Raw genomic sequence first — 126,588 nt, forward strand, 5'->3', positions numbered from 1 at the left:
GAGTTTATGAGAAGCATTTTGTTTTATTTTTTTCTTTTTATTTTATTTTTAATTTAATTTTTTATTAGTTTTATTTTGGTGTTTGGTAGTACTATGTATTTAGTCATTCTGCAGTCAGCTCCATCAATGAACCATGTGGGCTTAAATGTAAGTAAATACTATAATTAAAGGGAAATCGGAGGGTGGCGGAAATGCTCAGAGGGATAAAAGGAAATGAACTAAAAAATTGTGCCACGCCTCTTCCGCGTAAAGCTTAATAATAATTTGGCGTTAAATCATTTATATCTATTTAATAAAAGTTTTACATGTCTCACTTGTGGATCGTTGGTACACCTGCAGTTGGGCCTCAGAATGAAATGTAGCTGTGATAAGAGCAGAGAATGACCAAATATCTCCCTAATGTTTCCCTAAGTTACCCTTAAGAGACAATACTGGCTATAATGTCAATATTAATAACAGATTCGTAAAAAGTTTTTAAAATAAATTTATTGGAAAACGGTAATTTTTGGATGCTGTCATTATTACATTTGTGTAATCAGCCGGTAAGAAGGAATAAGGTGTGTCCGGGCCAAGGCGTAGTGGAGGTGCGCTAGCTTAGTTGAGGGCGGCATAGTGGGGACGGTGAAAGTGCAGTGCTCTGGGGCAGTGCGCTCGCAATAGTCCGACACAACCTCCCTCCGGGTCACAGCCGCATAGTCCGTCCCAGTGTGTTCTCCACTTCGCGACATCAACGTTCCTTCAGTTTGGTTTTTGTTTTTTCTTCCAATTAAAAAAAAGTTTCACCCATCATGAACAGGTAACATTTGTAACTTACTTGAGGAGATATTTATTTTAGAGTTATCACAATGAAATCATATTCTTTTCGATTTGAGATTCATAAATAAACATTGCACTAAATCAACAAAAACAAAATTTTCGCCTTGTTTTACTTTCCTAGCATTGCGTTTGTAACACGTGTTATCATTCATTTTCACCGGAAATAGATTTTCTGGAATTCGCGGCCCACGGAAATAGCCCTTTGAAGCCCCCATCCCAAGGAAATAGTTAAAGAATAATTATTAGTGAATGTATCCGGTAAGAACTATTTACAAGACTTTCTGTTCCTCCAATTATCATAGTAAAAATTGCAATTTGGCGAACATTTAGCTACCACGGAATTTTATCAACTTATTTGTTTTGGGTTCATGAATGTTCGAGATTGTCCTCTGTATTACTCTGAATTGGGTTCATAAATGAAAGTCAACCTCTCATACCCAAGAATTCTTCTTAATCAAATTGTTCTTAAAAAAAATGTAGACCTGCAGAGTGGAAGGTGCATATAAAAAAAAAGGTTAAAGCCGTTTTTTAAAAATCGTCAAAAAAAAAATAGAAAATCCGGAATGACCGGAAGTAATTCTAGTCAAGAGATTATAGGTTTCGGTCAGGTCGCAAAAAAGGTGCCAAAACTAAATTCTAAATTTGTGCCATCTTTTTGAATTTTTCCTTTTTAAATCTAACAAACGCAATACTTCTTTCCTTAACAGAAAAAGAGGAAGTAAAGAAAAACGGAAACCAGCTCATCCATCCACCTCTTGTCATCTGATTTCGTCGGACTAACTCTTAACCGCCAGCTTTACTAAATTTCTTTAATAGTTTTTTGGGTTTCCTAACATTCTCAAAAATGATTCACCAATTCCTTTTGTAAAATAAATGCCGATCATTCTTGTTTGAGCCAAAGTCGCCGAACTAGAAAGTTCCACTTTGCTAATAACTAATATTAACTTTTAATTCAAATAGTTTTTTATGAAAAACTATTGAATGCAAGTGGGAGTGGTGAGTTTAGGATTCCCTCTGCAGTACATCACCTATTCTATCTTACCCAATATTCGCCACTTTAAAAATTGATAGCCCTATGGTAGCCGAGCGGTTATAGACGAGGCCTGCAAAGCTATGAAGTGCTATGGTTCTGGGTTCAATTCCCCTGGTCTAGGCCTGGATTTTATTTAATGGTTAATAAGAGAAACTTATTGCTCGCAAAGTATGCTCGCTAGTCGCCTCCGTTCATGAAATAGATGAACGTAGGTAGATGAACGTAAAGCCCGCTTAGAAAAATAGTCACTAGTTTAATTTAGAAAATTGCCAACTTGAAGATAATCAGTCGTCCTGAAGAACTTCTTTTCTGAATGGGTTGACTTTTTAGCATTATTATCCTAGAAACGCCAAGTTTAAAGAAATGATCATTTCGAAAAGGTCGTGGAGAGTTCCTAGTTCTCATTTGGTTTTAATTTTTGGGTGTTTGGCTTGAATAGTTTTCTTTGTTAATGGAAACTGTCCAAAACTCCATTTGAAACATTTCGTCGTCGTATTTAAGTAGGTTCATTAGCAGCTGTGCGAATCTAGGGATTAGTGAGTGAAAGTGGCGATAGAGTGGACACCGGCGCTTCACTCAGATTATCCTTTTCCCCTCATTTCCGCCAAATAAATCTGAAGGAAGAAGCCCTGAGGCAGTTGCCGGACGTTCATATCCTTTCTTAATTTGGAAAAGAAAAAATGCCAGCAAAGGGAGTTATTTAGGTTAGATTAGTGAGCGAAAGGAAAGAGGGTGAGGCTTGAGGAGCAGATTCTCGAAGGTATTTCGGATATGTTGAACTCGACCGATGAAATGTCTGTTTGGATATTTTGAATGGAAATGCCTAAAACTGCTAAGATGCCACTCCACGGCCTACGAGTTACATAATGGCCGCATTCTCATCTTAGACCTGTTCACACCGAGCGTCTCCTATTGCAAACTGTCCAACTCTAGTTCCACTCAGAAAAAACTGGTAATACTCCAATCGCCACTATCTCTAAGCCTTTTCCTCGGTAAATGCAACAATCACGACATTTTCTTATGGAATTTTTGTTTGAACCTACAGATAATTTGATTCTCCCTCTATATGAGTAACCAATTTAGCTCTAAAGAAGCAAAGAGCTCAATAGAGTTCATTAGTGCAAAGATTAGGTCCTGATAATCCATTTAGGGTACACGATAACAGTAAGGATTAGTCTGATAAAATAGTGCAAACCTGAAATGCCATTTAAATTAGACGATTTAAGTTTGATTCTCCAATTATTTTCATTTAAGTCACAGACAAAATGTTTTTCGACAGTCATTGTGAGTTAAAGAAGTGTTAAACAATTACAGTGTTATATTCAGTTGGGTGGCGTGATTATTTTCTCTGTGGAGGGTGTGAATTTTCAAATTTTTCGAACTTCCTCCAATAGTGTCATGGCGCTTAAAGTATACTGCATTAGTAATTCTAATTTTAATATAATATATGAAACTAATTTACTCTTTATCAAAACTCAGGTTGGTCAACCTGTCCACAGTTTTTATAATTAGAAAATCAATTCTTTTTCTTTCTGTTTCGCCTAAGTTTCATGAATTTTATCCAAATCATATATATATACTATATATAATTTTTTTAGGTATTTGAACATTGTAGAACTTTCAGTTTTCATACTATTTATTTCACTGCGGTAATATCACGGCAAGTTTTGGATTGAGTTACCCTCTGTGATGGTGCATCACAGTTAGTTAAGACCTAATGAAGAATCTCCGACATGTCGGATAGTACCCTGTGGGGGGGGGGGGAGCCGTCTCGAATGTTCTGCCGACACTAGCAAATTCGCCAGTAGTATTCGGCATGTTTACCATATTATTCTTACATTTATCTGAATAAATAATAAATATAACTTGACTATATATATATTTCGTGCGCACTATAGTTCTTTAAAAAGCCAAGATGAGAAAATTGAAATGAAAAGTCTATTTTAAACCATAGAAAAATAAAAAACAGGGAGCAAAATTATTAGGCATGTCGAGCCGGAAGTGCCTCTTCCCCCCCCATTAAGTCATAAGTAATAAATATTCCATTTTCATATAGAAGACACCACGGGTATTAATTAATCTATCATAGATGGAATGGTCCTCAGAGAGACGCGCTGGGAATTTTTGCTCTCTATTCCCATGTTTAGTGCTCTCTGCAGAAGATAGCCTCCTAATATAGAGCTAACAAATTACAAATGTGTTATATAAGTCTCTTGTTTAGGGTAAACTGGTTTTCCATGTCGAAGCATTGATTCCCAGCAACCTGTTGCACTACGTGTCAATAGAGCCACCTTTTAATCGAGACCAGCTACCAGTACGTGGTTGGCCTTGAAGAATAAAGAAACAATATTAGGCTAATAAATTCCTTAGAGGGTATCATTCAGGTTATACTCCAGAACGAGGTCAGCTTGCGGTTTGATGTGCACTTCAGACCAGCTTCGGCATTTAGTCTGCATACCGGGTGGTACATTCACAATGAATGTGGGTACATTCATTTTCTACAATGCTTCTCCTTTAGTTTGACATTTTTTAAGGAACAATCATCTTCCTACACACTTTTCAAAAACACACACACACGGAATCAAATTTTACTAGAATTTGTGACTTGCATTGGTCCATGCTTGGGGGGGGGGAGTAAAATGTGCTAATTAGAATTAATTTATCCGCACACAAAAATTAATTATTGAACGAAATCAACAATATGGGAACATGCGGGTGCAAATAGGGCTCGCCGAGCAAGCGTTCTGGTTGAGCGAGCAGCAACAACACTAAGCCCAAGATACAGATGGTCAGTGCAACTCTTGGACACTAGAAAGCGCCCCTCCACCAATTACAACTGCACAACTCAGGCAACAGATGATTCCCTTAATAAAACTGAGACTAGTTTAATTATTATTGTCTGAATGTCCATGTACCACTTTATATACTTATAAAGGCACCGGCAACTCTTGTGCAGATGCAAATACATACATACCACCTTTCTCTGTCGAATTTTACATATCAGGTTAAGGTCAATCAAAAATTAAACGAAATTAAAGCAAACTTTTGAGATCGCTAAGTGAGGATTAAAATACTTATTTTTCAAAGGGGGAGTACGCTGAATATCAATGAAAGGGCGAGTTTGGTTCATTACTTCTTCAAGATCTAAACTAGACTAAACGTTCGAGTCTGTTCTTGATGTCTAATTCAGTTCCACAATCTCTTCCTGCACCAGCTGCAGTTTTCGCGCCCTCGTAGCAGGCACGATTACCGCATCACTGAACGGTTTCGCACTTTCATCATTATCAGAGATTCATTAATCGTTTATATGGAGAATTCCACTTCACGTACCTTTCCATCTCACACTGCACTTGCTGACTTAACATAACCACGTTGCCTCCAATTCTGCTTTTTACTAAAAGTTTTTGGTCATTTCTAATTCTTAAAACTAATGTCTGATTGAGAAAGCAAGTTCTATTCCCCACATTTTGTACTTTAGCCTTCAATTGTTGAAATCACTTTCGATTAGATTAGATTCCTGTTACAGTTTATAACCTAATCGAAGTTCCTACTTGTAGTTTTGTTGCAGTTAAATTTTTTATATGATTTCTCTTACTTTAAAGACAAGAATGAGTTACGATCAGGCAGATTTTCGAATTTGAATCTCACCGGAAATATCCGCTTAGAAGCGTTTTTCTTACTCCGGAAAGTGACTAATTGTAATTGAGTGCGTGTTCATGATTAAGATTAAGATTGTAATAGGGCGGCCCTTAAGGCCTTCGCCACTGCGAACCCTTTGGATCTATTGTGGCTCCCCTAACTCTAGAGCTCACCCTCCAGACTCGTCCGTTAAACAGACTCTTAATTCTAGAGAGCGGCTCCTGGATAAAGCTCACAGGCCTTGGTTTTTGCTCCCCGAGCAGTAACATCCTTAGCCAGACCAGCCCCTTACACTGACACAACACGTACAGTGCCGTTTCCTCCTCCTCTTCCTGACAGAACCTACAAAGGCTATCATCTGCCAGGCCCATGCGATGCATGTGTTTTCTTAGCCTGCAGTGGTCGGTTAATAGGCCTACAATTATCCTTATAGCCCCACGTCCTTGACGGCTTGATCATGACGTAGTCAGCCCAACTCTAGAAAAAAAAATTACGCAATAAGTGGAAATTTGATATTTCGCTTTGAAGACAAAGCTTTGGCTAAAATCGGCCAACGGGATTGCTTCTTTATTGATTTTTTTAAAATACTTTTTTCAAGGAATTTTGTTAGGAATCCTTCTGACCACACTGTGGGGGGGTCTCATTTCCAGATTTCATTATATGTACTGTACTTCATTACCTCTATAACTGGAATTAAATGTAGAAAATGTAAATGTACATGCGGCCCAGTTTAGAAAACCAAAAATTTCAATTATAAATTCAGAAGGTTGAGTTGAGGGCCACCAAATTGGAGTGGCTGAAAACCTACAGGATGTGAGAGAGATAGAATGAGAAGCACGCACATACAAACGGAAAGAATCGAAAATAAGGAAGGGTCAAATGTGGTCCACATTGTGACGGGGTCCCCACCAGCCTGTAAAGTTCCAAAGAATATAAAAATTACAAAATACAAAAGCCCTCTTGTCTAAAATGGAATTATTGAATAATAAGTGAAATAAACTCTGGTTTTAAAATTTTCTCATAAATGTTTTTCCCTTTGTTTGTACTTGTCTACAAACATGTTCTATATGACAATTATCATTGACTATTACCAGTGAATACTCGTTCCACGGTTTCGATGACCTTTTTAGTAAGCACATACAGCTTCCCAATCTACCTTAGAAGATGTCTTGGCAGTACTTTACTCCTAAGGGATTAGCGATTCCACCATCTCCCTTCAGAATCTGCAGGTGCTATCAAGTACATTCTAGACCAAGCTTTTACTGTTGACGTTTGCGTGGGCAAAGGGCCAGAGTGAATATCTGGTGACAGAGTTATCCCCACCACAATTATAATTGTCGAAATAGGCTTTTCAGCCTATCTTGATGACGTAAATAATCAATTTAAAGAAAACAAAAATATACATAAAATAAATTTTATATTTGTCAGCAGCCCAAAGAAACGATGAGCGCAGCTGCCAGTCTAGCAGTTAATAGAAGAATATTATAAACTAATGTTGAGTGTATGTATGAAGGGGGGGATTGTTACAAAATGTGTTCTCATTCAGAGTTATTTCCTTTATAGGCGAACCAGCATCCAGGGCCTACCATTTTGATTGAATAAGGCAATCTTATTAAGAAATTATTCAATGCAACCTCGAGTAAACAGATCAAATTCAACTTTCTCACACCACTGTTTGAAAATCTACGGGTTTACTTTTATGGTGTATTTTTACAACTGAACTACCAAATACATTCAATTTAATTGTTATAGGTAGTATTAGGTGAAACAGGTCACAAGAAACGATTCTATTTATTGTAACCAAACATTGGGTCTCCGGGATGCAACAAATTCGATGAAAGCAGTTTTCCAAGTTCCAGAGTTGTGAAGGCTGTATATGAAACATATACAGGGATTTTCTTCGCCCTAATTGCTTAACTCCTGGAGGATAATTTACAACTCTTCTCTCAAGCTGCACTTGCTCAAGCCCTTCTGGGTACCTCCTCCTAATGAAATTTATTTTAGACTTTTGATCTTCATTAAAATAGATGTAGACTTTTCATTAGAGGTTTTTTATCCTCTATAGCTCTCACTAAACGTATTCCCCGATTCTGATCATGTTTCAAAAATTGCTCCCCCACTCGTAAGTTCCCAACTCTAACCATCCAGTAGGTACTCTTACGTGTAGGTGCTAGGATAGGTGCTTCAAAGCAGTGTAAGATGCCGATAATGTGAATGCTACAGTGATTGACGATGGTAAGAATAGTTGCGCTTAAAACAGCAGAAGGTAAGCATAAATATCGATTCCACAGCGCGTTTTGAAATCAAAGGCACGAAGCAGCGAGAGATATTTATCTTTTCATTATCTCTTGATAATGAAAAGCGCTGCATTTATTTATCCATTGTCTGAGTTATTTTTATTCATAGGTCCCATCTTAAAAATAAATAGCCATTTATTTTGGAAATCGCAATAACTGCACTCTGTACTAATTACCTAGCTAACAGTTGAAAATTATTGCCCTAAAATATATTTTCTTCAATAAAATTTAATTAATTTAAAAAAGATCTTATTTTTATAGAAAAAAAATAAAATAAGAAATAAGAAAAAGGAATAGCCTTTCACAGAGTAACGACAAAAAATAAATATACCAGTACATATAAAATCCATATTCGAATCTACATTCTTGTTTTACTTTCCAAACACTTGAACAAATAAAACATAAAATCCATAACATGGAAGCCTAAATGTCGAATTTCTTAATTCATATAGACAGTTTTGATAAGTTTTCTTGCAAGGTTGCTTGCGTTCCAGATTGGTGCGCGGCGCATGGCTCATCGCCTGCTTGCTGCACTCTCTGCCGGCTATCCAGTACACTAATTTCGACCCCACGTTCGACCCATCGCAGTGTGCCTTGGTCTTGAACGAACATTCCGAAGACAATCTTCTAACTGGAGTTTTGTAAGTATTTAGTTACTGGTAATAAAAGCTGACAGGAACTCTTCTTAAAATACGAGTCTATCTGGAGAGGAGAACTAAGCCATCGGTGTCTTAACCAACGTATCTGGAATTTAGAAGGAGGCAAGATTTTGTGTCAGAGGATTTGAACAGAAAAGAAGAGAGTATAATTTTCTGTATTTAGTTTGTGCTACTTCAGTTAAAAATGGAAATTTGAGCTCTTTATAAAGAGTAGAATTCGAAACATAACATGGAGCGACTGTAATTTAACGAAACATTTCTGATAGATACTGGACTTTCTTTTTAAGGGTTTGGTTAACCCCACAGTTCAAGGCCGTAAGTCCACAACATTGTGAGTTCCATATTGTACATTACTCGTTTTGGTTCCGGTGGTAGTTTTCGTCGACTGCTTATCAACTCGCAGAAGTAATTTGATGCGACTGTTCAATTCAAGTCGATCAAGTCTGGTACGTGAGTTCCTTGTGAGTAGTTTGTCGATGTACACCACAAATAGTAAAACAAGTCAGCCGAAGGAACAGAAATTGAACATAGTCCTGGGTTCTGTTAAGTTTGTGTACCTCTGAATGAGAGAAGGCTTTAGAAGAGACAGAGTTGCTTAAAGAATGGCACTGAGTTTGAGTCAGTGGTAAGTCAGATTTGAACCAAAGTTATCCTAATGCTTCCTTAAGGAGGTACTTCTGCCTGTGCTAGTGAGTGGCTGATCCACAATTGACGTGAAAGAAGCGGATAGTAAAGAAAGATTTCATAATTTGGTAATAAGTAGAGGGGGAGGTTTTTCTTTTCAACTTCCACAATAATCCAAAGTGTATGCCTTAATCAAAGGCCTGAGCTAGGTCTAGAAAGGCTCTACAGCAATACTGTTTCCAGAGAAGAGCCTTTTGGCGTCCGCTATTCTGTCATCTTAGTATCTTGTGCGTAAATGTTGACGAAATCTTAACGGATGCGATGGTATGACAATAGATGGAAGGAAACAGATAGAGGAATGTCTAGGACATTTATGCACCACAACTTTCTCCATAATTGAGAGGAATATGAACATTAGAGATGCAATACTAAAGGAGATATTGGAAGATAAGTTCTATGAATTTTAGCACAATTTTACACTACAACCTTCTTCAAGTTAAAAAAAAAAAGAAGACTGAGCAGCAGAGACATGTCCTCTTTGCGGTCAGTATGAAGAGACTGATTGACAGACATATCCTCATTGCGGTGCGGTCAGGATGAAGAGACTGAGCAGCAGAGACATGTCCTCATTATACCAATTAGTTTAAGGGGAATTGTGAACAGTTTAAATTGTAGTTGTAATTATTTTTTTCTCTCAATAGTTGGTTGCAGATCTTTGGATCTTAACATTTTACTTCTTGAATATCTTTATTAATTGCTGCAATAAAATGCATTATTAGATCTTGAATAATGCTCTCTTTTTTACTGTTTACAGCCCTTATGCAGCGCCTCAAACTTGCATCACCTATGACGCTGTCAATCAAGCCTATTTAGATGCAAGAAAACGGATCCGTAAGTAGTAAAAACGTTCTGAAATTAAACTTAGATCTCCAACATGACTTACATGAGCTATTAGTAAGCCCCAGTAGTAGTGAGAGAAATCAGATGAGAAGAATTGGGAACTATACTAAACTGGTTACGCTTGCTTTTTTGATGTTTGTGTCTAGCAGAAATCACAAAACGTCAAGAAAATTTAAATGAAATTAAATTAGCTAGAGTTTAGAGTTGATTGAAAATGGCGGCTCTCTATGATCTGCGTCCATCGAGAGTTTAAAAGGATCTTGAAAGAGAGCGAAATTACAGAGGTCTGAAGTAGTTCGGATATTGGAAAAAAGGCGAGATATGCCGGAGCCCTGCTGAATATTTCCTGCATAAGATATTTTTTATTCCATAGAAACGGGTTTACTAAATTCAAACGACTTCTTGAAACGAAACAAGGATTATTTTTAACAAGGGTCACTAAGAAAACGTAAGAATTAAAATTAAAAAAAGTAACTTCACTTCTTGTATCAAACAACAAAATTAGTGGTCGTGTCAAAAATATTGAAGATGCAGTGTGGGTTAAGGAAACGACGATCATATAGTAACTACTAATTATAATAAGACAATTGGTCAGAAAAAGAAGACAGTTAAATTTAAGACGCACATAGTGTAAAAACATAGTGGTGTAAACGCGAAATACTTCATTAAAATCTATTTATTGTGAATAGAAATGAGTGGCAACATAATCTGATGAATGTGAGGAGAAATGGATGTTTAGAAGATCGTGCTAATAGGCGTACCGCTGTTCCTTATTCTGAGTGTCAATAACTTGTTTAATAACATTGTTGCAACATTTTGTTGCACAACTGGAAGCCACTCCTTCTTCTGCAACTCGACCATACGATCAGATTTTAGTGACCTTCTTGTCACTAGACCACTGGCCGACTAGAAGCTACCTAATTTAGCACACACATTATAACTATATTGACATTCTCTTAAGGGAAAGGGCGTCAACAGACATGATAATCTTCCTGTAATTTGAAAAGTTGTGAATGTTAAAATCCCAATACAGAAACCAGATAAAGATTTCTCACAAGATTTGTTCTGTCACTTAACTAAGTTACAGTAATGGAAAACATGAAATAGTTGTATAAATATAGTTTAAGAATTTATATAATAATTGCAAAGTGATGCCACCCAACTATCCTGATATTTGATTCGATCATAGATATTTAAGAACGACTGTATTTCGATTTTCCAGAAGTGAAAGTGCCGGAAGGGGACCGTTGGAAGATGGATGAGATCGCGACAGTCGGCGAACTACTACTCGACATATCATCGCAACTTGCCAAAACGTGAGTATTTCAAATGTTAGCGATTAATGCAAGTTGAACGGAAATGGTTTTTGAATAAAGATCAGCCGAGGCGCTCCCCTCCTCCAACTGTAAACCGCTGTGATTTGCACAAAATATGTTTTAGTGAGACTAAATATTGTGAAATTTGATGTTTGTAACTTCCTTTGGGACGGACTTGCTCAAATTTCAAGATGTTTTGCTACCGTTAGATATCGCTATGCAAACACATACGTTTTTGTTTCAGTTATGGAATGGGCGAGGAGGACATTGAAAAGGGTCTGCCATTGATTGATACTTCAAAAACGCTTATTAGAGAAGTATGCCCGCCATACCTATCCGGTGTCACTTGTCATGCAGGCAAATACAGGCGTCATGACGGACTTTGTAACAATTTGGAGAATCCCAGTTGGGGCGCAGCTAATACTCCATTTTCAAGGTTAGTTATTTGTAAACTTATAATTATATTGAGCAATCGCTAGAGTTAGTAAATTGTGTGCACCTTCAATTATTACACTTGAATTGCATCGGCTTTTTGTTCTTCTTCCAGATTCAAGGGAGTTCTAGCAACCGAATCCTTGCTAATTTATTTATCTCTATCATTCAATTTCGTTAACTAAATGAGGCCGACAATGACAATTGAAATTTACACCGGCAATTATTTGTCATGAGTATATACAAAATCAGTTATAATCCTTATTATAAAAATAAAAAATTGAGTCGAGAAATTACCCTGTGTACCAAAAGCGTTTGAGCCGTAAGGGGAGCGGGTTGCAGGAAGAGTACGGAATGAGAGGTTGGGATGCAAAACCAGTTTTGAGAATTGGTTTCGAGTTAATTCAATTCTGAGAGGAAAGGGACATTCAGACAATCGAATAGGTGCGGTTGGATACATAAATGGAGCGTTGACGATTTTTGGGATGATGTAATGTTAAGATGCGATGGAGGCGTTTCGAGGAACCCCACAAAACAGAGCAAACATTGGACAGAGTTGTGTACATATTCCTTGAAATGTCGATAAAAGTCACCAGCATTGTAGTTCCAAAAAAATAAATGTTGCTCCGTTGGCACCTATTTCAAAAATCAAAAAGTTAATATGCGCAATAAATATTAGGATTAACAATTAATAGGATTAAGAATTTTTTATTAGATAATTCAGAAATAATGGGAGATTTTTCAGTCCAAATATAAACACAGCCTTAATATTTCCAGTTTAAAAAAAAAGAAAGTACAACAGTTTACAAAAGCGAAACATGCACCGCTTTTAAACCAACTCTTACAACAGAAGAATTTTTGACTAGTTTTTGAAGAAAATATCTCTCAGCATTTTCAAAGACGTAGCACTTAGTTATTGCTCATTTCCAGCTGGATAGTATTAATGCTAGTTACTTAGTATTAAAATTGTCCGGTAGGACAGTTGTATAAGGGTTGACCATCAAAAACTGCACGAAAAAGCGTAACGTTGAAAAACACCCAACTTTGACAATTTTTTTCTCTTTTTCTATAAAAGATAAAATTCCCAAATTTTCTTTAAATCTCTTTAACAAAAACTTACAGTTTAAAATGTTAAGTATAAGGGTTGATTAAACGCCAAAAGGTACACAAATCAGCTAGTACCCAACATTTCATTAATACTTCATTGATATTATTTTAAGTAATTTTACTACATTAATTTTCATTAATATTTTTTTGAATTTATTAGATGTTTCACAGACCCTTATCTGGCCATTTTAATCTACAAAATATTTGTTCAAGTAGAACACCATTTAACTTAGATTGACTGTAATAAGATAAATAAGATATGCATATTTTTATGACAGCTAACATAATTATTCCAGTATTTTACTATAAGTAAAATTAGAGGGACTAAATTAAATTACAATTGAGAAATGAATAATTATTGCTGAATAATTTACTTGATATTACCTACGCGTTATTTGTGACGAATTCTAGACTGAAATATTGTTTTAAATCCGTGATTCAAATTTAAATAGTAGCCGACTCTGCCTTTGTCTTTTTTTACTTTAACGTGCATGTACATACATACGATATATGTGACTATTCAGAATAAAGAGCATAATAAAGATAAATCAGAAGAATAATTTGGAATAAAGCTAAAATAAAGTACCTATTTAATTACGAAAATATAATATACAATTTATCATAATTATAACAAAAAAATAAAATATTATGAATGAACAAAGGGAAGGGATTAGTTATGCGGTTAGCATATTGGATTCCCACGTGGTGGTTCCGGGTTCGAATCCAGCTGCTGACCCTTAGATTTTCTCTTTCTAAGAGCTTCTTACAGCTCACTGTCCGGGTGATGGACAGAGTTGTCTGTAACGAGAGAACACTGTCCGGAGGCCGGCAGTGCACTGAAAAAAGCTGCGAGCGCCAATAACCGCAGATTGTTGAAGTTGTTGAAGCGACTTAAATCATAAAAAAAAAGAAAAAGAAAATGAATGAACTGGCCAGCATAAGGGTCTGTGAAACATCTAATAAATTCAAAAAAATATTAATGAAAATTAATGTAGTAAAATTACTTAAAATAATATCAATGAAGTATTAATGAAATGTTGGGTACTAGCTGATTTGTGTACCTTTTGGCGTTTAATCAACCCTTATACTTAACATTTTAAACTGTAAGTTTTTGTTAAAGAGATTTTTGTACCTTTTGGACAGATTTTCTTTTTTGTATGTTTTGCAAAGTTACATATCTGCTTTACAGATTTTATTAAAATTGGGAATAATAAATTTAATTTTATCATTATAACCTGAAAAGGTGTTAAGTCGGAGTTACTACCACTGGACAGATCTTTTTAAAGAATGATTATAGTTGCGGTCCCCAAGCCATCCTCAATAACAATTTTTTTGAGAAAGCGTTTTGAATAAAATAGGAAGGTAATTTGTACGTAAATAGCAAAATTAAACTGCGATTTCAGTACTTCCCTTTAAGAGGAGTAAGAAAAAAAAACTGCGATTACAGTACTTCTCCCTAAAAGGCAAAGAGGCAAAGATTTTGAATCGAACTACAATTCATTGATGAAAATCGGTTCACTCATTGAAAATTTAAACGATTGCAATACTTCCTCTTAGTAGGTGTAAGAGCATGATGGCACTTCACAGCCACGTAGAGGAGCTTTAACCACTTCTTCTTACTAAATTTTATCAAAATCGGACTAACCGTTATAGAAATATTGGTAATAATAGTTTTAGAAAGGGCCTTACTTGGGTGGGGCAAACTCCCCTCCTTATGAGGCACAGCGTCGAGACTTTTAAAGTGCAAATCTGTACAAAATTTCGATTCGAATGACACTTTATTCATGAAAATCGGTTCACGTTTCGATAATTTGAAACGATTGCTATACTTCCCCTTAACAAGTGTAAGAGCAGATCGTCGCTTTAATGTTACGTAGGGGAGCCCTAACCCTGTCATCCTACCAAATTTTATCAAAATCGGGCTAAGATTTACAGAGTAATTAATGATAATAATTTTGGAGGGGGCCTTACATAAAGGGGGCTAACTCCTCTCCCATTCGATGTGCAGCATCGAGACCCCCAAAAGGCACATCTACATAACATTCCGACTCGAATGACACCTCATTCATGAAAATCGGTTCACGCGTTTAGGCGCTACGTTGTTTACAAAAAAGGTAACAACAACAAGAAGAAGAAGAAGAAGAAGAACAAGAACAAGAACAATTTTTGAAAATGCCGTTTTTGCTCATTTTCAGCATCTTTTTTCTCAATATCTATCAAATCTAGGCTGTTGCAAAAAAATTACAGTTATAAAGGAGGGTTTGGAGTAAGATTTAAAGAAAATTTGGGAATTTTATCTTTTATAGAAAAAGAGAAAAAAATTGTCAAAGTTGGGTGTTTTTCAACGTTACGCTTTTTCGTGCAGTTTTTGATGATCAACCCTTATACAACTGTCCTACCGGACAGTTTTAATCTTACTCCAAACACTCCTTTATAACTGTAATTTTTTTGCAACCACCCAGATCTAATAGGTTTCGAGAAAAAAGTTGCCGAAAATGAGCAAAAACGGCTTTTTCAAAAAATGTTCTTGTTGTTGTTGTTGTTGTTGTTGTTGTTGTTGTTGTTGTTGTTGTTGTTCTTGTTGTTACCTTTTTTGTAAACAACGTACCGCCTAAACGCGTGAACCGATTTTCATGAATGAGGTGTCATTCGATTCAGTATTTTATGTAGATGTGCCTTTTGGGGGTCTCGACGCTGTAAATCGAACGGGAGAGGAGTTAGCCCCCTTTATGTAAGGCCCCCTCCAAAATTATTATTACTAATTACTCTGTAAATCTTGGCCCGATTTTGATAAAATTTGGTAGGATGATAGAGTAAGGGCTCCCCTACGTAACATTAATGCGGCGATCAGCTCTTACACTTGTTAAGGGGAAGTATAGCAATCGTTCCAAATTATCGACACGTGAACCGATTTTTATGAATGAAGTATCATTCGAATCGAAATTTTATACAGATTTGCACTTTAAAAGTCTCGGCACCGTGCCTCATAAGGAGGGGAGTTTGCCCCACCCAAATAAGGCCCTTTCTAAAACTATTATTACCAATATTTCTATAACGCTTAGTCCGATTTTGATAAAATTCAGCTCGAATAAGTGGTTATAGCTCCTCTACGTTGCTGATTCTCTTGCTCCTACTAAGAGGAAGTACTGCAATCGTTTAAATTATCAATGAGTGAACCGATTTAAATCAATGAATTGTTCGATTAAAAAATCTTTGCCTCTTTGCCTTTTAGGGAGAAGTACTGCAATCCTAGTTTATTTTTCTTACTCCTCTTAAAAGGAAGTACTGAAATCGCAGTTTAATTTTGCTATTTACGTACAAATACCTTCCTATGTTATTCAAAACGCTTTCTCAAAAAAATTGTTATTGAGGATGGTTTGGGGACCGCAACTATAATCATTCTTTAAAAAGATCTCTCCAGTGGTAGTTAACACCTTATCAGGTTATAATGATAGAATTGCTTATTCCAAATTTTAAAAAAATATGTAAAGCAGATATGTAACTTTGTAAAACAGACAAAAAGGAAAATCTATCCAAAAGGTACAAAAATCTTCTTAACAAAAACTTACAGTTTAAAATGTTAAGTATAAGGGTTGATTAAACGCCAAAAGGTACACAAATCAGCGAGTACCCAACATTTCATTAATATTTAAGTAATTTTACTGCATTAATTTTCATTAATAAGTTATTTTTTAGAATTTATTAGATATCACAGACCCTTATGCTGGCCACTTCATTTATATTATTTTTTTGTTATAATGATGATAAATCACATATACGTACATGCATGATAAAGTAAAGATAAAGTTAGAGTAGGCTACTGTCTTGAATTCGTCTTACCGAAATATTCGTGAGCACAATTAACACACAGTTAATAACAAGTAGATTATTAAACAATAATTATTCATTTCTCTATTGTAATTTAATTTAGTCCCCCTAATTTTACTTATAGTAAAATACTGGAATAATTAGCTGTCCTAAATATAAATATATAAATATATGCATATCTTATTTACTTTATATTACATACATATATACAACATTGTGGGAAGAACACCTAGATGGAGAATGTAATTGAAGAAAACTATATTATTTGCGATAAAGCCAGATTAATTATTACCTATTATTATAAACGTTTGACTACTACATAAAATAACAATTACTTTAATCGAAGAATGAACTTAAACCGACGATTTTTATTTAAAAATAAAAATAAATAAATAAAATAAACAAAATCATTGATGTAAGTTAGTGTAAGCATTTTTTTAAACAAGGTTTTGAATTTTTTAGCCTCATATTTTTATTTTATTTTTTATAACGTTTTTCTTTTTAACCTGTAATTAATAGTTTGATTATTATAAATAACTAGATATTACAGTCAATCTACAGTGCTACTTGAACATATATTTTGTAGACGAAAATGGCCAGCATAAGGGTCTGTGATATCTAATAAATTCTAAAAAATAACTTATTAATGAAAATTAATGCAGTAAAATTACTTAAATATTAATAAAGTATTAATGAAATGTTGGGTACTCGCTGATTTGTGTACCTTTTGGCGTTTAATCAACCCTTATACTTAACATTTTAAACTGTAAGTTTTTGTTAAGGAGATTATAGTAGGTATAATACAATGACTCGGATAATGGTAGACAATTCATTTGCTTTATTGTTTTACTTTGTTTATTATTATTTTTATTTCTTTTTATGTTTTCATTGGTTTTCTACGTTCTGGCAGCTAACATATATAAAAAGAGAGGAAAGAGGGAGAAAAAAGAAAATGAATACTTCTGCATTGAGTATTAGGATTCATTTCATCCGAATTCATTAATGCCATAAAGTAGTAAAGGAAAATGGGCAGTGTAGACACTATTTTTAAGGAGCCAATTAGATTACAGAATTTTTCCTAAATACTTCGCTGACCACGCCCAACGTCCACTAAGGAATTTGAAAAGATATTAAGCCACGCCTCTTTAACCCCACCAACCATGGACATTACACATATCTCAACATTCAATTACTCCTATTAAGCCACTCCGAAGCCTTACCCCACCACCACAAAGCTCCATCTGCTGTTGATTAGGTCATTCACCTCTCACGTTTCACACACAGTAAAGGCGGATTCAAAATATTGGGTACGATTGAATAGAGGATTGAGAGTGGGGAGATGATACCCTTTACTAGCTAAATTTCCGTAGTTTTCTCTAATCACTTTTACCAATTCCATTAATTATTAGTACTATATTTTACAGGCTGATGACGCCACATTTTGCTGATGGGATGTCCCATCCAAGAGAATCTATAGTGGGTAATTCGTTGCCACTCCCTCGAATCGTTTCCAGAACAATACACCCTGACGAAGGTTTCCACGACCACGCAGGCACAGTGATGGTGGTGGCGTGGGGTCAGTTCATGGATCACGACTTTACCCTTACTGCCACTCCTCTTGGTCAGTTTCGCACTTTTATTCCCTAATTATAATATTCCTTTTGACAGTAACAATATTTTTCTTTTGTTTTCTACTCTTCCAGATCGTTTTACTAAAAACGAGCCAGAGGAATGTTGTAATCGGCCGCCACATTTGAAAAATCCTTACTGCATGGATATAGTTATACCTGATGATGACTACTTCTACAAGAAATTCAATATTAAATGTCAGGATTTCGTTAGGTCATTTCCAGCGCCTCGCCCTGGTTGCAGGCTTGGTAAGTGCTCATCTATTGAAGCCGTTATCACATCTATATACATATAGAAACCTTTTGATTATAAAACGGTTTCTGTAAACTTTTTTTTTATTCTAGTCATTGTAACAAATTTATTCATTGATATTTCTTTTTAAGGTAGAAACAAACATACTGTAGTAAATTCATCTTTGATACCTACACACACAAATTTGTTTATACATCCGAGAATATAGCCATTTCGTGACTAACTTGTATTGAAGAGACCTCAACACTTGTATATTCTCCGTTTTGAAAATTGGACTCTTCCTCAATTCTTGGTATGACGGGGGACTCTAAACTAAGACCTATAATAAAACAAATCTGGGTAGATAAACTTAATGCATGCAATAAATACATTAAATATAATGAGAAAGTAATGGTAACTGATGAGTAGTGGGCCAGCCCAGCTCTTCACTACTGTCTTCAAGAGATTTGTATTACAATTAAGTGCGGAGATCTGTTGCTGGAGCTGTAAAAGGTGATCAAAAATTATTTTTGCTCCATTTGCAATGCAGATTTATTCATTTTCTGCAGTTACTTTCAGGATTCCGTAAATAATATTTGGAACAATCTAGATTGACTGAGCCAGAATATATTAAAATTTATAAACGAAAAAAATGGTCCGATTTACAATTTTAATGGATTAATTACTATTATTATTTTGGTCAAATATCTTTACATGCATTCGCTTGTATAAAATAGTTGTTTGCAATAGTAATAATTTGTTTCAATAGGAGCGCCAATGGGAGTTGTAGTAGGCCATCGCCGAAATGTTTTAATAAAATTCTGTACAATTTTTTCTAGCTCTGCCAGCCCCTAGTGTTAGAGTCGTGCTTTCAATCCCCGACAAGTATTAAATACTTGTATATCCTTTAAACTTCTTGAATCACTTTTTCTTTGGAATGCCAGAAAACACTTTCTCCTAGTCCCTCTAACCATATTTATTTTCTCTTTCTGCCAAAAACACTTTTGCTTTCCATTTAAGAAATTCTTTGTTTTATTCCAAACAAAAAGATATCTGAAAGCAATGAAGAATTCCTGAATTAAAGATATACCTGGGGCAAGATATCTATTTTTATCTTGGGTTTACCTGTTCTAACACTTATCCCTATCCGGTTGCGGGCGTCCTTCCATCCAAAGAGGTCATCCGAAACCAATGACAGGGATACAATAAACATGCCTGCTATCACGTATAAAATCAATATTGAACCACAGGGCTACAAATACAACATATTAATACGTTTTATTAAAAGTATAAGAAATGATATAAATTGCAATAATTAGAACTTACCTGGTTATGCAGGTTGGTTGAGTTACAGAAAACTAAGAGCCAAAAATGGAGAACTTAGGTTGGGAATTTAGGTAATCATTATAAAGTGATGAGACAAATACAATAAATAATTGCAATGTTTAGTTCAACGAAAGAGTAAACTAGATATTGGAAAATTCTTTTAATACTTCGATGACAAAATAAGAAAAACATAAAAACACTTATTTACTAAATAAAGAATACACATAAAGCAAATGATCAACATATAAAAAGTAAATTGAAAGAACACAGCAATAATTGAAAAGCTATTGTTTACGAAAATATATTACCAATAAATGGAATATCTATGTTTATTTCTTAATAATAAAATTGTAGCATGTGGCTGGCTAGATTAGATGTGTCTGTGGTGAAGTTATCTGTGTTGTTTTGTTTAACTATGTGGCACATTTATAGGAAACTTCGTTTGTGATATATCTGTTCTCCATTTTTGGCTCTTATTTTTCCTGCATAGCCACATAAGTTCTAATGGTTATAACATTTCTTATAGTTTTAATAAGACGTACTAAGACGTATGTTGTATTTTTAGTCCTATAATTCAATGTTCTAAATTGATTGTATTATTTTATTTGTAATATCCAGGCCCTGAAAAAGACAATAAATTTTTCGAATCGTCGGCAAAAGAGGGAGTGGTTTTGTTTTTCGTTCTGGACTGATTCCTCGCTAATTGAATCCTTAATATAAAAATTATTGCCTAGAGTTGGGGAATCTTGACGATCTACGGTATTTTGAAAGATTTGGATGAAGAAGTAGTTACATGGCGCCTGCAGCTATTTCCTTCCCTGTAAGCTCTACTATCAAATGGTACTTTCTAAGCTTCCCTACAGCAGGTAACAGACTACCCTTGCCAGGCTGAGTTTCTATCCCAAATTGGCCTTGTGTCCTCTTTACCGGGCACGATATGTCAAGAACAAATCTTCTCAGGACGAGATTAATCAACACAGGGCCGCTGAATGATTGTTGCAGGGGAAAGGAACAACACAATTTGATTCACTGTAATCGCTACTTTGTGACATTAGGACTTTTGGCATATTGAAGCCAGAGAAAATATTATCGCAAGAACTAAAATGAGAGGGGAAAAGATTATAGTTAGTACTAACTAACTGTTACTTGACTTTTAGGAATTGCAACACAGGCGTAGTTTGGTTGCCGTCTCTGGGGAACAGGGCCTGAATCCAACATAAATTTCCTTTTGTTGTCAATCCATTTTATGCATATTTAGAAATTCTGACTCATCAATAGGCCTTGAAAAAACGAAAAATGTAGCAGCCCAGGGTTTTAAATTGTCACAGTCCGGCGCTGCTTTTATAACTTTAAGAAAAAAACATTATTTTTTTTAATAATTTGTTAAAACAAGTTTTTAGCCCGTATGATCGCTTTAGACTTTGTGCTGTCATTTAAATTGTTCTTGTTGTTAATGATTGATTGCAGGCTCGAGAACTCCATTCAATTTGCTAACTGGCGTTATAGATGGTAACACAGTTTACGGAATCAATGAAGAATTCTCCAGACACCTTCGCAGTGGATACGGAGGCTTGCTCAGAATGAATCCGTTGTTCTCTGATTTCGGACTGAAAGATTTGTTGCCATTAAAAGTAGTGGATCCTGACGAAGGATGTACTAGAGCCAACAGTTCTGAATTTTGTTTTGAAGCAGGTATAAAATTGGTGAAGTCATTTTCTTATTTATTAAGAATGTTAATTGTCATTTTTTTAAACATGATAAAAAATATTTCAGGTGAAATCCGTGTGAACGAACAACTCGTGTTGGCTTGCATGCATACGCTCATGGCAAGAGAACACAATCGACTGGCCAGGGAATTGTCTAAAATCAACCCACATTGGGACGATGAGACTCTTTATCAGGTAAACGTTGTAATCATCTCGCAGCTATATTTTTATCATACAATCTCATTGAATCGATTGTCACATTTAGGAAGCGAGGCGGATTATAATTGCACAAATCCAGCATATTACTTTCAATGAATTTCTACCAATTATTCTTGGCAAGGAAGTAATGGAAAAATTCGGACTTATTCTAGAGAAACAGGTACTTTCGCAATTTAACTTAGTCAGCTTTTAACACATTTATACCATAGCATTTTTTATAAAAGTGTAAAATGTGCATACATAATTGGAAACGATATTGTAGTTTAGGAAAAAATAGCTGCAAAATTTTTGTGTTTTAGAACGCCATAAATTTAACTCTCGATACCTTTTGAAGTAAGAACGAAAAATTAAAAATAGTACAATACATATGTGTATGATGATTAAGAATATTAAAATAAACATCGCTTTCTTACTTTTTCTTTGTTCGCCAAATGCAACCAAATACAATAATTATTGTTTTTGTTTCAATATAGTTTACAACCTAAAAAATAAATAAAAATGTTGGGCTTGAATATTTTTCACTTAATTTGCTTTTCAAAAAGCAACATATTGAAAGTTATGATGAGGCTTATAAAATTTGGTTTTAGGGTTACTGGGACGGATACGATCCCTCAATTAATCCAAATATTATAGATGCCTTCAGTGCTGCCGCTTTTAGATTTGGACATTCCCTGTTGCCCACTGCCGTTGAAAGGTGGAGTAAAGCGCATAAATTTATTGGTAATATTTTACAAATATTTATTACTTATTTGAAACACTTTCTAGAATATTGAATAGTATTCTTTTAAAACAAATTTTTCAGCTTCCAAAAGATTATCCGATTTAATTAGAAGGCCGTACGATCTATATCGCGCTGGAGTGATGGACGAATACCTAATGGGCTTGATGAACCAGGTGGCACAAGCCATGGATGACTCCATCACTCAAGAGGTAAATATATATTATATTTCAATAAGTCTACTAATTTTTAATTTTAGGAGTCAATTTTTGAAGAATTTCTGAGTTAGTGCCCCTTTCTGAGTTAAAACTCCTTTCTGCAATCCCTATTCTTTCTGATAACTTTTTTCTTTTTTTTTTACGTTGAAAATTGCCTCACCAATAATACTAGCTCCTTGTTTGGAACACCAAGTTGTACTTCACGTCCCACTGGGGCTGAGGCTATCGGTCATTTTATTGAACAGTAAAACCAGGGAATGGTAAAACCATTGTTCGGAATGGTGAGGGAATTTTCTTGTTGAAGAGAGCAACACTGTTTAGAGGGGAGATTATTGCGCGGTAGAGAGTAAGAATAAGGAGTGAATTATTTTATACATAAGAATATGAGTGAATTATTGAAGTATTTTTGTACGTTTGATTTAGTGAAAAATATAAAGAAACGTATTTGTGCATTTTCCATATAGTTCCACCTACATTTTCTATTTCTAACATAAATATTATAAGAATTCTTTTAACTATTTTAAGGTAACGAATCATCTGTTGAAGAAACCTGGCCATGGATTCGGTTTAGATTTAGTTGCTTTCAACATGCAACGAGGTAGAGAATTTGGTGTTCCAGGATATATGAAATTTAGGTGAGCGAATCAAATTAATTGTTTTATTAAAATAATAATAATAAAGAAACAGTCATTTTTCTAATTTTTTATCAATTAATTTTTTTTTCCAATTTTCTGATTGGATTTAGGGAATTTTGTGGACTACCTGCCACTGAAGATTTCCTCGACTTGTTCGGAACCATGCCTAATACAACTGTCTACAGATACATGAGTATATTCCAGTAAGAATACTCTCTTGTATATTAGTTAGTAACTCGGGTTGGTTTTATTACTTCATCTAAAAGTGTGTACAACGCCTTAGAATATTCCTGTAGATTGTAAAAAGGGAATGACAAGAGAGCTAATTGAGGATCAGTCTGAGATGGTAATAATTTGAACTGATGCAGGCATACAATGGATGTGGACTTGTGGTCGGGCGGAGTCTCCGAAAAGCCACTGCCAGGAAGTATGATAGGACCTACTTTTGCTTGTATCATTGCCACCCAGATGAGCTACATAAGGCGTGGGGACAGATTTTGGTACGAATTACCAAATCAACCATCTTCTTTCACTCCAGGTTAGTACTTGCAGCTTAACTGAAGGTTACGCACAATAAAATAAATCCAAGGAGTGGAGCTGTGGAGTTTGAAACAATTCAACATTTTTATAACTTTTATGATCACTCTCTTATTGTACAGAACAATTGCAAGAAGTGCGCAAGACTAAATTATCAAGAATAGTTTGCGACAATACAGATCTGATTGACACAATTCAAGTATATCCAATGGTGTTGCCAGACTATGAAATGTAAGTATTTATTATTGGATTAAAAAGAGTATCCACTCTTTTATATATTTTTACACATTTTTACTAATAGTTCCACTTTTTTCTCCCATAATTAACAAATGTATCGATTGGCGATATCCAAAATTTACCAACAATAAAACGCTCATACTTCGTTTTTATTTCAATAAGTCCAAACAGCCAAAGATTTTGAGTAAAATCAAGTAATATGTAGTATATTTTAACCCGTCCAAGATGATTTCTATTAATGAAAATGGAGAAAAATAACATTTTTTAAAAATTATTGTATGTAATAATGATAGATGCAAATTTTGAATTAAATTTAGTATACTCGTATGTAAGAGGCTTGTGTGATGGGAACTGGAAGCTGAGCAACAGCTGCCAGTGGCTGTAATAGAGACAATAATCAAAGTTTCAATGCCATAAACGTAATTATACTTTCAACTTTTGCTGAATACAAGAGGTTTACGTTTGGCCGAAATTTTGTTTTATTGTTTATAGAGCCATTCAGGCTTGGATTATTGTGATTTGATAATCTAGCTGCTAGTGCAATGAAATGATCTCAAGCATGTGCATTTCACACTAGATTGTAAGTACTGGGCCACTTGTTAGCGTGGGACCAAATTCAGTTTGATAATAATAAATTGAGGCTATTCGATATTTAATTGCAAATCATGATAATTGCAAACAACTTATTCCTTATTTGCAGAAACCCTCGAGTAGCCTGCAGGAGCGGCATTCTGCCCAGCATGGACCTGACTAAATGGGCTGAGTTTCCAAATCCAGACGTAAGTCACGGTGCTTTCCTACTTGGCAAGAAAAAGTAGCTCACCCGTAGTTCATGAGAAAATTTCTTTTAGAAATGTTGATTTCCTTAAAATCTCCCTGCATCCGAAGTTGGCTCAGCAGGAATTGTAAATAACATCTTATAGATTCTTATAATTTTATTTTTCACTTAATGCCGTATTTATGATTATCATCATCGTCTTGACTGCTGCCAACAACCATTCTGTGAACAATAACAATAATGACGAATGATAAACTTTGTACATTAATGTGTGCCTATTGAAAGTTGAGTATTTTTTTTTGTAAATATTGTATTATTTTGTAATATGATTGTTACTAATATTTGGTTTAATGCAATATTAAATTATTAATTTTACTCTAAATTAGTAGATAACATTTGAAGTGTGTGAATTCGGATGGGAGTTTGCCTGAGAGTGAAATGAATTCTTTCCAATGTCAAGGCTAAATAAAATCTACACGTAACCCGGGGACCGAGAATAAAGTCACAAGAAAAGATCGCGATAAAATTTCCAATTCATTAAGGTAGCCGGTAAAAAAAATTCATAGGAAAAATAAAACTAAATTTTAGGAATTTATTTACAATTTTAAGCAAGCAAAATAATAAAATGTAAATACTGAAGTCTCTCACACTTTGTATAAGTATCGTAAACAATTAAGTCATTGAAACAGAAAATATTTTTAGTAATTAACTGGCGATAATAGCTGATACTTACGTTACTACTAAGTACGTGATGGCATTAAATGCAAATGCTACAGATTTCAGCTTATTAATATCCAAATGAAACGCCTAATATAATAAAAATCGAGGAGAAAGAAAAACACGACGAGCTTTCTTAGTTTGGAAAATAATATATAAGTACAATAATGGTGGTTACATTCAAGTAAAATAGGTAATCAAGAAATTAAGACAATCTTTTACATTTTCTTTAGTTTCCAAACTTAACAATGGCCTTGTAAAGTTCTAACATTTCTCTCTTTCATGAAATAGAAAGATCATGCCATAAAGCTAAATATGAGATACATTAATTATGAAGTGTATTGATATGAAGCAAGAAAAAGAAATATAAGAGAAGTAACGGAGCTTAAAGAAACTCGCAGACTTATTGCTATGACTGTGCAGTACTTTTTTCTTCCTACATTCATGCAGGTGACTCTAGGCTATCGTACATTTTTACCGTGACTTCCTGCAATCTTTTTCGGCAAAATGCCTACTTACTTCTCTTTTTTTAGATTTCATCATGTCATTTCCGATATGAATGATTCTCCAAAAGTACTTCTTCTCGTACTAGTCATTCCTGTAAAAGTTTTATTGATTTCCATTGAAAAAATGTAAGCTGGTAAACAATTTCTTGTGGGCTCTCTCTCAATGGCACCACAACCCAATTAATTGGGTCCTGGCCTCCACGATCTTATTCCGTCAGTCATCCCTCTACCTCTTGCAGCCTCCAGTTTCTAGTACGCAATAGCTGCCTAGCATCCTGCGTCACACTGTCAAACCATCTCAGCTTGGGTCTCCCGACTCTCCTTTTGCGGTCAGGTACTTTCTGTTGAAGCTTATACGGTATCTCTTCCTGGACCATTCTCGCGACATGTCCGGCCCATCTAAGCCTGATTAGTTTAATCAACCTATAATATTCGGCTCTTTCATCGAGCATACGGCTCCCTGTTTGTTTTGCGTCTCCAATCGTGTTCTCTCGTATTGGGCCGAAGATCTTATGCAGTATTTTTTTTTTCGAATATTAAAAGGCGGCGTTCGTCTGTTCTCGTGGTTGTCCAGGTTTCGGAATCATATACCAGGACCGGGCAAATAAAGAGTTTTATAAATTCTTAGTTTGGTTGCCCTGTCCTGCAACTCATGTGCCTATAAAGGCCGAAGTAGCACTTATTCACGGATATGATCCTCCTGCTGATCTCAATCGAGACGTCACTTCTAGTAGTTATTAGGGATCCCAGGTAGGCAAAGCTGTGGACTTTCTCAAATGAGTAGTCGCCGACTCTAAGAGGGCCTTCAAACCTTTGATCAATTGTTAAAAATTTGGTTTTACTTTCGTTTACACCAAGGCTCATTCTTCTGCCAGCCTTTTCTATCTCCTCAAAAGCAGTTCATACAGCATCGGTAGATCTTTCTATTATGTCGACATCGTCGCCAGGAGTTCTACACTCATGAAAAATAGTTCCGGTAGTTTGTATTCCGGATTTTCTAATAACCCAGACCAAAGCTAAGTTGAACAATAAGCACGCTAAAGCATCAACCTACTTCAAACCATTAGAGGCTTGGAAGTTTTGGGACATATCCGACTGAACCCACACAGCACAGTTGACAGAAGACATAGTCATAGCAACATGGCGCACTAACTTTAGCTGGAATGCTGAGGTCTACCAATTTCATGTTGGCTACCTTCTTATAATCCATTTTCACGCTCTTTGACTGTTCAGTACCGGTTACCAAAATCTCTGGTGAGGTTTAATCCTATTTATGTATTTATAAACGTTAATAGACATCATTTATTTGTACATTATTTAATTTTATTTTCATTATAAATTTTATACATAGTAATTTAATAAATAATTGGAAGCATTACAATGTTTTTGATGTTAATATTTGATACAGGTTAACAAACAAACCTTTTGTAAATTATTTTATCACTCTATATATTTACCATGATAATTTATTTTCATTTGACACATTTCTGTCCTTTATCACATTAAAAAAAGGTCTATATTTTGAACAGTTTTTGATCTGCCGGCAAACAAATTCTGTTCCCAAAATAAATCTCTAATGTATACCAGATATCACGCACTCAGAACAAAGGAAATGCTTCAGAACACATAGGTACGCCCTATTTGTAACATAGGGTTACATAACAACATATACTGCCCTACATTTAGTAAATATATAACCAATTGTAACTTTTTGACGTGAATACGTCTTTAAATTTGAATCATATGGTAGCAATCCAAAAAACCTAATGATAACAAAATCGGGGGATACAATTTGGCATTATAGTTTCGAATCTATCGTCTACATCCAAAATTAAATTAGACCACTGGATAGCCAAAGGATCAAAGAATTCATTACGATATGTGAGGACTGTGAAGCATCGCGCGCGGTGGAGGAGGAAGCGCCGCCATTTTGAGATCATTTTGCTGCGTATCGAGATTTGCAATGAGTATAACTTTTGACTCGGAGAAGCTACGATGTTCGTCTAAGTTTTAAGCTGTCGTCACAATCTATCGATTGCGTATAAAACATTAGTGTAAAATAGTGACAGTGAATATAATAAGGTGTTAGAATAAAAAATATTATCACACATATATAATGTCGGCCTATACGCGTCGAAAAGCCAAAACGGTTGGAAAGGGCTTCTCAAGAACAATCGAATGGTAATAATAAAACACCATATGACCGAGTCAAACTGTTCCGGGAACGTAAAACAATGAATGCGGCCGAGCGGATCAACGACGGTGTCAGTACATCTGCAGCTGGGGCGGTTGAAATTATGGAAGTGGATGATGAAATCGCTTCTACATGGACAACGGACTGTATAGGCATAGATTGTGTTCGATCATCGATTTGTTTCCTTGATTTCATCCTAAATACATAAATAAAAATATTTTATATAAAAAATATAACCCGTTACATAAACGTATTCACGTACAACACACGGCCGTGTCCATGACACAGCCACACGTTAATTTTTTCCACACATATTATGTACATACCATGAAAAGTTTTTTCGACAATATCAAGCGAACGAAATCGAAAGTAGCTGTCTCGAGCTTTTAGTCTTTCTCTGGAAGTTGTAGAAAGTAGCTTTCTAGATCTATTTAGAGTTTCCCTGGATGTTGCCGGAAAGAGCAATACAGATCTTTAAAATATAATCCCCACGTTTTTTTCCGATAAAAGGAACTTCTCTGAAACTATTTTAAGTTGGCAAGGATTGATTTGATTTACTCACCCTTAAAGCTATTAAATCGACTAGCTAATGATCGGCTTTATGTTTCCCTGTACTTACAAGGAAAAGGAGGCCAAATCCTTCACTTAATTATTTTAACAATGTCAGTCTACTTAAGTTTTCTCAGCTTTGATCATTGGTTACGGAGACTTCGTTGCAAATAAATTTTTGCCAATTCAGCGAAGCTTGGTTACTACTTCAATAATTTAAGTAAACCTCTCAAAAAAAATAGTAATGTAAGCACAGAATCAAGTAAATTTAGAATTTCAAAACAAGCATGCCAACAGTTAAGTAAACAGTTTGATAGTAGTTTCTAATATAACAATTAAAAACTCTTCTAATTAAATACCTCTTGCTAGACGTATGCCAATTCGCCAGTCTCTTCTTTGCCTTGAATGCCATCACCAAAGTCAGACAAATTCCGCCAAGAATTATAGTTACGAATTTTTCTGTGCCGAACCCGCCCACTATTTAATGAACGTAGTATTAAATTTCCCCTTTTGTGCCACATAAGAAGTGGTGCACTCATAGATTCGAGAAAATTTGGAAAAAAGGAAAGAGTTGAGAACTTGCCAGGAGTGATGCTGATGCGAGCACCGGTTACCTTGTGAAAATGCCACCTCTAATGACTGTAGAGATCCCGAAGGATATGTATGTGCCTCATTCACATGCTCACTTATTAATGATATTGAGGTGCGGTAATTATACTCACCTTCGCTTTGAAATGAGTTTGTCCTCAACATGAGATTTTAAGTTAAGTAATCCAAAAGTGATCATAGTTAAACTCGAAAAGTCTAATTTCATTAAATCTGATTCCACGCTCTACTTAAGCAGCCTATAGAATTCCCGCCGTTTATATTTCAACTTGCAAATGCTGAGCACCCTACAGGCTGCTTCGAACTAGAGTTTTTTCAATGTTTGTTTTTTCTTTTTTTTAAATTTTAAACAAGTGAGACTCCTGGGCTAAAAACAAAATTATTAAAGCTTTTATATCTTTTATTTATGGCCATCGAAAAATTGACTAATTTGCAACTACAAACTGTGACTACATAAAACTGTTAAATGCTTAGTTTGTACAAATTCACTATCTAATAAATAAATTTTACTATAGCAAAATAACTTCTCTTTTATTAATATCACTCTTAAGTAATATTTGAAGTTAAATAAAAAAATAATATTCGAAATATAAAACCGACTTATCCAACATTATTTACAGTTGCTGTGTTTTACCAATTAATTTTTCTCCCCTGCGCAACTATTTGGATATTGATATTCGAGGTGGTCGGTGAGTTGGTTCTTATCTTAGAACGTATTACTGGTATACACTCGATATTGAAAATTGCGAGTCAAGACTTTAAGGAGGGGGGTCAAATAAATTCAAAAAATAATTTTAGAAAATAAATTCCTTTGTAATTTTATAATGCTCTCTTGAAGGATATAACCGATGCCTCACCATTCCGGCACTATAATGGAGAAGTTGTAACTATCTAAGGTGGCTCATTGTGGCTTCAAGACTTGTGGGCCACTAGGTACACTGTACTTGGCTTTTACTTATTAACTTATAAAATTATTTCACTTTGTACTGATAGACACATTAGAGATAGTGTCTGGAGGTTCTAGTTGGATCTGTCTACTTTTAGAATTGCTTTACGCGGGGTATGCTGCCAGTTGTCAATGTACTTTCTCGCAGATTATTTTAATGCTTCATGTAACATATAACATATGTGGTAAGTATTTATGTATATGTACATAAATGTAATTTACAATTTATGAGTTTTTGAAAACAAAATATATTTAATATTGGCACTTGGGTGCTGGTCCTTGCTTTGGGATGATAGTATTGTGTAGCAGAAGCAGAAGATCATAATCTATTCGATTGCACATGGTTCTATTCGATCTGCTTTGCTACTTAGTTCGATTTCCAAGAACTGCTATCTTACCTTTTATTCACTATCGTATACGATTCTGCACATAAAATATATTTCTACATTTGGTGTAGTTCTTGAATCTTGTTTATATTTAAGCCTAATACATTTACTTGAAATGTTTCTATGAACTTTCCACAATTTATAAGTCTGCTGCAGGTAAAAATACATATAATCTAAACTAAGCATATTTCACATATTTCAATAGAGAAAGGAATTAAGTTTGTTGAGAAATCTACCAAAAAAATTTGATTTGAAAAATGAAGCTGATTTATATAACACATAAACTGAACTGGTGTTATATTTTGCTCTAAATCTTACTTTGTGCCCACTAGAACTACGTTGGACCGCTAATTCATCTGCAATCCCAGATGATGAAATCACTGGTTGACTAGAAAAGTTCTAGGGAAAGCCTAGAAGGGAGCAGGCAGTAAGGACAGTTGCCTCCTACCATCACACCCTCCCAACAAATCCCTTTCTAGTTATTCTGAATAAAATTATCCCAAAATAAATGAAGAGGATTCAATATTAGGGTACATTCATTCCCATGAATACCAGAAGGAAAATCCGGTATAAGGGATAACCCATCCTGTGTTAATTAATAACACTACGATGTTTTGAAGATGGCTCTTTAAAATAATAAAACCATGGAAGCATATAACTATGCTGTAAAGCTTTACACTCTACATCCCGCTACTCCTTTTGAAAGAGATTTCAAAAAAAGTAATTCCTCAAATCAAGAAGTTGGTAGGTGTTAGGGAAGCCACGTTCCTGATTAATTTAGTAGTTTTGACGTTATGTGCCGCCTGAAAAAAATATGTGAAAATATTCTTTAAAACCATTTAACTATGACGGAAACACCTAAGTTTTCTAGGAAAATCTGAGGACGAGTAGAATTGGGAAGAGCCTTTTGCCAGGCACCTTTCCGTCTGTGCTTCCATGAAATAAATTGCCTATTTCAATTCTACACTGGCTGTTTAGGAAAGATAGGAGGTAGTTCCATGTGGAATAGGCTAGAAAAGAACTTAGGAGGCTCCGTTTTGGTCACAATCACTCCCGAGCCCTCCATCCATTGATGACTTGAATTGGGTTGAGCTTAATTTTGACTTGAGGGTTCACTATTCCCTAATATTTGCATATATCAATTCAAGACCTGCATGATTGAGTGAGCACTGGTATAAACATGTTTGATAGTGGGTGTACGGTACAGCGGGTATCCTGCTAAATCGCCAAGATACTAGATAATCAATTTTATTTACGGAACTAATCAGCTGATCAATATTAATTAAGGAGACAATGATGGTGTAATGCTCTTAAACGGAATAAAGTATCAAATCTAAAGTGCCATTAATTGATTACAGTTTTCAAGGTAATACAAATTTTTTGATAATAAATGTTGAAAGCAGAAATCAGAACAACAAATTCTTGTATTAATTTCTGATATTATTTTATTTTTGTTCTGTTAGGGGTCAAGCAGAGGAGAAAAGTCTAAAAAAAATTATACACTCGTTAATTTTCAAAACAAGGAGCATCAAGCAGTTTTTAATGTAAAAAGTGTAAAATTTATTAACAATACGAAGAATATTTCGTCGGAAACCATAAATAATGACAATTTGAGGATCAATATTTCCAATGAAAAATCTTTTAAATTTAAACCTCTTAATAAAAGTCATTTGCATGCAGAAAAATTCAAAAATAAATTAAACGAAATTGGAAAATCGTCGGTAAAACGTGAAAGGAGAAGAATAAATACGGGCTCTTCTTATGACTATGGATACAGTGATGAGATTGCAGCTGGGGGCGCGTCAAGTTCTGAAGAAGTGAGTCCAAGAGACACTTACGACATTCACGGCTATAGGCAGGATACTACAGGTTGGCAGGGAGGTGCGACTCAGCCAGCCTACTCCATACACGATCAAAGTAACAGATATGCATCGAATGGTTTTAATTCGGGAAAGCCTGTATCATTTAGAGGAGAAAACAAACAGCTTTCGGAAGAAGAGTGGCGATCAAGAGAGCAGCCGCAAGGGAGTCTTGTGCATGGTGGTCCGGCTATTTCTACCAACAACTTCAACATGCAGCACGACCAGGATGAAGAGCACCATCATCACCACTATTATGACACCCTGAGACACTCGCACCGCAATCTGCCCTCTCCGGCCAAACACAAACATTTCCATCACATCGCAAGACCTACCGCTACCAGACCTCCACTAGTACCCTACAAATTCTCCACTTCTCCCCATAGTTCAAAGTTGAGCTCGAAAACAAAGCGACCGTCCTTCTCCAGTACTGAAGATGAAGAACAATACTTTGATCCTACCAAAATGACCACAAAAGATCTTGAAGACATTTATAAAACTTACGATGATGAAATAACTACAGATTTTTTTGAGAGCGATGAATTCTCGCCACGAGAAAGTCCAAATCCAAACAGCGACAAAGATGAAACCAAACAACATGTCGAGAATATTTTCAAAACTGTTTCTAAAAGTATGAAAACTGATGGTCCTTTATCTAGGGAATCATTTTCTGATATAATGCCAAGAAATTTTAAACAATTTTGGGAATCTAACTTTAAGTTAAAGTGATAATATCAAGGAAAATAAATTATTCTTCTCATTTAATTTTATTGATCAAAAGTTAACTAAGTTTCCTTTGAGAGCGAACAATCTAAAGTTTTTAATTTTGCTGTAAAGGATGTAATGTTATTCTTAGTTTACTCAATTTTATATTTCCGTCCCTTTGCTAAAAGCTAGAAGCTGCTGCTAGCGGGAGAGGGCCCTCTGAATATCCCTTCTTTTTTCATAAAATGGACAAATACAAACAAAATAAATTAGAATTTATTGGGATATTGGGATTTTATTTGTATATCGGGAAGAAAAAAAAAGGATTTAGTGATTTTAGCCAGCAGACGAGGTACAATATTTAGGAGATAACCAGGTTAGCTGCTTTAATAATAATAATATAATAATAAAAATAATAATAATATAATAATCTGAGAGTTGTCTCGCAAATAAACTTCTTTAATATGCATTGTATTACTGAGAAAAAAATAAAAATAAATAAATAAAATTGGATAGAATACTTGACTACAGTTTTCAAATAATAAATAATTAAATAAAAACTAATAGAAACAAATAAATACCTAAATAAATAAGAAAAACAGAGGAATGAAAAAACAAAATGAGAAGAGAAGATAAAAGAAGAAAAAAAATTAATCGTAGACATCAAACAGAAGTAATTAAAGTTAAAGTAAAAAGAACATTTAAAGAAAGAACAGACAAACGTAATATTTTTGAGATTTAAACAGAACTAATAGTTGAATTCACTCAGAAACATGTATCTATATGCCCAGGCCCGTTTACAATATTTAACCAAATTCATCCAATAATTCCCATTTAAAATTGTTATAAATTCGTCATAAGTAAACAGTTTTATTAAAGTACTGAATTCTAAATTCTCGTAGGAATGGGCCAATGGCTATGAAATGAAAAACATCCTCAATTATTACTTCTAGATTACACAATGAGCATAATTTAACTCTGTCTCCAAAAGAGTACTTATTTAAATACAATATTCCCCCCTACATTTAATGATCCAGCTTATAACGTCTTGTATAAAAGATTACATAGTTAGCTGCTTTGATGAAGGCACTTCTCGCGACATACATTTTTTCTTTTAATTAACTTAATATAATTTCATTTCTTAATAAAATTATTATTTTTACACTTTTTCCAATTTGTTAAGCGAAATTTTAAACCACGGTCTCCATTCACAGATAAACATTTTAGAATATGGCACGTTTATGAGCAAGAGACAAGCAACAAGATCAACAAGCCGTATACATGGCTATTATATACCTGGTATTTCCTAGTGCAATAATTCAGACCTGTGCGACATGATGATTGGCTTTTATGTTGACCAATTGCCTTTGGAAAAATGTGCACCGCCGTCTTAGACCTTGGCAACGATTAGACCGATCCATGATAGCAATTACTTGCATTTCTTGACTTTTAACTTACATTTTACAACCAAGTCATAGAACATACGGGTGTATAAGCAAATATTACTTTCTAGGTCTTATCAAGCAATGTTTGGTTGTGTTGCAATACGTCCAACTGATCCGTTGACACCGTAAATCCATGAGAACTTGAACATTACAAGTAAAGACTTTTGACTTGAATTTTTCTATTTAGTTGTCAACTACACTCTGACCACATTGCACAGGAAAATACTAGATAAAAAACATAACCATATTTTGAATGCTAATCATGAACTATCACGCAGTTTCCATAATTACAAGCTACTTGAATACAGATGTCATTATTTTAACGTGGACGAAGATTTATTTCTGATCTTATGAATGTAAAGACAATAAAATTTGCTGAAGCCACACGATGGAGAAAAAAGTCGAGGTTAAGTGGCCAAAAGCTAAACGTGATGTACAACCTCTCTTTCTGGTGCCATCAGTAATGTCCTAACAGCAGTTACTGCTCTCATCAATTGCTTAATTTCTACGCTAATTATTTCTGAGCTTACTATTTATATTTGTACGTAGTTTTGAGTATGCAATCATCTAGAAATTACATAACCTAAGCATAAAATAAATATCTTTAATTATTAAATGCAGTATTTTTTTAACCTCCCTTGATTTTTTGTCTTTCATTTTTCTTGTCACTTTAATTTTCTACTAAGCATTATGGGGATAAACTATAAATAGTTTAAACCATAAAAATAAACGATAAAATAGTAATTTGTTATATAATAGTGCCAATTGATGGAAGAATGTAGACCCAGACTTAGCATTAACTTATAATTTTCAATAGTAATACACAAGTGATGATCATTTTCCCGCAATTTTCGAATATTATGTGGACAAAACAGAGCACGAATTATCAAATTCAATTATTCAATAAGCAAAGTCAGTTATCGAAGTAACGAAGAAAAGTTATCACACGAAAGATATAATTGGATAATCTTCAAAATATTGGAGTAAGATAATTACTTACTGTATCGAATATAAGATTTTTTTGTATAATATAATTATAACAACAATTCTGGTGATATTAGGAATTTGTATTGCAATAGACTGTATTAAACCGGTTGAAAGGAAATTAGAAATGAACAGAAATCTTGAACAAATTTTACAAAAAATATAATTTGAATAAATTTAATTAAAGAATTACAATCAAATTTCTCTGCTGCTAATCAGCCTACATACAACACGGACTTTGAAATTCAACCAAAACTAGCAGCCAGCGCTCCAAGCGGACACTAAATCGATAAATCACTGGCTCTAGTCCACCCACCCAAATTTGCTTCAAATATGCATCAAATAGTGAAAAAGAGCTGATCGCAATTGGCCACTGTCAGCTTGTACTCTCCCTTCGCGTTTTTATCGGAAACCACCTGGATGATTCTGTCCTGTCTGTGATCAACTTCTGCTAAACTTTCACTAAGGCAATTGGCCAATAAGAAGATCGAACTTTTTTTTTTGTCTTACAGCAGTGATAGGGTTCCAAGACTGACTTTTTATTGGTGCTTTTTCCACATAGTTCCCTGCTATTGTCCATTAAGGTAGTCCAGACCCCTTGGCTTTGCCGTAGCTTTTCTAAGTTACAAAAGTAACAAGAAATATCAAAAAATTAGGTCTCGTTAGTCCCAAAAAAAGGACACTACAAACCTTTTACTCTGGTACCTATGATTCCAGTAAATGAATCCAGCAAACTATCACAGTGTAAGCAACCAACGAAAACAATCAACAGCTCTGGAGATAATAAAGAGAGGGAATCCTAATTTTCTTAATTTGGTGAGCTCTGATAAATATTCAGCGGATTCATCAGAGATACTGAGGTATTCAGATTATTTAGGTTGATCCGATTTCAATGCCTACAGCTTCTCATATAACTTAGCAATAATTGATAAACTCCTCGATTTGTAGCAATCTGCTCCGCGGTGATCTTATCCTTATATCGGTTATTGTTAGATTATAACCGATATATGTACATATGTACGTAGGTTATAACAATTTCTAAAACAGTTTTTCTTCAAAAAGAATTTCAGCAATATCTACTAACAGTTTTTTTTACCGTCAACGTTCACATAGCTGTTTAGTATTTTTGCTTTAGAAATTAATTTCAAAAAGCTTTCAAACGTTGAATCAAGACTTAAAATTCTGGCTCTAAAAAGTCTTACTTTTCTAGTATCTACATTGAAAGATAAGCAAATTTCATTCAATTAAACTATTTTTATAGACAATCATTAATTTCCTCCCTAATTTCATGAAGACTTTCTTCATTTAAATTCGAAATAAGATTTCAGAAATCTTAAATCAGATAAAGTTCAATTTAAATTTATAACAAATAATTCCATTCAGAAAACTTCCTTCGCATAGCTCGAATCGTTCTTAATTCAATAAATTCAAAGTGCCTTCTATAGATTTGATTAAATTTATGGTTTATTGTCAACATAAAGTAAATTATTTGATAAAAAAAATTGTAGAACTTAATTTCGCTTTAAATTTTGTCAAACTCAAAAAAATGAATATGTTTTGACAACTATGTATGTTTTACAGCCCTGAAGATGATCTAGTTCCTAAGACGAAAGTTTGAAACAAAAAGTTGAATGAGCAAACATTTTTAAAATTTGCTTAAAGGAGAAAGGAGGGGATATAGTTTAGTAATTAGCGCAAGGAGTAAATCGGGTGAATTGAAGATTAAATGTTGGTTTCATAGTCCATCCATCTTAAGTTGGAATTGAAGTTTAGTCCAAGATGGACTGGATTGTAAAGAGTGGGGATCCGCCTTTCAGCGCAGGTACATAATGCGAGGTGCTCCTCACCTGAAGTTGTCACTTATCAGTCTTCAGATCCACTCACCGACGATATGGTAAGTTTACCACCTTCTTTCGGATCATAAATAATGTTTTCAGGAATAAATTGATTTTTACAAAAAAATTAACCAAATTCTCACACTATCATTCCAATAATATTTTCAAATTTATAAAGTTTGCTAAACCGTAATTACAATGAAGTGATACCTCCCTTCCTCCCTCCCTAGAACGGCCTAAAAACTATCCTCAAGGAAAGTTATGGATCTTCGGTGGTTAAACGAACTACCAGGTTTGATGAAATCTAGAGATAGTGGCAATCCAGTTTGGAATGTATACCATGTTCTTGAGAGAAACTCGGCTTTTAATCCTAAATAATTATATGCAAGAGTTAGGGGGTTGCATTGCAGTAGCAATAGCACTTTAAAGGAACGCCAATCCTTCACTCAGAAGGGCCTTTCATCTAATTTTCCAGGGACGCTGTTTCATGTAAAAGTTATGAAACTGGATGTATTTAATCAATAATCTAATTTGCAGAAAATCGACAAGCAGTTTCCAAGAAAATCTCACAACAAAACAAAATGAAGCGAGAAATCCATTAGGTTCTTCGGATTGAGGTTTGCTAAATTACAGTTGCTCTCTTAAAGGGATCAATTCTGATATTTCAGATATTTATTGTGAACTCACAGTGAAACAGACATAAGCAAACATTTAGGCCTTTTTTAGCGGGAATTTCCGGTCCAAAGTCCATTTCTAAAATTTGGCGATTGCAGTTCTTTCTATACTTGGTGAGGCTGATAATGCTATTTCTATATTTTTTAATCTCCGCAAACTTGGTACAATTTTTTTTATTTTCCACATTAGTAACGATACAAATTTCAACGATTTTCTGTTTTTCAGTGAATAGTTCTTAAAAAGAAAAATTGTCAACCATTTAACGGGGGCATCAAATCGGATGGAAAACTGAAAAAATGTGCTTTCTAGAGAGCACTAAGTTCTGGTTGCCACACTTGGAGACCAAAAAGCAGATCTTTGGGTTGATACTCTAAAGATAAAGCACAATTAAATGATCTACATTTAACTATTGTTTGGGCTTCAAAGCTTGTTACCCCCGGAAATATTTATTTGTTGTTTTGCTGTGCGTAATTTGTGCTCTCATATTCTGGTCCAAGAAGAATTCCGGATTGAAATTTCGTTTCAAGTACGTTAAAGATTACAATAGTATACGAGTAAACTAACTCTTTCTTTTTTTCTATATTGATGTGAAATGTGAGTGATGGCTGTTAAATTAAGTGGTTCAATTGATGAATATTAAAAATTTCGATTTGCTATAAAATGAAATTTCTGTTTTTTATTACTTATGAGCTGAACAAAGTATATTTTATTTCTACTTCAACTAAAATATACACAATGATGGTCAATATTAAAGTCCGTGACATCTTCTACATTCTACGTAAATAACGCTAATGAAAATTTAATGCAGTAAAATTACTTAAATGATATTGTTTTTAAAAATTTCTGAAATTACGAGGATTTTTTTATTTGTTTTAATAGAATTCGTAGTTGTAAGAACAGTCGTCATTTCAGATGGATGGCGCAAATTTACAGAAAACACAAACTTTTTTCGAAAGAATGAATCAAATTTAATGAAAATGCGAGCTAAAATATGAATGAATTGTTGGGTATTAGCTTATTTCTGTACTTTTGGTATTTTAATCAACCCTTATACTTAAAACTTTTTAAACTGTAAGTTTTTGTTAAGGAACTTTCTGTATCTTTTAGATAGATTTTTTTGTAATATTAATACAACACTTCCGATAAAAACCTAACGCAGTTTTTTTTTTTTTTTTTAAGAAACTTCTATTAATACTCAATTAAAAAACTGATTATCGAAATACATGAAATAAAATTATATTTTAAACCAAAACATTCCTGGAATTGAGTATTTTTTTTTTTTTATGAAACCTAGTATGCTCAGGTAATTATTTACCTTCAGGCAGGTAACGTACGAGAAGTAGAAACATCTAGAGCAAACTGATAAGTCGCTACAACAAACAAGCGAGCTATAATGGATCAAATCACAGTAATTATTTCCATTCAGATTTTAGTACCTTCCTGTTTCTGATAAAGTATCATTTTCTAAAAAGAGTGATATACATATGCTGAGCCTCTAAAAGCTTTATATGACAGAAACACACTGGTTCCTCATTATCTGGCTGCAGGAAGTAGATTTCGTCAGACGGCCTCTCAATCTTAAGAGCGAGTTTACTTGAATGCCGGAAAGAGCATCACTTTGCCTCAGGGGCACCTATCTAAAGCTAATGCCTCGTCTTTTCCGGTTATAATATTGAGCTTGCTTAGCTGTTGCTTTGTCTAGTTTAGTCTTAGCGAGTGTTCTAAGCTACCTAAGCTTCGCAATAAGTTCTGTCGACAGAAGTGTATCTGCTGAACTGCATCTTCATCTAACTGGGAATTCCTACTTACCCACAATGTTAGAATTAAAAGAAACAGGCCGACATTAAGAGGAACAATTGGAAAAATCGCAATTTGTGGGAGAAGGGGTGAGCTCCTGACTCAGAGTGTCCTGTGCAGATCGGTTCTTGTTGGACGATGGAGATACTGCTAACTGAAAAAACTGTCAGCCAATGATCTGTGTTTCAGAAGTGGATGATGCTGGGGCTGATGGCGTTGCTACTGTGCCACGTGTCGTCGGGGCATCTGGCTGCCTGCATACTGTAAGTATCCCCTAAGTGTTCTTCCTTTTCAATTAGACAGCTACTTGAAAACAATCTGATGCGTTTCACTTCCGTGTTCTATATCACAAAAAAAAAAAAATTCTCTAATTGGATAATGGTTAGCTATGGAACATCTGACTGCTATAACATGGAATAAGGTCATTGTAAAACTGACAAATCTGTTAACAATTCATGTTAGATAACACATTACGTAATAATTGTAGACTGCAGGAGAATGAGGAGCCTGCGAGTGAATCGCAAGCGCCGACACAATGCCACCCTTATTATCGCTACTCAATTCTCTAGTCTATTCACATGAATTCCTTCAACTTTCAGTTTAACCGAGCTTCAAATTAATTACCACCAATAGGATTTATTCAAAATACCAGCATTAGTAGTGAGACAGAGGAGTTTTCTCCAGATGACTAGTATAACATAGTGTTCTTAACAGGCGCACCAATCTCATACTAAGATTATAAATGTGCCTCCGGTACTGAAAACAAAGACCTAGTGCTAACGATCTCCCATCTCGTGGTAATACCAAAAACCAAAAACTCTATAAGGACACGAAGAAATCATTCTCCTTTCTTACTGCCCGGCACTGTGGATGGCCTGAAGAAAAGTCAGAAGTGACTTTAATAGAGTAGACTTCTTACTTCATATGTTTCAGCACCTTCTCCGTAACTAGAAAGACCAGGTTTTGTACGAAACGTAACACCAAATTTAACATACTTTCCCCATAGCATGCAATAAACTAAGTTCTCTTCACTCCCACTTCCCTATACACATGTTAACACTCACGTAAAGTACTTAAACTTTCTTTTCCCAACATTTCAGCCAGAAAACTCAAGTATTTTTCTTAACATCTGATTTTTGACCAGTAGGACAGGGGGGAGGTGCTACTCACATAAACTGTTACCCAGTTTATTAGTGTGACAAATTATTTTGAAAACATCTTGCTGTGACGATTTGTTTCCAAGATTGTTGATTAGTAGGTAAGCAAGGTGAGATAACTAACTGTACATTGCAATCACTCACCATTTAGTTGCAGATAAAACAACTTTATTTTATAGGGACGAAGAGTTATGAACAATTTCCAGCAGAACGTTCGAGCTGGAAACTGATAAGTAAGTTCCAAGTTAATGAAGTCAGCACACTAAACAAGAAGAGATTTTGAAACTTTAATATGAAGTTTAAATTTATGGTCGAACATAATACTTATAGTAAAATTGTTATGACAAATATTTTACTTTTGATTTAATATTGTTTAGGTAAATCGTATTTTGATGAAAATAACAGTATTCTAGTAAAAAAATTCTATACTGAGCTTTCCATACTCTTGGTTCTAAAAGTCTTGTCTAATCATGTGAAATATTTTTCGAGTAAATTCCCCCCCCCCCAAAACGGATATCCCCAGCTATCTTAAATTATTAAAATTACCATTCGTTTACGCTCCTGGCCACTTTCACATTTGTAGTTTTTTCAAATTTATTTATAACTTTTTTAATTATTTATTTTGCTACTGCAATCAAGTGTACGATAAGCAAAAGAGATGAAAGATAGAGGCTTAGTGCAAATACACGAATATATCAAATTTATATTTAAAATCAATAATTTACAATAACGATCTAATGTGTTTGTATCAGACTTGGGCAAAAATTTAATCAATTAAAAACAATTGAATTAAACCGAAATTTAATTTTAATCATGATTAAAATTAAAAAATTTAATCGGCCAAAATTAGTTGATTAAAATTAAATTCATTTTTAATTTAATCGGAATTTAATCAATTAAAATTTTTAATCATAACTAAAAATTAAGATTAAAATTCAAATTAAATAATCATAATTTTAATTGATTGAATTAAATTCCAAATTTAGTTTAAATCACTTTGGACGATTAAATTTTTTAATTTAATCAAAATATGAGAGATTAAATTTTTAAAACCAAACATTGCCAACGGTTAAACCAGAATCGGACCAATGCATCTTTATTCCGACTAGCTGCTGCCACTTGTCTATCAATATTATCACTTTTCCCAAACTTGGCACCTTCATTCTACCAGTCTGGTGACTCATCTATACCATGTTAGTGACTCTCAAGACTTATATAGGACCACCTTACACTCACATTTAACCATGTTTACCACTCACTAGACTTGGATAGGACCACCTTACACTCACATTTAACTATCATAACCACTCTCAAGACTTAGATAGGACCACCTTACACTCACATTTCACCATGTTTACCACTCACTAGACTTTATATCTTCTAAAATTATAGATCTGTGCACAAAATAACTGTAGTTTGTAATTGAGAAAAACAAAGTGTATAAGAGAAAAAAATTCCATATCAATACGTGGTTCACAGTGGGAGATATAGAACGGCCATAATTTTACAGAATTTCATGACCCAAAAAATTTTCAACCCTTTATATCTTCTACATTTATAGATCTGTGCACAAAATAACTATAGTTTTTAATTGAGAAAAACAAAGTATACAAGAGAACAAAATTCCATATCAATTCGTGGTTCACAGTGGGAGATATAGAACGGCCATAATTTTACAGAATTTCATGACCCAAAAAATTTTCAACCATTTATATCTTCTACATTTATAGATCTGTGCACAAAATAACTATAGTTTTTAATTAAGAAAAACAAAGTATACGAGAGAACAAAATTCCATACCAATTCGTGGTTCACAGTGGGAGATATAGAACGGCCATAATTTTACAGAATTTCATGACACAAAAAATTTTCAACCCTTTATATCTTCTACATTTATAGACCTGTGCACAAAATAACTATAGTTTTTAATTGAGAAAAACAAAGTGTACAAGAGAAAAAAATTCCATACCAATTCGTGGTTCACAGTGGGAGATATAGAACGGCCATAATTTTACAGAATTTCATAACCCAAAAAATTTTCAACCCTTTATATCTTCTACATTTATTGATCTGTGCACAAAATAACTGTAGTTTGTAATTGAGAAAAACAAAGTGTAAAAGAGAAAAAAATTCCATACCAATACGTGGTTCACAGTGGGAGATATAAAACGGCCATAATTTTACAGAATTTCATGACCCAAAAAATGTTCAACCCTTTATATCTTCTACATTTATAGATCTGTGCACAAAATAACTATAGTTTTTATTTGAGAAAAACAAAGTTTACAAGAGAACAAAATTCCATACAAATACGTGGTTCACAATGGGAGAAAAAGAACAGCCATAATTTTACAGAATTTCATGACCCAAAAAATTTTCAACCCTTTATATCTTCTACATTTATAGATCTGTGCACAAAATAACTATAGTTTTTAATTGAGAAAAACAAAGTGTACAAGAGAACAAAATTCCATACCAATACGTGGTTCACAGTGGAAGATATAGAACGGCCATAATTTTACAGAATTTCATGACCCAAAAATTTTCAACCCTTTATATCTTCTACATTTATAGATCTGTGCAAAAAATAACTATAGTTTTTAATTTAAAAAAACAAAGTGTATAAGAGATAAAAATTCCATTCCAATACGTAGTTCACAGAGGGAGATATAGAACGGCCATAATTTTACAGAATTTAATGACCCAAAAAATTGTCAACCCTTTATATCTTCTACATTTATAGATCTGTGCACAAAATAACTATAGTTTTTAATTGAGAAAAACAAAGTGTACAAGAGAAAAAAATTCCATACCAATTCGTGGTTTACAGTGGGAAATATAGAACAGGCATAACTTTACAGAATTTCATGACCCAAAAAATTTTCAACCCTTTATATCCTCTACATTTATAGATCTGCGCACAAAAAAACTATAGTTTTTATTTGAGAAAAACAAAGTTTACAAGAGAACAAAATTCCATACCAATACGTGGTTCACAGTGAGAGCGAAAGAACAGCCATAATTTTACAGAATTTCATGACCCAAAAAATTTTCAACCCTTTATATCTTTTACATTTATTGATCTGTGCACAAAATAACTATAGTTTTTAATTGAGAAAAACCAAGTGTACGAGAGAACAAAATTCCATACCAATTCGTGGTTCACAGTAGAAGATATAGAACGGCCATAATTTTACAGAATTTCATGACCCAAAAAATTTTCAACCCTTTATATCTTCTACATTTTTAGATCTGTGCACAAAATAACTATAGTTTTTAATTGAGAAAAACAAAGTGTACAAGAGAACAAAATTCCATACCAAATCGTGATTCACAGTAGAAGATATAGAACGGCCATAATTTTACAGAATTTCATGACCCAAAAAATTTTCAACCCTTTATATCATCTACATTTATAGATCTGTGCACAAAATAACTATAGTTTTTAATTAAGAAAAACAAAGTATACGAGAGAACAAAATTCCATACCAATTCGTGGTTCACAGTGGGAGATATAGAACGGCCATAATTTTACAGAATTTCATGACCCAAAAAATTTTCAACCCTTTATATCTTTTACATTTATTGATCTGTGCACAAAATAACTATAGTTTTTAATTGAGAAAAACAAAATGTATAAGAGAACAAAATTCCATACCAATACGTGGTTCACAGTATGAAATATAGAACGGCCATAATTTTACAGAATTTCATGACCCAGAAAATTTTCAACCCTTTATATCTTCTACATTTATAGATCTGTGTACAAAATAACTATAGTTTTTAATTGAGAAAAACAAAGTGTACGAGAGAACAAAATTCCATACCAATTCGTGGTTCACAGTAGAAGATATAGAACGGCCATAATTTTACAGAATTTCATGACCCAAAAAATTTTCAACCTTTTATATCTTCTACATTTATAGATCTGTGCACAAAATAACTATAGTTTTTAATTAAGAAAAACAAAGTATACGAGAGAACAAAATTCCATACCAATTCGTGGTTCACAGTGGGAGATATAGAACGGCTATAATTTTAGAGAATTTCATGACCAAAAAAATTTTCAACCCTTTATATCTTTTACATTTATTGATCTGTGCACAAAATAACTGTAGTTTTTTTTGAGAAAAACAAAGTTTACAAGAGAACAAAATTCCATACCAATTCGTGGTTCACAGTGGGAGATATAGAACGGCCATAATTTTACAGAATTTCATAACCCAAAAAATTTTCAACCCTTTATATCTTCTACATTTATAGATCTGTGCAAAAAATAACTATAGTTTTTAATTGAGAAAAACAAAGCGTATAAAAGATAAAAATTCCATACCAATACGTGGTTCACAGTGGGAGATATGGAACGGCCAAAATTTTACAGAATTTCATGACCCACAAAATTTTCAACCCTTTATATCTTTTACATTTATTGATCTGTGCACAAAATAACTATAGTTTTTAATTGAGAAAAACAAAGTGTACAAGAGAACAAAATTCCATACCAATACGTGATTCACAGTGGAAGATATAGAACGGCCATAATTTTACAGAATTTCATGACCCAGAAAATTTTCAACCCTTTATATCTTCTACATTTATAGATCTGTGTACAAAATAACTATAGTTTTTAATTGAGAAAAACCAAGTGTACGAGAGAACAAAATTCCATACCAATTCGTGGTTCACAGTAGAAGATATAGAACGGCCATAATTTTACAGAATTTCATGACCCAAAAAATTTTCAACCCTTTATATCTTCTACATTTTTAGATCTGTGCACAAAATAACTATAGTTTTTAATTGAGAAAAACAAAGTGTACAAGAGAACAAAATTCCATACCAAATCGTGATTCACAGTAGAAGATATAGAACGGCCATAATTTTACAGAATTTCATGACCCAAAAAATTTTCAACCCTTTATATCATCTACATTTATAGATCTGTGCACAAAATAACTATAGTTTTTAATTAAGAAAAACAAAGTATACGAGAGAACAAAATTCCATACCAATTCGTGGTTCACAGTGGGAGATATAGAACGGCCATAATTTTACAGAATTTCATAACCCAAAAAATTTTCAACCCTTTATATCTTCTACATTTATAGATCTGTGCACAAAATGACTATAGATTATAATTGAGCAAAACAAAATGTACAAGAGAAAAAAATTTCTACTAATACGTGGTTCACAGTAGGAGATATAGAACGGCCATAATTTTACAGAATTTCATGACCCACAAAATTTTCAACCCTTTATATCTTCTACATTTATAGATCTGTGCACAAAATAACTATAGTTTTTAATTGAGAAAAATTAAAGTGTATAAGAGATAAAAATTCCATACCAATACGTGGTTCTCAGTGGGAGAAATAGAACGGCCATAATTTTACAGAATTTCATGACCAAAAAAATTTTCAACCCTTTATATCTTCTACATTTATAAATCTGTGCTCAAAATAACTATAGTTTTTATTTGAGAAAAACAAAGTGTATAAGAGAACAAAATTCCATACCAATTCGTGGTTCACACTGAGAGATATAGAACGGCCATAATTTTACAGAATTTCATGACCCAAAAAAATTTTCAACCCTTTATATCTTCTACATTTATAGATCTGTGCACAAAATAACTATAGTTTTTAATTGAGTAAAACAAAGTGTACAAGAGAACAAAATTCTATACCAATTCGTGGTTCACGGTGAGAGATATAGAACGGCCATAATTTTACAGAATTTGATGACCCAAAAAATTTTCAACCATTTATATCTTCTACATTTATTGATCTGTGCACAAAATAACTATAGTTTTTAATTGAGAAAAACAAAGTGTACGAGAGAACCAAATTCCATACCAATTCGTGGTTCACAGTAGAAGATATAGAACGGCCATAATTTTACAGAATTTCATGACCCAAAAAATTTTCAACCTTTTATATCTTCTACATTTATAGATCTGTGCACAAAATAACTATAGTTTTTAATTAAGAAAAACAAAGTATACGAGAGAACAAAATTCCATACCAATTCGTGGTTCACAGTGGGAGATATAGAACGGCCATAATTTTACAGAATTTCATGACCAAAAAAATTTTCAACCCTTTATATCTTTTACATTTATTGATCTGTGCACAAAATAACTGTAGTTTTTATTTGAGAAAAACAAAGTTTACAAGAGAACAAAATTCCATACCAATTCGTGGTTCACAGTGGGAGATATAGAACGGCCATTATTTTACAGAATTTCATAACCCAAAAAATTTTCAACCCTTTATATCTGCTACATTTATAGATCTGTGCACAAAATAACTATAGTTTTTAATTGAGAAAAACAAAGCGTATAAAAGATAAAAATTCCATACCAATACGTGGTTCACAGTCGGAGATATAGAACGGCCATAATTTTACAGAATTTCATGACCCAAAATATTTTCAACCCTTTATATTTTTTACATTTATAGATCTGTGCACAAAATAACTGTAGTTTTTAATTGAGAAAAACAAACTGTACAAGAGAACCAAATTCCATACCAATTCGTGGTTCACAGTGGGAGAGAAAGAACAGCTATAATTTGCAGCATTTCATGACCCGAAAAATTTTCAACCTTTTATATCTTCTACATTTATAGATCTGTGCACAAAATAACTATAGTTTTTAATTAAGAAAAACAAAGTATACGAGAGAACAAAATTCCATACCAATTCGTGGTTCACAGTGGGAGATATAGAACGGCCATAATTTTACAGAATTTCATGACCCAAAAAATTTTCAACGCTTTATATCTTTTACATTTATTGTTCTGTGCACAAAATATCTATAGTTTTTAATAGAGAAAAACAAAGTGTATAAGAGAACAAAATTCCATACCAATACGTGGTTCACAGTATGAAATATAGAACGGCCATAATTTTACAGAATTTCATGACCCAGAAAATTTTCAACCCTTTATATCTTCTACATTTATAGATCTGTGCACAAAATAACTATAGTTTTTAATTGAGAATAACAAAGTGTACAAGAGAACAAAATTCCATACCAATTCGTGGTTCACAGTGGGAGATATAGAACGGCCATAATTTTACAGAATTTCATGACCCAAAAAATTTTCAACCCTTTATATCTTCTACATTTATAGATATGTGCACAAAATAACTATAGTTTTTATTTGAGAAAAACAAAGTTTACAAGAGAACAAAATTCCATACCAATACGTGGTTCACAGTAGGTGAGACAGAACAGCCATAATTTTACAGAATTTCATGACCCACAAAATATTCAACTCTTTATATCTTCTACATTTTTAGATCTGCGCACAAAATAACTATTGTTTTTAATTGAGAAAAACAAAGTGTACAAGAGAACAAAATTCCATACCAATTCGTAGTTCACAGTGGGAGATATAGAACGGCCATAATTTTACAGAATTTCATGACCCAAAAAATTTTCAACCCTTTATATCTTCTACATTTATAGATCTGTGTACAAAATAACTATAGTTTTTAATTGAGAAAAACAAAGTGTATAAGAGAACATAATTCCATACCAATACGTGGTCCACAGTATGAAATATAGAACGGCCATAATTTTACAGAATTTCATGACCCAAAAAATTTTCAACACCTTATATCTTCTACATTTATAGATCTGTGCACAAAATAACTATAGTTTTTAATTGAGATAAACATAGTGTATAAGAGAACAATATTCCATACCAATACGTGGTTCACAGTGGGAGATTTAGAACGGCCATAATTTTACCGAATTTCATGACCCAAAAAATTTTCAACCCTTTATATCTTCTACATTTATAGATCTGTGCACAAAATAACTATAGTTTTTAATTGAGAAAAACAAAGTGTATAAGAGAACAAAATTCCATACCAATACGTGGTTCACAGTGGGAGAGAAAGAACAGTCATAATTTTACAGAATTTCATGACCCACAAAATTTTCAACCCTTTATATCTTCTACATTTATAGATCTGTGCACAAAATAACTATAGTTTTTAATTGAGAAAAACAAAGTGTACAAGAGAACAAAATTCCATACCAATTCGTGGTTCACAGTGGGAGATATAGAACGGCAATAATTTTACAGAATTTCATGACCCAAAAATTTTTCAACCCTTTATATCTTCTACATTTATAGATCTGTGCACAAAATAACTATAGTTTTTAATTGAGAAAAACAAAGTGTACAAGAGAACAAAATTCCATACCAATTCGTGGTTCACAGTGGGAGATATTGAACGGCCATAATTTTACAGAATTTCATGACCCAAAAAATTTTCAACCTTTTATATCTTCTACATTTATAGATCTGTGCACAAAATAACTATAGTTTTTAATAGAGAAAAACAAAGTGTACAAGAGAACAAAATTCCATACCAATTCGTGGTTCACAGTGGGAGATATAGAACGGACATAATTTTACAGAATTTCATGACCCAAAAAATTTTCAACCCTTTATATCTTCTACATTTATAGATCTGTGCGCAATATAACTATAGTTTTTAATTGAGAATAACAAAGTGTACAAGAGAACAAAATTCCATACCAATTCGTGGTTCACAGTGGGAGATATAGAACGGACATAATTTTACTGAATTTCATGACCCAAAAAATTTTCAACCCTTTATATCTTCTACATTTATAGATCTGTGTACAAAATAACTATAGTTTTTAATTTAGAAAAACAAAGAGTATAAGAGAACAAAATTCCATACCAATACGTGGTTCACAGTATGAAATATAGAACGGCCATATATTTACAGAATTTCATGACCCAAAAAATTTTCAACCACTTATATCTTCTACATTTATAGATCTGTGCACAAAATAACTACAGTTTTTAATTGAGAAAAAGAAAGTGTACAAGAGAACAAAATTCCATACCAATTCGTGGTTCACAGAGGGAGATATTGAACGGCCATAATTTTACAGAATTTCATGACCCAAAATGTTTTCAACCTTTTATATCTTCTACATTTATAGATCTGTGCACAAAATAACTATAGTTTTTAATTGAGAAAAACAAAGTGTACAAGAGAACAAAATTCCATACCAATTCGTAGTTCACAGTGGGAGATTTAGAACGGCCATAATTTTACCGAATTTCATGACCCAAAAAATTTTCAACCCTTTATATTTTCTACATTTATAGATCTGTGCACAAAATAACTATAGTTTTTATTTGAGAAAAACAATGTGTACAAGAGAACAAAATTTCATACGAATACGTGGTTCACAGTGGGAGAGAAAGAACAGCCATAATTTTACAGAATTTTATGACCCACAAAATTTTCAACCCTTTATATCTTCTACATTTATAGATCTGGGCACAAAATAACTATAGTTTTTAATTGAGAAAAACAAAGTGTACAAGAGAACAAAATTCCATACCAATTCGTGGTTCACAGTGGGAGATATTGAACGGCCATAATTTTACAGAATTTCATGACCCGAAAAATTTTCAACCTTTTATATCTTCTACATTTATAGATCTGTGCACAAAATAACTATAGTTTTTAATTGAGAAAAACAAAGTGTACAAGAGAACAAAATTCCATACCAATTCGTGGTTCACAGTGGGAGATATAGAGCGGACATAATTTTACAGAATTTCATGACCCAAAAAATTTTCAACCCTTTATATCTTCTACATTTATAGATCTGTGCGCAATATAACTATAGTTTTTAACTGAGAATAACAACGTGTACAAGAGAACAAAATTCCATACCAATTCTTGGTTCACAGTGGGAGATATAGGAAGGCCATAATTTTACAGAATTTCATGACCCAAAAAATTTTCAACCCTTTATATCTTCTACATTTATAGATCTGTGCACAAAATAACTTTAGTTTTTAATTGAGAAAAACAAAGTGTATAAGAGAACAAAATTCCATACCAATACGTGGTTCACAGTGGGAGATATAGAACGGCCATAATTTTACAGAATTTCATGACCCAATAAATTTTCAACCTTTTATATCTTCTACATTTATAGATCTGTGCACAAAATAGCTATAGTTTTTAATTGAGAAAAACAAAGTGTACAAGAGAACAAAATTCCATACCAATTCGTGGTTCACAGTGGGAGATATAGAACGGCCATGATTTTACAGAATTTCATGTCCCAAAAAATTTTCAACCCTTTATATCTTCTACATTTATAGATCTGTGCACAAAATAGCTATAGTTTTTAGTTGAGAAAAACAAAGTGTATTAGAGAAAAAAATTTCATACCAATACGTGGTTCACAGTGGGAGATATAGAACGGCCATAATTTTACAGAATTTCATGACCCAAAAAATTTTCAACCCTTTATATCTTCTACATTTATAGATCTGTGCACAAAATAACTATAGTTTTTAATTGAGAAAATCAAAGTGTACAAGAGAACAAAATTCCATACCAATTCGTGGTTTACAGTGGGAGATATAGAACGGCCATAATTTTACAGAATTTCATGACCCAAAAATTTTTCAACCTTTTATATCTTCTACATTTATAGATCTGTGCACAAAATAACTATAGTTTTTGATTGAGAAAATCAAAGTGTACAAGAGAACAAAATTCCATACCAATTCGTGGTTCACAGTGGGAGATATAGAACGGACATAATTTTACAGAATTTCATGACCCAAAAAATTTTCAACCTTTTATATCTTCTACATTTATAGATCTGTGCACAAAATAACTATAGTTTTTAATTGAGAAAAACAAAGTGTACAAGAGAACAAAATTCCATACCAATTCGTGGTTCACAGTGGGAGATATAGAACGGACATAATTTTACAGAATTTCATGACCCAAAAAATTTTCAACCCTTTATATTTTCTACATTTATAGATCTGTGCGCAATATAACTATAGTTTTTAATTGAGAATAACAACGTGTACAAGAGAACAAAATTCCATACCAATTCTTGGTTCACAGTGGGAGATATAGGAAGGCCATAATTTTACAGAATTTCATGACCCAAAAAATTTTCAACCCTTTATATCTTCTACATTTATAGATCTGTGCACAAAATAACTTTAGTTTTTAATTGAGAAAAACAAAGTGTATAAGAGAACAAAATTCTATACCAATACGTGGTTCACAGTGGGAGATATAGAACGGCCATAATTTTACAGAATTTCATGACCCAATAAATTTTCAACCCTTTATATCTTCTACATTTATAGATCTGTGCACAAAATAGCTATAATTTTTAATTGAGAAAAACAAAGTGTACAAGAGAACAAAATTCCATACCAATTCGTGGTTCACAGTGGGAAATATAGAACGGCAATGATTTTACAGAATTTCATGACCCAAAAAATTTTCAACCCTTTATATCTTCTACTTTTATAGATCTGTGCACAAAATAGCTATAGTTTTTAGTTGAGAAAAACAAAGTGTATTAGAGAAAAAATTTTCATACCAATACGTGGTTCACAGTGGGAGATATAGAACGGCCATAATTTTACAGAATTTCATGACCCAAAAAATTTTCAACCCTTTATATCTTCTACATTTATAGATCTGTGCACAAAATAACTATAGTTTTTAATTGAGAAAAACAAAGTGTACAAGAGAACAAAATTCCATACCAATTCGTGGTTCACAGTAAGAGATATAGAACGGACATAATTTTACAGAATTTCATGACTTAAAAAATTTTCAACCCTTTATATCTTCTACATTTATAGATCTGTGCGCAATATAACTATAGTTTTTAATTGAGAATAACAACGTGTACAAGAGAACAAAATTCCATACCAATTCTTGGTTCACAGTGGGAGATATAGGAAGGCCATAATTTTACAGAATTTCATGACCCAAAAAATTTTCAACCCTTTATATCTTCTACATTTATAGATCTGTGCACAAAATAACTATAGTTTTTAATTGAGAAAAACAAAGTGTACAAGAGAACAAAATTCCATACCAATTCGTGGTTTACAGTTGGAGATATAGAACGGCCATAATTTTACAGAATTTCATGACCCAAACATTTTTCAACCTTTTATATCTTCTACATTTATAGATCTGTGCACAAAATAACTATAGTTTTTGATTGAGAAAAACAAAGTGTACAAGAGAACAAAATTCCATACCAATTCGTGGTTCACAGTGGGAGATATAGAACGGACATAATTTTACAGAATTTCATGACCCAAAAAATTTTCAACCCTTTATATCTTCTACATTTATAGATCTTTGCGCAAAATAACTATAGTTTTTAATTGAGAATAACAAAGTGTACAAGAGAACAAAATTCCATACCAATTCGTGGTTTACAGTGGGAGATATAGAACGGCCATAATTTTACAGAATTTCATGACCCAAAAATTTTTCAACCTTTTATATCTTCTACATTTATAGATCTGTGCACAAAATAACTATAGTTTTTGATTGAGAAAAACAAAGTGTACAAGAGAACAAAATTCCATACTAATTCGTGGTTCACAGTGGGAGATATAGAACGGACATAATTTTACAGAATTTCATGACCCAAAAAATTTTCAACCTTTTATATCTTCTACATTTATAGATCTGTGCACAAAATAACTATAGTTTTTAATTGAGAAAAACAAAGTGTACAAGAGAACAAAATTCCATACCAATTCGTGGTTCACAGTGGGAGATATAGAACGGACATAATTTTACAGAATTTCATGACCCAAAAAATTTTCAACCCTTTATATCTTCTACATTTATAGATCTGTGCGCAATATAACTATAGTTTTTAATTGAGAATAACAACGTGTACAAGAGAACAAAATTCCATACCAATTCTTGGTTCACAGTGGGAGATATAGGAAGGCCATAATTTTACAGAATTTCCTGACCCAAAAAATTTTCAACCCTTTATATCTTCTACATTTATAGATCTGTGCACAAAATAACTTTAGTTTTTAATTGAGAAAAACAAAGTGTATAAGAGAACAAAATTCCATACCAATACGTGGTTCACAGTGGGAGATATAGAACGGCCATAATTTTACAGAATTTCATGACCCAATAAATTTTCAACCCTTTATATCTTCTACATTTATAGATCTGTGCATAAAATAGCTATAGTTTTTAATTGAGAAAAACAAAGTGTACAAGAGAACAAAATTCCATACCAATTCGTGGTTCACAGTGGGAGATATAGAACGGACATAATTTTACAGAATTTCATGACCCACAAAATTTTCAACCCTTTATATCTTCTACATTTATAGATCTTTGCGCAAAATAACTATAGTTTTTAATTGAGAATAACAAAGTGTACAAGAGAACAAAATTCCATACCAATTTGTGGTTTACAGTGGGAGATATAGAACGGCCATAATTTTACAGAATTTCATGACCCAAAAATTTTTCAACCTTTTATATCTTCTACATTTATAGATCTGTGCACAAAATAACTATAGTTTTTGATTGAGAAAAACAAAGTGTACAAGAGAACAAAATTCCATACCAATTCGTGGTTCACAGTGGGAGATATAGAACGGACATAATTTTACAGAATTTCATGACCCAAAAAATTTTCAACCTTTTATATCTTCTACATTTATAGATCTGTGCACAAAATAACTATAGTTTTTAATTGAGAAAAACAAAGTGTACAAGAGAACAAAATTCCATACCAATTCGTGGTTCACAGTGGGAGATATAGAACGGACATAATTTTACAGAATTTCATGACCCAAAAAATTTTCAACCCTTTATATCTTCTACATTTATAGATCTGTGCGCAATATAACTATAGTTTTTAATTGAGAATAACAACGTGTACAAGAGAACAAAATTCCATACCAATTCTTGGTTCACAGTGGGAGATATAGGAAGGCCATAATTTTACAGAATTTCATGACCCAAAAAATTTTCAACCCTTTATATCTTCTACATTTATAGATCTGTGCACAAAATAACTTTAGTTTTTAATTGAGAAAAACAAAGTGTATAAGAGAACAAAATTCCATACCAATACGTGGTTCACAGTGGGAGATATAGAACGGCCATAATTTTACAGAATTTCATGACCCAATAAATTTTCAACCCTTTATATCTTCTACATTTATAGATCTGTGCACAAAATAGCTATAGTTTTTAATTGAGTAAAACAAAGTGTACAAGAGAACAAAATTCCATACCAATTCGTGGTTCACAGTGGGAGATATAGAACGGCCATGATTTTACAGAATTTCATGACCCAAAAAATTTTCAACCCTTTATATCCTCTACATTTATAGATCTGCGCACAAAAAAACTATAGTTTTTATTTGAGAAAAACAAAGTTTACAAGAGAACAAAATTCCATACCAATACGTGGTTCACAGTGAGAGCGAAAGAACAGCCATAATTTTACAGAATTTCATGACCCAAAAAATTTTCAACCCTTTATATTTTCTACATTTATAGATCTGTGCACAAAATAGCTATAGTTTTTAGTTGAGAAAAACAAAGTGTATTAGAGAAAAAATTTTCATACCAATACGTGGTTCACAGTGGGAGATATAGAACGGCCATAATTTTACAGAATTTCATGACCCAAAAAATTTTCAACCCTTTATATCTTCTACATTTATAGATCTGTGCACAAAATAACTATAGTTTTTAATTGAGAAAAACAAAGTGTACAAGAGAACAAAATTCCATACCAATTCGTGGTTCACAGTAAGAGATATAGAACGGACATAATTTTACAGAATTTCATGACTTAAAAAATTTTCAACCCTTTATATCTTCTACATTTATAGATCTGTGCGCAATATAACTATAGTTTTTAATTGAGAATAACAACGTGTACAAGAGAACAAAATTCCATACCAATTCTTGGTTCACAGTGGGAGATATAGGAAGGCCATAATTTTACAGAATTTCATGACCCAAAAAATTTTCAACCCTTTATATCTTCTACATTTATAGATCTGTGCACAAAATAACTATAGTTTTTAATTGAGAAAAACAAAGTGTACAAGAGAACAAAATTCCATACCAATTCGTGGTTTACAGTTGGAGATATAGAACGGCCATAATTTTACAGAATTTCATGACCCAAACATTTTTCAACCTTTTATATCTTCTACATTTATAGATCTGTGCACAAAATAACTATAGTTTTTGATTGAGAAAAACAAAGTGTACAAGAGAACAAAATTCCATACCAATTCGTGGTTCACAGTGGGAGATATAGAACGGACATAATTTTACAGAATTTCATGACCCAAAAAATTTTCAACCCTTTATATCTTCTACATTTATAGATCTTTGCGCAAAATAACTATAGTTTTTAATTGAGAATAACAAAGTGTACAAGAGAACAAAATTCCATACCAATTCGTGGTTTACAGTGGGAGATATAGAACGGCCATAATTTTACAGAATTTCATGACCCAAAAATTTTTCAACCTTTTATATCTTCTACATTTATAGATCTGTGCACAAAATAACTATAGTTTTTGATTGAGAAAAACAAAGTGTACAAGAGAACAAAATTCCATACTAATTCGTGGTTCACAGTGGGAGATATAGAACGGACATAATTTTACAGAATTTCATGACCCAAAAAATTTTCAACCTTTTATATCTTCTACATTTATAGATCTGTGCACAAAATAACTATAGTTTTTAATTGAGAAAAACAAAGTGTACAAGAGAACAAAATTCCATACCAATTCGTGGTTCACAGTGGGAGATATAGAACGGACATAATTTTACAGAATTTCATGACCCAAAAAATTTTCAACCCTTTATATCTTCTACATTTATAGATCTGTGCGCAATATAACTATAGTTTTTAATTGAGAATAACAACGTGTACAAGAGAACAAAATTCCATACCAATTCTTGGTTCACAGTGGGAGATATAGGAAGGCCATAATTTTACAGAATTTCCTGACCCAAAAAATTTTCAACCCTTTATATCTTCTACATTTATAGATCTGTGCACAAAATAACTTTAGTTTTTAATTGAGAAAAACAAAGTGTATAAGAGAACAAAATTCCATACCAATACGTGGTTCACAGTGGGAGATATAGAACGGCCATAATTTTACAGAATTTCATGACCCAATAAATTTTCAACCCTTTATATCTTCTACATTTATAGATCTGTGCATAAAATAGCTATAGTTTTTAATTGAGAAAAACAAAGTGTACAAGAGAACAAAATTCCATACCAATTCGTGGTTCACAGTGGGAGATATAGAACGGACATAATTTTACAGAATTTCATGACCCACAAAATTTTCAACCCTTTATATCTTCTACATTTATAGATCTTTGCGCAAAATAACTATAGTTTTTAATTGAGAATAACAAAGTGTACAAGAGAACAAAATTCCATACCAATTTGTGGTTTACAGTGGGAGATATAGAACGGCCATAATTTTACAGAATTTCATGACCCAAAAATTTTTCAACCTTTTATATCTTCTACATTTATAGATCTGTGCACAAAATAACTATAGTTTTTGATTGAGAAAAACAAAGTGTACAAGAGAACAAAATTCCATACCAATTCGTGGTTCACAGTGGGAGATATAGAACGGACATAATTTTACAGAATTTCATGACCCAAAAAATTTTCAACCTTTTATATCTTCTACATTTATAGATCTGTGCACAAAATAACTATAGTTTTTAATTGAGAAAAACAAAGTGTACAAGAGAACAAAATTCCATACCAATTCGTGGTTCACAGTGGGAGATATAGAACGGACATAATTTTACAGAATTTCATGACCCAAAAAATTTTCAACCCTTTATATCTTCTACATTTATAGATCTGTGCGCAATATAACTATAGTTTTTAATTGAGAATAACAACGTGTACAAGAGAACAAAATTCCATACCAATTCTTGGTTCACAGTGGGAGATATAGGAAGGCCATAATTTTACAGAATTTCATGACCCAAAAAATTTTCAACCCTTTATATCTTCTACATTTATAGATCTGTGCACAAAATAACTTTAGTTTTTAATTGAGAAAAACAAAGTGTATAAGAGAACAAAATTCCATACCAATACGTGGTTCACAGTGGGAGATATAGAACGGCCATGATTTTACAGAATTTCATGACCCAAAAAATTTTCAACCCTTTATATCTTCTACATTTATAGATCTGTGCACAAAATAGCTATAGTTTTTAGTTGAGAAAAACAAAGTGTATTAGAGAAAAAAATTTCATACCAATACGTGGTTCACAGTGGGAGATATAGAACGGCCATAATTTTACAGAATTTCATGACCCAAAAAATTTTCAACCCTTTATATCTTCTACATTTATAGATCTGTGCACAAAATAACTATAGTTTTTAATTGAGAAAAACAAATTGTACAAGAGAACAAAATTCCATACCAATTCGTGGTTTACAGTGGGAGATATAGAACGGCCATAATTTTACAGAATTTCATGACCCAAAAATTTTTCAACCTTTTATATCTTCTACATTTATAGATCTGTGCACAAAATAACTATAGTTTTTGATTGAGAAAAACAAAGTGTACAAGAGAACAAAATTCCATACCAATTCGTGGTTCACAGTGGGAGATATAGAACGGACATAATTTTACAGAATTTCATGACCCAAAAAATTTTCAACCCTTTATATCTTCTACATTTATAGATCTTTGCGCAAAATAACTATAGTTTTTAATTGAGAATAACAAAGTGTACAAGAGAACAAAATTCCATACCAATTCTTGGTTCACAGTGGGAGATATAGAACGGCCATAATTTTACAGAATTTCATGACCCAAAAAATTTTCAACCCTTTATATCTTCTACATTTATTGATCTGTGCACAAAATAACTATAGTTTTTAATTGAGATAAACATAGTGTATAAGAGAACAATATTCCATACCAATACGTGGTTCACAGTGGGAGATTTAGAACGGCCATAATTTTACCGAAGTTCATGACCTAAAAAATTTTCAACCCTTTATATCTTCTACATTAATAATAATAATAATAATATAATAATAATAATAATAATTTTATTTGTATTTGGGTAGACCCATACAAAATGGAGTTTGGTTCTCCTGAATAAAACAATACAATCAGAGTGTATAATCTGACAGAGAGAGAGAGAGAGATAGAGAAAAAGAAAAAAAACAAACAAAACACAAAAAATAATAATACAAAAAGTAAAAGATAAAAAACATCAAAAAGGAAAATAAAAGAAATATAAATCTTCCAACAAAACAACATTAACTAAAATAATATGAAACAGTTTATATAAACCAATAATAAATAAAAAATTACCCTTGTTTAAACTTTTGTAAATAATTACTTATAACTAATAATAATAGTAATAATAATAAAAAACAGCTCACAAATTATCAGAAAAATCTTTGAACTTCAAAGCTGAAGTCACAAAATAAAATAAATTATCCATTTGTTTTAAATCATTTATAACAAGTAAATTTTGTAAATTTTCTTCTTTTTCCAAATTAGATTTCAAATATGTGTCTAAATACTTTTTTCTTATGTTTTTAAATGTAGGGCAGACTAATAGAAAATGAAAAACATTACAAGGTTCCTTTAAATTACATAGATCATATATAATCTCATCATTAAAACTGTAACTGTGATATCTATAATATAATTTTGCATTTAAAGGGTTAGCAAGCCTTAACTGGCTTATCACTCTATGTTTTATTATTGGAGATCTGATTTCTAAGTAATATTCTCTAAAACCTAGATTGCTTATATGTTTATATAACGGATTACTGTTTGAATCGAATACAGAGTTGATATCTATTGAAATATTATTATTTTTAACTTTCTCTGAGATGTTAGAAATTTCTTTTTCAATTAAATTTACATTGGTCATGTGAAGAATGTTTTCAGCTCCAATCGGTATTAGTTTTGATTTAAATTGTGAAAACCAATTAAATTGTATTTTATTTGTAGGCGCAGAGTCCAATTCAACCAACTTTTGCAAACACATTCTAGGCAGTCTATCATCTTCCATCTTTTTCACTTTAATAAACCAATTACACATTCTCTTAATAACCAAATTTCAAGGTGATCAACGCCTGTTTCTAAACGAACCAAATAGTTGGCAGTATTACGGGGCCAATTGAAAACTGTTTTAAAAAATTGCGTACTTATTATATCAATTCTATTGCAGTATAATGGTGCCCAAATCTCAGATGAATAGAGTAAGGTCGAGCTAATTAATGATCTAAAGAGTTCAAATTTTGTTTCCCAAGCGTCCGATTTGGATTTAATTAATATATCTCTAGCTTTGGCTGAAGCGATCTTTGACTTTTTAATAAACTCTTCTACTGCCACCGAAAAAACCCCTGAAGATGAAAAAGTAACACCTAGATAATTGAATCTATTGCAAATTTCAATTTTTTCATTATTATAATAAAAAGCTAGTGATTCCTTAATTCTACCGCCTCTTCTAAATGGTACAATTTTAGTTTTAGAAATATTAACCGTAAGGGCATTATTAGAACAGTATTTTGATAAAAACTTTAATTTACTATTAATCCCAGACCAACTATAATCAATTAGAGCCAAATCGTCAGCGTATAGTAAAGCCGAAATATCTTCATCATTTTTAACTTGTATGCCTTTGCAGCCGCTATTCTGTAAAAAGAGAATTAGGTCACTAATATATAAAGAGAAAAGCAGGGGTGACAAGGAGTCTCCCTGAAGTACACCCTGTGTGACGTCTACCCTGTATTCTCCTGAGTGGTCTTTTAAAACTATTGTTGCCTTATTATATAAATCTATTAATATGTTCAATACCCGACTACTCAAACCAATTTCATGCAATTTGGGCCATAGCTTATCATAAACCAAACTATCAAAAGCCCGCTGAAAATCGATAAATGCCACATAAACTGTCCTCCTTTTCATTCGCAACCCAATATGTATAGCTGAAGACAAAATAAAGATATTATCTGTACAGCCCCTACCAGGACGGAAACCATTTTGTTCTTCCGGTATAACTTTAATATTGTTTGCCCAAACCATGATACGTGTAGATAATATTGAGGTGAATATCTTTAAAACGGTGTTAATTAGGGCAATACTCCGGTAGTTACCTGGGTCCCTCGGATCACCCTTTTGAAAAAGATGGAAGACAAAAATTTCAGCCCATTTATCCGGGACCTTTTCACAACTTAATACAGAATTATAAAGATTAAGCAGATAATGCTCCCAATCGGCCGGCATTATTTTAAAAAATTCATAACTTAAACCGTCAGTGCCAGGAGCTTTTCCTGATTTACAACAATTTAGAGCTGCCTGTAATTCCTCTAAAGAAATATCGCCATCCAGTGCTGAGACCCGTACATCAAATGGAAGACTATATCTACTTCGAGTGCCATAAAATTTAGAATAATATTCCACAAAGTCATTTGTAGAAATAAAATCATTCAGTGGGTTTTTGCGCCTAAATTTATTAATCGCCAACCAAAAATCTTTTGTATTTCGCACATTACTAAGAGTATCCAAACATTCTGTATAATATATTTTTTTACTGAATTTAACTATAGATTTATAATTCTTCTTAACCTTTAAAAAATTAGAATATTCAACATCAGAAAAATTCTGTTTTACTAAATTTCTATATGCAAATCTAACTTCCCTTTTTGCATTTTGGCATTTCTCATCAAACCAAACCTTATTTTTTAATTTTAGATTCCCTATAGGAATTCTCTTTTTTACTATCAAACCAGAAGCATAAGCGCAACCTTTGAAACAGCTCAATAAATTTTCATAAAGATAATTAACATCAGTAGAACTAAAATAAATATTATTAAAACTGTCCGGTAGGACAGTTGTATAAGGGTTGATCGTCAAAAACTGCACGAAAAAGCGTAACGTTGAAAAACACCCAACTTTGACAATTTTTTTCTCTTTTTCTAAAAAAGATAAAATTCCCAAATTTTCTTTAAAATATAGGGCAAACCCTCCTTTATAACTGTAATTTTTTTGCAACCCCCCAGAACTAATAGATTTTGAGAAAAAAAGTTGCCGAAAATGAGCAAAAACGGCATTTTCAGAAATTGTTGTTGTTCTTCTTCTTGTTGTTGTTGTTGTTGTTGTTGTTGTTGTTGTTACCTTTTTTGTAAACTACGTAGCGCCTAAACGCGAGAACCGATTTTCATGAATGAGGTGACATTCGATTCGGAATTTTATGTAGATGTGCCTTTTGGGGGTCTCGACGCTGTACACCGAATTAGAGAGGAGTTAGCCCCCTTTATGTAAGGCCCCCTTCAAAATTATTATTACTAATTACTCTGTAAATCTTAGCCCGAATTTGATAAAATTTGGTAGGATGATAGAGTTAGGGCTCCCCTACGTAACATTAAAGCGGCGATCTGCTCTTACACTGGTTAAGGGGAAGTATAGCAATCGTTTCAAATTATCGACAAGTGAACTGATTTTCATGAATGAAGTGTCATTCGAATCGAAATTTTGTATAGATTTGCACTTTAAAAGTCTCGTCGCTATGCCTCATATGGAGGGGAGTTTGCCCCACCCAAGTAAGGCCGTTTCTAAAACTATTATTACCAATATTTCTATAACGCTTTGTCCGATTTTGATAAAATTTAGCACGAAGAAGTGATTAAAGCTCCTCTATATGGCTGTGAAGTGCCATCATGCTCTTACACCTACTAAGAGGAAGTACTGCAATCGTTAAAATTATCAATGGGTGAACCTATTTACATTAATGAATTGTCGTTCGATTAAAAATCTTTGCCTCTTTGCCTTTTATGGAGAAGTACTGTAATCGCCCGTTTATTTTTCTTACTTCTCTTAAAAGGAAGGTCTGAAATCGCAGTTTAAATTTGCTTTTTACGTACAAATACCTTCCTATTTTATATAAAAAGGCTTTCTCAAAAAAATTGTTATTGAGGATGGTTTGGGGACCGCAACTATAATCATTCTTTAAAAAGATCTCTCCAGTGGTAGTTACGGTTCCTACTTAACACCTTATCAGGTTATAATGATAGAATTGCTTATTCCAAATTTAAAAAAAACAGTAAAGCAGATATGTAACTTAGCAAAATAGACAAAAATGAAAATCTATCCAAAAGGTACAAAAATCTCCTTAACAAAAACTTACAGTTTAAAAAGTTAAGTATAAGGGTTGATTAAACGCCAAAAGGTACACAAATCAGCAAGTACCCAACATTTCATTCAAGCTTAGTTGATATAATTTAAGTAATTTTGCTGCATTAACTTTTCCTTCACATTTTTTAGAATTTATTAGATGTCACAGACCCTTATGCTGGCCATTTTCATCTACAAAATATTTGTTCAAGTAACACTGTAGATTGACTTTAATATCTATTAATCTATAATAATCAAACTATTAATTACAGGTTAAAAAGAAAACGTTATAAAAAATAAAAAAAATTACGAAGCTACAAAATTTAAAAACTTTTTAAAAAAAATGCTTACACCAACATACATCAATGATTTCGATTATTTTATTTTTAATAAAAATCGTCTGTTTAAGTTTATTCTTCGATTAAAGTAATTGTTATTTTATGTAGTAGTCAAACGTTTATTACAATAGGTAATAATTATCTGGCTCTATCGCAAATAATATAGTTTTCTTCAATCACACTCTCAATGTAGCTGTTCTTCTCACAATGTTATATATATGTTATGTAATATAAAATAAATAAGATATGCATATTTTTAGGGCAGCTAATTATTCCAGTATTTTACTGTAAGTAAAATTAAATTACAATTGAGAAATGAATAATTGTTGTTGAATAATCTACTTGTTATTAACTGTGCGTTATTTGTGCTCACAAATACTTCGGAAAGACGAATTCTAGACTGAAATATTGTTTTAAATCCGTGATTCAAATTTAAATAGTAGCCGACTCTGCCTTTGTCTTTTTCTACTTTAACGTGCATGTATAAGATGTGACAACTTCAGAATAAAGGGCATATTAAAGATAAATCAGAAGAATAATTTGGAATAGAGTTAAAATAAAGTACCTATTTAAAAACGAAGATATAATATACATTTTATCATTATTATAACCAAATAATATTATGAACGAACTGGCCAGCATCTGTGGCATCTAATAAATTCTAAAAAATGTGAAGGAAAAGTTAATGCAGCAAAATTACTTAAATTATATCAACTAAGCTTGAATGAAATGTTGGGTACTTGCTGATTTGTGTACCTTTTGGCGTTTAATCAACCCTTATACTTAACTTTTTAAACTGTAAGTTTTTGTTAAGGAGATTAGTTAATAATAGTGAACATAAATAGTTCTGAACTTTGATTAAATTAAAATCAGAAATTTCTTTATCAATAAAACGATTAGTTTTAGTGCTATTTACATTAAGAGTATCACTATGGCAATTTGACAAATACAATGCCACGGGAAGGTGATTAGTTAATTCCGGGAGTGGCACAACTTCGAAATCAGCGACCAAATCTAAAACTGGAGGAGAGATCCACACTGTATCTACAATACTAGTACCTCTTGGAGTAAAATCTGTATACTTAGCCGGCGTGTCACTAATAGATCTACCATTTAATATAAAATAACCACTATCCTCCATAAAGTTAACAAGTTTCCGCCCTCTAACATTACAGACTTCATCCAGTGAATCTCTCTGCCCTGACAAACAGCTGCCCTGGAATATATCTTCCGATAATTGATTTAAATTCCCCACTCTGGCATTCCAATCACCTCCCACTATGACATAATCCGAATTTCCCCCGCTTTTTAAACCCAAATTTACATTTTCTAAAACTAGCAGACATTCATCAGTATCAGCACTAGGGGGCCAATAAAGATTGCCAACTATAAATGAGACAGAGAGAGTTTTTATTCGAACAAACATACACAAATTACTATTATGTATTTCCAGATGAGGAAAAACATCCTCTTTAACAAAGGTTATTAAACCTCCACTCGCTCTTCCTCTTAACCTACTCTTAATTGCTTTGGCCATATAAAATTTATAAGAACTTAACCAATTCGGGACAGAAAGCTTTTCTGTAAAGACAAAAGTTTCAGACAAACAAATTATATCGGCACTAGAAACTAAATCTACCACCTCAGAATCTAAATCAAAAATTCTCTTAAAACCATTTATATTCCAAAATAAGATCTTTAATAAACTCTTACCACTAACATCAAACGGTAATTCCTTTAATTGTCGCTTTGGGATAAAAAACGTTCCAAGGAGCCTTGTTGCAAATTTTTCTTCAAGCTCTTAACTTTCCTTTTCTTCGAGATCTTCTTACTAGTCCCAGAAGTGTCTGTTCCAGCATCATCAATATCATCCCCAGAGTAAGTCAATTGGGGAGTCTTATCTCCAACTTTTTCCAAAAATAATTGAAGGTCTTCAAAAGAACTTATAGATTCTATTAATGCACCATCCGTAACTCGAATAAAAATTCTACAATTTCTAAACCATACATATTTAAATCTGTGCTTAGCTTGAATCTGTTTGACTTCTTTAAACAGCTGTGCATAATATGGGGACAACAATTCTGAAATATAAATAGGTTTTTTTTCTCCAGTTGAAGAAAAAATTTCAGAAGTTAACTGTAAATGCTTCAGCTTTTTCAACTTAATAAATTCCACTTTATCCAAATTAGTCACAAACTTTACTATTACTGTGTAAAAATCTGAGTGTTTAGCCTTGACTCGGTAGCAGTGATCTATCATATTCTCTCTATAAGGGAAATCAATAACTTGGCAAATCTTCTTAAAAATCTGCAAGCAATTATTCCCTGCTGATTCCGGAACATTTAAAAGTCGAACTCCATTATTGAAACGTAAATACTGAATATTCTGATTATAGTGAGATTTAAGAGATTGAATTTCACCTTTTAATTTCTCATTTTCATTTTTAAGAACCTTAATATCATTATTAAATACTTTAAAATTTTCAATTAAATTTGTACTAATTTTATTAAATTCTTCTTTACAGCTGATCATAAATGTTTTTTGATTTTCATCTATCTTGATAACTTCAGTTCGTAAGTCCTTCATTTGTTGTTCAAATGAGTCAAACTTAGACAATAACAAATTTACCAGATCTTGTCCCCCACCACTTTCATGCACGGCAACACGCAAACCCCCACTACCAGCTCCATCTACCTTCTTATCACCCATAATTGTTAATGCTCAACTTTTAAACAAAAAAATTAGCAATTTCAAACTCAGTTTTCTCCAAATGTTTTACACTGACTTCACAACAACTTATATCACATCCTTAACAAAAACTTACAGTTTAAAAAGTTAAGTATAAGGGTTGATTAAACGCCAAAAGGTACACAAATCAGCAAGTACCCAACATTTCATTCAAGCTTAGTTGATATATAATTTAAGTAATTTTGCTGCATTAACTTTTCCTTCACATTTTTTAGAATTTATTAGATGTCACAGACCCTTATGCTGGCCAGTCCGTTCATAATATTATTTGGTTATAATTATGATAAAATGTATATTATATCTTCGTTTTTAAATAGGTACTTTATTTTAACTCTATTCCAAATTATTCTTCTGATTTATCTTTAATATGCCCTTTATTCTGAAGTTGTCACATCTTATACATGCATGTTAAAGTAGAAAAAGACAAAGTTAGAGTCGGCTGCTGTTTAAATTTGAATCACGGAGGATTTAAACAATATTTCAGACTTGAATTCGTCTTACCGAAATATTCGTGAGCACAAATAACACACAGTTAATAACAAGTAGATTATTCAACAACAATTATTCATTCCTCAATTGTAATTTAATTTTACTTACAGTAAAACGCTGTCCTAAAAGTATGCAATACTTATTTATTTTATATTACATAACATATATATAACATTGTGAGAAGAACAGCTACATTGAGAGTGTGATTGAAGAAAACTATATTATTTGCGATAAAGCCAGATAATTATTACCTATTATTAGAAACGTTTGACTACTACATAAAATAACAATTACTTTAATCGAAGAATAAACTTAAACAGACGATTTTTATTAAAAATAAAATAATCGAAATCATTGATGTATGTTGGTGTAAGCATTTTTTTTAAAAAGTTTTTAAATTTTGTAGCTTCGTAATTTTTTTTATTTTTTATAACGTTTTCTTTTTAACCTGTAATTAATAGTTTGATTATTATAGATTAATAGATATTACAGTCAATCTACAGTGCTACTTGAACAAATTTTTTGTAGATGAAAATGGCCAGCATAAGGGTCTGTGACATCTAATAAATTCTAAAAAATGTGAAGGAAAAGTTAATGCAGCAAAATTACTTAAATTATGTATCAACTAAGCTTGAATGAAATGTTGGGTACTTGCTGATTTGTGTACCTTTTGACGTTTAATCAACCCTTATACTTAACTTTTTAAACTGTAAGTTTTTGTTAAGGAGATTTTTGTACCTTTTGGATAGATTTTCATTTTTGTCTATTTTGCTAAGTTACATATCTGCTTTACTGTTTTTTTTAAATTTGGAATAAGCAATTTTATCATTATAACCTGATAAGGTGTTAAGTAGGAACCGTAACTACCACTGGAGAGATCTTTTTAAAGAATGATTATAGTTGCGGTCCCCAAACCATCCTCAATAACAACTTTTTTGAGAAAGCCTTTTTATATAAAATAGGAAGGTATTTGTACGTAAAAAGCAAATTTAAACTGCGATTTCAGACCTTCCTTTTAAGAGGAGTAAGAAAAATAAACGGGCGATTACAGTACTTCTCCCTAAAAGGCAAAGTGGCAAAGATTTTGAATCGAACGACAATTCATTAATGTAAATAGGTTCACCCATTGATAATTTTAACGATTGCAGTACTTCCTCTTAGTAGGTGTAAGAGCATGATGGCACTTCACAGCCATGTAGAGGAGCTTTAATCACTTCTTCGTGCTAAATTTTATCAAAATCGGACAAAGCGTTATAGAAATATTGGTAATAATAGTTTTAGAAACGGCCATACTTGGGTGGGGCAAACTCCCCTCCATATGAGGCGTAGCGACGAGACTTTTAAAGTGCAAATCTGTACAAAATTTCGATTCGAATGACACTTCATTCATGAAAATCAGTTCACTTGTCGATAATTTGAAACGATTGCTATACTTCCCCTTAACTAGTGTAAGAGCAGATCGCCGCTTTAATGTTACGTAGGGGAGCCCTAACTCTATCATCCTACCAAATTTTATCAAAATCGGGCTAAGATTTACAGAGTAATTAGTAATAATAATTTTGAAGGGGGCCTTACATAAAGGGGGCTAACTCCTCTCCCATTCGGTGTACAGCGTCGAGACCCCCAAAAGGCACATCTACATAAAATTCCGAATCGAATGTCACCTCATTCATGAAAATCGGTTCTCGCGTTTAGGCGCTATGTAGTTTACAAAAAAGGTAACAACAACAACAAGAAGAAGAAGAAGAAGAAGAAGAAGAAGAAGAAGAAGAACAACAACAACAATTTCTGAAAATGCCGTTTTTGCTCATTTTCGGCAACTTTTTTCTCGAAATCTATTAGGTCTGGGGGGTTGCAAAAAAATTACAGTTATAAAGGAGGGTTTGCCCTATATTTTAAAGAAAATTTGGGAATTTTATCTTTTATAGAAAAAGAGAAAAAAATTGTCAAAGTTGGGTGTTTTTTAACGTTACGCTTTTTCGTGCACTTTTTGACGATCAATCCTTATACAACTGTCCTACCGGACAGTTTTAATTAAAGATCAGAAAAAGCACTTTAAAGTGGTACCATTCACATATGTAAAACTTTTTAAAAAACCATATAAAAAAGTAAAATAAGAAGAGCAACGAAAAGTACGTGCACTCAGTACAAAGGCTCGAACCAAACTACATTTATAGAGCTGTGCACAAAATAACTATAGTTTTTAATTGAGAAAAACAAAGTGTATAAGAGAACAAAATTCCATACCAATACGTGGTTCACAGTGGGAGATAAAGAACGGCCATAATTTTACAGAATTTCATGACCCACAAAATTATCAACCCTTTATATTTTCTACATTTATAGATCTGTGCACAAAATAACTATAGTTTTAAATTGAGAAAAACAAAGTGTATAAGAGAACAAAATTCCATACCAATACGTGGTTCACAGTGGGAGAGAAAGAACAGCCATAATTTTACAGAATTTCATGACCCACAAAATTATCAACCCTTTATATTTTCTACATTTATAGATCTGTGCACAAAATAACTATAGTTTTTAGTTGAGAAAAACAAAGTGTATTAGAGAAAAAAATTTCATACCAATACGTGGTTCACAGTGGGAGATATAGAAAGGCCAGAATTTTACAGAATTTCATGACCCAAAAATTTTTTAACCCTTTATATCGTCTACCTTTTTAGATCTGTGCACAAAATAACTATAGTTTTTAATTGAGAAAAACAAAGTGTATAAGAGAACAAAATTCCATACCAATACGTGGTTCACAGTGGGAGATATTGAACGGCCTTAATTTTACAGAATTTCATGACCCAAAAAATTTTCAACCTTTTATATCAGTGGTTCTTAACCTTTTCATAGACGCGGAACACAATTATATGTATATATTTTTCTCGCGGAAAACTAACTTTAAATAATTTGAAATTCGGTATTTAGCAAGAACCTAAAATTAAATTCAAATTAAAAAAGAAGGACCAATTCTTTGTTTTCGTATTTTTCCTAAGTTCCTAAATTTCAATACTTTTAAAATTGATATTTCGCGGAACACTTGGACCATATTCGCGGAACACTTGGACCATATTCGCGGAACACCGGTTAAGAACCGCTGGTCTAGAGACTCGTGAAGAAGTCCAAGTCTACAAAAATTAACCGAAAAGTTTTTATTGAAGACGCTTAGAAAAATGGCCTCGCCAAAACGTGGGTCGAACCATTGGTTGAAAAGCCATAAAAGTGGATGATTAAATTAGTTTGATTAACGATTGAAATTGAACTAATTCGGTGATTAAAATTAAAGTTCAATTTAATTCTCAGATTTAATCATAATTTTTTTAGTTTGATTAAATTAGTTTTTATTAACGATTAAATCTGAAATTTAATTGATTAAATAATTGTCATATGATTAAAATTACGATTAAATTCGCCGATTAAATTCTGATTAAAATTAAAAATAAATTCAATCAATTAAAAAATTTAATCAATTAAATTTAGAATTAAATTTTTTTTTAATCTGTGCCCAACTCTGGTTTGTAATATGTTTTAGAATGGAAGAATGATCTGTAATTATTGCAATGTCATCTTACACCCAGCATTTATTTCCGCCTTCTGTATACCCCTTCAAGGGCATTATGAATATCATTTTATAAAACGTAATGCCGATGATACTGTCCTCTCTCCTCATAAAGACCCGGTCCTTGCCTTTCGCTCAATCCCATTTAGAATGTCTTGAACCTTGGCTAAAGAAATGGAGAATTAAAATAAATGAAAGCAAATGTAATTCTTCATTCCCTAAGCAAACATTCTCCCTAAGGCGAACTATTCTTTCACCCGTTTACGGAACTCGTCAATGTGTTCTAACTAGTTGAGGCCCTCCAGCTCTCGTTGGCGAAGCGTTGGGCCAAAATCCTTTATAAAATAAAATATTAGAATATTGTTTTGAAAATAGTTTTACCGCTATCTACAATTGTGAAAACCTTATCTTAAAGGTCACAATTTCTCCAGGGTAAGTAGCACTATAAAGAGTATTTATTTTATAGACATACTCCATTACTGCTCCGACCATTTTCGAAGCTACTGACCCCCTCACAGAGACCTACAATGATTTTTTTTAAAAGAAAATTCTATTAACGACACTTCTTCCAGAGGGGCGGATAGACGTCTATTTAGAGGATCATCGGCCGTCTCGCTACCGACCTTGTGCTCGGTCTTTCTTCACAGTAGATAATCAAACGTTATGAGCCACTTCGCACACCTTGTGAGAAATTACTTTCTAACTGTATTATTTCTGAAATCCAGATACTCACTTCTGTCTCCAACTGCGCGTTAAAATTAGTTTCAAGAGTTCAGTCAGGTGGTATTAACGCATATACCTTACACTCCACCTGCAGTGCCAACCATTGCCCAAGACACTATCCCGTTAAGATAACAACAAGAAATCTGAGGAACTTTCTGTTTTAATAGACAATCCTTAGCAGGACCTGAAGATGTCTTGGTGTGATTGTGACGTTTGGTAGTGGAACTTTAACCCCGCCTAAAAAAATTGGCATTGCTGCTTTACATATACATAGATATATAACTTTTATCATTATTCTCATAAATTTTCCATTTTAGGGAAGTTCAAGTGAGGTTAGGGATGAAGGTTACATTTGAATAAAGTTGGTAAGAATGAAATAAATTGCGCCCAAACATTCGGAGTCAATATTGGACGAAAATTTGGGCGCTACTTTGTAATTAAGAGAAAGAAAACAGGTGTTATGTTCATATTCGATGTAGTTTCTTTTCCTGAGGGGCCTTACTCTGGTTCACAATAGATGCTGACAACAGATCGAATAATTAAACAAAAAAGCTCTAATGCAGTTCCATTGGTATTGTAACTTGAAATACAATAATATAGAGCCAAAAGCCGAATAGTACTTTCCCGCAGGAGTTCTAATATCATGTGCCTTTTTACTCGCAAATAATGTATATTTTTTCTATTTTTTATGCCCATTAAAGTGCATATATTTGTTTTCAGAAACTGCGCTCAATGCAAGAGGATGTTGGGCCAATTTTTCAAAGGACCGATTTGTGCGGAAACCTGTCTGAAATCCTTGGGATTCGTGACGCCAGACTGCAACAAACCAGTCTCGCTTACCGCTTATCTCCGCAATTCATACTAGATGAAACTTATTTATTAGTATTTTGGGCTTACCAATATTTGTGTGCAACCACACTTAGTCTTATAACATAAATATATCTATATCCTAAATTTGGCATGCACTTATTCAGTTTAAGATTTGTTTAAATAATTATTCCTAACTATTGTAGTTTTTTTATTAATTCTTTCAGAATGCCAATCTATACAACTTACTGTTAAAGTGCTTCTCAAAAGTTTATTTCAATGTAAACCGCTGTGAGGTAAGAATTGGCCATATCTCTCAGTCTGGTATTTCAGAGCATGCTCCCCTGATATTTATTGTAGATGAAAATATATTAAAGAATGTTATTTTCAATAATAGGTGAATTAAGATTTGAATTTTACCTGGGCTTGCCTAAATTTTAATTTATAAAAAAAAAAGAGTTCTAATAAAAGAGTGGTATAATCTCTCTTTAACTCGAAACAAAAATGAATATTTCTCTTCCATATCTTCAACACATTATTCCGACCTGCAAGACTTCCATAAATATAAAGTGTTTTTTAAGTAAGTTCCGTATTGAAATAAAAGGAAAACAACATTCTTTTCTTTACAATTTTATTTTTACATGAAAGCCTGGTACATTAATCTACTTTTATACTTAACTGACAATAATATTAAGGCACTTATCGTATCGTACAACCAGTTTTAGAATCTTATCCTCATAGAAGTCGGCCACCTGATTTGACAACCGCTGCAATACGGTTCAAACAAGTTTGAACTCATTAACGAGGCGCTAACTACCATGATGCATCTTGAAATGCAAATACAGTTGGGTAGCCATTGGGCGCTAGAGCGGTAGGGTAATCAAGTTGATCCCACCCAAACGAACCGATGAGGTCTTGAAGCTGTAACCCTTTACCGCACCATTGTTCTGCTCATAATGTTCTCTCCAGCTTCCCCATGGTCTCTCAACAGCAGGTTAGGTGGTGATGGTGGCAAACCAGTCTGCACGGGGCCTGCACTCTAAAGGACCTTTTTGTAACTGTTGTCTAGTCATTATCTACCGGAATATCACAATCACATCTTTGACTATTTACTCTAGGAAAGAGTATTTCCATTTCAGTCAAACAGTTCTCCTCGAAATTTCCGGGACACTCAGAACTGGAAATTCGGAGGAGACACTTCAACTTACATGAGGTAAAAGGAAGTAAAAAACGTCACATTAAAAAAAAAATCCTAAACCAAATATTACCTCTCTTTTTAATGACTTTAAGATACAAAAGTTTTTGTGGACACATTTTGCAAGTGGCAGTTTTTCTACAAAAATGGATAAAATCTTTCCTTTAAATAAACTCTATATGAGTAAAAGAGTAGTGAAACTGGAGCGGAATAATAAACTCAGGTCCCCTGATTAAGAATGAAGAAAATAATATAAATAATCAAAATTGTAAAAAAAATTAGAAAAGTGAAGTGCTGGACTGGAAGTGCTCTTGCTGGACTTCCCGCAGAGAAACCAGAGTTTTATGTAAGCAGGAGGACTCACTGTTCCCCTAAGGGTAAAAGGGTTTGTGTTGAGTGCTAGGCAACGTCTTTTGTAGAACTGCAGGCTGTAAAAGATGCATCCAGGAATGAGAAATTTATAGTGAACTAGTTAAGTTAGGTTAGGTTAGCTATCCGCCTCCGAGCAGCTCACATAAACCCGCCTGAACAAGTCAGACTACTATCGTTTGTTAACAGAAGAAACATCTGGTGTAACCACCCTAAACCCGGCTTCTTTTGGCTCTTTAATTAATTAAATTTCCTGTTTGAGTAAAAAAAAAGTTCACATCAATATTTACATGTACGCTGAATAAAATGATATCGGGAAAAAACGTATCGGCCCAGAAAGCGCATACTATAATTAATAATTTCTAGTTGAAGGATTTCAAAGTGATAGACGTAACAACCTAGCTTAACCCTAATAATAACAAATAACCTAATAACCAATGCATCAAGTATAAAGGAGGTGGATTAATATTTTTGTCAAGAAAAAGAGAAAAATTTATTAAAACTGGATGAATTTGTTAATGCTATGATTGGTCAATTATTATGAGCGAGTTAGCAATTTCGTTATTACCTCGTGAAGACTACTTATATTTCACCAAACATTTCAATAGATGGAAGGTTCAAAACTTATTAACTCATCAAAATGATTTAATGTGACAACTGTTAGGATCAGTGATTTTCAATAAATTCTGAGAAGGCTACTTTCATAGCCCAGCAATCAAGATTACTTTAAATTGTACTCTGTTGGGGTCTATTTAAATCTTCTTAGACTAGCCAGGTGATAATAGGTAGTTGGCCACTGGTTTAGTTTCAGGTAACATTCTAGTCATAAATGTGTCACAACTCTTGAGAGAATAAGGCCTGCTTCATATTACTAGAAACTTTGTTTTGTTTTTTTTATAGGATAAAAGTAAAGTAAAGTAATCGCCTATTTTTTCAGGCGAGGCTTTACGTCCAACTACCAATTAGGTGTCGTGGACGGAGGCGACTAGCAAACATACTTTACTGTAAATTTCTTTTTATTAACCATTAAATAAAATCCAAGGCCTAAGACCGGGAATCGAACCCAGTACCACAATACATATTAGCTTTACAGGTCTCGCCTCTTAACCGCTCGGCTACCGTGGCGCCTTTTTAATAGGATAACCTTCCTATAAATTTCTAACCTTTCCGTACGCACATTTCACTTAAATCCCATTGATACGCAGTGTGTTTAATTTTAACGCTAAACTAATGGACACAACTAGGAAGTATGAAAAGTTAGAGAATGACTGACTTTAAAAATTCTAGTTTACGCAAAGTACTTTTATTTTAACATATTACATTTTTACAAAAAGGAATTAATTAAAGCTAGAAATTAGATAACCTATTATCACAATGGCTGAACAAAGGCAACATTGTTATGTATTGTTTTAAAAGGATTATTTCAGAATTTTTTTTTTTTTTTTCATTATTATTATATATTTTAGCATTATTTAAAAACTAATAAGTTAAAGCTAAAAACTTTCCTCAACAATATATTATTTCTTATAAGCTTTCGTTTATGAAGCCTGAATGGTTGGTTTTGTAACCATAATGGTAGTAGGGTTTTTTAATCTAGTGGAATTACGAGGGGGTACCCAAAAATAACCGGAATTGCGTTGCCGCGCATGGAGCTTATGTGGTACGCATTTCTGCCGCTAGACGTGTATAGCGCAATTCCTTGCCAGTTCAGTCCTGCCTGTGTTGTCTGCCTGGCTTGTTCTGTTCATCTGCAGTGATTGTTTTTACCAGCGCTGTTTTGTTCTTTTTTCGTTTTTTATGATGGCAAGTTTAAGTGAACAACGTGCAGCTCTGAAATTTTGTTTTCTACTCGGCAAAAATGCTGCTGAAAGTGTTTTAATGTTGAAAACAGCTTACAAAGATGACGCTATGGGAAAAACTCAAGTATACGAGTGGTTTACTCGGTTTAAAAATGGCGACATGTCGATTGATGACAAACCTCGTTCTGGACGTCCATCAACTGCCCGAATCGACGAAAATGTTGAAAAAATTCGAGAGCTGGTGTTCACAGACCGTCGACAGACAATTGATCAACTGTCAGAGAGTAGTGGGTTATCTTGGAGCTCGGTTCAGCGAATTTTAACGGAAGATTTGGGGATGAAAAGGGTTGCTGCCAAGTTTGTTCCTCGAGTTCTGACTGACAATCAAAAAGAACATCGAGTTGAAACATGTCGTGCTTTGAAACAACAGCTTGAAACTGATCCAGACTTTCTGTCAAAGGTCATTACTGGTGATGAGTCATGGTGCTATGGTTATGACCCAGAAACAAAGCAACAGTCGAGCCAATGGAAGACGTCATCTTCACCCCGACCAAAAAAATGTCGTCAAGTCAAACATCAAAACAATGCTGATTTGCTTTTTTGATGCCAAAGGCGTAGTCCATTCAGAGTTTGTCCCCCCAGGACAGACCGTCAATCAAACCTTGTATTTGGAAGTTTTGAAAAGATTGCGCAGTAGTGTTCGCCAAAAAAGACCCGATTTGTGGCAAACAGGAGACTGGTTCTTCCACCACGACAATGCACCTGCACACACAGCCATCTCTGTTACACAGTTTTTGGCTAAAAATGGCATGGTTCCGCTGCCCCACGCACCTTACTCGCCTGACCTGGCTCCGTGCGACTTTTTCTTATTTCCTCGCAAGAAAAAGGGCATGAAAGGTCACCGATTTGACAACATTGAAGAGGTCAAGAAAAAAACGAAGAAGGAGCTGTCAGCCATTTCTAAAGATGACTACAAAAAATGTTTCGAACAGTGGAAGCACCGGTGGGACAAATGTATTAGTTGTAATGGAGAGTATTTTGAAGGGGATAAGGTTGTTCTGTAAAAAATTTGTAAATAAATAGCTTTTAAAAAATAATTCCGGTTTTTTTTGGGTACCCCCTCGTAGTGTTGTTACTAAAGTTTGCAGGTTTCCTAACCAAATGGTTGAAGATATTGTCAACCCATTAGTTGATTTTTGAATGTTCGTCACTAGGGGCAGGACAAAGCAGCTGTCCTCTTAGAGCCCTGGGCAATAAATTGACTATGTCACGAACAGCAAAAAATTACTCAGAGTTAATCGTCTTCAAAAGAGGGAATGTGGTATATTTTCTTGAACCTGGTATTGTCTTCTGGAGAATAGCGCGTTGTTTGCATCAAAAACCAGTTATCGTGGGCTAAAGAAGGCGTCCATTCTCCCGAAAAGCTTGTGTAAATGATGGAATGTGGAGGAAGTCACAGACTGTCTAGGAGTAAAGATTTAAAACGTTTTAGAGAGAGATTATTCCAAGCTGCCCGCTCCGCTCTTTTCCTGGGAGTTTCTGAGTTCTTGGTTCATGGCGTTTCTGGGAAATTATTCATTGCGGAGCTCATCTGACAATGAGAGCTTGCGCTCTTCAGTTTTTATTGGGCAATAAGTCTATAAGTGATTTGAGACTAAGTGTATGCAAATCAAACAGTTTGCCGTCGCATGGCGTCGATTCGTCTTCACTTACATCTATCACAATAAGTCTACCTCCTAACGGTGAATTCATAGAAATGGTGAATAGACGAATTCATATCCATGCAAATTCCATTGCCGCCAAGGAATGGACATCAATAAATCCACATAATCACCAGATTATCTTCATTGACAGCCATGGTTTTGATGGTGGGGAATGACCAAAGATTGATGGATGACAAGAAGGTTCCATGATGACCGACAATGTTTCGTATTTACTGCTAGATTTTCTAGCTGCATTAAAGCTGGCATTTTGAGATGGGGTGTCAAATAAATAGGGTTTAGGATTCACTTTCTGATCAAGGTATCTATAAAGCTAGGAATTTACATTTAATTTTTTTCAGTGACTGTTATTAATTATTTCACTATCAATAGAATTGTTTCTTCTTTGATTATTTTTTTTATATTCCTTCGTAAAAGTCTATTAAAAAGCTTTTTGAAGTTTTAAGTTTCATCCATTAGCTTGGAAGCTCTCAACACCCTTGAATGGCAGATGAATGAATATCTTGGGCACACCGATTCAAGTTATTGATCTCGCCTTCACATTTACTTTAATATTTCTGTTCCTTTAGAGCAAATATATAACAAACATCAAATGGAAAGCATTGCTGTCGAGACGCATGTTAAAGTGGCACATCCACTTTCATAAATCCATCATATTAACTTATTTAGAAATGGTCCAATTGAGGCAATGTCCTCACAGTCTGGAATCAATTTGCCCTTATATTTGAGACAAGTGTCAGCGCACATCTGCCCTTCAAAATAGACACCAAACATTTTCTTACACTGGGCACAGTTCCTGATGCACACGCCAATCTGGCGGCCACTGATTTCAGCTAGGAAGGACGTCAATAGAATCACCAACAGCAGCTTCTTCATTGTGTACCTACAAAGAAGCTTGGAATTAATGATGTTTGTTCATTGATACATAGGAAATGTTTGCTTGGTTACAGATTTGCAATCTTTTGCTGCTGGTATTATACCAATGATGGCTCAGCAAAATTTACTGGAATTCAGTAAACAATACTATCTGACTATTCAAGTGACTATTCAAGTTTTAATGATCAATGAATCTGAACAATTAAGTACCTCAATTTAAAAACACAAACAGCCTCATTAATTCGAAGGCCGATTACACTTTCTTCTCTGACATAACCTTCCCAAGGCCCGTTATACGTAGAAACCGGTACATTGCATTTGGGCGTGTACACTAATAACTGTGTACAAAAATAAATACTGTATAATATTAGTTATACATAATTTGTACAACTGTTTCCCCCCAACAGTGTCAACACTAGCCGGAGGAAGTATTAACATATTAGCCTACAGATTTCTATTTCGAATTTTACAGTGAAATCCATATTACAGAGATCCCAAGTACGGAAAAGAGGATCTGTGGATATAAGTGCGTCTGTCCGTCAGTCTGTTCATGTTTCCGGTCAGCATAACTTAAAATCGAATGTGTAACAGTGATCAAATTTGAAATTTGACTATGTGCCACTGTAGAACAAGCCAGCCGAAAGTGTTACTCCACCAATTTAATTTTTCTGTTTTTTACATTTTAATTTCTGAGCTAAATTCTGTATATCAGACAATCGGGAACGCGACTGCACAAGTCGGCTTTTTAGAGTTTTCTGCTTCTATTTTGGCAGCTGCTAAAAGGTTTCAATTGAACAAGCTTATAATCTGGTATGAAACTTTTACTTTCTGGCTATCTCGAATTTGATGGGGTCTAGAAGTAGCTGTGATGCCATGCTTGCTTCAACTTATAATTTGATTATATATATACGATTATTATTCTTATTACTCGTACTTATTATTATTACTTGTATTATTCTTATGTTATTGAAGTCAAACTATATTTTTAGGAAATTTTAGTTGAGGGTAAGAAAAAGGGGGTGGAAAGTAACAAAAAAAAAGGTGCGTGCAATAAATCGATAAGAACAGAATGAATTAATGGGATTAAGCTGTAATTACTGTGGGAGCAAATGGCATGCAAGTTAGTGGGATTACCTTTAAGCAACGTTCTATGGGAGCGAATGGCATGCAAGTTAGTGGAATTACCTTTAAGCAATGTTCTATGGGAGCGAATGGCATGCAAGTTAGTGGGATTACCTTTAAGCTGTAAGTACTGTGGGTGCAAATGGTATGCAAGTTAGTGGAATTGCCTTTAAGCTGTAAGTACTGTGGGAGCGAATGGCATGCAAGTTAGTGGAATTACCTTTAAGCTGTAAGTGCTGTGGGTGCGAATGGCATGCAAGTTAGTAGAATTACCTTTAAGCTGTAAGTACTGTGGGTGCGAATGGCACGCAAGTTAGTGGAATTACCTTTAAGCTGTAAGTACTGTTGGTGCGAATGGCATGCAAGTTAGTGGAATTACCTTTAAGCTGTAAGTACTGTTGGTGCGAATGGCATGCAAGTTAGTGGAATTACCTTTAAGCTGTAAGTACTGTTGGTGCGAATGGCATGCAAGTGAATTTGTTGCTGTAACAAGTAAAACCTACTCATTAGTATTATTAAGATAAACAAACACTTTAATGCACAAACTAAGCATATGTAGCTGAATGTAAATCTTTACGTTACTGCAGAGATATACTGCAGCCTCCACAACTACGCTCTCTGAAGATAAGTTGGTTTAGTAAAAGTAAAAGATGTGTTTTCCAAAACTAAATTTTTAAATTTACATTTTTGGCGCCTAAGGAGCTAAGGTGTACTGCGGTTCTGGATTCGATTCTGGCCTTAAATTTGTCTGAATTGTAAAAATATAGTTTTGAATTTAGTTTTTTTTGTATTTTGCTTCAAAATGCATTTCCTAGCATAGCAAAGGTTGTAAGAGTGTCTTCCTAGAATTAAATGCAAATATCTATCACTCCAGATTAGATTTACTCTGGTAAGAAACATATGAGCTACATTCTGACGAGTTATCTGTAAAAGATCTTCATAAAAGTCTTTCTAATGTATGCGGACAGTATTACTAATGCAAAATTACTGGAATTCTAGGACAGACAACATGCATCAGCCAATTTTAGGTTAACAAAACTTTAAATATTAAATACTTAATATTAACAGCGAAATAAAGAGAGCTCATTCTGACTACTTTTAGAACCGCATTATGATCTTATAATATTTTCGATATCGAATTTCACCAGAAATATTCGTTTGTGTAAGTTTTTGTGTGAATGCAACTCAAGCCAAAAAAGAAAGAAGCTTAGATTTCACGTTTATTTTTTTGTTTAGAACTCGCCAATAATAATCCCTTTACCGGAAGTGAGACTTTTCTCTTTTTTTGTTTTGCACCTTTTTTAAGATTTTGCGAAAACGGCTTTAATGATTTCTCTCATTTTACATTCTGTAGATTAACAACGTATATTTCAAACATTTTTCTGAAAAATTCTATATCCACGAGATGAAGGTGTTAGACTTATCTTTTAAGTGTTTCTCAATTCAATGCAAGGTCTGCCTTGTATAGTTAATATTAAAGAGGATTAAATGAGCTGCTAAAATTCTGAGTTCAAAAGAAATTAATCATCCGGAAATGCCACTTATTTACTTATCTGAGATTTTTTTCGAAAAACTCGTTGACAATATATTACATAGTACAGGTACTTACAAGCAGCACACTTTTATGGTAATAATTCTTCGGGAAAAATCATATTTTGAACAGTTTTGTGGTTGGCGTACCTCTAAATTCAGTGATAAATCAAATGTATTAGTAAGAAAGAATTACAGATAAATTTAGGTAGAAATCATTTATCATGAGATGGAGAAGTTGACTCAATGTTCAAAGCAGAACTGTTCAGACTTCAGGACTGTTTTTAAGAGGCGCAGAGCTGGGCATTGTTAAGTCAAAATTAATTAATTAATTTTAGATAACTTAGAAACAATTCAAGATTTTTAATTTATCTGATAGATATTTAGTTTAAAAATATACAAATAATATCAAAGTATCATGGTTTTAAAGTAACTTTACTTACGTAAGCTTGAAAACAGAAAACACAATACTCTGCGCCATTATGTAATAACTTTGAACAAACAGTTGTAATTAAAAAGTAAAGTTAAAGTGTTTATATTAAGCAAACAATGATTTGAATAACTCTTGCCCACTAAATGACTTTTTTATCGAAGGTTAGTTGGTTCTCACTTCTGGCTGACCGCTCTTAAAACCTGACACAATCTATAGTTTACATTCCCGTTTCCTTGTCTGTTCTACTTCAAAAATACACATGACCTCCTCGAAAGGCACAATTTTCCTCTGATTTCATTGAAACTGTTACCAATCGAGTTATTCTCTAATGTCTGTAAAGGCAAAGCAACGTTTACTCGAAAAAAATAACGGGCAATAGAGAGAAGTGGTTGACCTACTTGCCGAATACTTAGTTGTGCGCAAAGCAGCAATTTGAAAAGTGCCAGGAGTGTAGGGTTCTCTTAAATCGGAGCTCCTACATTTTTATTGGAGAACAGCTTACTCCCAATGCCATTGCCTCCTGGCAAGTACATAGTTTCTGGTATCTTTTGATCTACTCAACTAAAGAAACAAATAAAGAGTAAAATATGTAGCTTAGGCAATATGTTCGCGCCACATAAAAGAACATCAACTTGTAATTCTCTTTTTTTAATATCTTCAAAGAACAACTTTCCTACAAAAAGGTTTTACTGTTTGTAGGTCAATTATTCTCAGTGTATGCGTACTTTGAATCTAAATCTGTAGTTCCACAGGGTTCTTGTTCAGGTCTAAACTATGCCTAATTACATACAATCTTTTCTTTATGATCTTAAGTTCTTCCACATACAATCTGTTCTCATGATGTTGAGTTCCTCTTGAAAGCCGACGATAAAAAAGCTTTAAAGTTATCGAAGTGAATTACGACTAAAAAAAAAAAGTGCATCATAACCTTGTTAATCAGGTTGAATGAGGAGGTTGAAAATCGCAAAGTTTTTAGGTTAGATTCTTGACGAAAAAAAAGTTGACCTAAAATGCCGTTCATTTATAGTGGGTTAAGCTCACTAGAAGAACAGAGGTTCAAGTTGAGGATATTAGAGTAAAAATTGATTATAAAAAAAATATATATACATATAAAGGGAAGGCGCTAAAATGTATTGTGGTACTGGGTTCGATTCCCGGTCATAGGCCTTGGATTTTATTTAATGTTTAAAAATGAGAAATAGCAAAGTATGTTTGCTAGACGCCTCCGTCCACGACACCTAATTGGTAGTTGGACGTTAAGCCCCGCCTGAAAAAATAGGCGATTACTTTACTTTACTATAAAGGGAAATCCATTTAAAACGCACCAATCGCTAATAACTTTTTATGAAAACGGAAATCAGGAAAACCCATTGAATAAACTATATGTTTGTTTTTTTTGGTCTAGTTTTCAAATTGTTCATCCCCGATGCTGTATCTTCATTTTTGGAGGAATTACGGCTAAAAAACTGATCGGGGCTTTATAAGTACTACTAATTTTGACAATGGTTATGAAAATTATGAAAACTACATAGAAAATTGTGAAAAATGACGTTGACCCCGATTCGATATCCCTAATATACATATGTTGAGACATTTAAGATCAAAGTTACAATTTTATCTATTCGAGATCGGTTTTCAATAATAATTTTCCACCAGAAATACTCGTTTTGGGAGGTTCTCTGACTAAAAAAAAATTTTATTTGTGACGCAAAGACATAATAATAATAATAATAATTGAACATTTTAAAAAATTTAGTGTAATGCAATGGTTGTGGGTGAATCAGGTTAAATTTGTTTTATCATCAAATAAAAGCAACTGTCACATCATGTTTGTTCAGTCGAACTCATCTTTTCGCGACGCCCCCTTCTTTTAAATTTCGCGCCATGCCTTTCCAGCGTTTTGGTTCCCGCTAAACTTCTGTAGCCTCGCATCTTCTAACCTTCATGTGTTTTAACTTCTCTTCTTTCTAGGCTACTGCGCATCTCGTCATCGGCAAGAAGAAGGAGCAACAACCGCCTTCCTGTATCCTTTACATTACACTTCTCTTCAGTATCAGTTTTTCTCCATGTTCAACTGCAGGGTTATCTCGGTGTCTTTTGTTTGCCCTCTTTATGGCCCTGGCCCTTCAGGCCTTGACCCCCCTTGGTGTCCAACCTTGTCGAGGTGGTGGGGCGAAGACGTCTACACCCAGAAGCGAAAAACGCGAGAGTTTTAGAGAGGGTTAATCCCTAGTGCCCTTAGTGCGTAAGCCCCACCACCTCGACAAGGTTGGACACCAAGTGGGGTCAAGGCCTGAAGGGCCAGGGCCATAAAGAGGGCAAACAAAAGACACTGAGATAACCCTGCAGTTGAACATGGAGAAAAACTGATGCTGAAGAGAAGTGTAATGTAAAGGATACGGGAAGGCGGTTGTTGCTCCTTCTTCTTGCGATGACGAGATGCGCAGTAGCCTAGAAAGAAGAAAAGTGAAAACACAAGAAGGTTAGAAGATGCGAGGCTACAGAAGTTTGGCGGGAACCAAAACGCGGGAAAGGCATGGCGCGAAATTTAAAAGAAGGGGGTGCCGCGAAAAGATGAGTTCGACTGAACAATGTTAATGTACCCCGTCTGCAAGACCTCTTGACCTACGATTACGGTAAAAATATCCTGCCAGGAAGGGGCGGGTGTTTGTGGGAGATCCCCCCTTCGAATCCCGCGTAGGCAGTCATTCATAATTATTCATAAGTATTATAATACTTAATACAACATAATACTTTTTTAAATAAAATGTAGTCATACGCGGGATTCGAGCTGGGGTTCACCCACTTACAAAGCCACGCTCTTGACCACTAGACCAATACCCTGGCAATATATTCTTACCACAATTATTATTCAAGAAGTCTTGCGTACGAAGTACATTAACATGATGTGACAGTTGCTTTTATTTGATGATAAAACAAATTTATCCTGATTCTCCCACAACTATTACATTCCACAACATTTTTCAAAATCTTCAATTATTATTAATTTTTTTACTTGCGTCACCAATTACATTTTTTGCAGTCAGAGGACCTGCCAAAACGTGTATTTCTGGTGGTAAATCAATACTGAAAACCGATCACGTGTAATGGACTGAGGCGACTAGTAACATACTCTACTGTTCGATTCTCGACTTTTTACAAGAATTTCTTTTCATTTTGCCCACCACAAATGCTACTTTTTCTTAATGAATGAAGTGTAGTTTATAATGGGAGGTAAAATAGATAACCTTTGAATCATAAATTAGAAATTGTCCTTTTTAGAAAATAAATTTTATAGTTGTAAAATTAAATAATTAGAGAAGAAATAAATAAGTAATTATTTAAAATAAAGAAGCCAACCGCCAAATAATGCGCGCCTTAGAGGAAGCTACTTGCTTGGAACCGGAAGGTATAGAGTAAAAATGGCAAGGAGAAACTTGGATAACGGAGCGCTACACTCCAAAAGTAAAACTTGCCTCTTGAAGTTCGAGCAGCAATAGTTTGTAAGAATAAGATCAGGAGATGTAGGACACTAAGCAGCAGGAGGATGGAAGCAGCCTCTTTTGTAGGAGCCCGTTACTATGGGAGGCTTGACAACAGGGGGGCAAAGACGAGCAGAGAGTATCGCCTCCTGCCGAACACATCCTCCACAGGAGGTCCATCACATTTCATTTTCTCAGCCCACCCATTGTGTACAACTCTATTGAATAGAATCCTTAACAATACCTTATGGTTAAAAATATTTAAAACTGTCCGATAGGACAGCTGTACGAGTATAAGGATTGATTTCGTCTAAATCTGCTCGAAAAATCATAGCGTTAAAAAACACCCAACTTTGTCAACTTTTTTTCTCTTTTTCTATAAAAGATAAAACGTCCAAATGTTCTTAATAAATAGGGCAAATCCTCTGTTATAAGTGTAACTTTTTTGCAACAACCCAGATCTAATAGATTTCGAGAAAAAAGTTGCCGAAAATGAGCAAAAACGACATATTCAGAAAATCTTCTACTTCTTCTTGTTACCTTTATTGTAAATGTAAAAATGTAGCGCCTAAACGCGTAAACCGATTATCATAAATGTGGTGTCATTCGATTTGGAATTTTACGTAGATATGCCTTTCGATGGTCTCGACGCTGTACATTGAATGGGAAAGGGGTTCGCCCCCATGTATGTAAGGCCCCCTCCAAAATTATTATTACTAACAACTCTGTAAATCTTAGCCCGATATTGATAAATTTGACTGGATGAAAAGGATAGGGCTCCTCTGCGTAATGTTAAAGCGACGTTCTGCTCTTAAACCTATTATGACAATGGTTTTAAATTAGCGAGGAGTATACCGAATTTCATGAATGAAGTGTTTCTCGAATCGAAATTGTGTATAAGTTTGCATATTAGAAGCATCAACGCTGTGCTTCTTAAGGGGAGGAGTTTGCCTCAGGCAAATAAGGCCCTCTCTAAAACTATTATTACTAATATTTCTATAAAGCTTAGTCCGATTTTGATAAAATTTAGCTCGAAAAAGTAATTAAAGTTTCCCCAAGTGACTCTAAAGTAAAATAATACTGTCCCATCTACTAAAGCGAAGTATTGCAATAATGAATATATAAAGTTTAATTTATCTTTGCCTTTTAGGGACAAGTACAGTAATCGCAGATAATTTATCTCACATCACTTAAGAGGAAGTACTATAATCGCAGTTATTATTTCTTACATCTCTTAAGAGAAAGAATTGTATTTGCAGTTTAATTTTGCTATTTACGTACAAATACTTTCCTATTGTATTCAAAACGTTTTCTCAAGCAAATTGTTTATGAGGATTCTTTGCGAACCGCAACTCTAAGCATTCTTTAGAAAAAAAAAAGAAACTCCAGTTAAAGGAGTAAGGGTTGGACTAAACCTTATACATAACTTTTTAAACTGTAATCTTTGTTAGGGAGATAATTAATAAGATATAGAAGGTTAAATTTTAGATGGTTTCAAATTCGTTAAAATTTCAAACTATTTATCTTTTTCCATATTGTTCAGAATACAATGAATTCTTAAGTGAATTGTAGAGAAAAGTTAGCTCTATAACAGGAAAGAATTTATGACTGGACTTTTTATCACTGTTTTAGTGATAATAGCAAATGAGATATAAAAGGTCAAATTTTGGAGGTTTCCAAATTCGTTCAAAGTTCAAACCGAATTATCTCTCTTCCTACTGTGCAGATTTTAATGATTTCTTTATCGAATTATAGAGAAAACTTAGTTCTATGGCTGGTATAAATAAGAACGTTTTAGTGAGATAGAGAAGGTTAAATTTTGGAGGTTTTTGAAAATGGTTAAAATTTCAGACCGTTATACCTCTCTTCCTGTTGTTCAGATTTTGATGAATTCTTTACTTAATTGTAGAGAAAAGTTAGCAGTATAACTGCTATTTTACATTTGCAGTTTGAACAAAATTACAAATTGGTAGCTTCAGAATTCGTGTGAGTATTCACATTCACATATTTCTGATTTCTGATCACTTCCAGTGTTGCTTTGTGCGATAAATAGCTTTTTATGACTGGATATTTAATATTTAATGAAGAGACCGTAAAAAAAATGGTCATATTTCATTTTCACCTATTGTTCCCTGACACTTTGTATCTTTATTTGAATGGGGCTGCTATTTAATGATTTTTAAGGGATTAATTAAAACTGTCCGGTAGGACAGTTGTATAAGGGTTGATCATCAAAAACTGCACGAAAAAGCGTAACGTTGAAAAACACCCAACTTTGACAATTTTTTTCTCTTTTTCTATAAAAGATAAAATTTCCAAATTTTCTTTATAATATAGGGCAAATCTTCCTTTATGACTGTAATTTTTTTGCAACCCCCCAGAACTAATAGATTTTGAGAAAAAAAGATGCTGAAAATGAGCAAAAACGGCATTTTCAAAAATTGTTCTTGTTCTTGTTCTTCTTCTTCTTCTTGTTGTTGTTGTTGTTACCTTTTTTGTAAACAACGTAGCGCCTATACGCGTGAACCGATTTTCATGAATGAGGTGTCATTCGAGTCGGAATGTTATGTAGATGTGCCTTTTGGGGGTCTCGACGCTGTACATGGAATGGGAGAGGAGTTAGCCCCTTTTATGTAAGGCCCCTCCAAAATTATTATCATTAATTACTCTGTAAATCTTAGCCCGATTTTGATAAAATTTGGTAGGATGACAGGGTTAGGGCTCCCCTACGTAACATTAAAGCGACGATCTGCTCTTACACTTGTTAAGGGGAAGTATAGCAATCGTTTCAAATTATCGAAACGTGAACCGATTTTCATGAATGAAGTGTCATTCGAATCGAAATTTTGTACAGATTTGCACTTTAAAAGTCTCGACGCTGTGCCTCATAAGGAGGGGAGTTTGCCCCACCCAAGTAAGGCCCTTTCTAAAACTATTATTACCAATATTTCTATAACGCTTAGTCCGATTTTGATAAAATTCAGCCCGAATAAGTGGTTAAAGCTCCTCTACGTGGCTGTGAAGTGCCATCATGCTCTTACACCCACTAAGAGGAAGTACTGCAATCGTTAAAATTTTCAATGAGTGAACCGATTTTCATCAATGAATTGTAGTTCGATTCAAAATCTTTGCCTCTTTGCCTTTTAGGGAAAAGTACTGTAATCGCAGTTTATTTTTCTTACTCCTCTTAAAGGGAAGTACTGAAATCGCAGTTTAATTTTGCTATTTACGTACAAATTACCTTCCTATTTTATTCAAAACGCTTTCTCAAAAAAATTGTTATTGAGGATGGTTTGGGGACCGCAACTATAATCATTCTTTAAAAAGATCTCTCCAGTGGTAGTAACTCCCACTTAACACCTTTTCAGGTTATAATGATACAATTAAAATTTATTATTCCCAATTTTAATAAAATCTGTAAAGCAAATATGTAACTTTGCAGAACATACAAAAAGGGAAATCTATCCAAAAGGTACAAAAATCTCTTTAACAAAAACTTACAGTTTAAAATGTTAAGTATAAGGGTTGATTAAACGCCAAAAGGTACACAAATCAGCAAGTACCCAACATTTCATTAATACTTCATTGATATTATTTTAAGTAATTTTACTACATTAATTTTCATTAATAAGTTATTTTTTAGAATTTATTAGATGTCACAGACCCTTATGCTGGCCAGTTCATTCATTTTCTTTTTCTTTTTTTTTTATGATTTAAGTCGCGTCAACATCTAAGGTTATTGGCGCCCGGAGTTTTTTTCAGTGCACTGCCGGCCTCCGGGCAGTGTTCTCTCGTTACAGACAACACTGTCCATCACCCGGACAGTGAGCTGTAAGAAGCTCTTAGAAAGAGAAAATCTAAGGGTCTGCAGCTGGATTTAAACCCGGAACCTCCACGTTGGAATCCAATACGCTAACCGCATAGCTAATCCCTTCCCTTTGTTTATTCATAATATTTTATTTTTTTGTTATAATTATGATAAAATGTATATTATATCTTTGTAATTAAAGAGGTACTTTATTTTAGCTTTATTCCAAATTATTTTTCTGATTTATCTTTATTATGCTCTTTATTCTGAGAAGTCACATATATGTATGTACATGCACGTTAAAGTAGAAAAAGACAAAGGCAGAGTCGGCTACTATTTAAATTTGAATCACGGATTTAAAACAATATTTCAGTCTAGAATTCGTCTTTCCGAAGTATTTGTGAGCACAAATGACGCGTAGGTAATATGAAGTAAATTATTCAACAATAATTATTCATTTCTCAATTGTAATTTAATATAGTCCCTCTAAGTTTACTTATAGTAAAATACTGGAATAATTATGTTAGCTGTCATAAAAATATGCATATCTTATTTATCTTATATTCCAAATATATAACACTGTGGGAAGAATACCTAGATTGAGAATGTAATTGAAGAAAACTATATTATTTGCGATAAAGCCAGATTAATTATTACCTATTATTATAAACGTTTGACTACTACATAAAGTACCAATTACTTTAATCGAAGAATGAACTTAAACCGACGATTTTTATTTAAAAATAAAAATAAATAAATAAAATAAACAAAATCATTGATGAATGTTGGTGTAAGTATTTTTTTTAAAAAGTTTTTGAATTTTTTAGCCTCATATTTTTTTTTTTATTAAGTTTTTTTTTTTCACCTGCGATTAATAGTTTGTTGATTAGATATTACAGTCAATCTAAGTTAAATGGTGTTCTACTTGAACAAATATTTTGTAGATTAAAATGGCCAGCATAAGGGTCTGAGACATCTAATAAATTCTAAAAAATAACTTATTAATGAAAATTAATGTAGTAAAATTACTTAAAATAATATCAATGAAGTATTAATGAAATGTTGGGTACTTGCTGATTTGTGTACCTTTTGGCGTTTAATCAACCCTTATACTTAACATTTTAAACTGTAAGTTTTTGTTAAAGAGTACTTAGTAGTACTGCACACCTTCTTTAATTTACTAAATTCTATTTTAGTAGAATGTCTCCTTAGTTAGTAGCTTATTGAAAAGAACGAAAAGTAAGAATGAATCGATACAAATTTATTGCTGATTTTTTATATAATATCTAATGAAATGAAGATAATCAACTTGTAGATTACAACAATAAGAGCAATGTACTAATTTTATAATAGATTTTCTAAATTTTAAACAGATATCATATGCCTCAGAGCGCTGTTGTAAAATATTATATATACATTTTTACAGTGACTCTCAGACAGTTTTCTAGTTAGTGGCTTTGACTTACTTAAGCCACATTTACATCATCCACTTTTTGTTATAAAATTGGACCACTCAAATCTATACAGGAATGTTTAGATTATATCAAAGTGCATTATGAAGTAATAAATAAATCTTTTACGTATATTAATTGGGCGCCTTTCTATTATAAACAAGTAGCAATAAAGAATTTGTACAATGAATGTACTTATAGACCGAGTCACTCCAAAAATTAAAATATTAAGGAAATTTCTTTGTTGCAACTTTTAAGAACTTTTATACCTTAGTGCACATTCCTTATACCATAAAAACAAGCTGATTATCTAATTCAAAAAATAATATTGTGCAAATAACAGATGCTAAAATTAAATCAAATGTTTGCAGTTAAGTAACTAGCACAATGAATTCTACATTTAAAACAGTGCTGTGGGAATTTTATTGGTAGTGGCTCTAGCGGCCGACAGTCGAACCTCGAAAAAAGTTACTCTGACACTCTACAGAGTTCAGCACTTCACAAAACTTTCCATAGAAAACCAATCTTTTTCTTCACAGTGAATTATTTCTACTTTTATATTGCTTTATTCTCTGGCATTTTCAAAATTGATATTTCAACTACCACCAAGTTAAACGTATGATGTAGTATTTACATATGGGAAAAAAAGTTACATATTTTTATTCATAAATTTGAAGGTGAAATGATAACAATTTTTTTTTGTCGTATGTAAGGCGCGTCCACTTCTGAGGTTATTGGCGACCGGAGCTTTTTTCAGTGGACTGCCGGCCTCCGGACAGTGTTTTTGACGTGAATACGTCTTTAAATTTGAATCATATGGTGGCAATCCAAAAAATCTAATGATAACAAAATCGGGGGATACAGTTTGGCATTATACACTCAACAGCAAAAAAAACCGGACACTCAGATTTGGTCTCATAATTTTGTTAAATACGCTAATCTTTTTAATTTATGGTAAGAATTGGTTTATTTATAAGTTATTTACACAAAATCTGCCACAAATGACTAATTTTTATTAATTATTAAAACAAAATTATAAAATAAAGAAAAAATAAGAAATTAACACATTTTTTTTTAAACTTTATTCTTCATTTTTATCAGGTTTTCTGACAAGGGATGTTCTTCTAATAGCGGGTATTTCTCCCTCGTCTACGGCGAAGGGCCCTAATCCTGTCAGGCATAGAAATTAAATTTTGGACGTACTCCACCGGCAGAGCATCCCATTCTTCACGAAGAGCAATTTGGAGCTGATTTAAGTCACCAGGAGGAGGATGACGATGTCTAACACGCCTTCCTAAATTATCCCATAAATGTTCTATGGGATTCATATCGGGAGTTCGTGCAGGCCAGTCCAGAACTGTGATTCCCACTTGCTCCAAGTATTCGGTAACAATTCTGGCGGTATGTGGGCGAGCATTATCCTGCATCAAAATGAATTGGTCACCAATAAATGGAGCCAACAGGATCACAGCCTCTAGGAGCATTTCCTCAATGTACCTCCGAGCAGTCAGAGCCCCCATTATCAATGAAAATCAGTTCAGTACGGGCGTGTAAATTGATTCCTCCCCAAACCATAACTGATCTCCTTTCGAAAGGTCGTGACTCACGAAGAGTACAATGAGCGAATCGCTCCCTTGATCGTCTCCACACTCTGTCTCGATCGTCTGAGTGGTATAGACCAAAGCGAGACTCATCTGTGAATAAAACTGTTCCCCATTGCTCTACAGTCCAATGAAAATGCTGGTCAGCAAATAATCGCCTTTCTCTACCATGCCTTTCCAGGAGTTTGGGCCCTGTCGCGGGGCGCCTTGCTTCCAGTCCACGCTCCCTCAGTCTCCGCCGTACTGTGTCCGAGCTAACACGCGTATTTCGCGCCAATTGAAGCCTGTCCCGAACCTCGGGAGCAGTTAAATGGCGGTCTCTCAATACTGAGAGCGTGATAAATCGATCGTCAACTTCAGTTGTGGCCCTTGGTCGGCCACTGCCAGCCCTCCGTTCATAACTGCCAGTCTCCCGGAAACGTCGGAGTGCATAATTAATGGCGGACTTCGCTACTCCAAGGGTTTCTGCGATAGATCGGACGCTCTGGCCTTCTCTTGCCAAGGCATCAGCTCGGGCTACGTCTACATTCGAAAGAACCATTATTCTCGACCAAAATAAAAAAAATCACGTCTATAAATTAAAGATCTTTAAAGGTGCGAAAACCTACTTACAGTTTAGAAGAGTTCCGTCAGGTAAAGCAGCCTCAAGACAAATAAGCCACATCTGAGTCTTATCTCATGCCCTACTGATCCTGAAGGGATTAGTTCAATGGACTTAGACCCTTCCTTCTCTGTAAAAACCAAATTACCCACAAAAACAAACACATTACTGATAATCAGCTTTTAATATAAAAAATATTAAGTGTCCGGTTTTTTTTGCTGTTGAGTGTAGTTTCGAATCTATCGTCTACATCCAAAATTAAATTAGACCACTGGATAGCTAAAGGATCAAAGAATTCATTACAATAAGCGAGGACTGTGACGCAACGCGCGCGGTGGAGGAGGAAGCGCCGTGATTTTGAGATAATTTTGCTGCGTATCGAGATTTGCAATTAGTATAACTTTTGACTCGGAGAAGCTACGATGTTCGTTTAAGATTTAAACGTTAGCTGTCGTCTCAATCTATCGATTGTGTATAAAAAATTAGTGTAAAATAGTGACAGTTAATATAATAAGGTGTTAGAATACAAAAATATTATCAAAAATATATAATGTCGGCCTATACGCGTCGAAAAGCCAAAACCAAATACAGAGATCGTATACGGTTGGAAAGGGCTTCTCAAGAACAATCGAATGGTAAAAGTCGCAAAGCTGGTGGAGTCGCCATATATTGCAACATCAATAGCTTCACTGATTGTAATAGAGTTAACAATGACATTTCGGAAATTTATTTGGAAATGAAAGACGCAAAAGCTGGTGATGTCTGTCTAGTAAACGAAAAAGGGCCAATGGCTTCTTCAAATTCGTACTCGGGTGTGTGTATATCCATCCGGGCACAGCGTTAGCAGAAATTAAACTCTTTATGTTACGATCGTTGTTAAAATATTCTAAAAACATCTCTAAAATTATACCCGATTACGAGCCTGATCTTACTACACCAATTATGATAGTTGGAGACTTTAATGTTGATGTCTCACAAAACCGCTCATTCCCCGACTTCATGCTCAGCGAGTTCAATTTGTCTGAGGCAGCGTGTTCCTCGGCTGCTGACACCAGCCCATTTCAGAGGAGTGCGAAGTTAAAAAGGACTCCGCCGGTTACTACGCCATCTAAAACCGAGGCGGTGGTTGAGGAAAAGGGAGTTGAATTGGAGGAGCCTTCGATTAGCCCGCAAGCGAGAAGTCCAATTACCCACCGAGCTCCAACGTATGACACTCCGGTTATATTGGGAGTGCTTGCGGGGGGCCCGGTGGGGTCGCCCGGACACAAGGACATGGAAGACGCATGCAAGCGGGTAGATGAAGAATTAGACAGGATGCGGGATGTCATCAGAAAAATGAAACTCGCTACGAGCAGACCGAGAAATATCAGCATGGACATCAAGGATGGTATGCTTGAAATTGAAGAATCAATAGAAGTGGTGCAGGCCCTGCGAGGTTTTTGGGGTGTTGCTCTACAACGACTGGTTCGACTACAGGAGAGGACGATGGCTGAGGTAAAGAAGAGTCAAGTACTGTCGGCAACTACTCAGACCCCTTTGGTGGCCGGTGAAACCGGCGGGTATGAAGGGAGGAGGAAGAGTAGAGAAGAGAGGGCAGATGAGACAGCAGCGGAAGTTGGAAGGGATGGTTCCATCTTAAATGATTGGACGGAGGTACGGCCCAAACGAATTCGTGAGTTGAAGAAGGAAGGAGAGAGGAAGGAGGCTGGGCCGGCGAATGAAAGGGAGCCAACACCGAGGAGTAGTAAGAAGAAAAAGAGTAGGAAAAAGAAAAAGAAAAGGTCCCAGAGAGTCCGCCCAGATGCTGTGCTGATAAAGCCGGCTGAGGGAAAATCTTATGCGGAAGTGCTAAGGGAAATTCGAGAGCGGGTCAAGCCAGAGGACACCGGAACAGAGGTTAGTTGCATTAGGCAGACGAGAGCCGGTGGTATATTAGTAGAGCTAGGTAGTAACACCAGGGACAAAGCAGCTTTTGAGGCCGCGTTAAGCGCGGTTCTCCAGGACAAAGCAAGCGTTACTAATTTGGAGTCAAAAACATCAATTGAGATACGAGACCTGGATTCACTGGCGTATGAAGAGGAAATTCGGCATGCGATTGAGCAACGACTAGGTGACGATGGAAGCGATGTGAAGATCCACCTCACAAAGACCAATGCCAGAGGCCTTAAGGCCGCGATTGTACAACTTGGCGTAAAAGGGGCTGGTCAATTAGTGCGAGATGGCTTCCTTAGAGTTGGCTGGGTGCGTTGCCGGTTAAGACAAAGGGTTGTAGTTATGAGGTGCTTCAGATGTCTGGCATATGGGCACGTTTCAGTGGCGTGTAAAGGACCGGACCGCAGCAAACTCTGTTATAAATGTGGAGGGCCAGGCCACCTTGCTGCTGCTTGCTCCGCAGAAGGGTGCTGTATGTTATGCTCAGACAGGAAGCTGTCTGTAGAAGCGTGCAGGCATTTGCCGGGATCGGGAGAAAGTGCTGTGTTCCGGGAGGCGCTGGAGCAGAGCAGCAGAAAATTAAATGTAAACTTATGATGAAGATCCTTCAGGGGAACCTTCATAGAAGTAAGTTAGCAGACTCTTTGATGGATCAGCTTGTGAGTGAAAAGAATCCAGACTTGTTACTGCTTTGTGAGCAATACCGCGACCGGGATTCCGGCTGGTTTGTGGACTCACTAGGGACTGCGGCTATCTGGATCCCTGATGTGGGAAAGGTCTCGGTGGAGGCGTATGAGAGTAAAGCTGGGTATGTCTGGATAGAGAGCAGAGGTACGGCATACTTCAGCTGCTACTTTACCCCAAACGAGAGCATCCATGAATTTAGGCGAAAGCTCAATTCTCTAGAAGATGATATCCGGGTGAGAGGCGGCAGGATTTTGGTTGTGGGGGATTTAAATGCAAAGGCGGTTGAATGGGGAATGCCCGTTACGGATATGAGAGGCAGGCTCATCGTGGAAATGGCAGCTAGAACGGAGCTCGTTGTGTTGAATGAAGGAAGCACCTCCACTTTCAGGCGACCGGGGTATACGGAGACTATACCAGATATCTCCCTGGCATCTGAGGGACTTGCGGCACGTGTTCGTGGGTGGCGGGTGATCGAGGATTTCACTGGTAGTGATCATCAGTATAAGAAACTGCAAGAATAAGAAAAATTTGAGAAAATGCCGGTTTCCCATTTTTGGGAAAAATTAAAGAAACTTTAAACTTTTTATCTTTTTCAGAAAAAGAGAAAAACATTGTCAAAGTTGGGAGTTTTTCAATGTTATGCTTTTTCTTGTAGTTTTTGACAAATGAACCTTACCGGACAGTTTTAAAGTTTATGCCTGTAAGTGAACAGTGAGTAAAATACTTTATTTCATAGATTTTTATGATGTTGCTGTTCCCAACTACTACTACAGGTTCATAAACAAATCTTTTAATCTGGTCGTTCTACTAAAGAACATGAACATTTTTATTTGCTTGGAAAATGTAACAGTTGGTGGGTAAGCAACATTCAATCCGGTAGATCAGCACTCAGCACAACATCAAACAAAACACATTCTTATTGTATTTTTAAATTTTCATTTATTGCCATTCCATCGCCTTCTTTAAGTTGTACAAATATATAGATATATTTGATAACAATATTTATCATTTGAGTATTAAATAAATAACAAGTTAAATACAAAACAAAACCACAGAATTCTTTTAATAGTAACGTTTATTTCAAATATTCTCCATTTGAAAAATAATTATATTCAATATAGGTCTTTTTTTTCCTTTTTTTATTATTTTAATCTTCGTTAATTTTACAAAATTGATAAATACAATTACAATAAAATGCGCGATCTTCAAACAATCGCAGTTTCAATTATTTTATCTCAACTGACCAGTTCTGAAATTTTGGTATCATTTCTCTTTTAGGTTTATTCCTTAATGACCAATGGAAATTAGTAAATTGATGTGGGAAAACTCAATAGATTTTGATAGGCTCCTTGCGTCCAGATTTAGAATAAAAAAGTTTGTCTTTGGTATTTATTTTTTTCAAATATATTTCTTTTAATTAGAGCTCCTTTTTTTAAATCTAAACATTGTTTGTTAGTTTTGAGAAAAATATTTATCCTTCCATTTACCAAATAGTTTGCTAAAAGAGATTTCTCTTGTTTGCCGCCATAACTAAAACAAGGGAGCCAGATTCCAAAATATATTTATAAAATCTTCTTGCAAAATAAATAAATTAAAGAAAGCTCAATAATGCGGGTTCCATAAGAAGGACTTTAAGCCTTATTTAAATTGATATTATCCAAACATCTGCCATCACTATTTTACAAAAACGTTCACCAAAATCAAATTGATTGTTTATACAACCAATTTAAAAGTAGCTGTTATTATTATTATTTCTAAATGAACAACAATTTCTTATTTTTTTCACGCGCAAATTTGTTTTTACTAATTTCATAATTTGCACATCCAAATATATAATACAATCTGTACAATGTCTATATTACTTGTTCCAAATATTTTTTTATATTATTAATGATATAGGCATTCAATTATCTACGTCTAAATAGGATCTGAAAGACATCATAAAGGTTTCACCACCAAATGTTGTTGGTCATGTTAATGTGAATGAAAACCTATAAAAGGTGGACAAATAGTACTGCTCAAAACAGCGTTTATATACATATGTGTCAGCCAGCTCATCAAACGAGCCACTCAATCGTCAAACAAAAATCGCCTAACATACACCTAAATATCGATATGTAATTTATGAAGGAAATTAACTGCCTCTTTGTATCTCTCAACATTCCTTAAAAATAAATCCTCCATGACCATTGTAAAAGAATTTTAATAGTTAATTAATTATTTAATTAATAAATGGTTAGCGCTAAACTCTTTAAAATTATTTTTATTGAATTTATAGTTTATACGAAGTCCTGGCAATATCAAAACCCATTATATTAATATTATCCTCTCGGTTTTGATATTATTACAATATTATTTGATAAAGGAAGCCGTGCGAATTGCTAATTCAAATATTTTAGCTCAATAGACTAATATTTCTGTAAGTTTTGTAAGTACGTTTCTTTATGTTAATCTTAAGTTGGCCAAAGTGATTTCAATGTAGCAAAACATTAACTTTCTTGCAAAAAAAAATAAGTAGTTGAAATTGAGGAATGATTGGGATGGCTGACTTCTTTTCAATCGCAGTCCATGATGCGCAGTTAGATTTCTTTGGGTTTGGCAGTTAGAACGCGATGGGACTTCTCCACAATTAAAATCCTCATTCCAGCAAGTTCCTTGAATTACACTTGGAAGTAGAAACAAAGGAATCATACATGCTGCACGAAAAAAAAATTAATATTATTTTTATTATTATATCTTTTGAAGATGTTACCAGCAAAACTTTCCAACTTCTTAACCAAAGCGTTATCATTTCGACCTTTCCTACCATATCACCGTATCAATTCAAGTCAAATCTCATCAAGTAACTCTCCTAGTATCCAAATAACGCATGGAGGACCGGTAACGAGAGTATACAGAATTCAACAACTTCAGTAGGCCTTTTCGCTTCAGTGTGCTATACCTGCCCAATCCATACGAAATCCACCTGCAAATTACTGTACTATATTCTCGATCAACAAGCCATCTGAAGAGTCCCAATGAATCGATCAGTTTTGTCCAGTAAAAGTCAAGCCAAGTAGAGAGCACAGCAATACTTTCAATATCTAGAGAGACTCTATCGATCTCCCCCTCTCAAAAAAAAAAAAAAAAAAAAAAAAATTGAAGAATTTGTAAGCTTGTAACGAATATTTCTTTTACGATTTTTACCGTTATTTTGCAATTTAACTGCGGCCAATGTAACTAAAATAAAGCATAATATTGTAAAATGGAGATCGTATTGGATATAATTCTCTAGAACTGAAGGAAGTTTTGCTGTAATAAAGAATTAAGAAACATGTAAATTATAAGAAGAAAGAAGAAAAAAGAGGGGCGACTTCCTAAATCCATTTAGTAACTCAATTTTATTATAAATATGTAAAGGTCAATTTCTCTCAAAATTCGATAGAAATTTTATATTGAAATCCAAACTGCAGCTTTTTCTCTTCCAGCTTCAACAACGAATATTACCTACTAATATGATTATTTTTAATTCGTTTTTGAGCAGTGAAATTAAATTGTGAAGCGCAATATACTATTAAGCAGTTATATCAAATAAAGACGTTTCAATTTTTAAAAATTTTGAGAACGTGATGTATAACGAACAAGTACAAAGATTATTATTTTGCATTGTGAAACCTTCACATTATTTGATATTCCAAATAACAGTAGCAGAATGAGCACTTCATTTTGGTATGAATCCAATTGTCCCAAATATTACTATTACATTATTTTTTTAATAATAAACATTATTATTGTAGTAACATTAAAAACTAACAACTGTGTTGTTTTTTTTATTTAATATAAAAATTTATACATTTTGTAAAGAGTACCAAAACTTTTTACTCTTATGGAATTTTACAATCTACACAATAAGTTCTTTAATTTACCTGCTAAAATACTGGTATACACTCTTTAGTTTAGTACAAAAGAAGAACTATGCTAATATTTTCTCCAATTTATTTCACTCTTGTTAAAAAATATTTAGTTTTTAATTTTATTAAAAATATTTGATTTTGACAAAATATTCATTTTCAAATGAAAAACCATAAATAGGAATATATTTTTTATATAATTACGGTATAGTATATATATATATATATATATATATATATATATATACGTACTTGTACTATGTATACATAGTATATGCACATAATTAAATGTCTACAATCAATTTACAGCATGTTTTCTTATTTTACAAAATATAATATATTAGAGTGCATTATTTAACAATTGATGCGAAACGCATTGTGAAATTATTACATAACTCAGAATGTAACTAGTCAACAATACATTTACCTTACTGGTGGATCTCAGGCGTGGCCACTTCATCAAACCGCACAAAAGGGCCAGCACGAGCATTATTATAAGGTGAAGGGTAAGGGCTACTCCTGCAGAAATCTAGGCTATCCAAATTAGGTGTGGCGATTGAACAACCTGATGTTGGCCAAAAAAACCAAAAACACTTTTCTCCTTTGGAACACCTTTCTCCAGCAGAACAAACTCCCCATTATTCACACTTGTACAGATACATACTGCCTTCTCTTTTTGGAAACCAAAATACTACACTTTTTGCATTTAAATTATATTTGTCATGTATCATCAAAGTATCTGTAAATCCATAAAAAAAATTTCCTCACACCAAAGCGCAAGAAGTTATCATAACACAGAAATTCGTTGGAATAACGAATAGTGAAGAATGCAAATTTACCTGCGAAATTTGAGATATCCTCACTAGAAAAATGGAGTGAGCTAATGGTAAATTTACTGATATATTATATTGTAAATTTACAATTACACACCTCATTGAAAGGAGATTTCTGCGGGGGGGGGGGGGAATGCATGTATTAACTTCTTCATACTCTCCCGTTGAATACGGAAAAATAGAAATATTTTCCAAAACATATATTAAACTTCCATAAGCTTAGTTTTTAAGAGTTTTTGGGAAAATTGTAAAAATTAATTTCATTGTAAAAACAGACAACATTTTCGTACTTACGCCCAAGGATAAATGTAAGAATTGTAATTTAACTAGTGTAAATTGTTAAAGAGAATTGCTTGATTAAGAAATACGTAGAAAGAATATTGTATACTATTGTCCTCAAATGTAGAGGATCAATTTATACCACAGCTTTTTTTCGGATATTCCTTAATCCAAAAATATCATTTACATATTCAAAAATTATTTCAATCACAATTTTCCCAAAGAGGTGCCTGTTTTAAAACTTTTTGCATGCTTTCAATAGGTTAGGTTAGGTTTTATTTATTTAATTTTATTTTTTGGTAGCAAAGAATTCACAGATAAAATTACGAACAAAAAAGAATAGTATGTACCTAAAAGAAGAATGGCATTCTTGCATGTCAACGATAAACGTTTATGCCATGGCAAAAAACTGTTAAAAAATGAACTTTTCATTGTTTCATTGAAAGAACAGTGATACCGAGCGCTTTTTTTTATATGAAAATATTATCTAAAAGACCAAAATAGTTCTGTTAGCCCTCTTGGTAGTAGCTGTTTTCCCAGATGAACAAAGACATGAAACGAAACACAGCATTAGTAATAGGAGAAGGTATATACGAGTTCCAAAGTTTGTGCATAAGCATATTTCTCTCCTAAACTTACCCACGTAACATTGAGTACAGTTTTAAGGTACTCAATTTTGTCATGTGATTTTATTTTCACTTGTTCGTTAAGTTAATGCTACTGTCGAGTTTGTTTGCTGTTTATTACATTTTTATCCAGTTTGTCGGTCACGGATTTTAGATTCATTTCATCAAGGAATTACCAAGAATGGTCAACTTGTGCAGAGCAGGAAGCGCTTTCCGCAATGTTTCCAAGCTCAATTCGAGGCAATGGGAAAGGGATAGTGAAGCTAGACTACGATGGCCGAGAAGAAAGTGTTGTGGCCCTATTAGTTACCCTAGAGGGTATCTATCTCTCGCCCTCAATGGAATCAGCCCTGAACAGGTGTCAATAGCTCTAGCAGAAAATATCCAGGCAGGAAGATATTACCGTGGGCCGATTATTTAGCAAAAGAAAGGTGCATTGCTGAACCGGCCTTCTCCGCCATTTCCTATGGATTTGCCGCCAGATTGAGTGAACATCTTGAAGTATGATGTCAATAGAGATCAGCTGTGTAGGCTGTAGAAAAAATAATTGCGGTCTATAGCCGAGCGATGGCCTCGTAAAGCAGCAAAGAAAAAGACTGTGGCGAATTCCAAAATAGTGATTACCTGGAAGCCTACCTTTTCAGGATGGACGAACATCTACCTCTTGTGCTCCAAAGGAAGGATGGACAACAAGCACTTTGAAAATGCCTTTCCTCGAGGGGAGACGGAAAATGAAAGCGATTATGACTCAAAAGTAAACAGATGTTGGATGCATGGAACAAAATGAGAATGATCCTATATGCAGATGTTAAATAAAAAAAAAAGAAAGAATATACACCTTCAACTCAAAGAAACAACTCAAGCCACATCTTGAACCTCCAGATTGATCATCGTCTCACCTACTTCATCACATTTAAACCATTCTATATTATTAGGCAATTAATTCTTAATCCAAGCATTGATCTAATTAAGTTGGTATTTGTATTTTTAAAAAATGTAGTAGTCTGGTAAAAATAGTGGTCTAATTTTGTAGTTGACGTTAATAGTTAGTTTAATTCTTTGCGTAAGTCTTCACTTAATCCCCTTCTCACTCACAATCTTATATTTTCAACATTTTGTTAGAAATATATAAATATTTAAACAAAAGGCACATCTTTGCGGCCAAACTTCGCTAATTACCGATCAGGTGTCGTGGTCGGAGGTGGCTAAAATAATCCTGTATGGCCTTATATTATTGGGAGAGTTGCGTTTAATTGCCAAAAAAAATTGGAAACCTCTTGTCACATATTTAAGTGATCAATATCTTTCATGTAAAGGATCAAACTTATTCCTTAATTTATCAAATAATGCACTTTACTCAATTTGTGCAGCATCTACTGTGCCTTCAAAGGTGCCTCCTCAGATACAGAGAGCAGTTAATAACCTCCTGGCTAACCTGGATTGCGAGCCTGAGGAGGCACCTTTGAAGGCACAGTAGATGCTTCACAAGTTGAGTAAAGTGCATTATTTGATAAATTAAGGAATAAGTTTGATCCTTTACAGGAAAGATATTGATCACTTAAATATGTGACAAGAGGTTTCCAATTTTTTTTGGCAATTAAACGCAACTCTCCCAATAATATAAGGCCATACAGGATTATTTTAGCCACCTCCGACCACGACACCTGATCGGTAATTTACCAAATAATTATTAAACCTTCTTGTTTGTAACAGATGTAGAATTAATTTTTATCCTTTTTGTGTATGCTTGAGAACGTCTAAAGCTCTTAACATTTGATTTTTCTTAGAAAAATCACTCGGAAAACGACTTATTTCCCGATGTTAAGAAAAATACTGGCATTACCGCATTGGCAATATTTTTAGTAGAAAGGGGATGAAAAAATACATAGAAATGACTTATCGCGTGCTCTTCTTTCTCTTTGATAACAAGTTAAAAAATTGAAATATGATTAATAAAAACCAGATTTTGAAATGGCCTAGCACCTTTAATTTTGAAGATATCAAATTGCGGTTTCCGGTTTCTTTCATAACTTTTTATACTCTTTAAAACTGTGTATATGAAAATGGGGGTCAACTGCAAACCCTTACTTTTGGTCGCGCGTCAGCCGCGTATGCGCGCTGGAATCTAAAATCAAGTCACATATTCTGAAACTAGAGGTGACGGGACACAAATTTCATTTTTTGCTTAGATTAACCGTTTAAACATGAAATGCATTTGAGCCGTCTTAAAATGAACACCCTGTAGGGTAAAGTCGGGTGAGATGGCCAACAGCCGAAATTTAACCGAAATGACGTTCGACGTCGCTGCGTGACCTCTCCAGTGATGAACCTTCATGTCTGATTACAGTGACTATATTTTGGTCTGCGTCAAAGCGTTATTAATTAACTCAGAGAATAAAAACATTATCGCCTCAACAAAAAAATTTATGATAGTTGCATACTGCGTGCTGCAGCGAATGTATGTGTCGAAATTTTAGTGTTGTTTTCTACATATTAGGTAAGTACAATATACATTAATGAATCCTAACCTCTAAAACTGTCAAAAATTATGCGTTGTGTTTTGTTTATCGTGATGGACATCTCTCCCTAGCATTCGGGACAGATGCCCATCAAACAGTAGGGATAGATGGCCAATTATTTTTAGTTTTTTTATGTTATAGTTTAGCTCAGTTTCCAATTCGCTGCAGAAAAATTCCAACTCAGCGTAAAAGACAGAACACTAACCGCGGAAATTATACTGAAGAAAATTTGAGATCGTATTAACCCCACACACAAACTGTCGTCTCTGCAAGAAAACGAGCCAAGTCTTATTTAAAGTTAAGTAAAAATAAATTATTACTCTAGTGACAACTCATTAACAACTCTGATTAAAAATTTTTATAAAGTAAAAATGCTTAATATCAATAAACAACATTAATTGCTAGCATTTCAGGAATAAACAATGGTCTGAATGTAAATAATTTCCATAAAAAGAGAGTAAGAAATTGGCTCTACCAGTTAGAGGCAAAATCACATTGTCGGCTAAGCAGAAATTGAAAAATAGAAATGTTTTTCACTCATATTTAATTGTGATTTAATTATTTTATTAATCCCTCAAAATTTAAACAATGTTTAAAAAAGTGTTAAAAGTTTTAGTAGTGTTTCTTTCCTGATTACTATATTAGCGACAAGGAAAATCAAAATACCTAAGCCAAGGGTAAGCAAAGACCTGAGAGTACAAAAGAGAGTTTGGATAGTACAAAAGATTTTTGAAGAAGAAAATGGAAAGGTTTTTTTTACCCTTTTGACAGAACAAAGGCGAGTCGTGAAAATTATTTTGATCATTTTTAAAGAGTAGGCGAGGTGAAGGGCCTTGGAGGTACTAATATGGCCCACAATGAAATTAGAAAAGAACTATTATTAGCCTATTTAGGAGCAGAGAGCCTAGGAGCAGTAAACAATTTGATCATATCTAGACAGCTGGATTGTTGTGACGATTCGGATGTAGCAGGCTCAATGAAAGTTTTGTATAAGGCTGAAAAAACTATTTTTACTTCCAGAATTAAGTTCGAACAGAAGTAAAAGCATTTTTAAGCAGGATGCATTCGCTTAGTACAGTTTATAAATATGGACCTAGTTTAGGCGAGAGCTTATGGGGAAGCGAGTCTAAGTAAGCTAAAGAAAGAAGCTCGCATGTTGCGACCAGAAGGACTGGACTCCTCAGGAGAGCCAGGGACATTAGATCAGATATACCAGTTGGCCAGGGTAGGGAAAGAGTAATGGAAAAAATCAAAAGAAGAAGAAACATGTAAGATTGGAAGATCGACCAAGTTTAAATCATATGGGATAAATGCAATAATTAAATACGCCTGAAATATATTTCTTTATTTCAATCCCTACAGTTTACTTTCTAGTTCAGTAAAATATTTAAGGATAAAAAAATAATCTATTAAAATTTCCTAGTTCTGGTCTTTCGCTTATTACCTTGACTTAAGTACGAGACAGACATGCCCCTAGTTTATAAAACGAGGTGTACAATTGAAAAATGAGAAGACAGGCAAATGGCTTAATAGTTGCAACGTCTAACTTCAGCTCTGTACATCTTGTACAATTGGTAAAAACAGGATGAAAAGTATTTTGTCTCTAGATTTAAGAATATTTACAAAAATTCAACTGTTACAAAAATAGTTTCACAAAAATTGTGTGCGGCGCCACTTGAGATCCACAGACCTTTCACCTCTTCAATTAGTAAAATTTCTATATAATTCACAAATACAATTTCAACAAATTAGTAAGAGAGACAACTCTTGTTTGTTATGTAAAATTTTAAATACAAGTTCTTATTTGTAAAATACAAAGTTGCATTGTCACCATGCTTATCATTGGTATTTTCGTACAAGAATATAGAAAAGTTCAATACAATATCCAAGTTTTCAGAGATTTATTTTTATTTTCCAACAGAAATCAATCATGCTTTTAACAATTGTTTTGCGCATAATTAAGACGCATTTACCAATTTCTGTTAAATAGTTTAATAATAATTTCAAATGTATGTTATATGTACATTTATACATATATATATGTGTTTGTGTGTGTGTGTGTGTGTGTGTGTGTGTGTGTGTGTGTGTATTTATAAAGTTATGAGAGTAAGATTGTTTGAAACATGCAAAACGACACACAATTACCTGCATCTTCAATTTTATAAAAAGAAAGAAAAAAAAGCAAACTGGATATTCTTGTGAAGTGCTTTTTCTCACTAAGGACAGAGTGTTCTTACATTCACCAACGACTGCCTTAAACAAAAATAATTGCATAAAAAGAGTGCAAAATAAAAAAATGAAAAGTACAAGTAATTTGAAAACCAGCAAATTACTTGGCATGCTAATCTATTCGGACCAGCCTCTTTTCAAAACACCCACCACTCAATATTTTACATATACAACTATCTCTAATTCAGAATCCTTAAAGTAGATCCACAAGTTATAAAAATATTTAGTATCATCTAAGCAAAATTCCCTCTGAGTATTTATTTCTATTTTACAATATTCACACACAAATACAATTTTATATTGTGAGTGGTCACAGCAATTATTATTATTTAAATAACTATCCCTAAATAATTAATTACAATTATTATATACCAGTTATCTAGTACCAACTCCTTTGTTGTTTACAGTTCTGCGTAAATAAAGGAAAATATAAATTAATTGTTAATTGCATACGTATATATTCAACAATATACACAGGTGTTGTAAGAAATAAAAATTTAAAAAATCCTCAATCCCATAATAAATTCCCATTCACCGACTAGATTATGATATTGAATTATTATTATAAATCAATTTACTTATATATAAATCTCCCTGAAGTTCATTCAAAATTCAAAAGTTTTGATATTACAGAAATCTAAAGGATTTTTATTTTTTAAATAAACAGCCAAACCAATAGACAGTTAAATATTTATTACACGGTAAAAAATATTATAATTTATCTTCTATATTCGAAATGAAAGCGCCAGGTTCGAAATAGTTAACATATTTTGTAAACAACAAAATTACTTAAAATTAGTTAGTAATTGAAACGATCAATCTAATTTAAAGAATTTCAAGCCAAGTTTATAACACTGTTGTTTACTTGTAGTGTATCAACTAGACTCGCAACAATTAATACATAATACAAATTTTAAAAAACAATAAAAATTCATTCTGTTTGTATTACAACAAATTCACATAAAATAATTAAAAATAGTTATATATGAGTATTTGTTTGCATATTGAATACATGTAAATATCACACACGCTAGGTCGATCACGATGTCAGAAGGGCACTAAGTTGTCAATACAGCATTTGTTTAACGCATTGTACTTGTAATGTACAATTACAATAATAATATTATGTAATCCCTAAAAATAATTACAAATATTACGTTCATATTATATATTTAACAATTTTTACTTTTAGTTTCAGTTAAAAAAATCTGTTAAAGAAACTATTCATAGATTCACATTGGAACCAAATAAGCTTAAATAACTTTCAAGGCGCCTCTATTACTGTTTATTTCCTCAAAAACTTAGCCTAAAAAATGGAAATTAGCTGTAAGAGAGTGGGCACTGAGTTACTGCTTGGTTGACAAAAACAGGGCAGTTGGTCTGATAAATAACCAACAAAAAGATAAAGAAAAAAGAAGTTATTTTTAAAAAATCCAAGAATATAATAAATACACACATAATCTATTCTGTCTTGAAGAACCTACTATTGGAATGATGGTGATTTAATAATTTTTTTAAATTCCTGCAGCAGCAGGAGCGCCAAGTTTCATACAATTACTAATTCAAAAATAATAATGATTATGTCTAATTTAGTTTTTATTTTAGAAAATTCAAAAATATTGTACATTGATTTACCTTTTCAACGTTTTCTTCGTATAAAAAGACGTTGGAATTTGAATATTTCTCTAAGACTTTTAAAGCTGTCAGTTACCAAATCCATTTTTTTTTTTTTTTTTTTTTTTAATTACACATAGTTTTATAATTTACTGTTCAAACAATTCTTTAAACAAGGCTTTTATTATATTCAGTTTGAACAGTGTAACAATAACTAAATTCAATCCACAGGAATGCACATTCAGTAAATGGAACGCCAGAAAGAGCTTAATCTTTACACAGAGAGAATGGTCGACACGAGCGCCACATATTTATGATTAGAAAGAAATTTGAATATTTGTGTGAGGGGGGGGAGGTCAGCGAGAGAACACAGCCTAATTCTCTCCACAGAATAAATCTTCACAAATTTATTATTATTTTATTTAGTGCTACCTAATTTGGAAGCATCATAAACTTATTTATTTATACAATAGCGTAACAATATTTTTAAATGTTTTGTAAATTTATTTTAAAAATTTAAGTAGGTACTTTATTAAAAAAAAAATATATATATATATACATGAAAAAGTAAAAGGAAAAGACAATTTGGAAAGTTAAAATAAATTTTAAGAAGTAAATTATTGAAATAATTTTTTTAAAGAAATTGTTATTAGTTTCTTTCCTTAAACAATGTCATTGGGAAATCTCAAAAAAATAAAAAGTTGAGCCAGTCGAGTAATCGGTTGGACCGTGGGATACCCTGTATCTAATTTGCTAGTTGCAGGACAACCGCAAAGAAAATAATGTTTTATTTTTATATTTGAGAGGTTGTGCAGCTCTTTAGGAACAGAATCACTTGCCCAGACAAACCTCTCAATAAACTGATTATATTCCAAAACCTATATACTAAGACCAACCTTGAAGTAAAACCTCATTACTCTTTTAAAACGAATATAAAAGAGTCAATTTAGGTTTTATTGTTAATGCAATAATTTGTTCAAAGAGCATTATAAAAAAAGAGCTGTGGTGCCTAGACTCCTGTATTGTTCGATATATAAGATACATTGGTGTCTTGACTGAGTTGGCGTCTGGTCGAGGAGTTGTTATTGTTATTATTGTTTGTCACGTAATACGAAGATTTCCGCAGGCTAGTAGAGGAGGAGTTCGCCCTGACCACTGTGTCGTAATACCTGAGCGTACCGCAGCATTTTCTACTTTTTAAAATGGCCGCAAAACCACGCCTATATTTATTATTGAAAAAAGCGTAGAGAATTGGATTAATACAAGAGTTGGAGGCACCTAGCCACTGGGCCACCGGGGTCGCCATGGGCAGCATATCCTCCTCCCAACCGCTGATCTCACCACCCAACTTGATCCGCGCGAATATTAAATAAAGGGGCAACCAGGATAACACGAAGAGAATTACAACTACCACCAACATCTTTACTACTTTCACTTTGCTCTTCTGTTGCATTCGTTCCATTTGTGCATCTTTGGAATCGCTAGGTATATGCCTTTTACAAACTTTAATCCAGATAAGTACATAGCACATGGATATCAGTATCATTGGCAGAATGTAGCAAAATAGTAAATTTGCAATTAGGAAGTACAACGAACCATTTAGGTATTCAGGCCACACTTCTGAACATACTTTAACCTCAGGATTGTCGGTGAATATTACCACCAAGTCGAAAAACAAGGCCCACGGAATGGTGGTTGTTAGGGCAACAACCCAGATGACGAGGATCATCAGTCGTGCACGCCTCGTCGTGATCTGACACTTCAGCGGCCACCAGATCGCCAGAAACCTGCAGACAAAAACACTCCATATTAATTCAATCACAAGCAAGAATGTTTTAAAAATTCTTTGCTCCTGCTATTAATATATTGCCATTTAAATACTCTTTAATAGTTTTTTTCTCCAAAAGAGACGACATAAGTATCTTTCAGCTTCCAACACCTTATTCAGCAAGACTGGCTGGTACTTCGGTATGCCAAGTTTTTCTCTTTTTTTCTTATTATTCTAGACGACGAGAGAAAGTGACTTATAACTTATTTTATTAATGTGGACAAAACCTCAATATTTCTGTGAAATGTGCAACCCATTATTTATGAATTATTTGCTTACAGCTTTATTGTTTGGTCTGTACCTAAAAGGCTATTTAATCTATTAAGCTATTTAATCTATCAATTATTATTTGAAGAACGCAATCTTGGTGCTGCACATACTAAATAGACTAAACATAAAGAACATTAATCTAACGGGATTAAAATACATTTACCTACATAAAATATTTCAACACCATGTAGTAATAACAATAATATCTGGAATTACAAAATTAATGGTAGATGGATTGAGAGGAAGTAACACTACCGGAACTACTGGTACTACCTTTAAGAGAGGGAGAGGGTAGAAAAAGAACTCTTTGTGAAATTTGTGGCAAGATTGATGCGTAATGCTACACTCATAACTCTTCGGGAAATTTAAGGATTTCGCGTGATGCTATGAAAGGTCAATTCTAGTTGTACCATTATCCCCGGCCTTAATAGTAGTTTTCAACATCTTTGTTTTGCCTAAACCCTTTCGTTGCTCTCTTCAACAACGCTCTCCTGTGGTCTCACTGCATTCATCTTAATATCAGACACAATACCACCCTTAAGTTCAGAACTTAACCTACCTCAGACCCTATGTGTAGTGTGTAAATGTATTGCGGTGTTACAGTGTATGTAGCTCATGTTCATGTTGCTAGGCTGGGATACCCACAAGGACGCCAAGTACCCTGAAGAAGTGGCTAATCCACTTCCCCCTACGGACCATAAGTGGGATCACAATTTCTTTTTCTTAAATACATAGTTGAAGCCAAATCAATAAATAAAAAAAGTACAGTATATAAACATAATTAAGGCAATATACAGGAGCAACAAGAAAAGATTGGTATGGATAAAAGAGAAGCCCTTATTTTAATATCCAAAGAGAGGTAAAGTAGAGAAGTCCGCTCTTTCCGTCTCTCTTCTCTTCGTCCTGTAGAAGATATGCAAAACACTAAATTTGCACCAGAGTTATATGCTCCACCCACTTTTTTTTTTAACGGCGGGAAATTTCGAAAAAATAAAAAACACGTAGTTAATCATTTTTAGTCTAGTTTATTTTCAGTGATTGACCCATTTTTTTAAACCCTTGTATCTCGAGATACAGCATCCAACTTTTGTTTTTCAAATGGAACGTTATATTTTTTGTTGCATATTTTTGTAGTATTTGATCTCCTAAAAACAAGAAAAAAATTTTTTTTGAAATCGGTTAGGTTTTTCAAAAGTTATGGGTATTTAAAATATGAAAAACTTTCAGTTTACTGTCAAAATTACGTTATTTTTTTTAAAGAATCTATTCAAACTGGGCACAATCAACGGATAGGTAAGCCAAAACTCTGGACTCCCACGCTTTGCTTGTAGCAGCACTTATGGTAGCGAAGTTAAGATCTAGGCAGGCTAGAGTAATTCGACGTTACAGATCATCGACTGAAGCCACGGGATTAAGGATACTTTACACTTTATTTTTTTAGGTATCCCCACTATAGTCCATTTGGGTCAAGTCCGGAGATCGAGGTGGCCATTGGATGGGACAATGAGTCCTTACGCACTTTTAATGGAAATTTTTGCCCAGCTAACCTCGAACCACTCTCGCCGGGCAACCATCTTGTTGAAAATACATATCTATCCGACGTTGTAGATGAACATCTTCAAGCGGAACTGGCAAAATGTCTCTGAAATAAAAGTTGGATACCTTTCACCAGTTAAGTTCTCTCTGTAGAAGTATGGGCCGATTAGTTGATTTCCTATAACGTCGAATACTTCTAGCCTGCCTAGATCTTGACTTCGCTACCATAAGTGCTGCTACAAGCAAAGCGTGGGAGTCCAGAGTTTTGGCTTACCTATCCGTTGGTTGTGCCCAGTTTGAATAGATTCTTTAAAAAAAATAACGTAATTTTGACAGTAAACTGAAATTTGTTTTCATATTTTAAATACCCATAACTTTTGAAAAACCTAACCGATTTCTAAAAACTTTTTTTTCTTGTTTTTAGGAGATCAAATACTACAAAAATATGCAACAAAAAATACAACGTTCCATTTGAAAAACAACAGTTGGATGCTGTATCTCGAGATACAAGGGTTTAAAAAAATGGGTCAATCACTGAAAATAAACTAGACTAAAAATGATTAAATACGTGTTTTTTATTTTTTCGAAATTTCCCGCCGTTAAAAAAAAAAGTGGGTGAAGCATATAACTTTGGTCACCCTGTATAAGGGGCGGCTGTTAGTGTAATTTTTACGAAGTGTGAATTTTTAAGTGAAAGAACCCCAGTTTGAATCCCTCGTTTAGCTAGTTTTTTATTGGTAAGGCAAAAATGACCTACACAGTCAGACCCGATAAAGGCATTCAGAATAGAATTGTGTGGCTGCCTCCAATAAAGTCCCGCTCATCCGAATGATAAATGCACTCTGTTACATTTCCAACTTCACTTTTCTCAAGATCCCATGGATTAACGAGTTAAACGATTCCCGTTTCTGAAATGTTCGATAAAATACTTGTATACTGAATTATGCGGCTGGTATTTCTCTTCAAGCCTAACTTAGTGTCACAGACTCTTTAATCCATGGGATATAGTTCATCCCATTTATTAGTTTTATATATTTGTGCAGAAGTAGATTACGTTGGATGTCTAATTAAATCATTTTCCGAAGCCTCCACGGTTCATTTTCCACAATGCACACAATTTTGGTCAAAAACTAGGTACTTTACACGTGCTCATAATTCAGAGAAATTAGAGAAAATCCCCATTCACCATTCATAGCGCGTAAGAAGCATTCAAATTTCTTATCTCCTGATTGGTCAGAGGTGATAGAAGTGAGCGGAAAGAGGCTGTTCATCTACAAAAGACAAATAAAAGTTGTGATGCAGTTGCAGACTGTGCGGAGCGGACTCGTCCGTTAGGTCCAGCTGCTACAGGAATGCTGATGCCGGTCTAAATTGAACTCCCGTGAGAGAGAGGGGGCCTGACTGCCACATACCAGGATTTGTTGTAGTAGTTTCAGAGAGGAGTCCGCAGTGAAAGGAGGGGACAGAAGCCGTTGAACTGTTGGATGTCTGACCGGGCAGAACCAGTTGCAATGAACAATGAGGAGTTCAGCGTCTCTGGCAACCTGGGCCTCCTTTTCCAACTGGAAAACTTCCAATATAAATAGCAAAATTATCTCAACTTAAAAATTATTTTGTTGAAACCAATTCTTACAGCAAAATTCAAATTAACACACTTCCATAAAACTTGTACTCCAATCATTGTCTTGATATCCTTCCGGCAAGCAGTTTTCACCGGAAACAATTTAATATTTCAAAAAGCTTCATAATCTGAAAAAGCCATTGGCATTCTCAATTAATTGTATGGAGCATAAGGTTGCGGGCTGAACTTTGCAATAGATCCTGGTACAAATTAGTATAATAACTTGGTTTTATGTTGACTATTTTAACAACCATTTCACTCTCTTTCTGCTCAATGTTCATCTAAAATTTTCAAAGTTGGGTTTTCACCGCAAATTTCTGTTTTAAGACCTTCTGAGAGAGAGATATTTTTAAAAAAGTAGTGCACCATCTTTGACGTCAGCCATTAGACTTATTTTTCAATGTTCCTCGAGAGCCAAAACATATTTCCTGCTGACAACCTGTCACAATTTCCTTCCAACAAAAAGGATACATTGTTGACAGCGCCATGCCGATGCGATGGAAATGTGCCTGCAGGCAATCATGGCTAACTAAAAGACGGAAAAGAACACAAATAACCTTAGAGGAATATGGCCATCCTTTGAACATAATCCGAATACCTAGCTCACTGTGCTGAAAATGTACGGTTTCATTCGACTCGTATTCTCTAATGAAGTGAAGCGCCACTTCTTTTTTATTTTATTCTTCTTTTTCCAGCCGATCGACTTCCTCATTTTACTCTAATGCTGCAATGGACCGCCGGTGACCACTGTAGGTCCCTTGCCATCAGTTTGTTATAAACATGTGATACTCCAGCAGCTACTACCTCTTGTTCTCTAGCTTGCCATGCTTGACAGACAGCAAAGATGACTAATTGGGCCCTAACCTCCCGCTCAACCTGTCTAAACGTCAGGTTAGGTTAGATTAGGTTAATTGTCCTCTTTTCCTGTTTAAAATCAACGCGGCTATAGAAGTCGGGCGAGAGGTGCTTGTGATAACTCTGACGACCTGGTATTGCACCACTTCCAATTTCCTAAGACACGCCCAACAATCACTAGCAAGCAGTTAAAACCCTTATTATTGAATAAGGTTAATTATGACCCTTGCTATTGAGCAGGTCATAGATATGTCTTGAACTCTAATTTCAGTACTTTCATGGACACTCATTTGAATCACCTTTTTATTTTTAATAAGATGATCTATTGCTAGAAAACTATCTCTGGGTCGATGTGTTAATAAAATATCTCAAAAATAAACAAATTACTTCGAACTGTCTAATTTAATGTCACAAAATAAATAGTACTATTCAATCTGTGCAGCCCCAAATAAACAAGAAAACTTATTTTCAATGGTTTTCTGATTATTTTTTAACTTTAGGCGGTAGAAAAAAAATTAATCGCTTTCCATAACTGCATATCCAAACTCGCCATTAATTTTTACTAAAGAAAAAATATCCTGCATTTCAGAAAAGGGGATTTTCTTAAATTTATTTAATTAGTTACATTATTATTATCATTTCAATTTCTCTTTTTTGCTTAGATCCTTAATTTTATTTAAAAAAAAAAAAACTATCCTCATGCACATTTTACTGCTTTAAGACTTTTATCCTAAATTTTGAAAATTAGTTTATGCATAATGTTAGCTTGTTTAGAATGGATCAATAAATGATTTCACCGTTTTTAGACCATAAACCTACTATATATAAAGTTTGCCACATGAAATGTATGACGTCATTCACTTTGCAATCTTATCGCTATAGCGGTTAGCTAGTAATAGTAGAATGGCGGCCGCACTCTGGACTACAACTTGCTATTAAGCGCAGTTTGCTTGAGGTTGAGACTTGGTAACAAGACACGCCACCCGCCTGAGTTCTCCGCGGCACGCTAACTTCATCGATGACCTCACACAGCGCCTATCTACTCAATACAATAATTTATTATAAATAACTAAATAATTGCCAAATTTTAAATAAACAAAATATACGTATCAGCTACATTCACCGCACTTAGTGCAGTTGAGATAATTAACTTTTCTTGCGACTTACCTCCGACTTCATTTTGATACATGTTCACTTTTATCGTTAAAATAGAATCGTAGAAGTAAGGGTAACCTCACAGAAGCCCAAAACCGACAAAAATAATATTCACTACACTTTTGATCACTTTCGGTGGACTGCAGTTTTTACAACTCCAAATTATAGTTACCGTTCATACTTATAAATATAATGCAGGTGTTATAACGGTAAAATACATAATGCGAAACATACAGAAATCCTACTGAGATATTGTTGGTGTTTTACGTCACCATGCAAACTCAACTTTGCTAATAAGATAGTTAATAGTGCCAAGAAGCGTTGAGCCTGGGCTCCCTGGCAGGCCATCGATATCCTTCTCACAAACGACTCTTTAACCAGCTATCCAGGCAACAACTGAAGAACTCCACAACTACTACTGTATAATGACCAGTACGCTGAATCTCTGAGCACAAACGGCCACTCCTTAAGGACAGCCATAAAAAAAATACTAAAATACCAATCTACTTCTCATCCCTCAGACTCACTGAAAGCTCTTGGGCCAAAATCTAAGAAGAAAACCCAGAATTTCTGATCTCAATTTCTCTTATCTACATTCGCCTTACAGGATCTAAGCAATGAAGATGTTCTCTGTCAACTTGACCTACTTTTCAAATGGACCTCTTTCAGCCGAGTCCTTCTAACCAAATTATGTCAAACTGACCTTACATTACTTGCCGACAAAAAAAATCCTGGGTGTGATTTGACCATTTCCTAAGTCCTAAGTCCCACTGCCAAAGAAAGCAACAGAACTGCATGGTGTAAGCAAGGTCCAGCTCTATCTTCAAAACCACTTCCTCCACGCTCTTGAAATGTTTTCTTTTATGTATGATTCTAAATCAAAAGTAAAACTTCGCACGACCCCCAAATCTTACCCAACAATCAGCCTTTGGCCATCCTTCGAGAAAATATTTGATTGTATGCTCCTAATCTGCGTGCCAAAATCCAATCATCCCCGACCAGCTGTTCGGATTTCAAAACTGCCACTCTACTATCCACTAGGCTCACTGTGCGATAGATCCTCTACCGTGAGTTTTTGGATGTCTCCCACGGCCTCATGATTAAGTTAAAATTTGTCTTTCCCAGCACCTTATCTCTAAGCCCCTTCTTTCAGATCTTGCAAGTTATCCAAGGCCACCCTTCCCTTATTACATGTCCAATCCTCGCCGTAGTTCCTCAACATTGCTCTTCTATACTCTTTGAACGGCTGTTCTTCCTCTGTATTCATTCTCATTCCGACTATACTTTGGGCGTGACAACCAGGCTTTCCTATTCCATAATACAACTTCCTAATAGCATTGATTCAATCTCGTATTCATATCCTCGAACCCTGTCATAGCAAATGGAGAATAATGTCAACTAGACCAAAATATAGTTATAGTTACATGCCTAGTTTAATAAAAAATCATTAGATCGTTCTAAAAAACAGAAAAATCGATTTAGAAAAGTTATACTTTTGAGTACTTTGTTGACTGATTTGACTAAAATTTGTATTCACTTTCTCTAATTCTGATGTAAGCTAAATATCAAGTTTGAACTTTCTTCGATGTTTGGCTTTTGAGTTGCGGTGTTTACGGATAGATATACAGACCATACCAATTTGTAAGAACTACTTTTCCAAATTAAGAGCACTCAAAACAGGAAACTTCTTTAAATAACGAAATCGAAAATCTGCACAATTTTAATACCTTCTCTTTCTCTCTAGAGATAGTTTTCTAGCAATAGATCATCTTACTAAAAATAAAAAGGTGATTCAAATGAGTGTCCATGAAAGTACTGAAATTAGAGTTCTCTAATTTTAATTTTAATACCTTCTCTTTCTCTCTAGAGTAAGAGAAAATCATTCATTAAATTGGGACTAGGGTTGGCGGCTTTAAATTGAAAAATCGTAATAGTCCCACAAATGTTACACACACTACATCGTACTTCTATAACAACTCGTTGAGACAAAAGCTAAATGATTTTCCTTTACACACACACACACAAACGATACATCGACGTGACCCTTACTACCCTTTAGACAAGAAATCAGTGTGTTGAGCGAACAAGGGTCATTCTTTTTATTAAGATGTTTAAAAAAAATTTTCGTATTCACTAACTTCCTCTTAGCTACCAAGGTTCTAGTTTTCTTCAGACCTAAAGAATGGCAGGATTGTGAATTTCGAGGAAGCAGCCCTTTGATGAGCCTAGGAGAAAATAAGGAGGCGAACAGCGTTTTGTCCCGCGAAGAAGCGCAGCCTTCTGCCCTGACCCCGCTACTTCCGTGACCTTTAGTGCTCTCACTTCCTCTCAGCTTCTAGCTCTCTTTGTAAAGGAGAATTGTGAAAAGGTCATGCAATGGCTAATTTATTGTTTCTTACACGGGAGCCAGTCATATTTTAACTCCAACTTCTGTTGCAGTACTTTTCTAACAGAAATGTTTAATAATGTCTAAATGGAACAACCTTTCCCTAGGAATTTTTTAAACTATCGGAAACACTGAATTCAACTTATTTTTCTTACTTGCTCGCAATAGTCTTCTCAGAGAGAGCTCTTCTCAGATCGGTTTGATCCGATCACTATAGGTAGAGGTCATCAATATATTTTCACCCCAAATTCTTCTCTCAAAAAAAAAAAAAAATTAGCCCTGGCCGCACGATTTCCTGGGTGATGGAGGTCGCTAATTAAATGTTATTTTGGATAGCCATCATTGTGTGATAAATGCTGTCACGTCAGCTGATTTACTTGTGGCAGTCTCAATGGCTCTGCAGTTGTAAATTTAAATTAAATTAAACAATTAATTTACGTATTTGGCAGACTAGGTCAATTTTTTGAGGGTTATTTGCTCTATTGGGAAACCGACTTTTCCTCATGGTTTCTTCATATTTTTCAAACTCACTTCCTAGTTCAAAGAGTATAGAATTTGCCATACTATTACTACTTACATTCGCCATTTCACTGCCGAATACAATAGTCGCCATCTCTTCCAACTAGCAATCCTCAGCACTATGAAAACAAGAAAATACAATAAAACTTCACACGTTTTACTATCTCGTAAAGTGTATTAAATTTTCTCCCGCATTGCATTGAGTAATGGTTAGGGCAGCTGCCGGACGGGAAAACCAGATGGCCTGTTTGCCTTTTCAAAATGAAAGGTGGCAACTTTTCCTTTTATATGGAACTTTATACATATACAGGTTGATCCATTTAAAATGCACCAATCGCTAATAAGTAATAACTTTTTAGGATAGCGGAAATCCAGAAAGCTCCATTCAATGACTATATGTTTTTTTTAGTCTAGTTTTCAAATTTTTCAAAAACTGATCTTTATAAGTACTACTAAGTTTGACAATGGTTATGAAAATTATGAAAACTACATAAAAAATTGTGGAAAATGACATTGACCCCGATTCGATATCCCTAATATTTGTTGAGATATTTAAGATCAAAGTTACAATTTCATCTATTCGTGATCGGAAAATTGTAACTTTGATCTTAAAAATCTCAACATATGTATATTAGGGATATCGAATCGGGGTCAACGTCATTTTTCACAATTTTTATGAAGTTTTCATAACCATTGTCAAAACCAGTGGTACCTATTTATAAAACTCCAGTTTTTTAGCCGTAATTCCTCCAAAAATGAAGATACAGCATCGGGGATAAAAAATTTGAAAACTAGACCAAAAAAACATAGTTTATTTAATGGGTTTTTCCTGATTTCCGTTTTTATAAAAAGTTATTAGCGATTGGCGCGTTTTAAATGGATCACCCTGTGAATAACGTTGTCGGAAGAACATCTAGATTAAGAATGGCGTTAAAGAAAACTGCATTAATGCATAGAACATAAACCACATTAATTATTACTAGACTAAGATTTTCTCTACTTGATAAAATGAAGTACCAATCAATTAATCCAAAGTTGAACTTAAACCAGCGATGTTACCTTCCTACTGCGTACTAAAAATTGCACCTTCTCTCATAATTTCACTCCATTGAGATTATGTTGATGAATAATAACTTCTTTTGCAACTTTGGAGAAATTTAAAATTCTTCGTGAAGAATCAACAAAATCGCTTACTTAAAAATGAGATTGATTTTTTAAAGAGTTAATTTTCCAAAAATGAACATAATGCAGACAGTCAAATTAGTGAGAGATTTTAAAAATTGCTAAAATAAATTGATGTAAAAAAAAAAATCCTTCTGTTTGTACCTAGAGTACACGGACGGGACTTTCAAAGTCGCTAGAAGGTTCCGGTTTTTTTCGTTTATCAGATAGAGAATTGGGTTTGGAATTACAATAATTTATTAAATACGAGTATTGCCATGTGAACTCACTGTAATTAGCCCTTTGAACTTTAAAGAACAACATTTTTCTTAAAATCTTTAATCTTAAAAGCTCAAAACCCTTAAAACACAGCATTATCTATGTCATCAAAGTCAATCGGAATTCTCTGGAAAAATGTTTCAAATAAACTACCATCATTGGTGCAATGTGTCTCAAAATGTTGTAAAAGTCTCACAATATTTGAGAATCCATTTTGCTAAGAGCTACATCCGCTTGAAAGATTTTAATCGTTAAGTTGTAATGGTGTCCTCGGTGGGTCACGTTCGAAATGTAAAGCTTCAGCTTTTTAGGGATATTTCGATCATAAATACAGGCTATATTCACAAAATGTTCCTTTCTCTGAAGAGCACACCTAAAAATCTATATTTCCGTTGGGAATTCGAAATTAAAATTTGAATAGATTGTCGTACTTTTCCATCTCTAGTGAGAGAAAGTGATGCCTAATTTTCAGGTGGCTTAAATTTAAATGACCGAATTCAGTATCGGGGACGGAGACGACTATCAAACATACTTAAATGTTTAATTCTTATGTTAACCATTAAATAAAATCAAAGGTCTAGACCGAGAATCAATACATAAGACTAGTTTCTATTGAATTAATTGTTACAAGTGTTTTTGTAAATAATAAAATGGATTTTTCTCCCAAAATTCCTGAAAGAGGGGAAAAAATGGGAATTGGAAGGTTATGTGTGTAGTTTCCATTTCTGTATATATATATATATATATATATAGAGAGAGAGAGAGAGAGAGAGAGAGAGAGAGAGAGAGAGATTATTGATGGCAAGTTGAAGGGTTTAATTGAAATGCGTTGAGAGGTGTTGGTGTAGTATAAGAAGGGTGTGAAATATGAGTGTGAGGTAGAGGAAGTAAGCGGAGACAGAGGCATGGTGTCCTTGGCGGCGCAAGGACAGTGCCCCGGCCAAGCACAAGTATATAAGGAGTCCTGGCTCCTGCACGCACACTCCTTCTGTACCCGAGAACTGCTCAGCCGACTCATCTCAACATGTTTCCATTTGTAAGTAACTAGTCTTCATCTTTATTTAGTTATTGACTCCTTCTAGTAAGTTTGAAATTTAATCTGCTCTATATCTTTACTTTTGATAAAGGTCCTCTCTGAAATTGGTTTTAAAATCAAAATCAAATTGCATTTTGAAAACGTTCAGTAAAAAGTAGGGAAAAATTAACTTAATAAGAGCTAGAGCGCTGAATTCGTTAGAACTGGATCTTGGAGATATCCAAGTTTAGATGCTCTTTCCAAAGAAATCTCCAAAGAATGGAAAATTCAGTCAGTAAAGTAAAACATTAGCTGAAGAAATGGAATTTCAGAACACATTAAAATTGATTGACGATACAATTTTTTATGGAACACAAAGGACCTCCTTTTCATAAACAGGGGGCCTCAAAAGAATAACTCGTGAATACTCAAAAAAAAAGACATGCTCGTAAACTCCTCCTACCAAGTAGATAAAGTAATACAGATAGCTTGTTTTACCCTTAGTAGTGCGCAATGTCACAAATCCGCAATATTATCCAGTACTGCGGATCTAACCACAATTTAATATAAGAATAAGGTTTACAGCAATTCTTAAACAAACGTTTTTCACAAATTTTGTTATTAATTCAATGTAGAAGTAAAGGAAGTCAAATTCTTAGAGCCCTGAATGAATGCCGCGTAATATGGATATGGAGATGGCGTTAGATTGAGTGATTAACTTGAAGCATTTCGAATTTCAGCTTCCTCTACTTCTTCTTTCACTCTATCTCTCTCTACGTAGGCACATACCCAAACTTGAAGAAGCAATTATTCAACAGTTATATTATCTACCACTACCAGTTAAGGAAACAATTTGAACAACATAAACTTTTAAATAACAAAAAATAAATAAAAACTTAGCCATTTTATCAGTCGCAGCATGCAAGCATATGGTATATCTGACCAGTTCCGGACATACGATACAATTAATACATTAGTCAGTTTGGGCAGAGATTTCGACTTCACATTTCCTTTCTACACACACATATACATCATACAAAAACAAATTGCTACAAACGTTCTTAACGAAAGGCTCTTATTTAACTAATATTGCGTTTTAGCTAATAAATTAATAAATCGAGAATGTACTCGTATATTCAGGGACAAATTCTAACAGTTAATGGAATGATGCTGATTGTTACACATAATTACAACTATCATTTGACTAATAAACAATCAATTATCAAACTTAGATTTTATATAATTTTTCATTTTTCTTTATTTTATTTTTACTTTTTTTCCATTTTTTAATTTATAGATAGATATAAATTTTAATTTTATTTTCTTATTACTTTATTTTTTACTTTTATTTGTTTACTTTTTTAAATCTTGGAAAAATTAAAATAGTTGGTTCCGTATTTCATATAAACATTTAATTTTTATTTATTTAAATGCGCGTAGAATTGTCTTTGTTGTGCGTGTGTGCGCGCGTAATATCTCTGCCGGAAGGACCACTTAGTTACTTCCGCTTTTTTAGATCGACTACTCCTTGGACCATTTCAGAGTTTAAAGTATTGCCCTCTCCTTTTCATACAATCTAGAGTCGGAAGGAACAAATTTAAATAATTTAAATAATTCAAAGAATATCCCTGAAAAAGGAAACACCCCCCTCTATTAATGGAGCTTTCCTCTTCTTACAGATTTTCTAAAACTTTTCATTTATGTGAAGTAAACATGGAGTGTACTTAGATCTGTAATTTATATAGAAGTGACCATTTTTCAGGAAATTCTTTATACGGAAGTTCTCCGATAAAGTATGTATCTCTGCAGCGAAATGTCCCTTATTAAAAGAAAACTAAAATGTTATATAAAATTAAATAAGTTTCAAGGAGTGTTATCTCTGGGTAACTTCCCCTCAATTAGTGAGTTTGTAGTGGAGGGTAGTTATTGTCATTGTTACTAATAGCGCTGCATCTAGCGCTGGTGTATTCTTAGCAAATAAATTAAAAAATAAAAATAAAAATATGTTTCAAATAGGTGTTTGAAAAAATTTGATTTTGAAAAGTGAGAATTTAGTGAGAAAATAATGTGTACGTCCAAAACCACATATTTTTTTTACTTTCTCTTATATAGCATTCTGTTGTACATCTTTCTCTTGTAAAGCTTTCTAGTGTGTATCTTTCTCTTATATAGCATTCTGTTGTACATCTTTCCTTGTAAAGCTTTCTAGTGTGTATCTTTCTCTTATATAGCATTCTGTTGTACAACTTTCTCTTGTAAAGCTTTCTCTTGTAAAGCTTTCTAGTGTGTAGCTTTCTCTTGTATAGATTTCTCTTAACTTTGTATCGCTAAATATTTGCACCATTTTTGTTTATACACTACACTTTTATACAATAAATTTAGGATTATTATTTGAAACCCTTCTCCCGGCAACTTTATTTAAGCGAGACTCTTAAACAAAGTTACAAATTGAAACAAAGTACTTAAACAGGACAGAAGACCCACCAACCGTTAAGGCAAGAACGCTCAATGTAAAACAAAATTTTCATAAGTATTTCCTAAGTGGAAAGCTTGGCATTAATACAAATGAATGAAATTGGCAATAATCTTTGTTCCCGTTAAACCTTACAGCGCTATCAGCTTACAATTCCTACTAAATTAGATTAGCTCAATAAGAGAGTAATATTTTCTGGCAAATTCTAAGAAAAAAGAGGCCCTTATTCATGTTGAGTTAAGAAGATGACAAGCGGCCCTACTAACCTGTAGTAGGGACTCAATGAAATATGAAAATAATTATTCAAAGGACAAATAGAAAAGTTTAGTTTCTAGTTGTAACTTATGAGATAAAAAATAAGGTTTAATTGGGTAGGAAAATGTTTACCTCTTCTGACATGAATCTAGCCTTACTCGTATAGTATGTTGCACACTTCTTATCAAGAATAATTGAATTACAGATGGCAGTGGTCGTTGGCGTGCTGGCAGTGTGTGCTGCGGCTCCTGCTCCAGGCTTGGTCGCTCCAGTGGTGCCCCTGGCCACTTCTCACCATTCGGTAGTCAAGACCTCCGTGATACATCCAGTACCCGTCGTACACGCTCCAATCGTCCATACCCCGGTCGTGCATGCTCCAGTCGTACATGCTGCACCAGTTGTGCACACCGTTCCAGTGGTCAAAACAGTACATGCTGCTCCAGTTGTACACGCCACTTCAGTTGTACACGCCGCTCCAGTTGTTCCAGTGGTTAAAACTTTGCCTGTTGTACATCATTCTCCAGCCGTGATTGTCCATTGATACCAGTTTAATTTATCTTTTTACAATGTTAATATTATTTTCTGTATATTTCTATTAAGTTTAAATAAATAAATAAATAAAAAATCAACGTATTTATTAAATTATTATAATTTGCATTGAATACATACTGGAAGATGAATTCAATTTCACAATTCACCCAAAACAATTTCAATTTAACACATTAGCAACCAGGGTAATCACTTCACTATCTGCAGATTTTAGACAGACATAGCTTACTATTTTTTCCTTTTAACTTATTTTTAATAAGTTTGGCAACTTTGGAGCCCATTGAGTGTTGATTTTTTTAAAAGAAATTGCGCTAAATTTATCATTAACCAATCAGCGCCAATCAGGTACAGTTTCGTACAATATATTTAGATGGAGAGTGGTAATGTGTCTTACATTTTATTTACATTACATCACAAAAGTATTAATATTAATATTTGTATATTTATTAATAGATAATAATATAAATCATAACTATAACTATAAAAAAAAAAAATTACTACAAAAAAGAAAACATAATAAAACAAAACTATCCTTTCTTAAAAAACGAAAATAAAATAGAACTATAATTGTAACAAAGATTTCCTAAAGTCTAGGCAGTTAATGATAAATTCATAGAAATCCATAATATGAAATTTGTTTCTAGTAATTAATACATTTTCAGCAGTAATTAAAAGATGACTGCCCATTTCAATTATTCTTAACAGTTAGAAACGTATCACAGCGACAATAAACACCATGCGGTATTGTCTCGACGGTACATAGTGAATTTTCCTTATATTCCAATCTCTCCAAAATTTGAACTAAGAAGTGTATTAAAAGTGTGTTGGCCATCATGAGAGAAAACTGGAAAGAAGCACCAGTAGCCAACCCAGGGGTCGGCAACCCGCGGCTAGACTATTTCTCCAGTGCACTCTATCCATCGCGTCTTGCTCGCACAGCCCTCGTCGCCATTAGCTCTTCGATGCCATTTTGCCACCTGTTCCTAGGCCTGCCTCTTTTCCGCGTACCTGGCGGGCTCCATTGCATCACAGTCTTCAGCATTCTACTTTCTGGCATATCAGTTTCTTCTTTTCCATTTCTTCTGTCACTGTGCTGTGCTTCACCACTATTTTTCTTATACCCGCATTCCTTCTCCTCTCACTGCGGGATATTCTCGCGGAACGCCTTCAGAACTCCATTTCAGTCGCCTCTATCTTTTTCTGCATTTTCTTGCTGACTGTCCATGTTTCTGATGCGTAGAGCAAGATGCTTTGAACCAACGCTTCATAGATATGCTTCTTGGTGCTGATCTGGACATTGCTGTTCCATAAGACAGAATTCAGCATTCCAATCGCCTTCCTTGCGCTTGTCACTCTCTTTTCCATATCCATTTCGAATGTTCCGTCCACTTGAAGGTAGGAGCCCAGGTATTTAAAACTGATGACTTTATTTAATTTTCGGCCATCGATTTCACATTCATTGTGTGGGGATGCAGTCACTTATTCCGTTTTTTCTGTATTTATTTCTAATCCCCACTTCCTGTATTCTTCTGCCTGCTTTCTGACCAAATAATTGATGTCCTCTTCATCATTTGCGATCAGGACTTGGTCGTCAGCGAATAGGAGAATGTGAAGGTACATTCCTTCCCCGACCTGTACGCCCATCTTGCAACATTTCCTAGTCCATTCCTTCAAGCTTACATCCATATACAAAGCTTGCAACACTGAAACTTATCTTACCTATAGTGGGATTTTAAACAAATAAATAATACATAAGACAGAGAGCCAATGTATATTAAACTAGACTTTATAGCGAATAGGATCCTCTCACAGGAGTGTCCTTTCATTGGAGAAATTTTGAAAATAAAAGTTCCCGCCCAACATTTGTACTATTTGTAAGCAAAGTTTAAATGTCCTTTAGCTTTAAGTCATATTCGCAGAATTTCCAAAAGTAAACATTCATTTCCACTTCCGTTAAGGGATAACTGTTGGATAATTCAGGTGGAAAATTAATTTCAAATCCTGGAGTGATTTATTATTGGTAAGAGAAAGGAAAAAAATTAAATATTTGACTGTAAAAACACTCCTAAAATATCCTGTGGGACACTCGAGCCGAGAGGGACGAGGCCAAGCAACGGCTTTCTATTCGCTTCAAGGCTCCAGTTCAAGGCAGTGACCCGTCCTCCGCAATATTCGAGCCTACGGTACCATCACACTTCCTGTATAAGTGTAGGTTACTCAAAAAGCATTCATTTCCTCCCCTTATTTTTTCCTCCTCTCCGCTCTTTTCTCCCAGAGATCTCTCTTAATTAAGAGCCCTCTTACTCCTAGCCACAGGAACCTCTGCAATCGGACAGATTTTCCATTTTAGGTTTTTAAATAAAAATTATTATATTAGAGAAAAACGAATTTTCTTAAAAAATGATTAGGACAGTTGTATAAGGGTTGATCGTCAAAAAGTGCACGAAAAAGCGTAACGTTGAAAAACACCCAACTTTGACAATTTTTTTTCTCTCTTTTTCTATAAAACATAAAATTCTCAAACTTTCTTTAAAATAAAGGGCAAACCCTCCTTTACAGCTGTAATTTTTTGCAACAACCCAGATCGCATAGATTTCGAGAAAAAAGTTGTTGAAAATGAGCAAAAACGGCTTTTTCAAAAATTGGTCTTGTTCTTGTTGTTGTACTTCTTGTTGTTACCTTTTTTGTAAACAACGTAGCGCCTAAACGTTTTTTAGTCGCCTTCGATCTATCTTTCCCAGTATCAGGTTCGTATCCAATAATCTAGTTCAAATATCTTTTCTGAGAACTCGAGAACGTAAAGTATTAGTGCTCGCCAGCGATCAGTGGAGAAGGGGGTGGGTGAAGAAAAAAAGGAGAAGACAAAATAAACCAAAAAGAAGTTTAGCGCCACGTCGTTTTTGTTTACCTGAATGTGGGGGGGGGGGGGGGTACGACGAAATACAAAAAAAAATAGAATGAAAATCAAATGGAATGAAAATAACGACGGATTAAAGAAAAACCATAAAGAAAGAATTAACTTAAGAAACCCTTGGCAACCACTTTTGTGTCCGTGGTAATGAAACTGTTTATAATGCTTGGCTCCTTTACCAGTCTAAAAGAAAAAAATAACTCCAAAAGGGGACAATAACAGTTATTATTTCTATTTAACAGTTAGCCTAGGCCAGTGGTCGGCAAAGTGCGGCTCCAGAGCCACATGTGGCTCTTTGGCTTCTTAAGTGCGGCTCTGGCACAAATATCCACGGAAGGCGCTATAATATTTTCATTTTAAAAAAAACTTGGTAAGAAAAAAATTACATCTTATTTTGATAAATTAAAATTCTTCTATAAATCGAGAACATGTATAATTTGTTGTTTAAGTTAAAAGATAGATAGGTAATTAATATTTTATATTGTTGTAAAAATACGTAACGAACATCGAGTTTAATTTTATTAGTTTTCGTAAACGTAAACACAAACCATGTACAAGCTACCGGCTGAAATTGTTCGTATGTTATAGCAGGTTTCAGGAATTTAAAAACAGCAGAGCAACTTTAGCATTTGTCAAAAATCCTCTTAATGCTACGATAACCGAGTTGAATTTTTCTCCTTTTGAAATTGACATTGGTAGCTTTGAAATACAATTGCTGGATTTAAAAAAAAACAAGGAGATATGGCGCTCTAAATTCGAACGTCTTTGTGTTGAATTGGAAATATTGGAGAAGAAAAAATGTGATCTTAGTTCACAACCCAAGTGGTCTGCTTTGAATGACCTGGAGAAGGAAGACATGATCATTTTCAACGTTTGGAATAGTATTCCTGACTCTTACGATCAGCTGAAAAAGCTCGCGTTTGCTGTTCTTTCCTTTTTCGGTTCTACATATATATGCGAACAATCTTTTTCTAGCATGAACATTATCAAGAGTAAACTGAGAAGTCGTCTTATTTATGAGAACTTGGAATCATGCCTAAAATTAAAAACAACAACATAAAAACCTGACTAACTCAAACCTTCCAAGGAGATGCAAGCACATTGTTCGCATTAATAAATATTTATTAAGTATGAAATTTAGTATTATTTAGTGTACTACTTATTTAGTGTAATAAAAGTTTACTAAACA

At 33.9% G+C, this 126,588-nt stretch overlaps 5 protein-coding genes across 6 annotated transcripts; 3 read left to right on the forward strand and 2 right to left on the reverse strand.

The window, feature by feature from the left end:
- Positions 1-229: 229 nt before the first annotated feature.
- On the forward strand, positions 230-72,530 carry LOC141448485 (salivary peroxidase/catechol oxidase-like). Of its 2 annotated transcripts, XM_074116864.1 has the most exons (19): positions 254-796; positions 8,280-8,426; positions 9,883-9,959; positions 11,191-11,284; positions 11,529-11,720; positions 18,076-18,272; positions 18,355-18,528; positions 21,305-21,529; positions 21,611-21,738; positions 21,809-21,922; positions 22,350-22,482; positions 22,565-22,692; positions 23,224-23,333; positions 23,444-23,536; positions 23,702-23,871; positions 23,993-24,101; positions 24,808-24,886; positions 40,279-40,352; positions 71,903-72,530. In XM_074116864.1, the coding sequence occupies exons 1-19, from the start codon at positions 789-791 to the stop codon at positions 72,045-72,047; spliced, it is 2,397 nt and encodes a 798-aa protein (XP_073972965.1). In that variant the 5' UTR covers positions 254-788; the 3' UTR covers positions 72,048-72,530. The 2 variants fall into 2 exon arrangements, with proteins under 2 accessions (XP_073972964.1, XP_073972965.1); XM_074116863.1 differs by lacking the exons at positions 40,279-40,352; positions 71,903-72,530 and adding an exon at positions 32,253-35,381 and having other exon boundaries at positions 230-796.
- Positions 24,936-66,417, reverse strand: LOC141448486 (uncharacterized). Its single transcript, XM_074116865.1, has 2 exons — positions 65,368-66,417; positions 24,936-25,107 (listed from the first exon to the last, which is right to left on the reverse strand). Exon 1 carries the CDS (start codon positions 66,361-66,363, stop codon positions 65,392-65,394), a length of 972 nt encoding a protein of 323 aa, XP_073972966.1. The 5' UTR covers positions 66,364-66,417; the 3' UTR covers positions 24,936-25,107; positions 65,368-65,391.
- A 22,026-nt stretch (positions 72,531-94,556) lies between the features above and the next one.
- Positions 94,557-95,117, forward strand: LOC141448478 (uncharacterized). Its single transcript, XM_074116846.1, has one exon. The coding sequence runs from the start codon at positions 94,557-94,559 to the stop codon at positions 95,115-95,117; it is 561 nt and encodes a 186-aa protein (XP_073972947.1).
- An 11,574-nt stretch (positions 95,118-106,691) lies between these two features.
- Positions 106,692-113,875, reverse strand: LOC141448479 (neuropeptide SIFamide receptor-like). Its single transcript, XM_074116847.1, has 2 exons — positions 113,864-113,875; positions 106,692-108,441 (listed from the first exon to the last, which is right to left on the reverse strand). Exons 1-2 carry the CDS (start codon positions 113,873-113,875, stop codon positions 107,596-107,598), a joined length of 858 nt encoding a protein of 285 aa, XP_073972948.1. The 3' UTR covers positions 106,692-107,595.
- Positions 113,876-119,078: 5,203 nt separating this feature from the next.
- On the forward strand, positions 119,079-122,568 carry LOC141448487 (uncharacterized). The gene is made up of 2 exons (XM_074116866.1): positions 119,079-119,232; positions 122,145-122,568. The coding sequence occupies exons 1-2, from the start codon at positions 119,221-119,223 to the stop codon at positions 122,478-122,480; spliced, it is 348 nt and encodes a 115-aa protein (XP_073972967.1). The 5' UTR covers positions 119,079-119,220; the 3' UTR covers positions 122,481-122,568.
- The last annotated feature ends 4,020 nt before the right edge of the window (positions 122,569-126,588 follow it).

The sequence above is a fragment of the Rhodnius prolixus genome, unplaced genomic scaffold (assembly GCF_049639745.1).
Source record: "Rhodnius prolixus isolate KJV_2025 unplaced genomic scaffold, Rpr scaffold_43, whole genome shotgun sequence".
Classification (NCBI taxonomy): Eukaryota; Metazoa; Arthropoda; class Insecta; order Hemiptera; family Reduviidae; genus Rhodnius; species Rhodnius prolixus.

Bases quoted from the DNA above. Each gene is read 5' to 3' on its own strand.
- LOC141448485 (XM_074116863.1), top strand. The intron at 23,334-23,443 runs GTGAGCGAATCA...GATTGGATTTAG, and splicing joins CCAGGATATATGAAATTTAG to GGAATTTTGTGGACTACCTG. The intron at 23,537-23,701 runs GTAAGAATACTC...GAACTGATGCAG, and splicing joins AGATACATGAGTATATTCCA to GCATACAATGGATGTGGACT.
- LOC141448486 (XM_074116865.1), bottom strand. From the start codon at position 66,363: ATGGGTGATAAGAAGGTAGATGGAGCTGGTAGTGGGGGTTTGCGTGTT.
- LOC141448478 (XM_074116846.1), top strand. From the start codon at position 94,557: ATGGATCAGCTTGTGAGTGAAAAGAATCCAGACTTGTTACTGCTTTGT.